The 131,447-nt window shown below is 29.9% G+C and overlaps 2 protein-coding genes and 3 long non-coding RNA genes across 18 annotated transcripts; 1 reads left to right on the top strand and 4 right to left on the bottom strand.

The window, feature by feature from the left end:
- Positions 1 to 17,138: 17,138 nt before the first annotated feature.
- On the bottom strand, positions 17,139 to 21,321 carry LOC144432092 (uncharacterized). The gene is made up of 5 exons (XR_013480386.1): positions 21,255 to 21,321; positions 19,344 to 19,514; positions 18,612 to 18,710; positions 17,584 to 17,618; positions 17,139 to 17,220 (listed from the first exon to the last, which is right to left on the bottom strand). It is a non-coding gene; the product is annotated as an uncharacterized LOC144432092 (long non-coding RNA).
- A 5,396-nt stretch (positions 21,322 to 26,717) lies between these two features.
- LOC144432126 (uncharacterized) lies at positions 26,718 to 27,771 on the bottom strand. Its single transcript, XR_013480401.1, has 3 exons — positions 27,687 to 27,771; positions 27,327 to 27,513; positions 26,718 to 26,783 (listed from the first exon to the last, which is right to left on the bottom strand). It is a non-coding gene; the product is annotated as an uncharacterized LOC144432126 (long non-coding RNA).
- A 9,629-nt stretch (positions 27,772 to 37,400) lies between these two features.
- Positions 37,401 to 58,752, bottom strand: LOC120334054 (uncharacterized). 4 transcript variants are annotated; one of them, XR_013480370.1, is made up of 16 exons: positions 58,677 to 58,752; positions 57,787 to 57,866; positions 57,427 to 57,613; positions 56,731 to 56,883; positions 51,263 to 51,342; positions 49,616 to 49,778; positions 48,943 to 49,041; positions 47,915 to 47,949; positions 47,475 to 47,551; positions 45,780 to 45,905; positions 44,675 to 44,725; positions 43,035 to 43,137; positions 42,717 to 42,761; positions 39,575 to 39,657; positions 38,829 to 38,866; positions 37,401 to 37,996 (listed from the first exon to the last, which is right to left on the bottom strand). It is a non-coding gene; the product is annotated as an uncharacterized LOC120334054 (long non-coding RNA). The 4 variants fall into 4 exon arrangements; XR_013480371.1 differs by lacking the exon at positions 49,616 to 49,778; XR_013480369.1 differs by lacking the exons at positions 51,263 to 51,342; positions 57,427 to 57,613; positions 57,787 to 57,866; positions 58,677 to 58,752 and having other exon boundaries at positions 56,731 to 56,870.
- LOC144432087 (uncharacterized) lies at positions 56,042 to 105,852 on the top strand. The gene is made up of 3 exons (XM_078120138.1): positions 56,042 to 56,858; positions 93,663 to 93,851; positions 103,809 to 105,852. The coding sequence occupies exons 1-2, from the start codon at positions 56,681 to 56,683 to the stop codon at positions 93,842 to 93,844; spliced, it is 360 nt and encodes a 119-aa protein (XP_077976264.1). The 5' UTR covers positions 56,042 to 56,680; the 3' UTR covers positions 93,845 to 93,851; positions 103,809 to 105,852.
- Positions 88,004 to 111,920, bottom strand: LOC144432088 (uncharacterized). 11 transcript variants are annotated; one of them, XM_078120139.1, is made up of 8 exons: positions 109,980 to 111,909; positions 108,918 to 109,043; positions 107,148 to 107,237; positions 106,783 to 106,849; positions 105,899 to 105,986; positions 90,438 to 90,520; positions 89,681 to 89,718; positions 88,238 to 88,848 (listed from the first exon to the last, which is right to left on the bottom strand). In XM_078120139.1, exons 3-7 carry the CDS (start codon positions 107,175 to 107,177, stop codon positions 89,684 to 89,686), a joined length of 303 nt encoding a protein of 100 aa, XP_077976265.1. In that variant the 5' UTR covers positions 107,178 to 107,237; positions 108,918 to 109,043; positions 109,980 to 111,909; the 3' UTR covers positions 88,238 to 88,848; positions 89,681 to 89,683. The 11 variants fall into 11 exon arrangements, 8 of the variants coding, with proteins under 8 accessions (XP_077976270.1, XP_077976265.1, XP_077976268.1 ...); XM_078120142.1 differs by having other exon boundaries at positions 108,918 to 109,025; XM_078120140.1 differs by having other exon boundaries at positions 109,870 to 109,998.
- Between the last annotated feature and the right edge of the window lie 19,527 nt (positions 111,921 to 131,447).

Here is a 131,447-nt window from a genome sequence, read left to right as displayed (position 1 = left end):
ATTAGAATATTTGGATCAATAAATATGTATAAAGACGTGGATACCTAGCTAAATTTGAAGAATATTGAAAAAACATTTTCATGATATTATTAAGTTAATTCCAAATAAATTGAAGCCCTTTTCAAGAGATTGGCATCAGTTTTTAAAATGACTATCCATTTATCAAGCTATGGGAAATAGGGAGACATTGATGCCTTAAAAGGTGAATTCTAAAATTTTTCTAATCTTTTTTGATCTAGAGGCGACCAAAAGATACTAATCAATAAGATTATCAGAAAAACCTTGAAAAATAAATTTGAGAAAGTTTGAGAAAAATATGACTTGATATTAAATACAAATAAATTCAAACATGTTGAGTAAAAATAATCATACTGATGATATAACTGGATTAAAAAATATGTATAAAAACGTGTATATCTAACTGAATTTGAAGAAGATTGAAAAATTATTTTCCTGATATTAATTTAATTCCAAATAAATTGAAGCCCTTTTTAAGAGATTGGCATTAGTTTTTAAAATGACTATCCATTTATCATGCTATGGGGAATAGGGAGACATTGATGCCTTAAAAAGTGGATTCTAAAATTTTCCTCATATTTTTTGATCTAGTGGCGACCAAAAGATACTAATCAATATGATTACCACAAATAACTTGAAGAAATAGATTTGAGAAAGTTTGAGAAAAATATGACTTAATATTAAAATATTCAATATACAGACAAATAAATTCAAACATGTTCAGTAAAAATAATCATAATCATATCGATGGCATAATTGGATTAATAAATATGTATAAAAACGTGTTTATCTAGCTAAATTTGAAGAAGATTGAAAAATTATTTTCATGATATTAAGGTTATTCCAAATAAATTGAAGCCCTTTTTAAGAGATTGGCATCAGTTTTTAAAATGACTACCCATTTATCATGCTATGGGGAATAGGGAGACATTGATGCCTTATTAAAATGTGGATTCTAAAATTTTCCTCATATTTTTTGATCTAGTGGCGACCAAAAGATACTAATCAATAAGATTATCACAAATAACTTGAAAAATAAATTTGCGGAAGTTTGAGAAAAATATGACTTACCGTTAATATCAAAATATTTAATATACAGACAAATATATTCAAACATGTTCAGTAAAAATATTCATATTGGTGGCATAATTGGATTAATAAATATGTATAAAAATATGTATATTATGCTAAATTTGAAGAAGATTAAAAAATTATTTTCATGATATTAAGTTAATTCCAAATAAATTGAAGCCCTTTTTAAGAGATTGGCATTATTTTTTAAAATGACTATCCATTTATCATGCTATGGGAAATAGGGAGACATTGATGCCCTAAAAAGTGGATTCTAAAATTTTCCTCATCTTTTTTGATCTAGTGGCGACCAAAAGATACTAATCAATACGATTACCACAAATAACTTGAAGAAATAGATTTGCGAAAGTTTGAGAAAAATATGATTTAAGATTAAAATATTTAATATACAGACAAATAAATTCAAACATGTTGAGTAAAAATAATCATATTCATATCGGTGGCATAATTGGATTAATAAATATGTATAAAAATATGTATATTATGCTAAATTTGAAGAAGATTAAAAAATTATTTTCATGATATTAAGTTAATTCCAAATAAATTGAAGCCCTTTTTAAGAGATTGGCATTATTTTTTAAAATTACTATCCATTTATCATGCTATGGGAAATAGGGAGACATTGATGCCCTAAAAAGTGGATTCTAAAATTTTCCTCATCTTTTTTGATCTAGTGGCGACCAAAAGATACTAATCAATACGATTACCACAAATAACTTGAAGAAATAGATTTGCGAAAGTTTGAGAAAAATATGATTTAAGATTAAAATATTTAATATACAGACAAATAAATTCAAACATGTTGAGTAAAAATAATCATATTTATATCGATTACATAATTGGATTAGTAAATATGTATAAAAATGTGTATATCTAGCTAAATTTGAAGAAGATTAAAAAATTATTTTCATGGTATTAATTTAATTCCAAATAAATTGAAGCCCTTTTTAAGAGATTGGCATTAGTTTTTAAAATGACTATCCATTTATCATGCTATGGGGAATAGGGAGACATTGATGCCTTAAAAAGTGGATTCTAAAATTTTCCTCATATTTTTCGATCTAGTGGCGACCAAAAGACACTAATCAATATGATTACCACAAATAACTTGAAGAAATAGATTTGAGAAAGTTTGAGAAAAATATGACTTAATATCAAAATATTTAATATACAGACAAATAAATTCAAACATGTTCAGTAAAAATAATCATAATCATATCGATGGCATAATTGGATTAATAAATATGTATAAAAACGTGTTTATCTAGCTAAATTTGAAGAAGATTGAAAAATTATTTTCATGATATTAAGTTAATTCCAAATAAATTGAAGCCCTTTTCAAGAGATTGGCATCAGTTTTTAAAATGACTACCCATTCATCATGCTATGGGGAGACACATTGATGCCTTAAAAAGTGGATTCTAAAATTTTCCTCATATTTTTTGATCTAGTGGCAACCAAAAGATACTAAATAACTTGAAGAAATAGATTTGCGAAAGTTTGAGAAAAATATGATTTAAGATTAAAATATTTAATATACAGACAAATAAATTCAAACATGTTGAGTAAAAATAATCATATTCATATCGATGACATAATTGGATTAATAAATATGTATAAAAATGTGTATATCTAGCTAAATTTGAAGATTAAAAAATTATTTTCATGATATTAAGTTATATCCAAATAAATTGAAGCCCTTTTTAAGAGATTGGCATCAGTTATTAAAATGACTATCCATTTATCAAGCTACTGGAAATAGGGAGACATTGATGCGTTAAAAAGTGGATTCTAAAATTTTCCTATCTTTTTTGATCTAGTGGCGACCAAAAGATACTAATCAATATGATTATCACAAATAACTTGAAAAATGAATTTGCGAAAGTTTAAGAAAAATATGACTTACCAGTAATGTCAAAATATTCAATAAATTCAAACATGTTCAATAAAAATATTCATAATCATATTGATGGCATAATTGGATTAATAAATATGTATAAAAATGTGTATATCTAGCAAAATTTGATAATTAAAAAATTATTTTCATGATATTAGGTAATTCCAAATAAATTGAAGAACTTTTTAGGAGATTGGAATCAATTTTTAAAATGAATATCTATTTGTCATGCTATGGGAAATAAGGGGACATTGATGCCTTAAAAAGTAGATTCTAAAATTTTCCTCATATTTTTTGATCTAGTGGCGACCACTAATCAATATGATTATCACAAATAACGTGAAAACGAATTGGGAAAGTTTGAGAAAAATATGACTCCATAACAAAATGTTCAATATACGGACAAATAAATTCAAACATGTTAAGTAAAAATAATCATACCTATATCCATGACATAATTGAATTAATCAATCAATATGTATAAAAATGTGTATATTAAGCTAACTTTGAAGAAGATTAAAAAATTATTTTCATGATATTAAGTTAATTCCAAATAAATTGAAGCCCTTTTTAAGAGACTGGCATCAGTTTTTGAAATGACTATCCATTTATCATGCTATGGGAAATAGGGAGACATTGATGCATTAAAACATGGATTCTAAAATTTTCCTCATATTTTTTGATTTAGTGGCGACCTAAAGACACTAATCAATATGATTATCACAAATAACTTAAAAAATAAATTTGCAAAAATTTGAGAAAAATATGACTTAATATCAAAATATTCAATATACAGAAAAATAAAGTCAAACATGTTAAGTAAAAATAATTATAATCATTCCGATAGCATAATTGGATCAATAAATATGTATAAAAACGTGTATTTCTAGCTAAATTTGAAAAAGATTATAAAATTAGTTTCATGATATTAAGTTAAATCCAAATAGATTGAAGCCCTTTTTAAGAGATTGACATCAATTTTTAAAATGAATATCCATTTGTCATGCTATGGGAAATAAGGGGACATTGATGCCCTAAAAAGTGGATTCTAAAATTTTCCTCATCTTTTGGATTTCTAGTGGCGACCAAAAGATACTAATCAATGTGATTATCACAAACAACTTGGAAAAAAATTTGCTAAAGTTTCAGTAAAATATGACTTAATATCAAAATATTCAATATACAGACAAATAAATTCAATAATGTTCAGTAAAAATAATCATAATCATATCGATGGCATAATTGGATTAATAAATATGTATAAAAACGTGTTTATGAAGCTGAATTTGAATAAGATTAAAAAATTATTTTCATGATATTAAGTTTATTTCAAATAAATTGAAGCCCTTTTTAAGAGATTAACATCAGTTTTTACAATGACTATCTATTTATCATTCTATGGGAAATAGAGAGACATTGATGCCTTAAAAAGTGGATTCTAAAATTTTCCTCATCTTTTTTGAACTAGTGGCGACCAAAAGATACTAATCAATATGATTATCACAAATAACTTGAAAAAAAATTTGCAAAAGTTGGAGAAAAATATGACTTAATATCAAAATATTCAATTTACAGACAAATAAATTCAAACATGTTAAGTAAAAATAATCATAATCATATCGATGACATAATTGGATAAATATGTATAAAAACATGTAGATCAAGCTAAATTTGAAGAAGATTGAAAAATTATTTTCATGATATTAAGTTAATTTCAAATAAATTGAAGCCCTTTTTAAGAGATTGGCATCAGTTTTTTTTAAATGACTATCCAATTATCATTCTATGGGAAATAGGGAGATATTGATGCCTTAAAAAGTGGATTCTAAAAATTTTTCTCATCTTTTTTGATCTAGTGGCAACCAAAAAATATTATTCAAAGTGATTATCACAAACAACTTGGAAAAAAATTTGCAAAAGTTTCATTAAAATATGACTTAATATCAAAATATTCAATATACAGACAAATAAATTCAAACATGTTCAGTAAAAATATTCATAATTATATCGATGGCATAGCATAATTGGATAAATAAATATGTATAAAAACGTGTATTTCTAGCTAAATTTGAAGAAGATTAAAAATTATTTTCATGATATTAAGTTAATTCCAAATAAATTGGAGCCCTTTTTAAGAGATTGGCATCAGTTTTTAAAATGACTATCCATTCATCATGCTATGGGAAATAGGGAGACATTGATGCCTTAAAAGTAGATTCTAAAATTTTCCTCATATTTTTTGATCTAGTGGCGACCAAAAGATACTAATCAATATGATTACCACAAGTAACTTAAAAAAAAATCTGCAAAAGTTTGAAAAATATGTCTCAATATCAAAATATTCAATATACAGACAACTAAATTCAAACATGTTCAGTAAAAATAATCATAATCATGTCGATGGCATAATTGGATTAATAAATATGTATAAAAATGAGTATATCTAGCTAAATTTGAAGAAGATTAAAAAATTATTTTCATGATATTAAGTTTATCCATAAATTGAAGCTCTTTTTAAGAGATTGGTATCAGTTTTTAAAATGACTATCCATTTATCAAGCTACTGGAAATAGGGAGACATTGATGCCTTAAAAAGTGGATTCTAAAATTTTCCTATCTTTTTTGATCTAGTGGCGACCAAAAGATACTAATCAATATGATTATCACAAATAACTTGAAAAATAAATTGGGAAAGTTTGAGAAAAATATGACTCCATAACAAAATGTTCAATATACGGACAAATAAATCCAAATAAATTGAAGCCCTTTTTAAGAGACGGGCATCAGTTTTTGAAATGACTATCCATTTATCATGCTATGGGAAATAGGGAGACATTGATGCATTAAAACATGGATTCTAAAATTTTCCTCATATTTTTTGATTTAGTGGCGACCTAAAGATACTAATCAATATGATTATCACAAATAACTTGAAAAATAAATTTGCAAAAATTTGAGAAAAATATGACTTAATATCAAAATATTCAATATACAGAAAAATAAATTCAAACATGTTCAGTAAAAATATTTATAATCATTCCGATAGCATAATTGGATCAATAAATATGTCTAAAAACGTGTATTTCTAGCTAAATTTGAAGAAGATTAAAAAATTATTTTCATGATATTAAGTTTATTCCAAATAAATTGAAGCCCTTTTTAAGAGATTAACATCAGTTTTTAAAATGACTATCCATTTATCATTCTATGGGAAATAGTGAGACATTGATGCCTTAAAAAGTGGATTCTAAAATTTTCCTTATCTTTTTTGAACTAGTGGCGAGTGGCGACCGAAAGATATTGCTAAAGTTTCAGTAAAATATGACTTAATATCAAAATATTCAATATACAGATAAATAAATTCAGATGTGAAGTAAAAATAATCATAATCATATTGATGGCATAATTGGATTAATAAATATGTATAAAAACGTGTTTATGAAGCTGAATTTGAATAAGATTAAAAAATTATTTTCATGATATTAAGTTTATTCCAAATAAATTGAAGCCCTTTTTAAGAGATTAACATCAGTTTTTAAAATGACTATCCATTTATCATTCTATGGGAAATAGGGAGACATTGATGCCTTAAAAAGTGGATTCTAAAATTTTCCTTATCTTTTTTGAACTAGTGGCGACCGAAAGATATTGCTAAAGTTTCAGTAAAATATGACTTAATATCAAAATATTCAATATACAGATAAATAAATTCAGATGTGAAGTAAAAATAATCATAATCATATCGATGGCATAATTGGATTAATAAATATGTATAAAAACGTGTTTATGAAGCTGAATTTGAAAAAGATTAAAAAATTATTTTCATGATATTAAGTTAATTCCAAATAAATTGAAGCCCTTTTTAAGAGATTGGCATCAGTTTTTAAAATGACTATCCATTTATCATTCTATGGGAAATGGGGAAACATTGATGCATTAAAAAGTGGATTCTAAAATTTTCCTCATCTTTTTTGAACTAGTGCAACCAAAAGATACTAATCAATATGATTATCACAAATAACTTGAAAGAAAATTTGCAAAAGTTGGAGAAAAATAGGACTTAATATCAAAATATTCAATTTACAGACAAATAAATTCAAACATGTTAAGTAAAAATAATCATAATCATATCGATGACATAATTGGATAAATATGTATAAAAACATGTAAATCAAGCTAAATTTGAAGAAGATTGAAAAATCATTTTCATGATATTAAGCTAATATAAAAAATAAATTGAAGCCATTTTTAAGAGATTGGCATCAATTATTAAAATGACTATCCATTTAAAATTCTATGGAAAATAGGGAGTGGTTGATGCCTTAAAGATTTTTCTGGGTCAGCATAAAATATATATATCTACCTGCTTCCTGATATGGTTGAAGTAAAACAAAACTTGTGACATTTACAAACAATTATATGTCAATTATGTCAGCATAAAATGTCTAAGTTATTTAAGACACAAACAGCCTTTTGTGTTCAATGTAACAGAAGGATTCGTAGTAATAACTGATTTCGTTACAGACATAATTCAATACAAACTAATACAAAGCTTAAAAATTCTGGACTACCCATCCATTTGCTCCAAATTGGTCTTTTCTTTCGTTCTGGTCTTTGCAAAATGATAATCTCATCCTGTACCCTTGTACCCTGTTTAAAATAATGTGAGAGTTATACATAGCATTAGACTTTTTGAGTAGTAGACAAGGTAAATACCATTTTGGCAATTATAACATACTAACATTGTTATTCCTCAGTCAAGTTCACAATATATAACAATCGTCTCATGTATTTCTTCAGCAACATAATCCTCAATGCGATTTTAGTGTCACTTACCGTATGTAGATGTCTAATAATGAATGTGATGCTGTGCTACCCTCCCCCCAAACCCTCAAGTTATGTTTGTATCAACGTTTTTTCAAATTTGAGAGATTATTTAGATTGCCTTTGCAACAACAGCATGCATTCGAAGGGAGAGATTACCAAACCATATCAATTGGTTTGTCCAGAAATTTATTTGCAAAGGCAGTTATAACAAAGAATGCCTATGTAGATAATACAAATGTATTTGTAAAGTGTGTCAGATGAATAATTGGAATTTGGAAATTCCATCAATGCTACTAATCGACTTTTAAAAAATTTTCAAGAAGGTCAGAAGGTATCACACATTTCCTATGAACAAGGCACTGAAAGATAGCTTGTAAGACTATGTTTAATAAGTTTTATTAGTCCAGAACATATCTTTAAAAGTTTTTCCTGCTATTTGTAAAATTTGGGGGAGTGGAATTATCATTAAAATTTCACCTCATTATAAATTATTTAATATAATTGATAATGAAAATTGAGCAATTCATATTGAATATGAACAAATCATATTTCTTGAGAGAAGGTATATATGAGAACAAACTAAATAGAAATAAAATGAAGACGAATTATGAAAAATAATGAATTGCACAAAAAACATTTATATATTCAAACATACCTTTCATCTTTGAGTTTGTTGGAATCTTATGTTGAGAACTGTAAAGTTGAAAAGAAAATATTCATACATATTTCTGAAATATGGTGAGTGGTTCGGACATTTCAAATAAAATATCCGAATCGTCGTCATCTTGGTTTATTGTCCGCCTCAGATCAAGATGAATCCCTACTTTTTTATTCATATCAAACTTTTAATATGCAATTATAACATATGATTCTTTTATTGTGTGAGTGCGTTATTGGTGAAATATGTTTTCGACTGTGTGTTGATGCTTAGAAAACTGTTCGAGTGATAGATTACATGTTTTCACTAATTCATGTTTCTGGAGGGTCCATTACAATAAAACAGTCGATACAACTAACTACATATCTTCCAAGTATTCAAGATTTGATTAGATTCGAAATAAATATTGGATTTGGTTCTTAAATCATCAGGTGTTCAAAAATGCTATATTATATACATGCATGTAAAGCAGTTTTTAGTTTTTTGTGGCCTCGTTTATCTTTTGACTTAGTGGTATTATAGTGTATTTTGATAAGTAGATTTCAAATCCAACTATGTTTGAACAATTCATGCTCAACATGATGAAAACACGCAATGAAATACCTTTATCAATCAATAAATGGGGAGGTTTATTGTCAGGGGAAAAGTAAAATCAGTTTTGTGTCTAGCATTGCGGACCCCCTCTGGAAATGGGCCGCCGGTCCAAACTAGCATCTGCTTTAAATGCAATTTAGAAAACAAACCTAAAGACTTTGTCTGATGCTTGAGTGAAGCCACAATGCTCTGGTTTGTATTCATGTGATTTGATTGATAGAAACGAGCTGAGCTGAAAACAAAGAGATAAAAATAAGATTTCACCTTTGAATAAATTCAGATATATAATATAGACTTTTGTATACATACATTATTTACAGTTGGAAGTAAGAAATTCAGCTATGGATCGTCTTTAATAAAAGAACATATCGAAAAAAACTATACTTTTGGATTTTCTAATAAATATTTATGTATAGAATAATTCTGGAAAAAGTCAATCTGGAATTTCACTTAAGAATGGCATATATAGGATGAAGTTTCATGTTTCAGTCAAAAAGTTGGAGTGCAGCATTCAAGGCTTTAATGAAATTATTATCTTATTGCAGATGTTCACAAAATACCTAAAAAACAAATAATCGATTTCTTTGTAGCCCAAGATATATACGGTAGGCGCTGATAGATACCTATGAGATATGACTTGGGAGAATTTGCGAGAGCTATATGAAGATTTTTGCATTTTATTAAATAATCAGGTCATCCGAATGGCAACGCAACGATCAGCTGTTATAAAAAAATTAGCTATGGAAAATCACACACATTCTTCGTAACCACTTCAGCATTAGAAGAATTTTAAAAAGGGGTGGTTTGGACCCTGATTGAATATGGATGAGCTATGACAGGGTGGTCCAAACCCAGGCCAGCGGGCCACATGTGGCCCGACGCTCCATTATCTATGGCCCGCGTCGCATTTGCGCGAGGGTAAACAAAAAATCGCATTTGGTGTTGTTTCGTAATACAAATAACTAGCAAAATCTTTTGAGATATTGTTACATCACTAATGAATGTCACTGAATTGACTAGTGTTAATAAGGCTAGCTGAGGCAACTAGCAAAGTTGAATAATGTGTTGATGAGCTATTGAGGTATTGAAAGAAATTAGTAAATTTGAAACACATTTTTAACAGGCTGTTTGAAGATTAGCACAGTGGTTCCCAAACTTTTTAGAGTTGGGACCCACTATTTATTACTACAGCCAGTGGCGCAGCCAGGGGGGGGGGGGGCGGTCGGGGTCGAACCCGTCGGTTTTTATTCTTTCTAAAACATAAATTTGTGCCACGATAAACATGATAATTATTTTATTTTTGTACTTTGCAAGGAATTGTGAATTCGTGAGTTATTATACGTTCATCGGTGGCGAGGTTCTAAAGACAAAAGGAGTAAAACCGCGATCTAAATTTGATTGAAAAGCGGCATTATAAAATACTGAAAATGAAACCGTAAACAATATCAGTTTTGTTGAGTCCCGCGACAGTCTAAAAACGCTTTTCTAGTCGCAAAATCGCAAAATTTCGTGTGCCTACAGCGCACATTATGTTTGGTCGCCGTTTAGGAACATACCGTCACTAAAATCGAAACACGGTTAATTGTGGGTGGGATATGCCTTTTATCCAGTACTTTAAAATTGTCGTAGAAGATTTTCGTGTTATCATTAAACAAGGTTGAAAACACGATTTTTCCCCGGTTTGTGATGATATATAAGATAATTAATCTGAAGTATATCCATCAATTTTTATTGTACTGAAATAAATTTTACTCCATGAGAATTTACAGCAGATTTAGGGATTTTTCAGGAGGTTTTATCTTTAAAAATAATCGGAGTGTCAGCATTGCGATTGAACGGAGTCAATGTTACAAGCACATCTCAAATTTGTCGAATTTGCAAAATAGAAAAAATACGGATCAAAACAATATATAATAGGCGACGGGCAGTTACCACAAATTTTTATTTTTATGTCGGCAAATGGCCGAGGTATTTTGAAATTGTGAATTGTAAAAAAAAATTTTGTTTTGTTGATGCAAACGCTGGTTAAATTGAAGACAATTAAATTAATAAAGCAAGACATTTTAAATATGCCCTTATCGGTCACGAATTGATTACTTTGCACAACAGAAAAATCATTTTTCGTTGTAAACGTCGGCTCTTTTAACAAGTGGCGTAATCGCGGCGATGAATATGTATTTTTGATTTAACGATATACTTCATATGCATTTTCATTGTACTTTTCGGGATTTTATATCAGTTATTGAGATTTTTCTAACGGCGATAACGAGTTGGCAAGATTCCAAAAATACGTATTAAAATTAAATACACCGTTTATCTCATATTTTTATGTCCACCGATCGCCGTGGCATTTCAGAGAACTAATGTTTTAATTTTGACGTAAGAAGAAGCAACCGCGAGTTACGTTGGACACAATTAAACTAATATATAAAGACATTTTAGAATTTTGTAATTGTCAGAGATTGAACATTTCACGCGACAAGAATAATCATTATTCGCTGAAAAGACGTCCCTTTAACGAGCGCGTAATGCGAAGACTGTTACAGACCGCAATGGGAATTTATGATTATGACTTTCACAGATTAAAATTTAAATTCCATTTATTTTCTTTTGTTTTTTTGAAGATTTACGTATTCGAGTCGCCACCGACCCTAATAACCAGTATAATCAATCAAAGCTTTCTACATCTTTTTGCGACCCACCAGTGGGTCGCGACCCATACTTTGGGAACTGCTGGATTAGCATATATAACAGTAGTTCCTAACCTTTTATGGCTTGTGGCCCCCTGTTCGCCATTCCAAAAAACTATACGTGTTGTGATTGTATTATGTTTTTACGACCTTTTATGGAATGCAAAAACAAACTACAGACAAAAAACTCCAAGCTTTTTAGTATACAATCAATGGAAACCTTGCGCTTGAGACTTTCTGACGAAGCTTCTTATATTAGGCACCGTCTTTGGTATAGCCTGACAAATGCCACTGTCAATATCAAGTCAGTTCCTAGATTTTGTTGCTTCCCCGACCTGTTGCTTTCTCTAATGATTGGACATTCCATTCAATATTGCATTGCGCATGAATTGAATGAAACTTGGTGAAAAAACAAAATCATTTTCCAATTTTTAACAGTAATTTTTGATTTCAGCACGGTATGGCTGTCCTATGATAAAGTACTGTAGATATATTATTTCAACACATATCCCGGTAAGACAAAAAAAAGAGTTTGAATATGAAAAAACAGCTGTTGAATATAATAAAACACAAATATGGATCAAGCACAGAACTTACTCACCTTTTTCTGTGCAAATTCGTGTTCATTGTGAATTGTAAAACTTATCTGAAAATATTATAATTTAATTTTTAATATTTGGTAAAAAAGCCATCATTCAAGCCAAAGTTCATCACTCATAAATAGTCTGGCTAATCAATTTCTACAGCTTCTGACTTTGGGCTTGATTCACTATATTTCAAATTGTACTGATTAAAGGGGGTCCAAATTGGGCACATATTCAGTATCCAATACGAGAGAATAAGAAAATGAAACCAATCAAACATGAAAACCATTGATAAATCCTTAATTAAACCATGAAAGTAGGAAATGCACATTTACCTAAAATTTCACAACTAACAAACAAAAATTGCTCATTCAGTCATCTTCATACAATACAATTTTCCTTTTTTGTGGAATGAGGTCTTTAACTTCTTACAGATGCCTTGCAAAATGGAAGATATATAAGAAATAAGCAGACACAGAATCTGGTTATTAATATTTCTGATACGAAATTGCTCCGGGGAGTGGCGCATCGCAATAGGAATACGACCTCAGATTACCCTGCCTGGGTTCGCAGGTTTGAATCCCATGCGGGGATAGTTATGTGCACGAGAATTGCTGGACTTCTTGCCGCCATAGGGTGGTTAGCATCTTCCTCCACCAAGTCATGTGCCCAAAACAAATACCTGGCCAACTAATCCCATACCCTACTTCAGGGGTCGGCAACCTTTAGTCGCTCGCGGGCAAAAATAAGGGTTGTAAGTCATTGGCGGGCCGCACATATTTTTAAAAAGTTGAAAACCGAACGGATATTCCTTTTATAATAAAAATCAAGCAGTGATACATACATACATACAATAGAATATAGATTTATTTCCTCATTGCATTGCATTTCCGGCGCCATTGAAACCTTTGTACTTAGCATCAACTTTTCTGCGTTTTGTTGTCATTTGTCTAATTATAATTAAACTATAGGCTCATTAAACGAGTAATTGTGAATTTTATACTTGTTAGATTATAATATAATTTAGTCTACACGCGTCTCACAGTGAATTATGTAACATCATGTAATCGTCAAAACAGCTGTTTTGTTACTATAATTCAGTGAAGCGTCGCGGGTCGTAGGTTGCCGACCCCTGCCCTACTTGAACCAGTAACCGAACAAGAGGCCGTGGTTCGCCATATGATTGAGCTGCCTTAACAGCTTTTCTTTCCCCTGTGATAACTATTTAAATCCTTATGATATCCTAGAATGCGAATTGAGTAACAATTATTGACTAAACTTAGCCTATAAATTCATTCCTAATTTAAAAACTCTTTCCATTCATCAATGATTGTAAAAATCGATTCTTTCAACAAAATCGTTCCTCTGTTATAGATAAATATATGAATATAGTTTTATATATCATCTGATGAAAATACAAGGTTAACAATAGAATGACACCATCAAGTCATTATGTTCTGAATTCATCAAATTTAAAACAATACAATGTCAGATAGCTTGACAACAGCTACGATACCAGAAAGTCTCACAATTGATTAGCTAAACAAATAATAAAAATATAATTGAATTTTCACATAGTTCACGTATCTGGGTTGCATTCAAGGCTTAATGATCAATTAATCAACAATTTTTTTGTCTCTCAAATGCATGCATTTTGTCTCATATAGTTGCTTTTATTCATGAACTATTTATTTTTCTTTCTTATTACAGTAACTTATATATCGTTATCAAGTTACCATTTATCGCACAAGAAGAATGTACTAAAGCAGGTATGTGTAGATCACAAACAACAAACAAGTGCTTGTCAAACACTCAAAGAGTATGATATTAGCCGTTTGTTTTTCTATATACGCTTGGAAACCTGGCGATTGCAACGGCAGAATAATAACAATCATATACACAAAATTGGAAAATCCTCAATATTCACACCTGATATGTAAAATTAAATATGATGATGATGAAAAACATTACATGACACTCCTTTTTCTGTGCCATATTTATGATGAAGTTTGTTGTTGTGAGCTATAAAATAGTATTGAAAATAATATAATTTTGGGAAGACTAACTAAACTAAATGTACATCACTTATAAATAGTCTAGGTCGGGGTGGTCCAAATCCAGGCCCGCAGACCACACGTGGCCCGCAGCTTCATTATCTGTGGTCCGCATCGAATTCAGAGAGTAATCAAAAAAACGCATTTGGTGCTGTTTCGTCATAAAATTAACCAGAAAAATCTTTTGACATATTGTTACATCACTAATGTCACTGAATTGACGAGTGTTATGGCTAGCTATAGGAACTAGCGAAGTTGAATGATATTCTTGGCTAGTCTAAATTGTTAACTGAATTTCTATCTTTTTGGTTTGGAAAATATGATAACAATTTTGGCATTATTGAAAACCAAAAATTGAATGCGGAATCTATTAGCCTAGGTTGGCTATGCATGATAACTAAATATTAATGTTATGGCCTGACAATATAATTCATGCGGGTGTTTTTTGTAATCAGCCTAATCAGTATTACAAAAAAGCTGCCTATATGTCAGCTAATTTAGTAATTACCCTCCTGTACCTCACATTTGGTAATAAATCTATCTGCAGTTATTTTATAAACAATGTTGGTAACTTACATTTGCGGAAGCACTTTTTTCGTTATGAATAGTGTGAAATCTTACACCTAATGTAGATATATAAAGGGCGCAGGTTTTGTGGTTTTTGCAAATACTGATCAATGTTTTTTTTTTTGTATTGCACTGTTCACCTATTCTGGGCACTATTGTGGTTGTGGTCCGTGAACAGTACAAAAATAATTTTGTGGCGGAGCCGACAGCCTTAGACCCCCCTGGTCTAGGTTAAACACACATTACTCGTATCCAATAGCTTTTTTGTTCAAGATTCAACATAGTATTTCAAACTAGATGAAGGAAACATGGGTCTACTTCGTTTGCTCAAATCTTACAATAATAAAATGTTCATTTAACAGTATTCAACTATTCATATCCATTGAATTTTGATTTACTGAAAAATTATGATGACAAGATTGACAAGGCAATGCTTAAAAAATGAAAACACTCACCATACCAAAACGCACCATTTCAATTTAGTGTGTTCATAATAAAAATATTTCCTATGAAAGATATTCACTTGATTCATAAATATTTGTTTTATGAGAGAGCAGCACATCCTCACATATTCAACCACCCTGTAAACAAGTATGATAATAGATTAGAAACCATCTCATGCATCAAAAGATCCCAAAAAACAAGAACAAGATTCAAAGACTTGAGACCTAAGTCTTGTAAAATAGACTGATGACCCAGGGATGGTTCATGGGTTGAGAAGTAGGTAACTACTAAAAACACATAACGATGAGAACAACATTTATGGGCGGGTCAAATACTTGATTGTATTACCTTTTTACAATTGTAAAGCTATAAAACAAAAGTAAATATTTGTCTCAGAATTTTGTCAGAATTTTGTACTATTTCAGATTTTTCCTCTAAGTAAACGCTAACATTATTAAAATTTAAATCTGTTGCTAGATATCATATTTCCCGGCGAATAAGTCTACCCGGTAAATAAGACGAGGCCTGTTTTTAAGCCTGAAAAAATGGGTTTTTGGATATAACCTGCCAATAAGTCGGGATAATAAAATCGCATCAACATCAGAATCTCAAATTACCATGCAATGCCTCTTGAGCGGTCGCCACGTTTGCACATTGGTTAAAATAGCCTATAATGACGTTTTCTCGTAGCATAATATTCAATCCATAATAACTAACTATGAGAATTTAAACTGTCTTTAAATTTTAATCTAATTGTGTTCAACTCGCGATTGAGTCAACCTTAAAAGAACATTACCTAATACATAATAAGGCAACACCAGAAAAATGAAAATTATCATACTCGCCTGATAAGATGACCAAAAAAAAAAAACCCCAAAATCAGGGAAGCATTCAATAAACAGATGAAGGAATTCAAATGTGTTCAATAAAAATATTCATAACCATATTATTGGAATATTTGGATCAACAAATATGTATAAAAACGTGTATACATATTTATCACATATATGAATGTGTATTCAGTCTCACTAGTACTACAACGAGTATTTTTTTGAAAAGAGCTAAATTTAAATGGCAAAAAATTATTTTCATTATATTTAGTTAATTCCAAATGATTTAGAGCCCTTTTTAAGAGTATGGCATCAGTTATTAAAAAGCTATCCATTTATTATTTTATGGGAAATTGGGAGAGATTGATGCCTTAAAAAGTGGATTCTAAAAATATCTTCATCTTTTTTTGATCCAGAAGCAAGTAAGAGCTTACACTCTATATGATTAAGTTTTTATCAAGTAGATGATTTTTTCCATATGACTAGTATTTCAAATCATGGAATAAATTGTTTTGATATAAGGGTTACTGTTCACCTAGTCAGCAAATTAAAAATTTATTTAGATCATCCCATAATTCTGGGTCATCCTAAAAGATAGCTTATCTGCCTCCTGATATGGCTGAAATACCTAATATTTAAAGAAGACTTGCAAACATTTTGTGAACAATTATACCATGTTTGGAAGATTAGGGAATACATACAACAAAGGAAATAATGAATGTAAAAAAAAATAGTTGCATGTCAGTATAAAAATATGTTATTATTCAAAACGCAATCAGCCTCTTTGTGTGCAATGTAAGAGGAGGGGACAAGGATTTGTAGTATTAACTGATTTCGTTATAGCAATAATTTAATAACTAATCGAAAGATTAAAAATTTAGGACTCACAACCATTTGCTCCAAATTGGTCTTTCTTTCGTTCTGCTCTTTGCAAAATGTTGGGTCTCATCTTCTCGTTTATAATCCTGTGCAGGATTAATGTGAGAGTTATATAGCATTAGACTTTAAATAATATCAAGTTCACATACAACAATAGTCCTATGTATTTTTCCAGCAATATAATCCTCAATGCGATTTTAGTAAGACTATGTTTTGCGATTTCAGTAAGACTATGTTTGATAAGTTTCAAAAGTCCAGAACATATCTATACAAGTTTTTCTAGCCATTTGTAAAGGTCGGGGGGTGAAATTAATGAAAATTGAGCAATTCATATTTAATGGATCATAGTCCTACTTCTTGAGGAGGTATATATAAGAACATACTAAATAGAATTCAGACGAATTATGAAAAATAATGAATTGCAAAAGAACATTTATATTTAAACACACCTTTCATCTTTGAGTTTGAGTCTTGATGTTGAGAACTGTAAAGTTGAAAAAAAAATAGTCATATATATATTTTTGGAATATGGTGAGTAGGACCGAGAATTTCAAATAAAATATTCGAATTGAATAGAATAGTAAATTATTGGAATCGGTCAGACTGGAATTTTGAATCGTCGTCATCTTGTTTTATTAGCCTCAGATCAAGATGAATCCCTCCTTTTTTACTCATATCAAAATTTGAATATGCAATTATAACATGGAATCTTTTATCGTGTGAGTGTGTTATTGGTGAAATATGTTTTAAACTGTGTGTTATCGCTCATCAAACTGTTCAAGTGATAGATTACGTGTTTTCACTAATTCATGTGTCTGGAGGATCCATTACAATAAAACAGCCAATACAACTACATTTCTTCCCAAGTATTTGAGATTTGATCAGATTCAAAATAAATATTCGATTCGGATCTTAAATCATCAGATATTCAAAAATTAGATAAAATAAAATTCTGCTATTTTAAAAAAGTTTTTTGGGAGCTAACCAGCATATATATTCAATATAACAGCGAATTAATCATACCATGATAAATAATTACAAATGGAGAACCAATTACAGCATAAAAATAAACAAAGAGGTAATCTCATAGTAAGTTCAAGAATTCAAACTAAATAAATTATTGCAGTCTAAATAATCATTCAGACTTAGTTTATGCAAGAAGAGATACAATATCCTAAGCCAGAAAACCATAGATTTTATAGTATAAAAATGAATTAATAATATAGTTACAAAAAAAATATTGTGTCGAGTTTGGCTATATATATAGATATGTGAAGCAGTTTTTCCAACGCTTTTACGTCTCATGGCCACCTGTTTATCTTTCTAGTGGTATTATAGTGGTATTTTGATCAGTAGATTCCAAATCCAACTATGTTCAAATAATTCATGCTCATCCGCCAGTTGGGAACCGCTAATGTAAAGGCATGGAGATGGATCCAAACTAGCATCTGCTTGAAATGCAATTAAAAAAACAAACCTAATAACTTTCTCTGATGCTTGACTGAAGCCACAATTCTCCTGTTCATATTCATGTGATTTGATTGCTATCGAAGAAAGAAACAAGCTGAGCTAAAAACTAAGAGATAAAAATAAGAATTCAACTTTGAACAAATTCAGACATATAATATAGGCTTGACTTATGTATACATATTATATTATTCAAAGTTGGAAGCAAGAAAATTATCTACAGACCTTCTTTAAGAAAAGAACATTTCAAAAATAACTATACTAGTAGATTTTTGAATAAATATTTATGTTTAATATAATCCTGCAAAAGGTCAGCTTAGAATTTACCTTAAGTGCTGCCAGTTAAAAAAAATATATACTGAAACATAAGGATGTCCCTATCATTACCCTTTTCAGTAGAGCTGTATTCGAATAGCTTTTTCTAATTTCGATTAATCATAATTTATAGTGTGCAAAACTTGCTCGATATTTTTCGGTACGTCGTAGGTGGAGGTGCTGAAACGAAGGACGAATAAGCACTGCTGGTTGCCAGTAACCAACTTCGAGACCAACAACCGTCGGTGAAAATACACAGTCGGGATTTCACAATTGAGAAAAATTGAACTGCGGTCTACTGAAATCTCAGTCAACATCTACGTGCAACCTCATGCAAAAATGTTGTAGTCATATGATTTCATTTTTAGGTCAATCAAAGGGCGAAATATGACATCTAAAGCAGTTACAAACAATCTAATTTACTCACTTCTGGGGATTCAGTTGATTTATAAAATGGTGGCAAAAGAATTGAGAACTGAGATGAAAGAACGACATGACTGTGCTAAGTACAGATGTTGACATTGTTGTTGTTGTGGAAGCATTGGAACATTGAGCATATCAAGCCATGAATACGATTGCGAGTTTATTTTTCTTCCTCCTAGAAGAATGAAATATTTAGATTTGATTGATGAGTTAGGCCAGTGGTTCCAAACTAGGGTCCGCGGCCCTTTCGGGGTCCGCCAAGCAATTTCAGAGGGTCCGCGAAACAAATCTGTAATATGGCTAATAGCTTGATAATACAAAAATAAGTCCTTAAATTTGCAAATTCACATTCGTCGCCTTTGTTGCTTTACAATCACCGCTAAACTGATTATTCTCTTTCTGTTACGGTCACGCTGTCTCCATTGTGATGTCCCATAGCTCTGGGATCACAGAGAGAGTTCAAGTCATGTCACCAAAAGTTTACTAACTGCCGAGCTATAGCTAAGGCTGCCTTTTTGCACGTTCACCAAATATCGAAACAGGCTGGATGTCACACATGTCATTTGGAGTTGCGCTTTATATTCTTTTGTTTGTTTCACTATACGGTGGATTGATTTTTTTTATTGTTGTGATCTTACAATGTTTTGTTTAAGTGCACAAGGCCGGGTCATTGAAAAAAATTTTTTTCAAAAAGTTTAGGAACCACTGAGTTAGGCAAAGGTACAAAATAAGGCAATGTAATATAGATATTAAAAGGAGAAGTGACCCTATAAGACAGGGGTTGGCAACATTTGTCCCAAGTAATATAATCTGGCCTGCGGCGCTTCACTGAATTATAGGCTACTAACAAAATAACTGTTTTGATGATTGTGAATTACTCGTTTAATGTGTCTATAATTCAATTATAATTTTTTGAGAAGTAAAAATAACATGATCTCTTTCAACGAAGTAGTGAAATAGTAAGTATATTTGTGAGCTTTCGTTAGATCATGGTCTAACTTCTTCAAACAATCTAGATACAACAGCAATTATTTGAGATGGATGGACAATGAGGAAATAAATCTATATACTATTCGAGAGATCAAGGCTTGATTATTATTATAAAAAGTTTTTATCTTCTTTATAGAAAACTCTATCCAAATTTGACAAACCATGCAAAAAAAATTAACATTGATGTTTTAAAGTACATATGCATGCAAACAATTATTTTATTAAATGAACATTAGAAGAACAAGCTGAGAACTCATATTAGTGATTCCCATTTGGTAAATGTTTTACTTTGGCTTCATCCAGTGTTCCATTTAGAAAAGTGTGATGCAATGCAACATAAAGTGTAACATTTAATATCATTTGTAAATTTTTTTTTCTTTAAGTAAGTCGACCAAGTTCAGTTCATGAGTTGGCTCGTGTTAGAAAGAACAAGCTGAAAACTCGTATTAGTGATTCCCAATTATTAAATGTTTTACTTTGGCTTCACCCAGTGTCCCTTTTAGAAAAGCGTGATGCAACAAAAAGTGTCACATTTAATGCCATTTGTAAGTCAAGTTGAGTTCAGGAGTTAGCTCGCGTTGCTTAAAATTTAACTTCTGATCTGTGTGACAAAAATGTTGATTCATCAGCCATTCGTTCGGTTTTTAACTTTCTAAAAGTTTTTATGTGGCCCGCCAATGACTCGCAATCCTTAATTATGGCCCACGAGCGACAAAAGGCTGCAGACCCCTGCTATAGGACAACCTAATTACATTGAGATCCATAGCTATCTTATGTCCGTCCTGAGCCGCTATATTTGAGGAATCTATTAATATCACTTATGTCATATTTCCTTAAATATCGTGAACATACCTGTTAGATTTTGATAATACTTACCAAAAAATCAACCTCAAAACATCTTTCTATCTAAAACAAGATAACTTACCGACATGTCACAATCTCGTCTTTTCAGCCTGAACACAAGGCTGTTGTGAGTTCCAGACAAATTCCCTAAAATGGAAACCAATAGTGATGTCAGCAAACAAGTTTATTAACCACTCTCAATATGGTTCCATAGCCATTACATGAAGGTGACCTCGGCCTCTCTAGGTGGTCATGAATTGTTGATCCCTTGGGTGCTAGCCTATGAGCAAAGCCTTTTTCTAAGTGACCACTTCAATTTACAGTATTTTGTTTCTTTGATCAAAATGTATTTATTTTTTTGTTCTCGATTGTTAGCTTTTTTATCTTTAGATGTGGAAAACAAAATAACTGATTTAAATATGTTAAAACTGCAGAGTCGGGGTCATTCACCACAATAAAGGGGGCATCGATTATGTACTACAGGGTAGTCCAAACCGCGGCCCGACGACACATTCCGTTTGGCCCTCAGAGCAATGTTAGTGTGCACTAAATTATTGGCAGGTATTTGTATTTATTGGCAGAACATTTTTGAGTTATTTTTAAACTATTCCAACTAGAAATAGCCTTATTTCTAATCCCGATGTTGAGGTTCATGTTTGATTTCAGTGTTTTATCTATAAGCATCAAGATAGTACCAATATGGGAATGACGGTACAAGGAGAATGTATTGTCTTTTGCCGACAGGACCAAGCCTATGAGATGGGTCAATCTTTTTATCTAAACTTCGTACCTTAAGCTCGCGTCAAGAAACTCCTCATTTGGAGAGATGTTTTTTACTTTTATTTCAGTAAAGACACTCCTCTATTTTCAAGCGTTGGCCATGTGACAGCAATGACGGACCACAGAGCTGACTTAGCGCCACGCGATCCAGTATTTTTTAGCTGTGTCCAGAATTCCAACTTAGGAAGACTGGTTGTTTTTTGACAATAGCACCAGGACTGGCTATGCTACGAGTAATAAAATTAGTCACTGCAAATATAACAATTCATCATACAATGAGCGTAAAAAAGGTGACTGAGGTAAACGGCGAGAAAACGACTTTCCCAACCAACAACAACGATAAACCACTTAGTCTGGTGTGTTTTCAAGTACTGTATATTCTCTCGCATATAGGCCAAGTTTAAAACTCCAAAAATAAGTTCCCAAATTGAGGGTCCGGCTTATATGAGCATAACTCAGACTACAATACAAAACGAAATGACATGTGATCGCTTGTACAATTGTGATTGTACTCTCGTCCTAAATCACATAATGCCGCCCAAATAACGCCAACCTTTTTTTATCTTTATGATATGTTATCTTTTTTAGTGGGCTGATTAGAATAATGATTAGAATATTTACATTACTGATAATAACTTTTCAGTCATGACCATACATGAAATGTCTTAATACATTCTACCGGACAAAGATACAACTCGATTCTATTTATAGAACTAGATTTTCTGCCGATTTCTTTCTGTAAACTTCAAATACGTCATTTTAAATGTTATTACCGATAATATCTTTTCAGTCATGACCATACATGAAATGGCTTATTACATTCTACCGCACAGAGATACAACTCGATTCTATTTATAGAACTAGCGTTTTCTACTCGCCGCATTAACTTCAAAAACTTCACTTTAGAATGGATGTTATTACCGATAATACCTTTTCAGTCATGACTAGGGCTGGGCAAAATATTCGAATACCGAATAGCGAATATTAAATTATTCGAATGGCATTTTACTATTTACCTACAACGCTCGCTAACAGACAAAAGCGACAGATTTGAAAAATCGTCTTTGGGTTGTGGTGTTATTTGTTTTCTTTGCGTTTCAATCCTTTATTTCAATTTCCTATTTTGCAAAAAAGGTACCGACACGGTTCCCTAAATTTGGAAACTTCAAATCAGATGACGTATTTAAAATAAATATCCCAGATTTTAAACTCGGTATGATTGGCGGCACGTGATTAGCCGTTTCATGCATGAACCAAACAGAAATTTGTTTAACAAAAATTAAAAGTTGAAATAACTTTCGCATGAAACCATACATGGTATAGCACGAACAAGCTATGACCAGAAAAGAAATGGCAGGTAATAGTTCTTTTAATGTACTTCCAAAAAATTCTTTAGTGATCCCTTTCATTCTTGACCAATTGATGTTTCGAAAATGTAAACATTTTACTCGGGCATGCATGGTGGGTGGAGTGCAGAAATCGTGAACAGGGGAATAACGTAAAATCAATCGTGAATTTCGATGTAACAACGCGCACTGTCTCGTTTACGAATTGTTGTATCATCGGAAATGATTACATTCGTTATATTTTGAGCATTTTTGCACTAATAAATAGGGCGTGACATTATCAAAATCCTCAAGAGAAGTAAAAGTGAATTTGCAAATTCCGTAAATAAAATTATGAATTTACTCTGTAACGATATTAGCTATAATGATCGCGGGGTTTGTTGAAAGAAAATGTCGGAACTTGAAAGAGTTAGGTATAATTAGCGTCTGGCCATCTATTAGGCACAAAAGTAGAAAAAGGGCTTTTTTTTCAGCATCAGGTCGCATATGTAAATTATTATTCAAGAAGCGCTTTTCATTAACTTCATCTCGCCATATGGCCACGCAGAAATGCCTTTATTGCAGAATTATTTAGTCACTATTTTAAATCAACATTCGGGATTGCGCAATCGCAGCTTTGTGAGGTTTATCTGTAAAGTAACATAGACACCATAGAAAAGCATAGCAATGTTAATTACGGTATTGTCCAAATAAATATCTGCATCCCGGTATCGATAATAATATAACCGTTCGCTTGATATTGTAACGGTGAATTTACAAACGTTGATAAGTAATATGAAAGCCAACGCAAATGATAAAAATTAGAATAAATTTGGGTTTTGAAATCAATCAGCCGACGTGAACGCACGGGTAAACGCGAAATATAAACTTTGATGTCCGCCGAACCGAAAGAATTAATACTTGCAAAAAACAGAAGGGGCGGTAATATAGATCATTGGTTCCCAACCGCCGGTCCGCGAAGCTTTTTTGCCGGTCCGCGAAAAAATTTTGGTGTTTTGTTGTTTTTATGCCGTCTAAATCGCTTTACCGAGGACGAGGTCGCGTTGGTTTATTACGCAATTTCTCTTCCGCCGTCATATTGCGACATCTTGGCGCCGAGTAATCATACTTTTCGCTTTTTCGGCTCCGATTCATCTCGAATGCGCTCCGATCTCTTTGACGAGGTCGATTTATTACGCAATTTCTCTTCCGCCGTCATATTGCGACGTCTTTCGCGACATCTTGGCGCCAAGTAATCACACTTTTTGCTCATCGTAAATGCGCTCCATCGAATCTCGCAAGATTCAGAAACCTAAAAATTGGCACGCGTGCTTTTTCTGTTTCGCATGCTTTTCCTGATTAATATGACCACCCAAATAAAACGTTACGCATATTTCTTTGTTCAAACTAAAAAACAGTCAAGAAAAGTATAATACTACAGTAAAATATGGCAGGTGGTCACGAGGAGCGCAAAAAAGCATGGGCCGCTGAGATCTTTCCCAGTATCTTGAGCAGACAAAGTCGGATTTTGAGCCTGGTGCCAAATTACCGACGACTTTGTCATTGTAATGTAAATTCATTCCGTTTGAAGCATCGATCAACTGCAGAGGGATTAATATGATGAACCCAATGAAAAAGCTCGATTCAAATTGTGATTCTACTTTACAGTCCAGATTTAAAAAAGAATCACTGTCACAATTTTGGATATCTCTTGATAACGAATACCCATCGCTAAGTAATCGAGCAATCAAACTGTTGTCCGTATTTTCAACGAGTTACTTATATTTTTATTACTTATATATAAAAATATTTTCATCACTAGCTTCAATTAAAGCGAAGCAAGGAAATTGGCTGCACGCCGCTGCAGGGCTACGTGTTGCAGAAACTTCCTTGAGGCATCGTTTGCAATCCTATATTGGAAACTAAACAGCAGCAAAATTTTCACTAGAGTTAATTGCGTTTGTACATGATTTGACATGTACATGTTTTTTATGTGAGATGTTTTATGTGTGCCTTTCTTACTCATAATGGGCGCCCAGCACCAAAGCATTACGCAAATATTTTTGGCCGTCACATTATTTGATAGTTTTTCTTGTGCCTTTTTTTGTCTAGACTCTAGATGCATATTAAGTGCCCGACATTGCATTGTATTACGTAAATACATGTTATTCTTTTATGTTCCGGTCATTTCAATTTTTTGCCGGTCCGCCAGTACATTTAATTTAATTTTACCGGTCCGCCAGGGTAGAAAGGTTGGGAACCACTGATATAGATTATATATCGCCGCAAAAACGGTAACGATGACAAAAACAATCAGCGATTCTGACGAAATTAACCAGTAAAAAAACGCTTTGTATCCGATTTTTCAATGTCTTTATTAATTTCCAAAGGGAGTATCGACCGACGTTCTGGGCCTCCTATTATAGATAAAAAATATTCATTATTCGACTATATTCGTTATTGTTAGAAATATTTGAATTATTCGATTCGAAAAAAATATTCGATTTTGCCCACCCCTAGTCATGACCATACATGAAATGGCTTATTACATTCTACCGGACAGAGATAGAACTAGCGTTTTTGCAGGATTTTTGGTGTTTTCACATGGTTTTTGGTGTTTTTAGACGGTTTTTCACTGAATATCTTTTCAGTCATGACCATACATGAAATGGCTTTTTACATTCTACGGGACGGAGATACAACTTTTAACAATATAATTTTCAATTTTGCGAGGTAATGGAAATAAATGTAAAATGAGAAGCCCTGAAAGAAAATGGCGGAAATGTCCTCCACGCAACCATGCAAATGTGTTGAACAATTTGAGGCGTAGGGTCGCACAGAAGATAAACAATCAAATTGCCGATTTTATTTATCGTTGTGATTACAATATGTGGCAAAGCGCTAAAATTCGTTTGAATAAACACTGCGATGAGGGCGAAAAGTGGCTATTATTTGAAAATCAACCGGAAAAGTATCTGAATACTTTGATATCCTTCACTGTGATAGGTGCCTAGACCTGTTACGATTCGTAGGGTCAGCTTATATGCAATTTTTTTTTATAAAATCGCCGTTTTAAGACAGTTTTTAGGAAGTCGGCTAATATGCCGATCCATCACGAAAAAATATAATTTGAAGAGACAAACCAAACATGAGATAATACCACAGTATTTCTCGGGAAGCAATTTTGAAATAACTGAACCTTACTGATAGCTTTATATATCTTTCTTACAAAACTGAGACATCGTCGAAAGTTTTGGCGGCCCGTCAACTTCGCAACCTTGGACCACCCTGATGTACTACAAGTAAAATCATATATGAAAAATATAGAATCATACTGTAACAGAAACAATTTCATATATCAAACCTGGAAGAAGACAAACCGAGCGAAACCAGAGTATCATTCAGTGGTGGAAGTTGATCATAGGATAAAAGAGCTTCACAGCTGTACAAAAACTTCTGGCAACTCCTGATTCTTCACCAGGTTCTTTTTTAAATATTACTTTCACCTTGGTAAAAGAAAAAGAAAAGTTTCAACAATGTTAGTCCTAGTAATGGAAAGATTTTAATAGCCATTTTCAGATTTTTCTATGAATAAGTCTTTGTAGAAGCAGGTAATTATATGTAGAAAAATCTTTTTGGAGGAACTACATCGTCTCTGATTCATAATTGCTTACCCCATTTAATGCACCCCGGGTGAGCCAGTCTATAATCCTATTATTTCCAGTTCATATTTTACATCAATTTTGAACAGAACATTTTATGACAAAACTCGTGGTATATGTCAACGAGTCGTATGTGAACACGAAGCATAGATTAGTAACATAAGGAAATCATAATGAAAGTAAAAAAGTTTGTGTGGGGCCTCGCCCGGAGTGTACGGCGTGAATAAGCTCTGTATTAAATTGCACAGTGTTTTTCAAAATACCACACAAACTCGCCAGCAACTAATAGTGTAATATCGATGAATTATTTCTTACATCAAATGAATCAAAAAAAAAAAATTAAAAAAAAATTATGCAGTAAACGTTTCTTTCTAACCCTCTACTCACTCGTTGAACAGTCAAAGGTTGAGTTGAGGATGTTAAAGATGACATTTCAGATCTTCTGCAATAATGTTAATTCAATTGTTTTAATTTTGAACACTGAGACGATGTTCTGTTTCTATGTCCAATTGAAGTTCGGCAGATTAAGAATTTCACAGTATTTCCATTTTCTTGCGGATTTCACTTGCCGTACCTTGTATGAAAATATATAATTTAATAGTTTATTCTGCCTGTTATTTAGATATGAATTGATTTTTATTTCACAATAAATTCCTGATTGAAATTTTGCAGAACAATGAAATCACTAAAATGAAAACTAAGCTCATTCCAATAACTATTGAATGATATTTGACTGTATTTTCACACCTTCATATCTTTTGCTGGTTGATTTTTTGTCTTCTGGGTATCGGTTCTTACAATTTCTGTTTGGGCAGAAGGTGCCATGACTGAAATATGAAATAAAAATATTATGACAAATATAATATCTATCATAGGATAAAGGTACACCAAGCTTGAGTGATACTGCAATGGCGACTATATATGTTAAAGAGAGCATCCATATTTTAATGAACTGGTATTCAATGCTTGTTTTGTAACACTCATTCCAAATAATCAAGATGCATCTATGAACTAGCAATAGACAATTCACTGTCTAATTCAATTTTTACAATGAATAATTATTTTTTGTACGATACATATAAAAATACGACTAGTACATTTCTAATGCAACTCAAGAACTCACGAACTTACAAAAAGAATATATATGTTTGCTTCAAACTTAAGTTAGAGATAAAATCGTCAAACAAGGTTAATAATATATTTTAGAGATATATTACTAGACCATGGATATTTGCCATAACTGTAGTCAACATGCAATGACTTCTATCATGATAAATAAAAACATTCAATCCGATAAATATATTTGGTATTCTTATTAAAATCAGATTTAGAAATTAGAATACAAACAAATTTTGTTTTCAATTAGGTAAGTCGTATTTTTCAGAATGTTTTATTCTATACAAAGGAAGATTATATTACCACTTGCAATTCGACTCCGTTATAATTATAGAAACTAGCAGCATCAATCATCAGAAGTATTGAAAAGTACAAACAATGGGACAAGTTATATTGCTGAGTATTATATTGCTGAGTAAAGGTAGAGGAAAATGCATATTCATGCACGAATATATACCATTGCTATATACCATGCACAAATATAGTATACCATCGCTATTAGGGAATTGCAATAATTTTAAGACTTTAAAAAAGTAATACTCATCTGAGCCCACAAAATAGGTCCCGGTACCTTTTCACAAAATATTCATTTGTATTTTTCTATGTTTGAACTGTTGCTGTTGCGGTCTACGTAGAAAAAATGAGCCCTTCAGAACTATGTGCAGCAAGATGGCGGAGATCGGAACGTAGTATGTGTACCAGGTTAGGATTAGGCCATAATTTAAATCCAATTTTTCTTATTTCAGTTCTAGTATGAGTTCAGGGACTAGCCAGGTGACTCCCTCAGTATTTGTGCTTCAAATTATAGCCTAACCCTAACCAGGAACACATACTACGTTCCGGTGTCCGCAGTCTTGTTGCACATACTTCTGGAGTACCGAAAAAAAAAATTATCCAAAGAACATGAAATGTATTAGTATCATTTGTGTGTTGGAACAGTCAAAAATAGGATATAGAGTCTCAAACTCTATTTACCTAGGGGCCACTGAGGCAGAGTCTGTGTGGGTTTGGGCCGCATCAGGTTTTCCGCAATAAAAGCTTACTAATAATAAACTAAAAAAATAAATGAAGAGAATATGAATTGATAATGTGATTGTGACGAAAACATCCGAGAAAATCTAAAATTTGCGAACTTATAACTTGAAATAAATGTCCTAATAATTAACCATACGAACAGGGGCCATAAACTATCGTCCTGCAGGCCTTAATTGTCCACTGGGCCGCAAGTTTGAGACTACTAATAGAGAGAAAAGATGAAACCATTGTCGATATGATTTGTCAAGAAATGAAGGTACCGTAGTCTGCAAAACTTAGGAGTTGACTTTTATTTTTTCAGTCTCTCCTTTGCCTGCGAAATTGAAAATAAATATTCAAAAAAGAAACTGAAACCTTTTTTTCTACATAAAATAGCATGTTACATAAAATAGTATTCACATCAAATTTGAAATGTTATAAATTCATAAAATACTTCTCAGGAGTGGGAATGGAAAACATAATTTCAATGAGAATAGAGTCAGCCGTACTCAAGAGTTGGCGCTCCAGAAGTAGGCTACGTGTACCAATATGGAGGTAACCAATTTTATTCGCCTACCTAACATCAAGTTGTGAATAGGGACTAAATCTATGGGCAGGGGGTATATTCACTTGCCTAAAACAAACAGTTCCTGAACTCGTTATAGAACTGAAATAAGAAAAATCTGAATAAAATTATGGCTTAAACCTAACCTGGTACACACACTACGGGAGTAGCCAAAGATTCAAGTATTGAGAATATTAAGAATTGAACAAAGTAGTTCTCATAAAAACTGATAGAATATAGGCATGAGTGCGATCTTTGTCAGTCTTCTTTAATCCATGGAGCAGTCAATTGCAATACCTTGTCTGGGACTGTTATACCTTCTTTCTGATTTTGTAGATAATTCATATCACCTACTTGTAACAGCAGATAGTAAATAAGAAATATAATATATTTTTTAAATGTTACCAAATAGGATAAAATCTAACGATCACATGAATGCATATTGCATTATACATGCATGTAATAAATACATATAATCACATGCATGCATATTGCATCCAATTTTGTATATAGTCTAATAGGTTGATTGGAGGTAAATTCAACAAGATTCGAAAAATAGTTGTCCATATATTGTATTAAATTTATTCCAAATGAATTGAAGCCCTTTTTTTTAGAGTTTGGCATCAGTTATAAAAATAGTTATATCTAAAATATTCAATATACAGATAAAAGAATTTAAACACATTGAATAAATATAAGCATACCCATATTATTAGAATATTTGGATCAATAAATATGTATAAAGACGTGGATACCTAGCTAAATTTGAAGAATATTAAAAAAACATTTTCATGATATTATTAAGTTAATTCCAAATAAATTGAAGCCCTTTTTAAGAGATTGGCATCAGTGTTTAAAATGACTATCCATTTATCAAGCTAGGGAGACATTGATGCCTTAAAAGGTGAATTCTAAAATTTTTCTAATCTTTTTTGATCTAGAGGCGACCAAAAGATACTAATCAATAAGATTATCAGAAAAACCTTGAAAAATAAATTTGAGAAAGTTTGAGAAAAATATGACTTGATATTAAATACAAATAAATTCAAACATGTTGAGTAAAAATAATCATACTGATGATATAACTGGATTAAAAAATATGTATAAAAACGTGTATATCTAACTGAATTTGAAGAAGATTGAAAAATTATTTTCCTGATATTAATTTAATTCCAAATAAATTGAAGCCCTTTTTAAGAGATTGGCATTAGTTTTTAAAATGACTATCCATTTATCATGCTATGGGGAATAGGGAGACATTGATGCCTTAAAAAGTGGATTCTAAAATTTTCCTCATATTTTTTGATCTAGTGGCGACCAAAAGATACTAATCAATATGATTACCACAAATAACTTGAAGAAATAGATTTGAGAAAGTTTGAGAAAAATATGACTTAATATTAAAATATTCAATATACAGACAAATAAATTCAAACATGTTCAGTAAAAATAATCATAATCATATCGATGGCATAATTGGATTAATAAATATGTATAAAAACGTGTTTATCTAGCTAAATTTGAAGAAGATTGAAAAATTATTTTCATGATATTAAGGTTATTCCAAATAAATTGAAGCCCTTTTTAAGAGATTGGCATCAGTTTTTAAAATGACTACCCATTTATCATGCTATGGGGAATAGGGAGACATTGATGCCTTATTAAAATGTGGATTCTAAAATTTTCCTCATATTTTTTGATCTAGTGGCGACCAAAAGATACTAATCAATAAGATTATCACAAATAACTTGAAAAATAAATTTGCGGAAGTTTGAGAAAAATATGACTTACCGTTAATATCAAAATATTTAATATACAGACAAATATATTCAAACATGTTCAGTAAAAATATTCATATTGGTGGCATAATTGGATTAATAAATATGTATAAAAATATGTATATTATGCTAAATTTGAAGAAGATTAAAAAATTATTTTCATGATATTAAGTTAATTCCAAATAAATTGAAGCCCTTTTTAAGAGATTGGCATTATTTTTTAAAATGACTATCCATTTATCATGCTATGGGAAATAGGGAGACATTGATGCCCTAAAAAGTGGATTCTAAAATTTTCCTCATCTTTTTTGATCTAGTGGCGACCAAAAGATACTAATCAATACGATTACCACAAATAACTTGAAGAAATAGATTTGCGAAAGTTTGAGAAAAATATGATTTAAGATTAAAATATTTAATATACAGACAAATAAATTCAAACATGTTGAGTAAAAATAATCATATTCATATCGGTGGCATAATTGGATTAATAAATATGTATAAAAATATGTATATTATGCTAAATTTGAAGAAGATTAAAAAATTATTTTCATGATATTAAGTTAATTCCAAATAAATTGAAGCCCTTTTTAAGAGATTGGCATTATTTTTTAAAATTACTATCCATTTATCATGCTATGGGAAATAGGGAGACATTGATGCCCTAAAAAGTGGATTCTAAAATTTTCCTCATCTTTTTTGATCTAGTGGCGACCAAAAGATACTAATCAATACGATTACCACAAATAACTTGAAGAAATAGATTTGCGAAAGTTTGAGAAAAATATGATTTAAGATTAAAATATTTAATATACAGACAAATAAATTCAAACATGTTGAGTAAAAATAATCATATTTATATCGATTACATAATTGGATTAGTAAATATGTATAAAAATGTGTATATCTAGCTAAATTTGAAGAAGATTAAAAAATTATTTTCATGGTATTAATTTAATTCCAAATAAATTGAAGCCCTTTTTAAGAGATTGGCATTAGTTTTTAAAATGACTATCCATTTATCATGCTATGGGGAATAGGGAGACATTGATGCCTTAAAAAGTGGATTCTAAAATTTTCCTCATATTTTTCGATCTAGTGGCGACCAAAAGACACTAATCAATATGATTACCACAAATAACTTGAAGAAATAGATTTGAGAAAGTTTGAGAAAAATATGACTTAATATCAAAATATTTAATATACAGACAAATAAATTCAAACATGTTCAGTAAAAATAATCATAATCATATCGATGGCATAATTGGATTAATAAATATGTATAAAAACGTGTTTATCTAGCTAAATTTGAAGAAGATTGAAAAATTATTTTCATGATATTAAGTTAATTCCAAATAAATTGAAGCCCTTTTCAAGAGATTGGCATCAGTTTTTAAAATGACTACCCATTCATCATGCTATGGGGAGACACATTGATGCCTTAAAAAGTGGATTCTAAAATTTTCCTCATATTTTTTGATCTAGTGGCAACCAAAAGATACTAAATAACTTGAAGAAATAGATTTGCGAAAGTTTGAGAAAAATATGATTTAAGATTAAAATATTTAATATACAGACAAATAAATTCAAACATGTTGAGTAAAAATAATCATATTCATATCGATGACATAATTGGATTAATAAATATGTATAAAAATGTGTATATCTAGCTAAATTTGAAGAAGATTAAAAAATTATTTTCATGATATTAAGTTATATCCAAATAAATTGAAGCCCTTTTTAAGAGATTGGCATCAGTTATTAAAATGACTATCCATTTATCAAGCTACTGGAAATAGGGAGACATTGATGCGTTAAAAAGTGGATTCTAAAATTTTCCTATCTTTTTTGATCTAGTGGCAACCAAAAGATACTAATCAATATGATTATCACAAATAACTTGAAAAATGAATTTGCGAAAGTTTAAGAAAAATATGACTTACCAGTAATGTCAAAATATTCAATAAATTCAAACATGTTCAATAAAAATATTCATAATCATATTGATGGCATAATTGGATTAATAAATATGTATAAAAATGTGTATATCTAGCAAAATTTGATAATTAAAAAATTATTTTCATGATATTAGGTAATTCCAAATAAATTGAAGAACTTTTTAGGAGATTGGAATCAATTTTTAAAATGAATATCTATTTGTCATGCTATGGGAAATAAGGGGACATTGATGCCTTAAAAAGTAGATTCTAAAATTTTCCTCATATTTTTTGATCTAGTGGCGACCACTAATCAATATGATTATCACAAATAACGTGAAAACGAATTGGGAAAGTTTGAGAAAAATATGACTCCATAACAAAATGTTCAATATACGGACAAATAAATTCAAACATGTTAAGTAAAAATAATCATACCTATATCCATGACATAATTGAATTAATCAATCAATATGTATAAAAATGTGTATATTAAGCTAACTTTGAAGAAGATTAAAAAATTATTTTCATGATATTAAGTTAATTCCAAATAAATTGAAGCCCTTTTTAAGAGACTGGCATCAGTTTTTGAAATGACTATCCATTTATCATGCTATGGGAAATAGGGAGACATTGATGCATTAAAACATGGATTCTAAAATTTTCCTCATATTTTTTGATTTAGTGGCGACCTAAAGACACTAATCAATATGATTATCACAAATAACTTAAAAAATAAATTTGCAAAAATTTGAGAAAAATATGACTTAATATCAAAATATTCAATATACAGAAAAATAAAGTCAAACATGTTAAGTAAAAATAATTATAATCATTCCGATAGCATAATTGGATCAATAAATATGTATAAAAACGTGTATTTCTAGCTAAATTTGAAAAAGATTATAAAATTAGTTTCATGATATTAAGTTAAATCCAAATAGATTGAAGCCCTTTTTAAGAGATTGACATCAATTTTTAAAATGAATATCCATTTGTCATGCTATGGGAAATAAGGGGACATTGATGCCCTAAAAAGTGGATTCTAAAATTTTCCTCATCTTTTGGATTTCTAGTGGCGACCAAAAGATACTAATCAATGTGATTATCACAAACAACTTGGAAAAAAATTTGCTAAAGTTTCAGTAAAATATGACTTAATATCAAAATATTCAATATACAGACAAATAAATTCAATAATGTTCAGTAAAAATAATCATAATCATATCGATGGCATAATTGGATTAATAAATATGTATAAAAACGTGTTTATGAAGCTGAATTTGAATAAGATTAAAAAATTATTTTCATGATATTAAGTTTATTTCAAATAAATTGAAGCCCTTTTTAAGAGATTAACATCAGTTTTTACAATGACTATCTATTTATCATTCTATGGGAAATAGAGAGACATTGATGCCTTAAAAAGTGGATTCTAAAATTTTCCTCATCTTTTTTGAACTAGTGGCGACCAAAAGATACTAATCAATATGATTATCACAAATAACTTGAAAAAAAATTTGCAAAAGTTGGAGAAAAATATGACTTAATATCAAAATATTCAATTTACAGACAAATAAATTCAAACATGTTAAGTAAAAATAATCATAATCATATCGATGACATAATTGGATAAATATGTATAAAAACATGTAGATCAAGCTAAATTTGAAGAAGATTGAAAAATTATTTTCATGATATTAAGTTAATTTCAAATAAATTGAAGCCCTTTTTAAGAGATTGGCATCAGTTTTTTTTAAATGACTATCCAATTATCATTCTATGGGAAATAGGGAGATATTGATGCCTTAAAAAGTGGATTCTAAAAATTTTTCTCATCTTTTTTGATCTAGTGGCAACCAAAAAATATTATTCAAAGTGATTATCACAAACAACTTGGAAAAAAATTTGCAAAAGTTTCATTAAAATATGACTTAATATCAAAATATTCAATATACAGACAAATAAATTCAAACATGTTCAGTAAAAATATTCATAATTATATCGATGGCATAGCATAATTGGATAAATAAATATGTATAAAAACGTGTATTTCTAGCTAAATTTGAAGAAGATTAAAAATTATTTTCATGATATTAAGTTAATTCCAAATAAATTGGAGCCCTTTTTAAGAGATTGGCATCAGTTTTTAAAATGACTATCCATTCATCATGCTATGGGAAATAGGGAGACATTGATGCCTTAAAAGTAGATTCTAAAATTTTCCTCATATTTTTTGATCTAGTGGCGACCAAAAGATACTAATCAATATGATTACCACAAGTAACTTAAAAAAAAATCTGCAAAAGTTTGAAAAATATGTCTCAATATCAAAATATTCAATATACAGACAACTAAATTCAAACATGTTCAGTAAAAATAATCATAATCATGTCGATGGCATAATTGGATTAATAAATATGTATAAAAATGAGTATATCTAGCTAAATTTGAAGAAGATTAAAAAATTATTTTCATGATATTAAGTTTATCCATAAATTGAAGCTCTTTTTAAGAGATTGGTATCAGTTTTTAAAATGACTATCCATTTATCAAGCTACTGGAAATAGGGAGACATTGATGCCTTAAAAAGTGGATTCTAAAATTTTCCTATCTTTTTTGATCTAGTGGCGACCAAAAGATACTAATCAATATGATTATCACAAATAACTTGAAAAATAAATTGGGAAAGTTTGAGAAAAATATGACTCCATAACAAAATGTTCAATATACGGACAAATAAATCCAAATAAATTGAAGCCCTTTTTAAGAGACGGGCATCAGTTTTTGAAATGACTATCCATTTATCATGCTATGGGAAATAGGGAGACATTGATGCATTAAAACATGGATTCTAAAATTTTCCTCATATTTTTTGATTTAGTGGCGACCTAAAGATACTAATCAATATGATTATCACAAATAACTTGAAAAATAAATTTGCAAAAATTTGAGAAAAATATGACTTAATATCAAAATATTCAATATACAGAAAAATAAATTCAAACATGTTCAGTAAAAATATTTATAATCATTCCGATAGCATAATTGGATCAATAAATATGTCTAAAAACGTGTATTTCTAGCTAAATTTGAAGAAGATTAAAAAATTATTTTCATGATATTAAGTTTATTCCAAATAAATTGAAGCCCTTTTTAAGAGATTAACATCAGTTTTTAAAATGACTATCCATTTATCATTCTATGGGAAATAGTGAGACATTGATGCCTTAAAAAGTGGATTCTAAAATTTTCCTTATCTTTTTTGAACTAGTGGCGAGTGGCGACCGAAAGATATTGCTAAAGTTTCAGTAAAATATGACTTAATATCAAAATATTCAATATACAGATAAATAAATTCAGATGTGAAGTAAAAATAATCATAATCATATTGATGGCATAATTGGATTAATAAATATGTATAAAAACGTGTTTATGAAGCTGAATTTGAATAAGATTAAAAAATTATTTTCATGATATTAAGTTTATTCCAAATAAATTGAAGCCCTTTTTAAGAGATTAACATCAGTTTTTAAAATGACTATCCATTTATCATTCTATGGGAAATAGGGAGACATTGATGCCTTAAAAAGTGGATTCTAAAATTTTCCTTATCTTTTTTGAACTAGTGGCGACCGAAAGATATTGCTAAAGTTTCAGTAAAATATGACTTAATATCAAAATATTCAATATACAGATAAATAAATTCAGATGTGAAGTAAAAATAATCATAATCATATCGATGGCATAATTGGATTAATAAATATGTATAAAAACGTGTTTATGAAGCTGAATTTGAAAAAGATTAAAAAATTATTTTCATGATATTAAGTTAATTCCAAATAAATTGAAGCCCTTTTTAAGAGATTGGCATCAGTTTTTAAAATGACTATCCATTTATCATTCTATGGGAAATGGGGAAACATTGATGCATTAAAAAGTGGATTCTAAAATTTTCCTCATCTTTTTTGAACTAGTGCAACCAAAAGATACTAATCAATATGATTATCACAAATAACTTGAAAGAAAATTTGCAAAAGTTGGAGAAAAATAGGACTTAATATCAAAATATTCAATTTACAGACAAATAAATTCAAACATGTTAAGTAAAAATAATCATAATCATATCGATGACATAATTGGATAAATATGTATAAAAACATGTAAATCAAGCTAAATTTGAAGAAGATTGAAAAATCATTTTCATGATATTAAGCTAATATAAAAAATAAATTGAAGCCATTTTTAAGAGATTGGCATCAATTATTAAAATGACTATCCATTTAAAATTCTATGGAAAATAGGGAGTGGTTGATGCCTTAAAGATTTTTCTGGGTCAGCATAAAATATATATATCTACCTGCTTCCTGATATGGTTGAAGTAAAACAAAACTTGTGACATTTACAAACAATTATATGTCAATTATGTCAGCATAAAATGTCTAAGTTATTTAAGACACAAACAGCCTTTTGTGTTCAATGTAACAGAAGGATTCGTAGTAATAACTGATTTCGTTACAGACATAATTCAATACAAACTAATACAAAGCTTAAAAATTCTGGACTACCCATCCATTTGCTCCAAATTGGTCTTTTCTTTCGTTCTGGTCTTTGCAAAATGATAATCTCATCCTGTACCCTTGTACCCTGTTTAAAATAATGTGAGAGTTATACATAGCATTAGACTTTTTGAGTAGTAGACAAGGTAAATACCATTTTGGCAATTATAACATACTAACATTGTTATTCCTCAGTCAAGTTCACAATATATAACAATCGTCTCATGTATTTCTTCAGCAACATAATCCTCAATGCGATTTTAGTGTCACTTACCGTATGTAGATGTCTAATAATGAATGTGATGCTGTGCTACCCTCCCCCCAAACCCTCAAGTTATGTTTGTATCAACGTTTTTTCAAATTTGAGAGATTATTTAGATTGCCTTTGCAACAACAGCATGCATTCGAAGGGAGAGATTACCAAACCATATCAATTGGTTTGTCCAGAAATTTATTTGCAAAGGCAGTTATAACAAAGAATGCCTATGTAGATAATACAAATGTATTTGTAAAGTGTGTCAGATGAATAATTGGAATTTGGAAATTCCATCAATGCTACTAATCGACTTTTAAAAAATTTTCAAGAAGGTCAGAAGGTATCACACATTTCCTATGAACAAGGCACTGAAAGATAGCTTGTAAGACTATGTTTAATAAGTTTTATTAGTCCAGAACATATCTTTAAAAGTTTTTCCTGCTATTTGTAAAATTTGGGGGAGTGGAATTATCATTAAAATTTCACCTCATTATAAATTATTTAATATAATTGATAATGAAAATTGAGCAATTCATATTGAATATGAACAAATCATATTTCTTGAGAGAAGGTATATATGAGAACAAACTAAATAGAAATAAAATGAAGACGAATTATGAAAAATAATGAATTGCACAAAAAACATTTATATATTCAAACATACCTTTCATCTTTGAGTTTGTTGGAATCTTATGTTGAGAACTGTAAAGTTGAAAAGAAAATATTCATACATATTTCTGAAATATGGTGAGTGGTTCGGACATTTCAAATAAAATATCCGAATCGTCGTCATCTTGGTTTATTGTCCGCCTCAGATCAAGATGAATCCCTACTTTTTTATTCATATCAAACTTTTAATATGCAATTATAACATATGATTCTTTTATTGTGTGAGTGCGTTATTGGTGAAATATGTTTTCGACTGTGTGTTGATGCTTAGAAAACTGTTCGAGTGATAGATTACATGTTTTCACTAATTCATGTTTCTGGAGGGTCCATTACAATAAAACAGTCGATACAACTAACTACATATCTTCCAAGTATTCAAGATTTGATTAGATTCGAAATAAATATTGGATTTGGTTCTTAAATCATCAGGTGTTCAAAAATGCTATATTATATACATGCATGTAAAGCAGTTTTTAGTTTTTTGTGGCCTCGTTTATCTTTTGACTTAGTGGTATTATAGTGTATTTTGATAAGTAGATTTCAAATCCAACTATGTTTGAACAATTCATGCTCAACATGATGAAAACACGCAATGAAATACCTTTATCAATCAATAAATGGGGAGGTTTATTGTCAGGGGAAAAGTAAAATCAGTTTTGTGTCTAGCATTGCGGACCCCCTCTGGAAATGGGCCGCCGGTCCAAACTAGCATCTGCTTTAAATGCAATTTAGAAAACAAACCTAAAGACTTTGTCTGATGCTTGAGTGAAGCCACAATGCTCTGGTTTGTATTCATGTGATTTGATTGATAGAAACGAGCTGAGCTGAAAACAAAGAGATAAAAATAAGATTTCACCTTTGAATAAATTCAGATATATAATATAGACTTTTGTATACATACATTATTTACAGTTGGAAGTAAGAAATTCAGCTATGGATCGTCTTTAATAAAAGAACATATCGAAAAAAACTATACTTTTGGATTTTCTAATAAATATTTATGTATAGAATAATTCTGGAAAAAGTCAATCTGGAATTTCACTTAAGAATGGCATATATAGGATGAAGTTTCATGTTTCAGTCAAAAAGTTGGAGTGCAGCATTCAAGGCTTTAATGAAATTATTATCTTATTGCAGATGTTCACAAAATACCTAAAAAACAAATAATCGATTTCTTTGTAGCCCAAGATATATACGGTAGGCGCTGATAGATACCTATGAGATATGACTTGGGAGAATTTGCGAGAGCTATATGAAGATTTTTGCATTTTATTAAATAATCAGGTCATCCGAATGGCAACGCAACGATCAGCTGTTATAAAAAAATTAGCTATGGAAAATCACACACATTCTTCGTAACCACTTCAGCATTAGAAGAATTTTAAAAAGGGGTGGTTTGGACCCTGATTGAATATGGATGAGCTATGACAGGGTGGTCCAAACCCAGGCCAGCGGGCCACATGTGGCCCGACGCTCCATTATCTATGGCCCGCGTCGCATTTGCGCGAGGGTAAACAAAAAATCGCATTTGGTGTTGTTTCGTAATACAAATAACTAGCAAAATCTTTTGAGATATTGTTACATCACTAATGAATGTCACTGAATTGACTAGTGTTAATAAGGCTAGCTGAGGCAACTAGCAAAGTTGAATAATGTGTTGATGAGCTATTGAGGTATTGAAAGAAATTAGTAAATTTGAAACACATTTTTAACAGGCTGTTTGAAGATTAGCACAGTGGTTCCCAAACTTTTTAGAGTTGGGACCCACTATTTATTACTACAGCCAGTGGCGCAGCCAGGGGGGGGGGGGGCGGTCGGGGTCGAACCCGTCGGTTTTTATTCTTTCTAAAACATAAATTTGTGCCACGATAAACATGATAATTATTTTATTTTTGTACTTTGCAAGGAATTGTGAATTCGTGAGTTATTATACGTTCATCGGTGGCGAGGTTCTAAAGACAAAAGGAGTAAAACCGCGATCTAAATTTGATTGAAAAGCGGCATTATAAAATACTGAAAATGAAACCGTAAACAATATCAGTTTTGTTGAGTCCCGCGACAGTCTAAAAACGCTTTTCTAGTCGCAAAATCGCAAAATTTCGTGTGCCTACAGCGCACATTATGTTTGGTCGCCGTTTAGGAACATACCGTCACTAAAATCGAAACACGGTTAATTGTGGGTGGGATATGCCTTTTATCCAGTACTTTAAAATTGTCGTAGAAGATTTTCGTGTTATCATTAAACAAGGTTGAAAACACGATTTTTCCCCGGTTTGTGATGATATATAAGATAATTAATCTGAAGTATATCCATCAATTTTTATTGTACTGAAATAAATTTTACTCCATGAGAATTTACAGCAGATTTAGGGATTTTTCAGGAGGTTTTATCTTTAAAAATAATCGGAGTGTCAGCATTGCGATTGAACGGAGTCAATGTTACAAGCACATCTCAAATTTGTCGAATTTGCAAAATAGAAAAAATACGGATCAAAACAATATATAATAGGCGACGGGCAGTTACCACAAATTTTTATTTTTATGTCGGCAAATGGCCGAGGTATTTTGAAATTGTGAATTGTAAAAAAAAATTTTGTTTTGTTGATGCAAACGCTGGTTAAATTGAAGACAATTAAATTAATAAAGCAAGACATTTTAAATATGCCCTTATCGGTCACGAATTGATTACTTTGCACAACAGAAAAATCATTTTTCGTTGTAAACGTCGGCTCTTTTAACAAGTGGCGTAATCGCGGCGATGAATATGTATTTTTGATTTAACGATATACTTCATATGCATTTTCATTGTACTTTTCGGGATTTTATATCAGTTATTGAGATTTTTCTAACGGCGATAACGAGTTGGCAAGATTCCAAAAATACGTATTAAAATTAAATACACCGTTTATCTCATATTTTTATGTCCACCGATCGCCGTGGCATTTCAGAGAACTAATGTTTTAATTTTGACGTAAGAAGAAGCAACCGCGAGTTACGTTGGACACAATTAAACTAATATATAAAGACATTTTAGAATTTTGTAATTGTCAGAGATTGAACATTTCACGCGACAAGAATAATCATTATTCGCTGAAAAGACGTCCCTTTAACGAGCCCGTAATGCGAAGACTGTTACAGACCGCAATGGGAATTTATGATTATGACTTTCACAGATTAAAATTTAAATTCCATTTATTTTCTTTTGTTTTTTTGAAGATTTACGTATTCGAGTCGCCACCGACCCTAATAACCAGTATAATCAATCAAAGCTTTCTACATCTTTTTGCGACCCACCAGTGGGTCGCGACCCATACTTTGGGAACTGCTGGATTAGCATATATAACAGTAGTTCCTAACCTTTTATGGCTTGTGGCCCCCTGTTCGCCATTCCAAAAAACTATACGTGTTGTGATTGTATTATGTTTTTACGACCTGTTATGGAATGCAAAAACAAACTACAGACAAAAAACTCCAAGCTTTTTAGTATACAATCAATGGAAACCTTGCGCTTGAGACTTTCTGACGAAGCTTCTTATATTAGGCACCGTCTTTGGTATAGCCTGACAAATGCCACTGTCAATATCAAGTCAGTTCCTAGATTTTGTTGCTTCCCCGACCTGTTGCTTTCTCTAATGATTGGACATTCCATTCAATATTGCATTGCGCATGAATTGAATGAAACTTGGTGAAAAAACAAAATCATTTTCCAATTTTTAACAGTAATTTTTGATTTCAGCACGGTATGGCTGTCCTATGACAAAGTACCGTAGATATATTATTTCAACACATATACCGGTAAGACAAAAATAAGAGTTTGAATATGAAAAAACAGCTGTTGAATATAATAAAACACAAATATGGATCAAGCACAGAACTTACTCACCTTTTTCTGTGCAAATTCGTGTTCATTGTGAATTGTAAAATTTATCTGAAAATATTATAATTTAATCTTTAATATTTGGTAAAAAAGCCATCATTCAAGCCAAAGTTCATCACTCATAAATAGTCTGACTAATCAATTTCTACAGATTCTGACTTTGGGCTTGATTCAATATATTTCAAATTGTACTGATTTAAGGGGGTCCAAATTGGGCACATATTTAGTATACAATACGAGAGAATAAGAAAATGAAACCAATCAAACATGAAAACCATTGATAAATCCTTAATTGAACCATGAAAGTAGGAAATGCACATTTACCTAAAATTTCACAACTAACAAACAAAAATTGCTCATTCAGTCATCTTCATGCAATACAATTTTCCTTTTTTGTGGAATGAGGTCTTTAACTTCTTACAGATGCCTTGCAAAATGGAAGATATATAAGAAATAAGCAGACACAGAATCTGGTTATTGATATTTCTGATACGAAATTGCTCCGCGGAGTGGCGCATCGCAATAGGAATACGACCTCAGATTACCCTGCCTGGGTTCGCAGGTTTGAATCCCATGCGGGGATAGTTATGTGCACGAGAATTGCTGGACTTCTTGCCGCCATAGGGTGGTTAGCGTCTTCCTCCACCAAGTCATGTGCCCAAAACAAATACCTGGCCAACTAATCCCATACCCTACTTCAGGGGTCGGCAACCTTTAGTCGCTCGCGGGCAAAAATAAGGGTTGTAAGTCATTGGCGGGCCGCACATATTTTCAAAAAGTTGAAAACCGAACAGATTATACTTTTTATAATAAAAATCAAGCAGTGATACATTTCTCGAATAGAATATAGATTTATTTCCTCATTGCATTGCATTTTCGGCGCCATTGAACTCTTTGTACTTAGCATCAACTTTTCTGCGTTTTGTTGTCATTTGTCTAATTATAATTAAACTATAATAGGCTCATTAAACGAGTAATTGTGAATTTTATACTTGTTAGATTATAATATAATTTAGTCTACACGCGTTTCACAGTGAATTGTGTAACATGAAAAATATAATCGTCAAAACAGCTGTTTTGTTACTATAATTCAGTGAAGCGTCGCGGGTCGTAGGTTGCCGACCCCTGCCCTACTTGAACCAGTAACCGAACAAGAGGCCGTGGTTCGCCATATGATTGAGCTGCCTTAACAGCTTTTCTTTCCCCTGTGATAACTATTTAAATCCTTATGATATCCTAGAATGCGAATTGAGTAACAATTATTAACTGAACTTAGCCTATAAATTCATTCCTAATTTAAAAACTCTTTCCATTCATCAATGATTGTAAAAATAGATTCTTTCAACAAAATCGTTCCTCTGTTATAGATAAATATATGAATATAGTTTTATATATCATCTGATGAAAATACAAGGTTAACAATAGAATGACACCATCAAGTCATTATGTTCTGAATTCATCAAATTTAAAACAATACAATGTCAGATAGCTTGACAACAGCTACGATACTAGAAAGTCTCACAATTGATTAGCTAAACAAATAATAAAAATATAATTGAATTTTCACATAGTTCACGTATCTGGGTTGCATTCAAGGCTTAATGATCAATTAATCAACAATTTTTTTGTCTCTCAAATGCATGCATTTTGTCTCATATAGTTGCTTTTATTCATAAACTATTTATTTTTCTTTCTTATTACAGCAACTTATATATCGTTATCAAGTTACCATTTATCGCACAAGAAGAATGTACTAAAGCAGGTATGTGTAGATCACAAACAACAAACAAGTGCTTGTCAAACACTCAAAGAGTATGATATTAGCCGTTTGTTTTTCTATATACGCTTGGAAACCTGGCGATTGCAACGGCAGAATAATAACAATCATATACACAAAATTAGAAAATCCTCAATATTCACACCTGATATGTAAAATTAAATATGATGATGATGAAAAACATTACCTGACACTCCTTTTTCTGTGCCATATTTATGATGAAGTTTGTTGTTGTGAGCTATAAAATAGTATTGAAAATAATATAATTTTGGGAAGACTAACTAAACTAAATGTACATCACTTATAAATAGTCTAGGTCTGGGTGGTCCAAATCCAGGCCCGCAGACCACATGTGGCCCACAGCTTCATTATCTGTGGTCCGCATCGAATTCAGAGAGTAATCAAAAAAACGCATTTGGTGCTGTTTCGTCATAAAATTAACCAGAAAAATCTTTTGACATATTGTTACATCACTAATGTCACTGAATTGACGAGTGTTATGGCTAGCTATAGGAACTAGCGAAGTTGAATGATATTCTTGGCTAGTCTAAATTGTTAACTGAATTTCTATCTTTTTGGTTTGGAAAATATGATAACAATTTTGGCATTATTGAAAACCAAAAAGTGAATGCGGAATCTATTAGCCTAGGTTGGCTATGCATGATAACTAAATATTAATGTTATGGCCTGACAATATAATTCATGCAGGTGTTTTTTGTAATCAGCCTAATCAGTATTACAAAAAAGCTGCCTATATGTCAGATAATTTAGTAATTACCCTCCTGTACCTCACATTTGGTAATAAATCCATCTGCAGTTATTTTATAAACAATGTTGGCAACTTACATTTGCGGAAGCACTTTTTTCGTTATGAATAGTGTGAAATCTTACACTTAATGTAGATATATAAAGGGCGCAGGTTTTGTGGTTTTTGCAAATACTGATCAATGTTTTTTTTTTTGTATTGCACTGTTCACCTATTCTGGGCACTATTGTGGTTGTGGTCCGTGAACAGTACAAAAATAATTTTGTGGCGGAGCCGACAGCCTTGGACCCCCCTGGTCTAGGTTGAACACACATTACTCGTATCCAATAGCTTTTTTGTTCAAGATTCAACATAGTATTTCAAACTAGATGAAGGAAACATGGGTCTACTTCGTTTGCTCAAATCTTACAATAATAAAATGTTCATTTAACAGTATTCAACTATTCATATCCATTGAAGTTTGATTTACTGAAAAATTATGATGACAAGATTGACAAGGCAATGCTTAAAAAATGAAAACACTCACCATACTAAAACGCACCATTTCAATTTAGTGTGTTCATAATAAAAATATTTCCTATGAAAGATATTCACTTGTTTCATAAATATTTGTTTTATGAGAGAGCAGCACATCCTCACATATTCAACCACCCTGTAAACAAGTATGATAATAGATTAGAAACCATCTCATGCATCAAAAGATCCCAAAAAACAAGAACAAGATTCAAAGACTTGAGACCTAAGTCTTGTAAAATAGACTGATGACCCAGGGATGGTTCATGGGTTGAGAAGTAGGTAACTACTAAAAACACATAACGATGAGAACAACATTTATGGGCGGGTCAAATACTTGATTGTATTACCTTTTTACAATTGTAAAGCTATAAAACAAAAGTAAATATTTGTCTCAGAATTTTGTACTATTTCAGATTTTTCCTCTAAGTAAACGCTAACATTATTAAAATTTAAATCTGTTGCTAGATATCGTATTTCCCGGCGAATAAGTCTACCCGGTAAATAAGACGAGGCCTGTTTTTAAGCCTGAAAAAATGGGTTTTTGGATATAACCTGCCAATAAGTCGGGATAATAAAATCGCATCAACATCAGAATCTCAAATTACCATGCAATGCCTCTTGAGCGGTCGCCACGTTTGCACATTGGTTAAAATAGCCTATAATGACGTTTTCTCGTAGCATAATATTCAATCCATAATAACTAACTATGAGAATTCAAACTGTCTTTAAATTTTACTCTAATTGTGTTCAACTCGCGATTGAGTCAACCTTAAAAGAACATTACCTAATACATAATAAGGCAACACCAGAAAAATGAAAATTATCATACTCGCCTAATAAGATGACCAAAAAAAAAAAACCCCAAAATCAGGGAAGCATTCAATAAACAGATGAAGGAATTCAAATGTGTTCAATAAAAATATTCATAACCATATTATTGGAATATTTGGATCAACAAATATGTATAAAAACGTGTATACATATTTATCACATATATGAATGTGTATTCAGTCTCACTAGTACTACAACGAGTATTTTTTTGAAAAGAGCTAAATTTAAATGGCAAAAAATTATTTTCATTATATTTAGTTAATTCCAAATGATTTAGAGCCCTTTTTAAGAGTATGGCATCAGTTATTAAAAAGCTATCCATTTATTATTTTATGGGAAATTGGGAGAGATTGATGCCTTAAAAAGTGGATTCTAAAAATATCTTCATCTTTTTTTGATCCAGAAGCAAGTAAGAGCTTACACTCTATATGATTAAGTTTTTATCAAGTAGATGATTTTTTCCATATGACTAGTATTTCAAATCATGGAATAAATTGTTTTGATATAAGGGTTACTGTTCACCTAGTCAGCAAATTAAAAATTTATTTAGATCATCCCATAATTCTGGGTCATCCTAAAAGATAGCTTATCTGCCTCCTGATATGGCTGAAATACCTAATATTTAAAGAAGACTTGCAAACATTTTGTGAACAATTATACCATGTTTGGAAGATTAGGGAATACATACAACAAAGGAAATAATGAATGTAAAAAAAAATAGTTGCATGTCAGTATAAAATATGTTATTATTCAAAACGCAATCAGCCTCTTTGTGTGCAATGTAAGAGGAGGGGACAAGGATTTGTAGTATTAACTGATTTCGTTATAGCAATAATTTAATAACTAATCGAAAGATTAAAAATTTAGGACTCACAACCATTTGCTCCAAATTGGTCTTTCTTTCGTTCTGCTCTTTGCAAAATGTTGGGTCTCATCTTCTCGTTTATAATCCTGTGCAGGATTAATGTGAGAGTTATATAGCATTAGACTTTAAATAATATCAAGTTCACATACAACAATAGTCCTATGTATTTTTCCAGCAATATAATCCTCAATGCGATTTTAGTAAGACTATGTTTTGCGATTTCAGTAAGACTATGTTTGATAAGTTTCAAAAGTCCAGAACATATCTATACAAGTTTTTCTAGCCATTTGTAAAGGTCGGGGGGTGAAATTAATGAAAATTGAGCAATTCATATTTAATGGATCATAGTCCTACTTCTTGAGGAGGTATATATAAGAACATACTAAATAGAATTCAGACGAATTATGAAAAATAATGAATTGCAAAAGAACATTTATATTTAAACACACCTTTCATCTTTGAGTTTGAGTCTTGATGTTGAGAACTGTAAAGTTGAAAAAAAAATAGTCATATATATATTTTTGGAATATGGTGAGTAGGACCGAGAATTTCAAATAAAATATTCGAATTGAATAGAATAGTAAATTATTGGAATCGGTTAGACTGGAATTTTGAATCGTCGTCATCTTGTTTTATTAGCCTCAGATCAAGATGAATCCCTCCTTTTTTACTCATATCAAAATTTGAATATGCAATTATAACATGGAATCTTTTATCGTGTGAGTGTGTTATTGGTGAAATATGTTTTAAACTGTGTGTTAACGCTCATCAAACTGTTCAAGTGATAGATTACGTGTTTTCACTAATTCATGTGTCTGGAGGATCCATTACAATAAAACAGCCAATACAACTACATTTCTTCCCAAGTATTTGAGATTTGATCAGATTCAAAAGAAATATTCGATTCGGATCTTAAATCATCAGATATTCAAAAAATAGATAAAATAAAATTCTGCTATTTTAAAAAAGTTTTTTGGGAGCTAACCAGCATATATATTCAATATAACAGCGAATTAATCATACCATGATAAATAATTACAAATGGAGAACCAATTACAGCATAAAAATAAACAAAGAGGTAATCTCATAGTAAGTTCAAGAATTCAAACTAAATAAATTATTGCAGTCTAAATAATCATTCAGACTTAGTTTATGCAAGAAGAGATACAATATCCTAAGCCAGAAAACCATAGATTTTATAGTATAAAAATGAATTAATAATATAGTTACAAAAAAAATATTGTGTCGAGTTTGGCTATATATATAGATATGTGAAGCAGTTTTTCCAACGCTTTTACGTCTCATGGCCACCTGTTTATCTTTCTAGTGGTATTATAGTGGTATTTTGATCAGTAGATTCCAAATCCAACTATGTTCAAATAATTCATGCTCATCCGCCAGTTGGGAACCGCTAATGTAAAGGCATGGAGATGGATCCAAACTAGCATCTGCTTGAAATGCAATTAAAAAAACAAACCTAATAACTTTCTCTGATGCTTGACTGAAGCCACAATTCTCCTGTTCATATTCATGTGATTTGATTGCTATCGAAGAAAGAAACAAGCTGAGCTAAAAACTAAGAAATAAAAATAAGAATTCAACTTTGAATAAATTCAGACATATAATATAGGCTTGACTTATGTATACATATTATATTATTCAGAGTTGGAAGCAAGAAAATTATCTACGGACCTTCTTTAAGAAAAGAACATTTCAAAAATAACTATACTAGTAGATTTTTGAATAAATATTTATGTTTAATATAATCCTGCAAAAGGTCAGCTTAGAATTTAACTTAAGTGCTGCCAGTTAAAAAAAAATATATACTGAAACATAAGGTTAATCATAATTTATAGTGTGCAAAACTTGCTCGATATTTTTCGGTATGTCGTAGGTGGATGTGCTGAAACGACCAACGAATAAGCACTGCTGGTTGCCAGTAACCAACTTCGAAACCAACAACCGTCGGTGAAAATACACAGTCGGGATTTCACAATTGAGAAAAATTGAACTGCGGTCTACTGAAATCTCAGTCAACATCTACGTGCAACCTCATGCAAAAATGTTGTAGTTATATGATTTCATTTTTAGGTCAATCAAAGGGCGAAATATGACATCTAAAGCAGTTAAAAACAATCTAATTTACTCACTTCTGGGGATTCAGTTGATTTATAAAATGGTGGCAAAAGAATTGAGAACTGAGATGAAAGAACGACATGACAGTGCTAAGTACAGATGTTGACATTGTTGTTGTTGTGGAAGCATTGAGCATATCGAGCCATGAATACGATTGCAAGTTTATTTTTCTTCCTCCTAGAAGAATGAAATATTTAGATTTGATTGATGAGTTAGGCCAGTGGTTCCAAACTAGGGTCCGCGACCCTTTTGGGGTCCGCTAAGCAATTTCGGAGGGTCCGTGAAACAAATCTGTAATATGGCTAATAGCTTGATAATACAAAAATAAGTCAAACTTAAATTTGCAAATTCACATTCATCGCCTTTTTTGCTTTACAATCACCGCTAAACTGATTATTCTCTTTCTGTTTCGGTCACGCTGTCTCTATTGTGATGTCCCATAGCTGTGGGATCACAGAGAGAGTTCAAGTCATGTCACCAAATGTTTACTAACTGCTGAGCTATAGCTAATGCTGCCCTTTTGCACGTTCACCAAATATCGAAACAGGCAGGTTGTCACACATGTCATTTGGAGTTGCGTTTTATATTCTTTTGTTTGTTTCACTATATGATGGATTGATTTTTTTTTGTTGTTGTGATCTTTTATTGTTTTGTTTAAGTGCACAAGGCCGGGAATCTTTAAAAAGATTACTGAGGGTTCGTCATAGAATTTTTTTTCCAAAAGTTTGGGAACCAAAGGTACAAAATAAGGCAATGTAATATAGATATTAAGGGGAGAGGTGACTCTATAAAACAGAGGTCGGCAACATACGACCCAGGTAATATAATCTGGCCTGCGGCGCTCCACTGAATTATAGGCTACAAACAAAACAGCTGTTTTGATGATTGTGAATTACTCGTTTGATGCGTCTATAATTCAATTATAATTTTTTGAGAAGTTTCATCTCTTTCAACAGCAACTTTTTTGAGATGGATGGACAACGAGGAAATAAATCTATATACTATTCGAGAGATCAAGGCTTGATTTTTATTATAAAAAGTATCTTCTTTATAGAAAACTCTATCCAAATTTGACAAACCATGCAAAAAAAAATTCACATTGATGTTTTATTGAAGTACATACGCATGCAAACATTATTTTATTAAATGAACATTAGAAAGAACAAGCTGAGAACTCATATCAGTGATTCCCATTTGGTAAATGTTTTACTTTGGCTTCATCCAGTGTTCCATTTAGAAAAGTGTGATGCAACAAAAAGTGTCACATTTATTATCATTTGTAAGTCGACCAAGTTGAGTTCATGAGTTAGCTCACGTTGCTTAAAATTTAACTTCTGATCTGTGTGACAAAATGTTGATTCATCCGTCATTTGTTCGGTTTTTAACTTTTCTAAAAGTATGTGTGGCCCGCCAATGATTCGCAACCCCTAATTTTGGCCCACGAGCGACAAAAGGCTGCAGACCCCTGCTATAAGACAACCTAATTACATTGAGATCCATAGCTATCTTATGTCCGTCCTGAGCCGCTATATTTGAGGAATCTATTAATATCACTTATGTCATATTTCCTTAAATATCGTGAACATACCTGTTAGATTTTGATAATACTTACCAAAAAATCAACCTCAAAACATCTTTCTATCTAAAACAAGATAACTTACCGACATGTCACAATCGGTCCCTTCCTTGTTCCTTTCTTCTCAGCCTAAACACAAGGCTGTTGTGAGTTCCAGACAAATTCCTTAAAATGGAAACCAATAGTGATGTCAGCAAACCAGTTTATTAACCACTCTCAATATGGTTCCATAGCCATTACATGAAGGTGACCTCGGCCTCTCTAGGTGGTCATGAATTGTTGATCCCTTGGGTGCTAGCCTATGAGCAAAGTCTTTTTCTAAGTGACCACTTCAATTTACAGTATTTAGTTTCTTTTATCAAAATGTATTTATTTTTTTGTTCTCGATTGTTAGCTTTTTTATCTTTAGATGTGGAAAACAAAATAACTGAATTAAACATGTTAAAACTGCAGAGTCGGGGTCATTCACCACAATGAAGGGGGCATCGATTATGTACTACAGGGTGGTCCAAACCGCGGCCCGACGACACATTCCGTTTGGCCCTCAGAGCAATGTTAGTGTGCACTAAATTATTGGCAGGTATTTGTATTTATTGGCAGAACATTTTTGAGTTATTTTGAGTTATTCCAACTAGGAATAGCCTTATTTCTAATCCCGATGGCGGGATTCATGTTTGATTTCAGTGTTGTATCTATAAGCATCAAGATAGTACCAATATGGGAATACCGGTACAAGAAGAATGTATTGTCTTTTGCAGACAGGACCAAGCATATGAGATGGGTCACGCTTTTTATCTAAACCCCGTACCTTAAGCTCCTCATTTGGAGAGACGTTTTGCGCCTTTATTTCAGTAAAGACACTCCTCTATTTTCAAGCGTTGGCCATGTGACAGCAATGACGGACCACAGAGCTGACTTAGCGCCACGCGATCCAGTATTTTTTAGCTGTGTCCAGAATTCCAACTCAGAAAGACTGGTTGTTTTTTGACAATAGCACCAGGACTGGCTATGCTACGAGTAATAAAATTAGTCACTGCAAATATAACAATTCATCATACAATGAGCGTAAAAAAGGTGACTGAGGTAAACAGCGAGAAAACGAATTTCCCAACCAACAACAACGATAAACCACAGAGTCTGGTGTGTTTTCAAGTACTGTATATTCTCTCGCATATAGGCCGAGTTTAAAACTCCAAAAATAAAGTTGCCAAACTGAGGGTCCGGCTTATATGAGCATAACTCAGATCACAATACAAAACGACATGTGATCGCTTGTACAATTGTGATTGTACTCTCGTCGTAAATCAAATAACGCCGCCCAAATTTTATAAACATCTTTACGGTATGTCATACATTATTTGGAGCGCTATTGCTGTAACCCAAATAACTTCAACCTTTATTTATCTTTATGATATGTGCTGATTAGAATAATGATTAGAATATTTACATTACTGATAATAACTTTTCAGTCATGACCATACATGAAATGTCTTAATACATTCTACCGGACAAAGATACAACTCGATTCTATTTATAGAACTAGATTTTCTGCCGATTTCTCCTTCTGTAAACTTCAAATACATCATTTTAAATGTTATTACCAATAATATCCTTTCAGTCATGACCATACATGAAATGGATTATTACATTCTACCGGACAGAGATACAACTCGATTCTATTTATAAAACTAGCGTTTTCTCCTCCTCCTTCAAAAACCTCACTTTAGAATAGATGTTATTACCGATAATATCTTTTCAGTCATGACTATTAAATTATTCGAATGGCATTTTACTATTCACCTACAACGCTCGCTAACAGACAAAAGCGACAAATTTGAAAAATCATCTTGGCGTTGTGGTGTTATTTGTTTTCTTTGCGTTTCAATCCCTCATTTCAATTCCCTATTTTGCAAAAAAGGTACCGACAACGTTCCCTAAATTTAGAAACTTCAAATCAGATGAAGTATTTAAAATAAATATCCCAGATTTTAAACTCGGTATGATTGGCGGCACGTGATTATCCGTTTCATGCATGAACCAAACAGAAATTTGTTTAACAAAAATTAAAAGTTGAAATAACTTTCGCATGAAACCATACATAGTATAACACAAACAAGCTATAACCAGAAAAGAAATGGCAGGTAATAGTTCTTTTAATGTACTTTCAAAAAATTCTTTAGCGATCCCTTTCATTCCTGACCAAGTAATCTTTCGAAATGTAAACATTTTACTCGGGCATGCATGGCGGGTGGAGTGCAGAAATCGTGAACAGGGGAATAACGTAAAATCAATCGTGAATTTCGATGTAACAACGCGCACTGTCTCGTTTACGAATTGTTGTATCATCGGAAATGATTACATTCGTTATATTTTGAGCATTTTTGCACTAATAAATACATTATCAAAATCCTCAAGAGAAGAAAAAGTGAATTTGCAAATTCCGTAAATAAAATTATGAATTTACTCTGTAACGATATTAGCTATAATGATCGCGGGGTTTGTTGAAAGAAAATGTCGGAACTTGAAGGAGTTAGTTATAATTAGCGCCTGGCCATCTATTAGGCACAAAAGTACAAAAGCGCAATTTTTTTCAGCATCAGGTCGCATATGTAAATTATTATTCAAGAAGCGCTTTTTATTTACTTCATCTCGCCATATGGCCACGCAGAAATGCCTTTATTGCGGAATTATTTAGTCACTATTTTAAATCAACATTCGGGATTGCGCAATCGCAGCTTTGTGAGGTTTATCTGTAAAGTAACATAGACACCATAGAAAAACATAGCAATGTTAATTACGGTATTGTCCAAATAAATATCTGCATCCCGGTATCGATAATAATATTACCGTTCGCTTGTGATATTGTGACGGTGAATTTACAAATGTTGATAAGTAATATGAAAGCCCAAATGATAAAAATCAGAATAAATTTGGGTTTTGAAATCAATCAGCTGACGTGAACGCACGGGTAAACGCGAAATATAAACTTTGATGTCCGCCGAACGGAACCGAAAGAATTACCGTATTTTCTCGAAATTACGCCTATCTCGCGAATAAGCCGACTCCCTAATACCAGCTTCAAAATAGTGAATTTATAAAAATTCGCATATACGCCGTTTCTACAAATCCAAATCGTAATGGAAGACAGCACTTTGCGGATTACTGTCAACATAAAAGGAATTAAATCAGCGCCGACTTGAAGTACCGAATGTATCACATGAGAACATTTTTGATTGAAAATATTTTACAATCCTTATTTTATATTAACGTAGTCGAGATATCCTGAGCGGCAACGGCAATAAATTTGGTTATTTTTCGCAAGTCTTCTCAAACATGATTTGTGTAAGCTTCATATATGGGCTGATATATTTTATAATGTATGCCAAAGTGTCTGCTGATTATTTAATTGACTTTGTATACCAGCTGTTATTCGGGTTAAACCTTTAAAAACAAAAACGTGGGAAGCACTTCCTGTCCGATATCGGCACTTCAGAAAGAAAACGCTACCACGAGATAACGTAATTGATTTATGACCCTTCCGTTTTGCTGATTCAGGAAAAAAACGGAAAACACAGCTGTTGCCTAACCCATGGACGTACAGCAATATTTATCACACCATACTGTGAGTATTATTCTACCTGATTCTTACTTGTAAATTTATGTTAATAACGTCTATATTGCTTTTCAATGGGCGGTGATTTGTATTAATGAAGGGATAAAACAGAAGGGATCAGCATAAAACAATTTCTTTTAAATCGAATGTTGTATTAACACATTCTTATAAATCGCTGATTCGGAAGTTGCTATTAAAAGGATTTTCAAACCTCGTAGAATGAATGTCGTTTTGTGACATATTTACAAGCTCCATTATTTCGATGTTGCTCCGTAATGCGATTTGAATAATTGTATATATCATTTAATTTTAAATATTGTGTCATCACCTCAACAGCGTAAGCGATGTCATGCATATGTAACGGTAAATATTTCAATTATAACGGAGATAAGAGTCTTTATCAGCGCAACTGAAAAGGATAACATATCGTAAAGGTGATCAAAATGAGGGCGCCGTTACTTGCGTTGTACCGCGATAGTGCACTAAATGATAACGTTTCACCACGAAATGCTGGCCGTAAATCGACGCCAATCAGACTGTACAAGCGTCACGTGTTTAACAACCAATCACAGACTGTACGAGCCATCAGCTGTATGATGAGACAATCACACCGGCACAAGCGATTGTGTGTGTGCGTTCTTTATCGTGAGAACTTGGTGCGGTTTGAAGCTTTTGGAATTACCGGTAAGTTAGCTAAATGTCAATCTCGTTGCGTGATCAAAGTCATGCGCGAATGAGTCGATTTTTTATGCAATCTGAGTTATGCGAGTATAAGCCGCCCCCTTAGTTTGGCAACTTTTTTTTTGTGTTTTAAACTCGGCGTATTAATACTTGCAAAAAACAGAAGGGGCGGTAATATAGATTATATATCGCCGCAAAAACGGTAACGATGTCAAAAACAATCAGCGATTCTGACGAAATTAACCAGTAAAAAAACGCTTTGTATCCGATTTTTCAATGTCTTTATTAATTTCCAAAGGGAGTATCGACCGACGTTCTGGGCCTCCTATTATAGATAAAAAATATTCGTTATTCGACTATATTCGTTATTGTTAGAAATATTCGAATTATTCGATTCGAAAAAAATATTCGATTTTGCCCACCCCTAGTCATGACCATACATGAAATGGCTTATTACATTCTACCAGACAGAGATAGAACTAGCGTTTTTGCAGGGTTTTTGGTGTTTTCAGACGGTTTTTCACTGAATATCTTTTCAGTCATGACCATACATGAAATGGCTTTTTACATTCTATGGGACGGAGATACAACTTTTAACAATATAATTTTCAATTTTGAGAGGTAATGGAAATGAATGTGAAATAAGAAGCCCTGAAAGAAAATGGCGGCAATGTCCTCCACACAACCATGCAAATGTGTTGCAACAATTTGAGGCGTAGGGTCGCACAGAAGATAAACAATCAAATTGCCGATTTTATTTATCGTTGTGATTACAATATGTGGCAAAGCGCTAAAATATGTTTGAATAAACACCACGATGAAGCGATGAGGGCGAAAAGTGGCTATTATTTGAAAATCAGCCGGAAAAGTATCTGAATACTTTGATATCCTCCACTGTGATAGGTGCCTAGACCTGTTACGATTCGTAGGGTCAGCTTATATGCAATTTTTTTATAAAATCGCCGTTTTAAGACAGTTTTTAGGAAGTCGGCTAATATGCCGATCCATCACGAAAAAATATAATTTGAAGAGACAAACCAAACATGAGATAACACCACAGTATTTCTCGGGAAGCAATTTTGAAATAACTGAACCTTACTGATAGCTTTATATATCTTTCTTACAAAACTGAGACATCGTCGAAAGTTTTGGCGGCCCGTCAACTTCGCAACCTTGGACCACCCTGATGTACTACAAGTAAAATCATATATGAAAAATATAGAATCATACTGTAACAGAAACAATTTCATATATCAAACCTGGAAGAAGACAAACCGAGCGAAACCAGAGTATCATTCAGTGGTGGAAGTTGATCATAGGATAAAAGAGCTTCACAGCTGTACAAGAGCTGTACAAAAACTTCTGGCAACTCCTGATTCTTCACCAGGTTCTTTTTTAAATATTACTTTCACCTTGGTAAAAGAAAAAGGAAAGTTTTAACAGTGTTAGTCCTAGTAATGAAAAGATTTTAATAGCCATTTTCAGATTTTTCTAGGAATAAGTCTTTGTAGAAGCAGGTAATTATATGTAGAAAAATCTTTTTGGAGGAACTACATCGTCTCTGATTCATAATTGCTTACCCCATTTAATGCACCCCGGGTGAGCCAGTCTATAATCCTATTATTTCCAGTTCATATTTTACATCAATTTTGAACAGTACATTTTATGACAAAACTCGTGGTATATGTCAACGAGTCGTATGTGAACACGAAGCATAGATTAGTAACATAAGGAAATCATAATAAAAGTAAAAAAGTTTGTGTGGGGCCTCGCCCGGAGTGTACAGCGTGAATAAGCTCTGTATTAAATTGCACAGTGTTTTTCAAAATACCACACAAACTCGCCAGCAACTTATAGTGTAATATCGATGAATTATTTCCTACATCAAATGAATCAAAAAAAAAAAATTTAAAAAAAATTTTGCAGTAAACGTTTCTTTCTAACCCTCTACTCACTCGTTGAACAGTCAAAGGTTGAGTTGAGGATGTTAAAGATGACATTTCAGATCTTCTGCAATAATGTTAATTCAATTGTTTTAATTTTGAACACTGAGACGATGTTCTGTTTCTATGTCCAATTGAAGTTCGGCAGATTAAGAATTTCACAGTATTTCAATTTTCTTGCGGATTTCACTTGCCGTACCTTGTATGAAAATAAATAATTTATTAGTTTATTCTGCCTGTTATTTAGATATGAATTGATTTTTATTTCACAATAAATTCCTGATTGAAATTTTGCAGAACAATGAAATCACTAAAATGAAAACCAAGCTCATTCCAATAACTATTGAATGATATTTGACTGTATTTTCACACCTTCATATCTTTTGCTGGTTGATTTTTTGTCTTCTGGATATCGGTTTTTACAATTTCTGTTTGGGCAGAAGGTGCCATGACTGAAATATGAAATAAAATATTATGACAAATATAATATCTATCATAGGATATAGGTACACCAAGCTTGAGTGATACTGCAATGGCGACTATATATGTTAAAGAGAGCATCCATATTTTAATGAACTGGTATTCAATGCTTGTTTTGTAACACTCATTCCAAATAATCAAGATGCATCTATGAACTAGCAATAGACAATTCACTGTCTAATTCAATTTTTACAATGAATAATTATTTTTTGTACGATACATATAAAAATACGACTAGTACATTTCTAATGCAACTCAAGAACTCACGAAAAGAATATATATGTTTGCTTCAAACTTAAGTTAGAGATAAAATCGTCAAACAAGGTTAATAATATATTTTAGAGATATATTACTAGACCATGGATATTTGCCATAACTGTAGTCAACATGCAATGACTTCTATCATGATAAATAAAAACATTCAATCCGATAAATATATTTGGTATTCCTATTAAAATCAGATTTAGAAATTAGAATACAAACAAATTTTGTTTTCAATTAGGTAAGTCGTATTTTTCAGAATGTTTTATTCTATACAAAGGAAGATTATATTACCACTTGCAATTCGACTCCGTTATAATTATAGAAACTAGCAGCATCAATCATCAGAAGTATTGAAAAGTACAAACAATGGGACAAGTTATATTGCTGAGTATAGGTAGAGGAAAATGCATATTCATGCACGAATATATACCATTGCTATATACCATGCACAAATATAGTATACCATCGCTATTAGGGAATTGCAATAATTTTAAGACTTTAAAAAAGTAATACTTAACTGAGCCCACAAAATAGGTCGCGGTACCTTTTCACAAAATATTCATTTGTATTTTTCTATGTTTGAACTGTTGCGGTCTACGTAGAAAAAATGGGCACTTCAGAACTATGTGCAGCAAGATGGCGGAGATCGGAATGTAGTATGTGTACCAGGTTAGGATTAGGCCATAATTTAAATCCAATTTTTCTTATTTCAGTTCTATTATGAGTTCAGGGACTAGCCAGGTGACTCCCTCAGTATTTGTGCTTCAAATTATAGCCTAACCCTAACCAGATACACATACTACGTCCCGGTGTCCGCAGTCTTGTTGCACATACTTCTGGAGTACCGAAAAAAAAAATTATCCAAAGAACAAAAAATGTATTAATATCATTTGTGTGTTGAAACAGTCAAAAATAGGATATAGAGCAGGAGTCTCGAACTCTATTTACCTAGGGGCCACTGGAGGCAGAGTCTGAGTGGGTTTGGGCCGCATTAGGTTTTCCGCAATAAAAGCTTACTAATAATAAACTAAAAAAAATTAACTGAAGAGAATATGAATTGATGTGATTGTGACGAAAACATCCGAGAAAATCTAAAATTTGCAAACTTATAGCTTGAAATAAATGTCCTAATAATTAACCATACGAACAGGGGCCACAAACTATCGTCATGCAGGCCCTAATTGTCCACTGGGCCGCAAGTTTGAGACTACTAATAGAGAGAAAAGATGAAACCATTGTCGATATGATTTGTCAAGAAATGAAGGTACCGTAGTCTGCAAAACTTAGGAGTTGACTTTTATTTTTTCAGTCTCTCCTTTGCCTGCGAAATTGAAAATAAATATTAAAAAAATGAGAAAAAAGAAACTGAAACCTTTTTTTCTACATAAAATAGCATGTTACATAAAATAGTATTCACATAAAATTTGAAATGTTATAAATTCATAAAATACTTCTCAGGAGTGGGAATGGAAAACATAATTTCAGAGAATAGAGTCAGCCGTACTCAAGAGTTGGCGCTCCAGAAGTAGGCTACGTGTACCAATATGGAGGTAAATAATTTTATTCGCCTACCTAACATCAAGTTGTGAATAGGGACTAAATCTATGGGCAGGGGGTATATTCACTTGCCTAAAACAAACAGTTCCTGAACTCGTTATAGAACTGAAATAGGAAAAATCCGAATAAAATTATGGCTTAAACCTAACCTGGTACACACACTACGGGAGTAGCCAAAGATTCAAGTATTGAGAATATTAAGAATTGAACAAAGTAGTTCTCATAAAAACTGATAGAATATAGGCAGGAGTGCGATCTTTGTCAGTCTTCTTTAATCCATGGAGCAGTTAATTGCACATTGAATAACGCAAATTGAATAAATATAAGCATACCCATATTATTAGAATATTTGGATCAATAAATATGTATAAAGACGTGGATACCTAGCTAAATTTGAAGAATATTGAAAAAACATTTTCATGATATTATTAAGTTAATTCCAAATAAATTGAAGCCCTTTTCAAGAGATTGGCATCAGTTTTTAAAATGACTATCCATTTATCAAGCTATGGGAAATAGGGAGACATTGATGCCTTAAAAGGTGAATTCTAAAATTTTTCTAATCTTTTTTGATCTAGAGGCGACCAAAAGATACTAATCAATAAGATTATCAGAAAAACCTTGAAAAATAAATTTGAGAAAGTTTGAGAAAAATATGACTTGATATTAAATACAAATAAATTCAAACATGTTGAGTAAAAATAATCATATTGATGATATAACTGAATTAAAAAATATGTATAAAAACGTGTATATCTAACTGAATTTGAAGAAGATTGAAAGTTTGAGAAAAATATGATTTAAGATTAAAATATTTATTATACAGACAAATAAATTCAAACATGTTGAGTAAAAATAATCATATTCATATCGATGACATAATTGGATTAATAAATATGTATAAAAATGTGTATATCTAGCTAAATTTGAAGAAGATTAAAAAATTATTTTCATGATATTAAGTTATATCCAAATAAATTGAAGCCCTTTTTAAGAGATTGGCATCAGTTATTAAAATGACTACCCATTTATCATGTTATGGGGAATAGGGAGACGTTGATGCCTTAAAAAGTGGATTCTAAAATTTTCCTATCTTATTTGATCTAGTGGCGACCAAAAGATACTAATCAATATGATTATCACAAATAACTTGAAAAATAAATTTGCGGAAGTTTGAGAAAAATATGACTTACCGTTAATATCAAAATATTCAATATACAGACAAATATATTCAAACATGTTCAGTAAAAATAATCATATTGATGGAATAATTGGATTAATAAATATGTATAAAAATATGTGTATTTAGCTAAATTTGAAGAAGATTAAAAAATTATTTTCATGATATTAAGTTAATTCCAAATAAATTGAAGCCCTTTTTAAGAGATTGGCAACAGTTTTTAAAATGACTATCCATTTATCATGCTATGGGAAATAGGGAGACATTGATGCCCTAAAAAGTGGATTCTAAAAATTTACTCATATTTTTTGATCTAGTGGCAACCAAAAGATACTAATCAATATGATTATCACAAATAACTTGAAAAATAAATTTACGAAAGTTTAAGAAAAATATGACTTACCAGTAATGTCAAAATATTCAATAAATTCAAACATGTTCAATAAAAATATTCATAATCATATTGATGGCATAATTGGATTAATAAATATGCATAAAAATGTGTATATCTAGCAAAATTTGAAGATAAAAAATTATTTTCATGATATTAGGTAATTCCAAATAAATTGAAGCCCTTTTTAGGAGATTGGAATCAATTTTCAAAATGAATATCCATTTGTCATGCTATGGGAAATAAGGGGACATTGATGCCTTAAAAAGTAGATTCTAAAATTTTCCTCATATTTTTTGATCTAGTGGCGACCACTAATCAATATGATTATCACAAATAACGTGAAAACAAATTGGGAAAGTTTGAGAAAAATATGACTCCATAACAAAACGTTCAATATACAGACAAATAAATTCAAACATGTTAAGTAAAAATAATCATAACTATATCGATGACATAATTGAATTAATCAATCAATATGTATAAAAATGTGTATATTTAGCTAAATTTGAAAAGATTATAAAATTAGTTTCATGATATTAAGTTAAATCCAAATAGATTGAAGCCCTTTTTAAGAGATTGGCATCAGTTTTTAAAATGACTACCCATTTATCATGCTATGGGAAATAGGGAGACATTGATGCCCTAAAAAGTGGATTCTAAAAATTTACTCATATTTTTTGATCTAGTGGCAACCAAAAGATACTAATCGATACGATTACCACAAATAACTTGAAGAAATAGATTTGCGAAAGTTTGAGAAAAATATGATTTAAGATTAAAATATTTATTATACAGACAAATAAATTCAAACATGTTGAGTAAAAATAATCATATTCATATCGATGACATAATTGGATTAATAAATATGTATAAAAATGTGTATATCTAGCTAAATTTGAAGAAGATTAAAAAATTATTTTCATGATATTAAGTTATATCCAAATAAATTGAAGCCCTTTTTAAGAGATTGGCATCAGTTATTAAAATGACTACCCATTTATCATGTTATGGGGAATAGGGAGACGTTGATGCCTTAAAAAGTGGATTCTAAAATTTTCCTATCTTATTTGATCTAGTGGCGACCAAAAGATACTAATCAATATGATTATCACAAATAACTTGAAAAATAAATTTGCGGAAGTTTGAGAAAAATATGACTTACCGTTAATATCAAAATATTCAATATACAGACAAATATATTCAAACATGTTCAGTAAAAATAATCATATTGATGGAATAATTGGATTAATAAATATGTATAAAAATATGTGTATTTAGCTAAATTTGAAGAAGATTAAAAAATTATTTTCATGATATTAAGTTAATTCCAAATAAATTGAAGCCCTTTTTAAGAGATTGGCAACAGTTTTTAAAATGACTATCCATTTATCATGCTATGGGAAATAGGGAGACATTGATGCCCTAAAAAGTGGATTCTAAAAATTTACTCATATTTTTTGATCTAGTGGCAACCAAAAGATACTAATCAATATGATTATCACAAATAACTTGAAAAATAAATTTACGAAAGTTTAAGAAAAATATGACTTACCAGTAATGTCAAAATATTCAATAAATTCAAACATGTTCAATAAAAATATTCATAATCATATTGATGGCATAATTGGATTAATAAATATGCATAAAAATGTGTATATCTAGCAAAATTTGAAGATAAAAAATTATTTTCATGATATTAGGTAATTCCAAATAAATTGAAGCCCTTTTTAGGAGATTGGAATCAATTTTCAAAATGAATATCCATTTGTCATGCTATGGGAAATAAGGGGACATTGATGCCTTAAAAAGTAGATTCTAAAATTTTCCTCATATTTTTTGATCTAGTGGCGACCACTAATCAATATGATTATCACAAATAACGTGAAAACAAATTGGGAAAGTTTGAGAAAAATATGACTCCATAACAAAACATTCAATATACAGACAAATAAATTCAAACATGTTAAGTAAAAATAATCATAACTATATCGATGACATAATTGAATTAATCAATCAATATGTATAAAAATGTGTATATTTAGCTAAATTTGAAAAGATTATAAAATTAGTTTCATGATATTAAGTTAAATCCAAATAGATTGAAGCCCTTTTTAAGAGATTGGCATCAATTTTTAAAATGAATATCCATTTGTCATGCTATGGGAAATAAGGGGACATTGATGCCCTAAAAAGTAGATTCTAAAATTTTCCTCATCTTTTGGATTTCTAGTGGCGACCAAAAGATAGTAATCAATGTGATTATCACAAAAACTTGGAAAAAAATTTGGTAAAGTTTCAGTAAAATATGACTTAATATCAAAATATTCAATATACAGACAAATAAATTCAATAATGTTCAGTAAAAATAATCATAATCATATCGATGGCATAGCATAATTGGATTAATAAATATGTATAAAAACGTGTTTATGAAGCTGAATTTGAATAAGATTAAAAAATTATTTTCATGATATTAAGTTTATTTCAAATAAATTGAAGCCCTTTTTAAGAGATTAACATCAGTTTTTAAAATGACTATCTATTTATCATTCTATGGGAAATAGAGAGACATTGATGCCTTAAAAAGTGGATTCTAAAATTTTCCATATCTTTTTTGAACTAGTGGCGACCGAAAGATATTGCTAAAGTTTCAGTAAAATATGACTTAATATCAAAATATTCAATATACAGACGAATAAATTCAAAGATGCTAAGTGAAAATAATCATAATCATATCGATGGCATAGCATAATTGGATTAAGAAATATGTATAAAAACGTGTTTATGAAGCTGAATTTGAAAAAGATTATAAAATTAGTTTCATGATATTAAGTTAATTCCAAATAAATTGAAGCCCTTTTCAAGAGATTGGCATCAGTTTTTAGTGGCTTAGTGGCGACCAAAAGATACTACTGGTCATCAATATGATTATCACAAATAACTTGAAAAATAAATTGGGAAAGTTTGAGAAAAATATGACTCCATAACAAAATGTTCAATATACGGACAAATAAATTCAAACATGTTAAGTAAAAATAATCATAACTATATCGACGACATAATTGAATTAATCAATCAATATGTATAAAAATGTGTATATTTAGCTAACTTTGAAGAAGATTAAAAAATTATTTTCATGATATTAAGTTAATTCCAAATAAATTGAAGCCCTTTTTAAGAGACTGGCATCAGGTTTGAAATGACTATCCATTTATCATGCTATGGGAAATAGGGAGACATTGATGCATTAAAACATGGATTCTAAAATTTTCCTCATATTTTTTGATTTAGTGGCGACCTAAAGATACTAATCAATATGATTATCACAAATAACTTAAAAAATAAATTTGTAAAAATTTGAGAAAAATATGACTTAATATCAAAATATTCAATATACAGAAAAATAAATTCAAACATATTCAGTAAAAATAATTATAATCATTCCGATAGCATAATTGGATCAATAAATATGTATAAAAACGTGTATTTCTAGCTAAATTTGAAAAAGACTATAAAATTAGTTTCATGATATTAAGTTAAATCCAAATAAATTGAAGCCCTTTTTAAGACATTGGCATCAATTTTTAAAATGAATATCCATTTGTCATGCTATGGGAAATAAGGGGACATTGATGCCTTAAAAAGTGGATTCTAAAATTCTCCTCATCTTTTTTGATCTAGTGGCGACCAAAAGATACTAATCAATATGATTATCACAAATAACGTGAAAACAAATTGGGAAAGTTTGAGAAAAATATGACTCCATAACAAGATGTTCAATATACGGACAAATAAATTCAAACCTGTTAAGTAAAAATAATCATAACTATATCGATGACATAATTGAATTAATCAATCAATATGTATAAAAATGTGGATATTTAGCTAACTTTGAAGAAGATTAAAAAATTATTTTCATGATATTAAGTTAATTCCAAATAAATTGAAGCCCTTTTTAAGAGACTGGCATCAGTTTTTGAAATGACTATCCATTTATCATTCTATGGGAAATGGGGAAACATTGATGCATTAAAAAGTGGATTCTAAAATTTTCCTCATCTTTTTTGAACTAGTGGCGACCTAAAGACACTAATCAATATGATTATCACAAATAACTTAAAAAATAAATTTGTAAAAATTTGAGAAAAATATGACTTAATATCAAAATATTCAATATACAGAAAAATAAATTCAAACATATTCAGTAAAAATAATTATAATCATTCCGATAGCATAATTGGATCAATAAATATGTATAAAAACGTGTATTTCTAGCTAAATTTGAAAAAGATTATAAAATTATTTTCATGATATTAAGTTAAATCCAAATAAATTGAAGCCCTTTTTAAGAGATTGGCATCAATTTTTAAAATGAATATCCATTCGTCATGCTATGGGAAATAAGGGGACATTGATGCCCTAAAAAGTGGATTCTAAAATTTTCCTCATCTTTTGGATTTCTAGTGGCGACCAAAAGATACTAATCAATGTGATTATCACAAACAACTTGGAAAAAAATTTGCTAAAGTTTCAGTAAAATATGACTTAATATCAAAATATTCAGACAAATAAATTCAATAATGTTCAGTAAAAATAATCATAATCATATCGATGGCATAGCATAATTGGATTAATAAATATGTATAAAAACGTGTTTATGAAGCTGAATTTGAATAAGATTAAAAAATTATTTTCATGATATTAAGTTTATTCCAAATAAATTGAAGCCCTTTTTAAGAGATTAACATCAGTTTTTAAAATGACTATCTATTTATCATTCTATGGGAAATAGAGAGACATTGATGCCTTAAAAAGTGGATTCTAAAATTTTCCTTATCTTTTTTGAACTAGTGGCGACCGAAAGATATTGCTAAAGTTTCAGTAAAATATGACTTAATATCAAAATATTCAATATACAGACAAATAAATTCAAAGATGCTAAGTAAAAATAATCATAATCATATCGATGGCATAATTGGATTAATAAATATGTATAAAAACGTGTTTATGAAGCTGAATTTGAAAAAGATTAAAAAATTCTTTTCATGATATTAAGTTAATTCCAAATAAATTGAAGCCCTTTTTAAGAGATTGGCATCAGTTTTTTTTAAATGACTATCCAATTATCATTATATGGGAAATAGGGAGATATTGATGCCTTAAAAAGTGGATTCTAAAATTTTTTCTCATCTTTTTTGATCTAGTGGCAACCAAAAGATATTAGTCAAAGTGATTATCACAAACAACTTGGAAAAATATTTGCAAAAGTTTCATTAAAATATGACTTAATATCAAAATATTCAATATACAGACAAGTAAATTAAAACATGTTCAGTAAAAATATTCATAATTATATCGATGGCATAGCATAATTGGATCAATAAATATGTATAAAAACGTGTATTTCTAGCTAAATTTGAAGAAGATTAAAAATTATTTTCATGATATTAAGTTAATTCCAAATAAATTGAAGCCCTTTTTAAGAGATTGGCATCAGTTTTTAAAATGACTATCCATTCATCATGCTATGGGAAATAGGGAGACATTGATGCCTTAAAAGTAGATTCTAAAATTTTCCTCATATTTTTTGATCTAGTGGCAACCAAAAGATACAAATCAATATGATTATCACAAATAACTTAAAAAAAAATCTACAAAAGTTTGAAAAATATGTCTCAATATCAAAATATTCAATATACAGACAACTAAATTCAAACATGTTCAGTAAAAATAATCATATCGATGGCATAATTGGATTAATAAATATGTATAAAAATGAGTATATCTAGCTAAATTTGAAGAAGATTAAAAAGTTATTTTCATGATATTAAGTTTATCCATAAATTGAAGCTCTTTTTAAGAGATTGGTATCAGTTTTTAAAATGACTATCCATTTATCAAGCAACTGGAAATAGGGAGACATTGATGCCTTAAAAAGTGGATTCTAAAATTTTCCTTATCTTTTTTGAACTAGTGGCGACCGAAAGATATTGCTAAAGTTTCAGTAAAATATGACTTAATATCAAAATATTCAATATACAGACAAATAAATTCAAAGATGCTAAGTGAAAATAATCATAATCATATCGATGGCATAATTGGAATAATAAATATGTATAAAAACGTGTTTATGAAGCTGAATTTGAAAAAGATTAAAAAATTATTTTCATGATATTAAGTTAATTCTAAATAAATTGAAGCCCTTTTTAAGAGATTGGCATCAGTTTTTAAAATGACTATCCATTTATCATTCTATGAGAAATAGGGAGACATTGTTGCCTTAAAAAGTGGATTCTAAAATTTCCCTATCTTTTTTGATCTAGTGGCGACCAAAAGATGCTACTATTAATCAATATGATTATCACAAATAACTTGAAAAATAAATTGGGAAAGTTTGAGAAAAATATGACTCCATAACAAAATGTTCAATATACCGACAAATAAATTCAAACATGTTAAGTAAAAATAATCATAACTATATCGACGACATAATTGAATTTATCAATCAATATGTATAAAAATGTGTATATTTAGCTAACTTTGAAGAAGATTAAAAAATTATTTTCATGATATTAAGTTAATTCTAAATAAATTGAAGCCCTTTTTAAGAGACTGGCATCGGTTTTTGAAATGACTATCCATTTATCATGCTATGGGAAATAGGGAGACATTGATGCATTAAAACATGGATTCTAAAATTTTCCTCATATTTTTTGATTTAGTGGCGACCTAAAGATACTAATCAATATGATTATCACAAATAACTTAAAAAATAGATTTGAGATTTGTTCAGTAAAAATAATTATAATCATTCCGATAGCATAATTGGATCAATAAATATGTATAAAAACGTGTATTTCTAGCTAAATTTGAAAAAGATTATAAAATTAGTTTCATGATATTAAGTTAAATCCAAATAGATTGAAGCCCTTTTTAAGAGATTGGCATCAATTTTTAAAATGAATATCCATTTGTCATGCTATGGGAAATAAGGGGACATTGATGCCCTAAAAAGTAGATTCTAAAATTTTCCTCATCTTTTGGATTTCTAGTGGCGACCAAAAGATAGTAATCAATGTGATTATCACAAACAACTTGGAAAAAAATTTGCTAAAGTTTCAGTAAAATATGACTTAATATCAAAATATTCAATATACAGACAAATAAATTCAATAATGTTCAGTAAAAATAATCATAATCATATCGATGGCATAGCATAATTGGATTAATAAATATGTATAAAAACGTGTTTATGAAGCTGAATTTGAATAAGATTAAAAAATTATTTTCATGATATTAAGTTTATTCCAAATAAATTGAAGCCCTTTTTAAGAGATTAACATCAGTTTTTAAAATGACTATCTATTTATCATTCTATGGGAAATAGAGAGACATTGATGCCTTAAAAAGTGGATTCTAAAATTTTCCTTATCTTTTTTGAACTAGTGGCGACCGAAAGATATTGCTAAAGTTTCAGTAAAATATGACTTAATATCAAAATATTCAATATACAGACGAATAAATTCAAAGATGCTAAGTGAAAATAATCTTAATCATATCGATGGCATAATTGGATTAAGAAATATGTATAAAAACGTGTTTATGAAGCTGAATTTGAAAAAGATTAAAAAATTATTTTCATGATATTAAGTTAATTCCAAATAAATTGAAGCCCTTTTTAAGAGATTGGCATCAGTTTTTAGTGGCTTAGTGGCGACCAAAAGATACTACTGGTAATCAATATGATTATCACAAATAACTTGAAAAATAAATTGGGAAAGTTTGAGAAAAATATGACTCCATAACAAAATGTTCAATATACGGACAAATAAATTCAAACATGTTAAGTAAAAATAATCATAACTATATCGACGACATAATTGAATTAATCAATCAATATGTATAAAAATGTGTATAATTAGCTAACTTTGAAGAAGATTAAAAAATTATTTTCATGATATTAAGTTAATTCCAATTAAAATGAAGCCCTTTTTAAGAGACTGGCATCAGGTTTGAAATGACTATCCATTTATCATGCTATGGGAAATAGGGAGACATTGATGCATTAAAACATGGATTCTAAAATTTTCCTCATATTTTTTGATTTAGTGGCGACCTAAAGATACTAATCAATATGATTATCACAAATAACTTAAAAAATAAATTTGCAAAAATTTGAGAAAAATATGACTTAATATCAAAATATTCAATATACAGAAAAATAAATTCAAACATGTTCAGTAAAAATAATTATAATCATTCCGATAGCATAATTGGATCAATAAATATGTATAAAAACGTGTATTTCTAGCTAAATTTGAAAAAGATTATAAAATTATTTTCATGATATTAAGTTAAATCCAAATAAATTGAAGCCCTTTTTAAGAGATTGGCATCAATTTTTAAAATGAATATCCATTCGTCATGCTATGGGAAATAAGGGGACATTGATGCCTTAAAAAGTGGATACTAAAATTTTCCTTATCTTTTTTGAACTAGTGGCGACCGAAAGATATTGCTAAAGTTTCAGTAAAATATGACTTAATATCAAAATATTCAATATACAGACAAATAAATTCAAAGATGCTAAGTAAAAATAATCATAATCATATCGATGGCATAATTGGATTAATAAATATGTATAAAAACGTGTTTATGAAGCTGAATTTGAAAAAGATTAAAAAATTCTTTTCATGATATTAAGTTAAATCCAAATAGATTGAAGCCCTTTTTAAGAGATTGGCATCAATTTTTAAAATGAATATCCATTTGTCATGCTATGGGAAATAAGGGGACATTGATGCCCTAAAAAGTAGATTCTAAAATTTTCCTCATCTTTTGGATTTCTAGTGGCGACCAAAAGATACTAATCAATGTGATTATCACAAACAACTTGGAAAAAAATTTGCTAAAGTTTCAGTAAAATATGACTTAATATCAAAATATTCAGACAAATAAATTCAATAATGTTCAGTAAAAATAATCATAATCATATCGATGGCATAGCATAATTGGATTAATAAATATGTATAAAAACGTGTTTATGAAGCTGAATTTGAATAAGATTAAAAAATTATTTTCATGATATTAAGTTTATTCCAAATAAATTGAAGCCCTTTTTAAGAGATTAACATCAGTTTTTAAAATGACTATCTATTTATCATTCTATGGGAAATAGAGAGACATTGATGCCTTAAAAAGTGGATACTAAAATTTTCCTTATCTTTTTTGAACTAGTGGCGACCGAAAGATATTGCTAAAGTTTCAGTAAAATATGACTTAATATCAAAATATTCAATATACAGACAAATAAATTCAAAGATGCTAAGTGAAAATAATCATAATCATATCGATGGCATAATTAGATTAATAAATATGTATAAAAACGTGTTTATGAAGCTGAATTTGAAAAAGATTAAAAAATTATTTTCATGATATTAAGTTAATTCCAAATAAATTGAAGCCCTTTTTAAGAGATTGGCATCAGTTTTTAAAATGACTATCCATTTATCATTCTATGGGAAATGGGGAAACATTGATGCCCTAAAAAGTGGATTCTAAAATTTTCCTCATATTTTTTGATCTAGTGGCGACCAAAAGATACTAATCAATACTATTACCACAAATAACTTGAAGAAATAGATTTGAGAAAGTTTGAGAAAAATATGACTTAATATTAAAATATTCAATATACAGACAAATAAATTCAAACATCTTCAGTAAAAATAATCATAATCAAAAATGGCATAATTGGATTAATAAATATGTATAAAAACGTGTTTATCTAGCTAAATTTGAAGAAGATTGAAAAATTATTTCCATGATATTAAGTTAATTCCAAATAAATTGAAGTCCTTTTTAAGAGATTGGCATCAGTTTTTAAAATGACTACCCATTTATCATGCTATGGAAAATAGGTAAAGATTGATGCCTTAAAAAGTGGATTCTAAAAATTTCTACAACTTTTTCTAATCTAGTGGCAACTATGAACTACCAATCCATAGGATTATCACAAATATCTTAAATCTAAGTACCAAATATCAGTAGATTGCAAAACTTTGAAAACAATAATAGTTATATCTAAAATATTCAATATACAGATAAAAGAATTTAAACACATTGAATAAATATAAGCATACCCATATTATTAGAATATTTGGATCAATAAATATGTATAAAGACGTGGATACCTAGCTAAATTTGAAGAATATTAAAAAAACATTTTCATGATATTATTAAGTAAATTCCAAATAATTTGAAGCCCTTTTTAAGAGATTGGCATCAGTTTTTAAAATGACTATCCATTTATCAAGCTATGGGAAATAGGGAGACATTGATGCCTTAAAAGGTGAATTCTTTTATTTTTTTTAATCTTTTTTGATCTAGAGGCGACCAAAAGATACTAATCAATAAGATTATCAGAAAAACCTTGAAAAATAAATTTGAGAAAGTTTGAGAAAAATATGACTTGATATTAAATACAAATAAATTCAAACATGTTGAGTAAAAATATTCATATTGATGATATAACTGGACTAAAAAATATGTATAAAAACGTGTATATCTAACTGAATTTAAAGAAAATTAAAAAATTATTTTCCCGATATAAATTTGATTCCAAATAAATTGAAGCCCTTTTTAAGTTATATCCAAATAAATTGAAGCCCTTTTTAAGAGATTGGCATCAGTTATTAAAATGACTACCCATTTATCATGCTATGGGAAATAGGGAGACATTGATGCCCTAAAAAGTGGATTCTAAAAATTTACTCATATTTTTTGATCTAGTGACAACCAAAAGATACTAATCGATACGATTACCACAAATAACTTGAAGAAATAGATTTGCGAAAGTTTGAGAAAAATATGATTTAAGATTAAAATATTTAATATACAGACAAATAAATTCAAACATGTTGAGTAAAAATAATCATATTCATATCGATGACATAATTGGATTAATAAATATGTATAAAAATGTGTATATCTAGCTAAATTTGAAGAAGATTAAAAAATTATTTTCATGATATTAAGTTATATCCAAATAAATTGAAGCCCTTTTTAAGAGATTGGCATCAGTTATTAAAATGACTACCCATTTATCATGTTATGGGGAATAGGGAGACATTGATGCCCTAAAAAGTAGATTCTAAAATTTTCCTATCTTTTTTGATCTAGTGGCGACCAAAAGATACTAATCAATATGATTATCACAAATAACTTGAAAAATAAATTTGCGAAGGTTTAAGAAAAATATGACTTACCAGTAATGTCAAAATATTCAATAAATTCAAACATGTTCAATAAAAATATTCATAATCATATTGATGGCATAATTGGATTAATAAATATGCAAAAAAATGTGTATATCTAGCAAAATTTGAAGATTAAAAAATTATTTTCATGATATTAGGTAATTCCAAATAAATTGAAGCCCTTCTTAGGAGATTGGAATCAATTTTTAAAATGAATATCTATTTGTCATGCTATGGGAAATAAGGGGACATTGATGCCTTAAAAAGTAGATTCTAAAATTTTCCTCATATATTTTGATCTAGTGGCGACCAAAAGATACTAATCAATACGATTACCACAAATAACTTGAAGAAATAGATTTGAGAAAGTTTGAGAAAAATATGACTTAATATTAAAATATTCAATATACAGACAAATAAATTCAAACATGTTCAGTAAAAATAATCATAATCATATTGATGGCATAATTGGATTAATAAATATGTATAAAAACGTGTTTATCTAGCTAAATTTGAAGAAGATTGAAAAATTATTTTCATGATATTAAGTTAATTCAAAATAAATTGAAGCCCTTTTTAAGAGATTGGCATCAGTTTTTAAAATGACTACACATTTATCATGCTATGGGGAATAGGGAGACATTGATGCCTTATTAAAATGTGGATTCTAAAAATTTACTCATATTTTTTGATCTAGTGGCAACCAAAAGATACTAATCGATACGATTACCACAAAAAACTTGAAGAAATAGATTTGAGAAAGTTTGAGAAAAATATGACTTAATATTAAAATATTCAATATACAGACAAATAAATTCAAACATGTTGAATAAAAATAATCATATTCATATCGATGACATGATTGGATTAATAAATATGTATAAAAATGTGTATATCTAGCTAAATTTGAAGAAGATTAAAAAATTATTTTCATGATATTAAGTTATATCCAAATAAATTGAAGCCCTTTTTAAGAGATTGGCATCAGTTATTAAAATGACTACCCATTTATCATGTTATGGGGAATAGGGAGACGTTGATGCCTTAAAAAGTGGATTCTAAAATTTTCCTATCTTTTTTGATCTAGTGGCAACCAAAAGATACTAATCAATAAGATTATCACAAATAACTTGAAAAATAAATTTGCGGAAGTTTGAGAAAAATATGACTTACCGTTAATATCAAAATATTCAATATACAGACAAATATATTCAAACATGTTCAGTAAAAATAATCATATTGATGGCATAATTGGATTAATAAATATGTATAAAAATATGTAAATTTAGCTAAATTTGAAGAAGATTAAAAAATTATTTTCATGATATTAAGTTAATTCCAAATAAATTGAAGCTCTTTTTAAGAGATTGGCATCAGTTTTTAAAATGACTATCCATTTATCATGCTATGGGAAATAGGGAGACATTGATGCCCTAAAAAGTGGATTCTAAAAATTTACTCATATTTTTTGATCTAGTGGCAACCAAAAAATACCAATCAATATGATTATCACAAATAACTTGAAAAATAAATTTGCGAAAGTTTAAGAAAAATATGACTTACCAGTAATGTCAAAATATTCAATAAATTCAAACATGTTCAATAAAAATATTCATAATTAATAAATATGTATAAAAATATGTAAATTTAGCTAAATTTGAAGAAGATTAAAAAATTATTTTCATGATATTAAGTTAATTCCAAATAAATTGAAGCCCTTCTTAAGAGATTGGCATCAGTTTTTAAAATGACTATCCATTTATCATGCTATGGGAAATAGGGAGACATTGATGCCCTAAAAAGTGGATTCTAAAAATTTACTCATATTTTTTGATCTAGTGGCAACCAAAAAATACTAATCAATATGATTATCACAAATAACTTGAAAAATAAATTTGCGAAAGTTTAAGAAAAATATGACTTACCAGTAATGTCAAAATATTCAATAAATTCAAACATGTTCAATAAAAATATTCATAATTAATAAATATGTATAAAAATATGTAAATTTAGCTAAATTTGAAGAAGATTAAAAAATTATTTTCATGATATTAAGTTAATTCCAAATAAATTGAAGCCCTTTTTAAGAGATTGGCATCAGTTTTTAAAATGACTATCCATTTATCATGCTATGGGAAATAGGGAGACATTGATGCCCTAAAAAGTGGATTCTAAAAATTTACTCATATTTTTTGATCTAGTGGCAACCAAAAAATACTAATCAATATGATTATCACAAATAACTTGAAAAATAAATTTGCGAAAGTTTAAGAAAAATATGACTTACCAGTAATGTCAAAATATTCAATAAATTCAAACATGTTCAATAAAAATATTCATAATCATATTGATGGCATAATTGGATTAATAAATATGCATAAAAATGTGTATATCTAGCAAAATTTGAAGATTAAAAAATTATTTTCATGATATTAGGTAATTCCAAATAAATTGAAGCCCTTTTTAGGAGATTGGAATCAATTTTTAAAATGAATATCTATTTGTCATGCTATGGGAAATAAGGGGACATTGATGCCTTAAAAAGTAGATTCTAAAATTTTCCTCATATTTTTTGATCTAGTGGCGACCAAAAGATACTAATCAATACGATTACCACAAATAACTTGAAGAAATAGATTTGAGAAAGTTTGAGAAAAATATGACTTAATATTAAAATATTCAATATACAGACAAATAAATTCAAACATGTTCAGTAAAAATAATCATAATCATATTGATGGCATAATTGGATTAATAAATATGTATAAAAACGTGTTTATCTAGCTAAATTCGAAGAAGATTGAAAAATTATTTTCATGATATTAAGTTAATTCCAAATAAATTGAAGCCCTTTTTAAGAGATTGGCATCAGTTTTTAAAATGACTACCCATTTATCATGCTATGGGGAATAGGGAGACATTGATGCCTTATTAAAATGTGGATTCTAAAAATTTACTCATATTTTTTGATCTAGTGGCAACCAAAAGATACTAATCGATATGATTACCACAAATAACTTGAAGAAATAGATTTGCGAAAGTTTGAGAAAAATATGATTTAAGAACAAAATATTTAATATACAGACAAATAAATTCAAACATGTTGAATAAAAATAATCATATTCATATCGATGACATGATTGGATTAATAAATATGTATAAAAATGTGTATATCTAGCTAAATTTGAAGAAGATTAAAAAATTACTTTCATGATATTAAGTTATATCCAAATAAATTGAAGCCCTTTTTAAGAGATTGGCATCAGTTATTAAAATGACTACCCATTTATCATGCTATGGGGAATAGGGAGACATTGATGCCTTAAAAAGTGGATTCTAAAATTTTCCTCATATTTTTTGATCTAGTGGCGACCAAAAGATACTAATCAATATGATTACCACAAATAACTTGAAGAAATAGATTTGCGAAAGTTTGAGAAAAATATGATTTAAGAACAAAATATTTAATATACAGACAAATAAATTCAAACATGTTGAGTAAAAATAATCATATTCATATCGATGACATAATTGGATTAATAAATATGTATAAAAATCTGTATATCTAGCTAAATTTGAAGAAGATTAAAAAATTATTTTCATGATATTAATTAATTCCAAATAAATTGAAGCCCTTTTCAAGAGATTGGCATTAGTTTTTGAAATGACTCTCCATTTATCATGCTATGGGGAATAGGGAGACATTGATGCCTTAAAAAGTGGATTCTAAAATTTTTCCCATATTTTTTGATCTAGTGGTGACCAAGAGATACTAATCAATATGATTACCACAAATAACTTGAAGGAATAGATTTGAGAAAGTTTGAGAAAAATATGACTTAATATTAAAATATTCAATATACAGACAAATAAATTCAAACATGTTCAGTAAAAATAATCATAATCATATTGATGGCATAATTGGATTAATAAATATGTATAAAAACGTGTTTATCTAGCTAAATTTGAAGAAGATTGAAAAATTATTTTCATGATATTAAGTTAATTCCAAATAAATTGAAGCCCTTTTTAAGAGATTGGCATCAGTTTTTAAAATGACTACCCATTTATCATGCTATGGGGAATAGGGAGACATTGATGCCTTATTAAAATGTGGATTCTAAAAATTTACTCATATTTTTTGATCTAGTGGCAACCAAAAGATACTAATCGATACGATTACCACAAATAACTTGAAGAAATAGATTTGAGAAAGTTTGAGAAAAATATGACTTAATATTAAAATATTCAATATACAGACAAATAAATTCAAACATGTTGAATAAAAATAATCATATTCATATCGATGACATGATTGGATTAATAAATATGTATAAAAATGTGTATATCTAGCTAAATTTGAAGAAGATTAAAAAATTATTTTCATGATATTAAGTTATATCCAAATAAATTGAAGCCCTTTTTAAGAGATTGGCATCAGTTATTAAAATGACTACCCATTTATCATGTTATGGGGAATAGGGAGACGTTGATGCCTTAAAAAGTGGATTCTAAAATTTTCCTATCTTTTTTGATCTAGTGGCAACCAAAAGATACTAATCAATGAGATTATCACAAATAACTTGAAAAATAAATTTGCGGAAGTTTGAGAAAAATATGACTTACCGTTAATATCAAAATATTCAATATACAGACAAATATATTCAAACATGTTCAGTAAAAATAATCATATTGATGGCATAATTGGATTAATAAATATGTATAAAAATATGTAAATTTAGCTGAATTTGAAGAAGATTAAAAAATTATTTTCATGATATTAAGTTAATTCCAAATAAATTGAAGCCCTTTTTAAGAGATTGGCATCAGTTTTTAAAATGACTATCCATTTATCATGCTATGGGAAATAGGGAGACATTGATGCCCTAAAAAGTGGATTCTAAAAATTTACTCATATTTTTTGATCTAGTGGCAACCAAAAAATACTAATCAATATGATTATCACAAATAACTTGAAAAAAAAATTTGCGAAAGTTTAAGAAAAATATGACTTACCAGTAATGTCAAAATATTCAATAAATTCAAACATGTTCAATAAAAATATTCATAATCATATTGATGGCATAATTGGATTAATAAATATGCATAAAAATGTGTATATCTAGCAAAATTTGAAGATTAAAAAATTATTTTCATGATATTAGGTAATTCCAAATAAATTGAAGCCCTTTTTAGGAGATTGGAATCAATTTTTAAAATGAATATCTATTTGTCATGCTATGGGAAATAAGGGGACATTGATGCCTTAAAAAGTGGATTCTAAAATTTTCCTCATATTTTTTGATCTAGTGGCGACCACTAATCAATATGATTATCACAAATAACGTGAAAACAAATTGGGAAAGTTTGAGAAAAATATGACTCCATAACAAGATGTTCAATATACGGACAAATAAATTCAAACATGTTCAGTAAAAATAATTATAATCATTCCGATAGCATAATTGGATCAATAAATATGTATAAAAACGTGTATTTCTAGCTAAATTTGAAAAAGATTATAAAATTAGTTTCATGATATTAAGTTAAATCCAAATAGATTGAAGCCCTTTTTAAGAGATTGGCATCAATTTTTAAAATGAATATCCATTTGTCATGCTATGGGAAATAAGGGGACATTGATGCCCTAAAAAGTAGATTCTAAAATTTTCCTCATCTTTTGGATTTCTAGTGGCCACCAAAAGATACTAATCAATGTGATTATCACAAACAACTTGGAAAAAAATTTGCTAAAGTTTCAGTAAAATATGACTTAATATCAAAATATTCAATATACAGACAAATAAAGTCAATAATGTTCAGTAAAAATAATCATAATCATATCGATGGCATAGCATAATTGGATTAATAAATATGTATAAAAACGTGTTTATGAAGCTGAATTTGAATAAGATTGAAAAATTATTTTCATGATATTAAGTTTATTCCAAATAAATTGAAGCCCTTTTTAAGAGATTAACATCAGTTTTTAAAATGACTATCTATTTATCATTCTATGGGGAATAGAGAGACATTGATGCCTTAAAAAGTGGATTCTAAAATTTTCCTTATCTTTTTTGAACTAGTGGCGACCGAAAGATATTGCTAAAGTTTCAGTAAAATATGACTTAATATCAAAATATTCAATATACAGACAAATAAATTCAATAATGTTCAGTAAAAATAATCATAATCATATCGATGGCATAATTGGATTAATAAATATGTATAAAAACGTGTTTATGAAGCTGAATTTGAAGAAGATTAAAAAATTATTTTCATGATATTAAGTTAATTCCAAATAAATTGAAGCCCTTTTTAAGAGATTGGCATCAGTTTTTAAAATGACTATCCATTTATCATTCTATGGGAAATGGGGAAACATTGATGCATTAAAAAGTGGATTCTAAAATTTTCCTCATCTTTTTTGAACTAGTGGCGACCAAGAGATACTAATCAATATGATTATCACAAATAACTTGAAAAAAAATTTGCAAAAGTTGGAGAAAAATATGACTTAATATCAAAATATTCAATTTACAGACAAATAAATTCAAACATGTTAAGTAAAAATAATCATAATCATATCGATGACATAATTGGATAAATATGTATAAAAACATGTAAATCAAGCTAAATTTGAAGAAGATTGACAAATTATTTTCATGATATTAAGTTAATTTCAAATAAATTGAAGCCCTTTTTAAGAGATTGGCATCAGTTTTTTTTAAATGACTATCCAATTATCATTCTATGGGAAATAGGGAGACATTGATGCCTTATTAAAATGTGGATTCTAAAATTTTCCTATCTTTTTTGATCTAGTGGCGACCAAAAGATATCAATAAGATTATCCCAAATAACTTGAAAAATAAATTTGCGGAAGTTTGAGAAAAATATGACTTACCGTTAATATCAAAATATTCAATATATTCAAACATGTTCAGTAAAAATAATCATATTGATGGCATAATTGGATTAATAAATATGTATAAAAATATGTATATTTAGCTAAATTTGAAGAAGATTAAAAAATTTTTCTCATGATATTAAGTTAATTTCAAATAAATTGAAGCCCTTTTTAAGAGATTGGTATCAGTTTTTAAAATGACTATCCATTTATCATGCTATGGGAAATAGGGAGACATTGATGCCCTAAAAAGTGGATTCTAAAAATTTACTCATATTTTTTGATCTAGTGACAACCAAAAGATACTAATCGATACGATTACCACAAATAACTTGAAGAAATAGATTTGCGAAAGTTTGAGAAAAATATGATTTAAGATTAAAATATTTAATATACAGACAAATAAATTCAAACATGTTGAGTAAAAATAATCATATTCATATCGATGACATAATTGGATTAATAAATATGTATAAAAATGTGTATATCTAGCTAAATTTGAAGAAGATTAAAAAATTATTTTCATGATATTAAGTTATATCCAAATAAATTGAAGCCCTTTTTGAGAGATTGGCATCAGTTAATAAAATGACTACCCATTTATCATGTTATGGGGAATAGGGAGACATTGATGCCTTAAAAAGTGGATTCTAAAATTTTCCTATCTTTTTTGATCTAGTGGCGACCAAAAGATACTAATCAATATGATTATCACAAATAACTTGAAAAATAAATTTGCGAAGGTTTAAGAAAAATATGACTTACCAGTAATGTCAAAATATTCAATAAATTCAAACATGTTCAATAAAAATATTCATAATCATATTGATGGCATAATTGGATTAATAAATATGCATAAAAATGTGTATATCTAGCAAAATTTGAAGATTAAAAAATTATTTTCATGATATTAGGTAATTCCAAATAAATTGAAGCCATTTTTAGGAGATTGGAATCAATTTTTAAAATGAAAATCTATTTGTCATGCTATGGGAAATAAGGGGACATTGATGCCTTAAAAAGTAGATTCTAAAATTTTCCTCATATTTTTTGATCTAGTGGCGACCAAAAGATACTAATCAATACGATTACCACAAATAACTTGAAGAAATAGATTTGAGAAAGTTTGAGAAAAATATGACTTAATATTAAAATATTCAATATACAGACAAATAAATTCAAACATGTTGAATAAAAATAATCATATTCATATCGATGACATGATTGGATTAATAAATATGTATAAAAATGTGTATATCTAGCTAAATTTGAAGAAGATTAAAAAATTATTTTCATGATATTAAGTTATATCCAAATAAATTGAAGCCCTTTTTAAGAGATTGGCATCAGTTATTAAAATGACTACCCATTTATCATGTTATGGGGAATAGGGAGACGTTGATGCCTTAAAAAGTGGATTCTAAAATTTTCCTATCTTTTTTGATCTAGTGGCAACCAAAAGATACTAATCAATAAGATTATCACAAATAACTTGAAAAATAAATTTGCGGAAGTTTGAGAAAAATATGACTTACCGTTAATATCAAAATATTCAATATAAAGACAAATATATTCAAACATGTTCAGTAAAAATAATCATATTGATGGCATAATTGGATTAATAAATATGTATAAAAATATGTAAATTTAGCTAAATTTGAAGAAGATTAAAAAATTATTTTCATGATATTAAGTTAATTCCAAATAAATTGAAGCCCTTTTTAAGAGATTGGCATCAGTTTTTAAAATGACTATCCATTTATCATGCTATGGGAAATAGGGAGACATTGATGCCCTAAAAAGTGGATTCTAAAAATTTACTCATATTTTTTGATCTAGTGGCAACCAAAAAATACTAATCAATATGATTATCACAAATAACTTGAAAAAAAAATTTGCGAAAGTTTAAGAAAAATATGACTTACCAGTAATGTCAAAATATTCAATAAATTCAAACATGTTCAATAAAAATATTCATAATCATATTGATGGCATAATTGGATTAATAAATATGCATAAAAATGTGTATATCTAGCAAAATTTGAAGATTAAAAAATTATTTTCATGATATTAGGTAATTCCAAATAAATTGAAGCCCTTTTTAGGAGATTGGAATCAATTTTTAAAATGAATATCTATTTGTCATGCTATGGGAAATAAGGGGACATTGATGCCTTAAAAAGTGGATTCTAAAATTTTCCTCATATTTTTTGATCTAGTGGCGACCACTAATCAATATGATTATCACAAATAACGTGAAAACAAATTGGGAAAGTTTGAGAAAAATATGACTCCATAACAAGATGTTCAATATACGGACAAATAAATTCAAACATGTTCAGTAAAAATAATTATAATCATTCCGATAGCATAATTGGATCAATAAATATGTATAAAAACGTGTATTTCTAGCTAAATTTGAAAAAGATTATAAAATTAGTTTCATGATATTAAGTTAAATCCAAATAGATTGAAGCCCTTTTTAAGAGATTGGCATCAATTTTTAAAATGAATATCCATTTGTCATGCTATGGGAAATAAGGGGACATTGATGCCCTAAAAAGTAGATTCTAAAATTTTCCTCATCTTTTGGATTTCTAGTGGCCACCAAAAGATACTAATCAATGTGATTATCACAAACAACTTGGAAAAAAATTTGCTAAAGTTTCAGTAAAATATGACTTAATATCAAAATATTCAATATACAGACAAATAAAGTCAATAATGTTCAGTAAAAATAATCATAATCATATCGATGGCATAGCATAATTGGATTAATAAATATGTATAAAAACGTGTTTATGAAGCTGAATTTGAATAAGATTGAAAAATTATTTTCATGATATTAAGTTTATTCCAAATAAATTGAAGCCCTTTTTAAGAGATTAACATCAGTTTTTAAAATGACTATCTATTTATCATTCTATGGGGAATAGAGAGACATTGATGCCTTAAAAAGTGGATTCTAAAATTTTCCTTATCTTTTTTGAACTAGTGGCGACCGAAAGATATTGCTAAAGTTTCAGTAAAATATGACTTAATATCAAAATATTCAATATACAGACAAATAAATTCAATAATGTTCAGTAAAAATAATCATAATCATATCGATGGCATAATTGGATTAATAAATATGTATAAAAACGTGTTTATGAAGCTGAATTTGAAGAAGATTAAAAAATTATTTTCATGATATTAAGTTAATTCCAAATAAATTGAAGCCCTTTTTAAGAGATTGGCATCAGTTTTTAAAATGACTATCCATTTATCATTCTATGGGAAATGGGGAAACATTGATGCATTAAAAAGTGGATTCTAAAATTTTCCTCATCTTTTTTGAACTAGTGGCGACCAAGAGATACTAATCAATATGATTATCACAAATAACTTGAAAAAAAATTTGCAAAAGTTGGAGAAAAATATGACTTAATATCAAAATATTCAATTTACAGACAAATAAATTCAAACATGTTAAGTAAAAATAATCATAATCATATCGATGACATAATTGGATAAATATGTATAAAAACATGTAAATCAAGCTAAATTTGAAGAAGATTGACAAATTATTTTCATGATATTAAGTTAATTTCAAATAAATTGAAGCCCTTTTTAAGAGATTGGCATCAGTTTTTTTTAAATGACTATCCAATTATCATTCTATGGGAAATAGGGAGACATTGATGCCTTATTAAAATGTGGATTCTAAAATTTTCCTATCTTTTTTGATCTAGTGGCGACCAAAAGATATCAATAAGATTATCCCAAATAACTTGAAAAATAAATTTGCGGAAGTTTGAGAAAAATATGACTTACCGTTAATATCAAAATATTCAATATATTCAAACATGTTCAGTAAAAATAATCATATTGATGGCATAATTGGATTAATAAATATGTATAAAAATATGTATATTTAGCTAAATTTGAAGAAGATTAAAAAATTTTTCTCATGATATTAAGTTAATTTCAAATAAATTGAAGCCCTTTTTAAGAGCTTGGTATCAGTTTTTAAAATGACTATCCATTTATCATGCTATGGGAAATAGGGAGACATTGATGCCCTAAAAAGTGGATTCTAAAAATTTACTCATATTTTTTGATCTAGTGACAACCAAAAGATACTAATCGATACGATTACCACAAATAACTTGAAGAAATAGATTTGCGAAAGTTTGAGAAAAATATGATTTAAGATTAAAATATTTAATATACAGACAAATAAATTCAAACATGTTGAGTAAAAATAATCATATTCATATCGATGACATAATTGGATTAATAAATATGTATAAAAATGTGTATATCTAGCTAAATTTGAAGAAGATTAAAAAATTATTTTCATGATATTAAGTTATATCCAAATAAATTGAAGCCCTTTTTGAGAGATTGGCATCAGTTAATAAAATGACTACCCATTTATCATGTTATGGGGAATAGGGAGACATTGATGCCTTAAAAAGTGGATTCTAAAATTTTCCTATCTTTTTTGATCTAGTGGCAACCAAAAGATACTAATCAATATGATTATCACAAATAACTTGAAAAATAAATTTGCGAAGGTTTAAGAAAAATATGACTTACCAGTAATGTCAAAATATTCAATAAATTCAAACATGTTCAATAAAAATATTCATAATCATATTGATGGCATAATTGGATTAAAAAATATGCATAAAAATGTGTATATCTAGCAAAATTTGAAGATTAAAAAATTATTTTCATGATATTAGGTAATTCCAAATAAATTGAAGCCATTTTTAGGAGATTGGAATCAATTTTTAAAATGAAAATCTATTTGTCATGCTATGGGAAATAAGGGGACATTGATGCCTTAAAAAGTAGATTCTAAAATTTTCCTCATATTTTTTGATCTAGTGGCGACCAAAAGATACTAATCAATACGATTACCACAAATAACTTGAAGAAATAGATTTGAGAAAGTTTGAGAAAAATATGACTTAATATTAAAATATTCAATATACAGACAAATAAATTCAAACATGTTCAGTAAAAATAATCATAATCATATTGATGGCATAATTGGATTAATAAATATGTATAAAAACGTGTTTATCTAGCTAAATTTGAAGAAGATTGAAAAATTATTTTCATGATATTAAGTTAATTCCAAATAAATTGAAGCCCTTTTTAAGAGATTGGCATCAGTTTTTAAAATGACTACCCATTTATCATGCTATGGGGAATAGGGAGACATTGATGCCTTATTAAAATGTGGATTCTAAAAATTTACTCATATTTTTTGATCTAGTGGCAACCAAAAGATACTAATCGATACGATTACCACAAATAACTTGAAGAAATAGATTTGAGAAAGTTTGAGAAAAATATGACTTAATATTAAAATATTCAATATACAGACAAATAAATTCAAACATGTTGAATAAAAATAATCATATTCATATCGATGACATGATTGGATTAATAAATATGTATAAAAATGTGTATATCTAGCTAAATTTGAAGAAGATTAAAAAATTATTTTCATGATATTAAGTTATATCCAAATAAATTGAAGCCCTTTTTAAGAGATTGGCATCAGTTATTAAAATGACTACCCATTTATCATGTTATGGGGAATAGGGAGACGTTGATGCCTTAAAAAGTGGATTCTAAAATTTTCCTATCTTTTTTGATCTAGTGGCAACCAAAAGATACTAATCAATAAGATTATCACAAATAACTTGAAAAATAAATTTGCGGAAGTTTGAGAAAAATATGACTTACCGTTAATATCAAAATATTCAATATACAGACAAATATATTCAAACATGTTCAGTAAAAATAATCATATTGATGGCATAATTGGATTAATAAATATGTATAAAAATATGTAAATTTAGCTGAATTTGAAGAAGATTAAAAAATTATTTTCATGATATTAAGTTAATTCCAAATAAATTGAAGCCCTTTTTAAGAGATTGGCATCAGTTTTTAAAATGACTATCCATTTATCATGCTATGGGAAATAGGGAGACATTGATGCCCTAAAAAGTGGATTCTAAAAATTTACTCATATTTTTTGATCTAGTGGCAACCAAAAAATACTAATCAATATGATTATCACAAATAACTTGAAAAAAAAATTTGCGAAAGTTTAAGAAAAATATGACTTACCAGTAATGTCAAAATATTCAATAAATTCAAACATGTTCAATAAAAATATTCATAATCATATTGATGGCATAATTGGATTAATAAATATGCATAAAAATGTGTATATCTAGCAAAATTTGAAGATTAAAAAATTATTTTCATGATATTAGGTAATTCCAAATAAATTGAAGCCCCTTTTAGGAGATTGGAATCAATTTTTAAAATGAATATCTATTTGTCATGCTATGGGAAATAAGGGGACATTGATGCCTTAAAAAGTGGATTCTAAAATTTTCCTCATATTTTTTGATCTAGTGGCGACCACTAATCAATATGATTATCACAAATAACGTGAAAACAAATTGGGAAAGTTTGAGAAAAATATGACTCCATAACAAGATGTTCAATATACGGACAAATAAATTCAAACATGTTCAGTAAAAATAATTATAATCATTCCGATAGCATAATTGGATCAATAAATATGTATAAAAACGTGTATTTCTAGCTAAATTTGAAAAAGATTATAAAATTAGTTTCATGATATTAAGTTAAATCCAAATAGATTGAAGCCCTTTTTAAGAGATTGGCATCAATTTTTAAAATGAATATCCATTTGTCATGCTATGGGAAATAAGGGGACATTGATGCCCTAAAAAGTAGATTCTAAAATTTTCCTCATCTTTTGGATTTCTAGTGGCCACCAAAAGATACTAATCAATGTGATTATCACAAACAACTTGGAAAAAAATTTGCTAAAGTTTCAGTAAAATATGACTTAATATCAAAATATTCAATATACAGACAAATAAAGTCAATAATGTTCAGTAAAAATAATCATAATCATATCGATGGCATAGCATAATTGGATTAATAAATATGTATAAAAACGTGTTTATGAAGCTGAATTTGAATAAGATTGAAAAATTATTTTCATGATATTAAGTTTATTCCAAATAAATTGAAGCCCTTTTTAAGAGATTAACATCAGTTTTTAAAATGACTATCTATTTATCATTCTATGGGGAATAGAGAGACATTGATGCCTTAAAAAGTGGATTCTAAAATTTTCCTTATCTTTTTTGAACTAGTGGCGACCGAAAGATATTGCTAAAGTTTCAGTAAAATATGACTTAATATCAAAATATTCAATATACAGACAAATAAATTCAATAATGTTCAGTAAAAATAATCATAATCATATCGATGGCATAATTGGATTAATAAATATGTATAAAAACGTGTTTATGAAGCTGAATTTGAAGAAGATTAAAAAATTATTTTCATGATATTAAGTTAATTCCAAATAAATTGAAGCCCTTTTTAAGAGATTGGCATCAGTTTTTAAAATGACTATCCATTTATCATTCTATGGGAAATGGGGAAACATTGATGCATTAAAAAGTGGATTCTAAAATTTTCCTCATCTTTTTTGAACTAGTGGCGACCAAGAGATACTAATCAATATGATTATCACAAATAACTTGAAAAAAAATTTGCAAAAGTTGGAGAAAAATATGACTTAATATCAAAATATTCAATTTACAGACAAATAAATTCAAACATGTTAAGTAAAAATAATCATAATCATATCGATGACATAATTGGATAAATATGTATAAAAACATGTAAATCAAGCTAAATTTGAAGAAGATTGACAAATTATTTTCATGATATTAAGTTAATTTCAAATAAATTGAAGCCCTTTTTAAGAGATTGGCATCAGTTTTTTTTAAATGACTATCCAATTATCATTCTATGGGAAATAGGGAGATATTGATGCCTTAAAAAGTGGATTTTTTCTCATCTTTTTTGATCTAGTGGCAACCAAAAGATATTAGTCAAAGTGATTATCACAAACAACTTGGAAAAAAATTTGCAAAAGTTTCATTCAAATATGACTTAATATCAAAATATTCAATATACAGACAAGTAAATTAAAACATGTTCAGTAAAAATATTCATAATTATATCGATGGCATAGCATAATTGGATCAATAAATATGTACAAAAACGTGTATTTCTAGCTAAATTTGAAGAAGATTAAAAAATTATTTTCATGATATTAAGTTAATTCCAAATAAATTTAAGCCCTTTTTAAGAGATTGGCATCAGTTATTAAAATGACTGCCCATTTATCATGCTATGGGGAATAGGGAGACATTGATGCCTTAAAAAGTGGATTCTAAAATTTTCCTCATCTTTTACGATCTAGTGGCGACCAAAAGATACTAATCAATACGATTACCACAAATAACTTGAAGAAATAGATTTGCGAAAGTTTGAGAAAAATATGACTTAATATCAAAATATTCAATATACAGACAAATAAATTCAAACATGTTGAGTAAAAATAATCATATTCATATCGATGACACAATTTGATTAATAAATATGTATAAAAACGTGTATATGTAGCTGAATTTGAAAAAGATTAAAAAATTATTTTCATGATATTAAGTTAATTCCAAATAAATTGAAGCCCTTTTTAAGAGATTGGCATCAGTTTTTAAAATGACTATCCATTTATCATTCTATGGGAAATGGGGAAACATTGATGCATTAAAAAGTGGATTCTAAAATTTTCCTCATCTTTTTTGAACTAGTGGCGACCAAAAGATACTAATCAATATGATTATCACAAATAACTTGAAAAAAAATTTGCCAAAGTTGGAGAAAAATATCACTTAATATCAAAATATTCAATTTACAGACAAATAAATTCAAACATGTTAAGTAAAAATAATCATAATCGTATCGATGACATAATTGGATAAATATGTATAAAAACATGTAAATCAAGCTAAATTTGAAGAAGATTGAAAAATCATTTTCATGATATTAAGCTGATATAAAAAATAAATTGAAGCCATTTTTAAGAGATTGGCATCAATTATTAAAATGACTATCCATTTAAAATTCTATGGAAAATAGGGAGTGGTTGATTCCTTAAAGATTTTTCTGGGTCAGCATAAAATATATATATCTACCTGCTTCCTGATATGGTTAAAGTAAAACAAAACATGTGACATTTACAAACAATTATATGTCAATTATGTCAGCATAAAATGTGTAAGTTATTTAAGACACAAACAGCCTTTTGTGTTCAATGTAACAGAAGGATTTGTAGTAATAACTGATTTCGTTACAGACATAATTCAATACAAACTAATACAAAGCTTAAAAATTTTGGACTACCCAACCATTTGCTCCAAATTGGTCTTTTCTTTCGTTCTGGTCTTTGCAAAATGATAATCTCATCCTGTACCCTTGTACCCTGTTTAATATAATGTGAGAGTTATACATAGCATTAGACTTTTTGAGTAGTAGACAAGGTAAATACCATTTTGGCAATTATAACATACTAACATTGTTATTCCTCAGTCAAGTTCACAATATATAACAATCGTCCCATGTATTTTTTCAGCAACATAATCCTCAATGCGATTTTAGTGTCACTTACCGTATGTAGATGTCTAATCATGAATGTGATGCTGTGCTACCCTCCCCCCAAACCCTCAAGTTATGTTTGTATCAACGTTTTTTCAAATTTGAGAGATTATTTAGATTGCCTTTGCAACAACAGCATGTATTCGAAGGGAGAGATTACCAAACCATATCAACTGGTTTGTCCAGAAATTTATTTGCAAAGGCAGTTATAACAAAGAATGCCTATGTAGATAATACAAATGTATTTGTAAAGTGTGTCAGATGAATAATTGGAATTTGGAAATTCCATCAATGCTACTAATCGACTTTTAAAAAATTTTCAAGAAGGTCAAAAGGTATCACACATTTCCTATGAACAAGGCACTGAAAGATAGCTTGTAAGACTATGTTTAATAAGTTTTATTAGTCCAGAACATATCTTTAAAAGTTTTTCCTGCTATTTGTAAAATTTGGGGGAGTGGAATTATCATTAAAATTTCACCTTATTATAAATTATTTAATATAATTGATAATGAAAATTGAGCAATTCATATTGAATATGAACAAATCATATTTCTTGAGAGAAGGTATATATGAGAACAAACTAAATAGAAATAAAATTAAGACGAATTATGAAAAATAATGAATTGCACAAAAAACGTTTATATATTCAAACATACCTTTCATCTTTGAGTTTGTTGGAATCTTATGTTGAGAACTGTAAAGTTGAAAAGAAAATATTCATACATATTTCTGAAATATGGTGAGTGGTTCGGACATTTCAAATAAAATATCCAAATCGTCGTCATCTTGGTTTATTGTCCGCCTCAGTTCAAGATGAATCCCTACTTTTTTATTCATATCAAACTTTTAATATGCAATTATAACATATGATTCTTTTATTGTGTGAGTGCGTTATTGGTGAAATATGTTTTTGACTGTGTGTTGACGCTTAGAAAACTGTCCGAGTGATAGATTACCTACATGTTTTCACTAATTCATGTTTCTGGAGGGTCCATTACAATAAAACAGTCGATACAACTAACTACATATCTTCCAAGTATTCAAGATTTGATTAGATTCGAAATAAATATTGGATTTGGTTCTTAAATCATCAGGTGTTCAAAAATGCTATATTATATGCGTGCATGTAAAGCAGTTTTTAGAACGATCTGTCTTGTGGCCTCGTTTATCTTTTGACTTAGTGGTATTATAGTGTATTTTGATAAGTAGATTTCAAATCCAACTATGTTTAAACAATTCATGCTCAACATAATGAAAACACGCAATGAAATACCTTTATCAATCAATAAATGGGGAGGTTTATTGTTGGGGGAAAAGTAAAATCAGTTTTGTATCTAGCATTGCGGACCCCCTCTGGAAATGGGCCGCCGGTCCAAACTAGCATCTGCTTTAAATGCAATTTAGAAAACAAACCTAAAGACTTTGTCTGATGCTTGAGTGAAGCCACAATGCTCTGGTTTGTATTCATGTGATTTGATTGATAGAAACGAGCTGAGCTGAAAACAAAGAGATAAAAATAAGATTTCACCTTTGAATAAATTCAGATATATAATATGGACTTTTGTATACATACATTATTTACAGTTGAAAGTAAGAAATTCAGCTATGGGTCGTCTTCAATAAAAGAACATATCGAAAAAAACTATACTTTTAGATTTTCTAATAAATATTTATGTATAGAATAATTCTGGAAAAAGTCAATCTGGAATTTCACTTAAGAATGGCATATATAGGATGGAGTTTCATGTTTCAGTCAAAAAGTTGGAGTGCAGCATTCATGGCTTTAATGAAATTATTATCTTATTGCAGATGTTCACAAAATACCTAAAAAACAAATAATCGATTTCTTTGTAGCCCAAGATATATACGGTAGGCGCTGATAGATACCTATGAGATATGACTTGGGAGAATTTGCGAAAGCTATATGAAGATTTTTGCATTTTATTGAATAATCAGGTCATCCGAATGGCAACGATCAGCTGTTATAAAAAAATTAGCTATGGAAAATCACACACATTCTTCGTAACCACTTCAGCATTAGAAGAATTTTAAAAAGGGGTGGTTTGGACCCTGATTGAATATGGATGAGCTATGACAGGGTGGTCCAAACCCAGGCCAGCGGGCCACATGTGGCCCGACGCTCCATTATCTATGGCCCGCGTCGCATTTGCGCGAGGGTAAACAAAAAATCGCATTTGGTGTTGTTTCGTAATACAAATAACTAGCAAAATCTTTTGAGATATTGTTACATCACTAATGAATGTCACTGAATTGACTAGTGTTAATAAGGCTAGCTGAGGCAACTAGCAAAGTTGAATAATGTGTTTGGCTAGCCTAAATTGTTAACCGGTTTTCCTTTTTTGGGCGGGAATATATGCTAACAAAATAGGCTCAATAGAAAACTAAAAATCGAATGAGTTTTTTTGCAACCAGCCTAATCAGTAAAATATGCTGCCTATATGTCAGAAAATTAAGTAATTAGTCCAGGGATGACCAATATCGAATAGTTCACTATTTCAAATACATTCGAAATTATTTTTTTCGAATATGAAATTTCGAATACTTCGAAAATAAAATCCACTAATTGAAGCTTATCTAAATGTATGTAGGAATTTCCATATAATACGCAATGGAATAACTGCTATATACAAGTTACAACCTAGATATATTACCATGCAATTCATATTTGCAGATTATTGCAGTATATATTTTATATACCACGAGTCATGTTAACAGAATTAAATTAATACGGCAATAGTGGTATCGATGATGGATTTGAATATTTGCGTAACACAAAATCATCCTAGTAAAACGCCCATACTTTTAAATACCAACCATTATCCGAATTATTTGCCAAAAAGTGGGATAAAGTATGAGTTATTCTTCCGACTTGTGACAACTTTTTCGTGAGTACAAAAATACGAATCAAAAATTAATTAAATTCGGGAACTTTACCACACATTTTAAGTCCGCAGATCGCCGTTGTATGGTAATAATACTTTTATTATTTTATAAATATGAAAATAGGAATCAAAAACTATTTATAATTGGGTAGTTTACCACACATTCTAAGTCCACAGATTGCCGTTGTATTTTGTAAATACGAAAATAGGAATCAAAAATTAATATTAATCGCGAGTTTGCCACACAATTTATGTCCACAGATTGCCGTGATATTGTGCCGAATTAGTTTTTGATTCCTATTTTACGAAAAATTGTCACAAGACGGAAAAATAATTTATACTTTATCCCGCTCTTGGGAACTAATTTGGATAATGGTTGCCATTGGTTTGTATTTAAAAGTATGGACTTTTTACTAGGATGATTTTGTGCTGCGCAAAATATTCGAATCCATGACCGATACCACTATTTAAAATGCCTGACCGTGTTAATTTAATTCTATTATCATAACTCAAATGTTGGTAAATCGGGCAGTTTACCACACATTTTAAGGCCACAGATCGCCGTTGCATTTTAGAATTATAATAGTTTTATTATTTTGTAAATACGAATCCGAAATTATTTATAATTGGGCAGTTTACCGCGTATTTCATGTCCACAATAACCCGTGGTATTTGGTATTAATACTTCCATTATTTTATCAATATAAAAATGGGAATCAATATTTAATAATATCGGTCAGTTTACCACACATTTTATGTCAACAGATTGTCGAAACAACCATGAGTTACATTGAACAGAATTAAATTAATACGGCATGACATTTTAAATGCTGGTACCAGTCATGGATTGGATTATTTTTCGCAACAAAAAATCATCCTGCTAAAGGATCGATACTTTTAACTATCGTTATCAGAATTATTTGCCAGAAAATATTTTCTAATAAATGACTTGTTTTTACAATTTGTGACAATTTATTGGATATCGTAACAATGACGTCTATAAATACCGTATTTCACGGCTAATAAGTCCACATGGCAAATAGGACGATGTCTATTTTTAGCACTCAAAAAGGGGTTTTCCATATAGGCCTACAATGAGACGGGTAGAAAAATTGTGTCTCTGTTGTTCAGTTATGCTGATATTCGCTAATAATTTTATATGTTTAGAACCAGATCATGTTAGTTTGGTAGAATCATACTTACAGATTTAACTATTTTTAACAATTGAGCGGTAAATTTAAGTTGTAAAACGGCAATCATTTTGGACAACCTATAACCCGAATGTTGAAATAATTTTGGAATGTGATAAGTAATACACTGTACGTCCACGTCCACTGTACGTCTTTATTTTGGATCATTAGCCCCACTTTTGAAGTTTCATTTTATAAAATGATTTTTATAGTTTTGAATATATATGAAAAGAACTTTAACACCATAATAAACAATCTAGATTAGCTAATAATTATGAGTCGGTCGAGGAAGTGTGCGTTTAAGGATGCCGAAATATATTTTCTGGAAACACCGGACCCAAAAAAGTTTTGTATGCGGATCTTCAGTAAAAATAGTTGAGTAGCCCTGATTTAAAGCATATACTATAAAATTGGATGCTTCATTGGATCAGCCTATAAGGCAAAATTCTGCTTTTATGCTACCATGTGAAATGAGAGCCAATGTTGGGGAGACTCCAGTCTGATCATGTCACACTCCTTGAATTTCATAAATTGCTCTTATTCAGATCATCAAGGAGATAATAGAGAAAAGAAACATCAATGGATTCAAGCAGTTATTACTCAGGAAAGGCGAAAGTTGACCCCGCAATTTCTTTTTGATAACACTCCCACCCACTACCAATCTTTTAAAGATACTTTTGAGGAAAAATTTTTTGAAAATCTGAAAAGATGTGATGATCATCCATGATAATATGGTAAGTAGCAGCTTGTGTGTTTTGCCCGTTTTGGGTTTTGAAGTGGCAACATTGAATATGATTTTATATTTCTTCTATATCTTTAGTTACATTGAGCCAATTTTCTTAAAAAATATATTACTATCATCAAACTCTGTTCTTTTAACTTGGATTTGCGACCAAATTGTTAATATATTCAAATTGAAGTGTTTTCTGAATACAACAGTAGCACACTTTTTACCAGATGGCCTCATGTATCGTGTGTTTTTGTAATAAATGATATAATAAATAGCAACAATGATATTTTATGGGCTTTCACGACATTGATGCCTCCCTATTTATAATCCTATATAAATTTGCATAGACTCTTGATTAAAATAAATATAAATATATATATTCCACAAAAGACAATATGATGCATACTGTGTCCAGCTTTGTTGCTAGCCTTAAGAAATGAGTTCTCTTCATGATTCATAATGGTATACAACAGTGTTAACTCTAAGCAAATTATGAGTGCGAAAGTGCTTCGCAGTCGAAAAAAAAAGTGCGAAAGTGCTTTTGCCGATTTTAACAAGTTAGGTGCCCTAGCCTTTCATATAACCCATTTAAAACGGCATAGATACTCGAAAAAGCGCTCTTCTGGTTAATATTATGAATTAAAGAGAAGCCTTTCCTTAACGAGTTCCCTTTTAGCGAATTCATGTTTAATTAGAACAAGTGAATTCATCGGCAACGAAAGGACATCTGCTACCACCTGCCGCGACAAAACTTTCATGCAAGTATCACAGTGTCAATTGCTTACTCGCGTGAACAGCAAAGGCTTTCACATTTGTTACTCCTTCCGTCTAACAGACAACGATTGGAACAGGCAGACTGGAAACCATATTAGTTACAGGGTGGATCATTTGTACAAATCCCGTGCAAAATAATTCCCCCCCCCCTCCCCAAAAATATAAATAGCAAATCAACTGATTAGGGTTAGGTGTGCCCGTGCGCTGGAAATTCAACTTCTCGATTTATCCCTAAACCTAATCTGATAATTATTATTTTGTGATTTTGAACCACTTTGAAAGTCGCCACCCGCTGTTTTAAAAGATAGGTTAACCTACCTTCCCTCCGAAATATTAAGCAGGATACTCCCCTGTTTTAGGAGATAGGTTGACCTACTTTCCTTTCAAACTTTTTTCTCCGAAATATTACACAAGATCACTTTGAAAATCCTCCCGTTTCCTGAGCTAGCGTGACCTAATTTCTCATTTACATTTATATTATACTATTTCAGAGCTTACCCAAAGACAAGTAATTTTTGAATGTCCACATGCCTTGGTTTGCATGCGAATTAGTTTAAATCGGGCAGAAAACATCATATATTGGCAAAATGTTTAGTAATGCCATGTACTTTCAGCATTCATAAATAGCACTCTTTGTAATGCTGCTGACCTAGTATCAAATATTCGCATCACAACGCCACTTGCGAGGTTTCCATATATTTCAATTACACTAATAGGAACGATTACACCAACGAGTTTTCTTTTGCTAAGGTACACGAAATATAACGAGGGTGATTCTTGAAAAAAACATGAATATAAAAAATAAACGAATGATATGATAGTGGATCCCAAATAATTTTGAGAGTGTCTCGAAATACCAATTCATTTGATAAATAATTTTTATTCGACCACATGAACACTGATATCCTGAAAATTAATGTTGAAAGAGAGTACGCATTCTCAGATATAGGACATCCAGTCGCGATATTCAATCGTTCATATGCACAAATCTCACATTAATAGTAATTGCTACCCAAGTTTGTAAAGTTTAGAAACCAACAAACATAAAATAACTTATCCTAAAACACAATTAAAATTCAGTCGGCAATAAATTGCGCCAAGACGATGCCATACAAAACAAAAAAGATTTGGTCGCGAGAGTTATGTTAGATGACTGCAAAACGACGTTGTTTTTTGAGCAGAATGTAAAACAATCAAATTGAAAAAACGGGAGTTATTTTGTACTTATACACCTGTTGGAGTATTTCGGACAATTTCGAATTTAAAATAAATGAAAACCCGACATATAATAAAGACGCAAAAGTAAAATGAACATTTATTGAAAAAGTTATTATTTAAGAAAGACAACATGATCGTACAATTACGCCAAAACCTCGATGTTCGCAAGTGAGATGATAAATAAATACTTCCCTGTATTCCATCAATTAACTTTAGCGTATCGTTGTTCTGCCAACAAACAGCTGGGTGCAAAATATTTCCGTCCTGTGATATGCTCACAAATATTCTCCATATTAATATCATACCCTCGCGTATGTACTTTCTATTAGCTCTTTAGTGATCCCTTCCATCCTTGGCCAAGTCATGTTTCGAATATGTGAACGTTTTATTCGGCCATACATGGCCGGCGAGATGTTAAAATTGTAAACAAGAGAGAGGTAAAATCAATCGCGAATTTCGTTATAACGCTCGTTTACGAATTGTTGCGCCTGTTATCGTCGAAAATGATTACATTTGTTGTATTTTGAGGCATTTAAGCAGTAATAATTAGGGCATGACATCATCAAAATCGTCAAGTGAGATCTTGAAATTGCAAATTCCGTAAATAAAATTGGGAATTACTCGGTAACGAATTCAGCTTTAATTAATGACCGTCGGGGTATTGTTTTTTTTTGAAAATTATAATTAATGTGAGAGCGCCAAAAACATACAGTCCATACCGATGCGACTGCAATTTATATGGCCGCACTTGGTGTGGCGCGTTTATTAATAGTGTAAAATAAATTAAACGAATATCAATTATAACCAAGCCTGTGAGCGTGTTTATTTACTGTGGGCAAAAATCGTAAAATACCGTCTTGAGACAAATTCACTTCTATTGCAAAATCTTAATTTTCAGTTATTGTCGTTATAGAAATAACGTGTGGCAACTTTTAAATTTATCGGCGACCAAAAAACCGCCCCACACTCGTCCAAACGTGTGTCGAGCTTGAACGACAGGAACAGATTCATCGACGACTTTAATTAGGGAAAATATGTATTTTATTGGAAATGCAAAATAAATGTAACAAAACGCATTTTTTTGTGATATAACTTTGTATTTTCGAAAGGTAAAATTTGATCTAAATTAATCGCAAAAATGTTTTATTTTAAATGTAACAAAACACATTTTGCGATATAACCTTGTATTTTCGAAAACGGGTGTCCTGAAAATTAAAATATGATCTAAATTAATCGCAAAAATGTTTTATTTTAAATGTAACAAAACACATTTTTCGCGATACACCTGTATTTTCGGATACCGGGTGTCATGAAGAGTAAAATATGATCTGAGTTAACCCTAAATAATGTTTCTTTCCAAATGTATCAAAACGCATTTTTTGCGATATAACTTTGTATTTTTTAATGTTTTATCTATCGTCTAACTAACGTCTGGTACACATCATTTTCGGGGAGAACTCTAGCCCGCGAAACGTCATTTAATTTAAAATAGAGAATGTTTCACCCAATCCAAAATGGAAAATCGCCAGTAAGTCGACAGGGATTCAACCCTCCAGATTCAGTATTCTATATCCCCCCGTGTCAGAACTTTCTGAAGAATGGAACAAAGAACCCGTCAAACCACGGCGGAAGAAGGGGAGTATTTTTTGCACTAATAATTAGGGCGTGACATTATCAAAATCGTCAAGAAACTTGTGAATTTGCAAATTCCATAAATAAAATTGTGAATTGCTCGGTAACATTTCAGCTATAATTATCGCCTGGGTATTGTTTTGTTGAAAACAGGTTGAAAATTGAGGGAATTAGTTATAATTAGCGCCTGACCTCTATTAGGCACTCGAGCACTCGAAAAAAAAGCACTCGAGCCCAGTGTTAACTCTAAGCGAATTATGAGTGCGAAAGTGCTTCGCAGTCGAAAAAAAAAGTGCGAAAGTGCTTTTGCCGATTTTAACAAGTTAGGTGCCCTAGCCTTTCATATAACCCATTTAAAACAGCATAGATACTCGAAAAAGTGCTCCTCCGGTTAATATTATGAATTAAAGAGAAGCCTTTCCGTTAACCGAGTTCCCTTCAAGCGAATGCATGTTTAATTAAAACAAGCGAATTCATCGGCAACGAAAGGAAATCTGCTAACACCTGCCGCGGACAAAACTTTCATGCAATGTATCGCGGTGTCAGTTGCTTACTTGCATGAACAGCAAAGGCTTTCACATTTGTTACTCCTTCCATCTAACAGACAACGATTGATACATGCAGGCTGGAAACCATATTAGTTAAAGGGTGGATCATTTGTACAAAACCCGTGCAAAATAATTACCCCCCCCCCCCCAAATATAAATAGCAATCAACTAATTATGGTTAGGTGCCCTGGAAATTCAACTTTTCGATTTATCACTAAACCTAATCTGATAATTATTAATTTGTGATTTTGAACCACTTTGAAAGTCGCCACCCGCTGTTGTAAAAGATAGGTTAACCTACCTTCCCTCGGAAATATTACGCAGGATACTCCCCTTTTAGGAGATAGGTTGACCTACTTTCCTTTCAAACTTTCTTTTCTTCGAAATATTACATAAGATCACTTTGAAAATCCTCTCGTTTCGTGAGCTAGCGTGACCTAGTTTTTCATTTACATTTATATTATACTATTTCAGAGCTTACCCAAAGACCAGTAATTCTTAAATGTCGACATGCCTTGGTTTGCGTGCGATTTCGGGCAAAAAACATCATATATTGGCAATAAATAATTTTTAATCGACCACATGAACGCTGATAGCCTGAAAATTAATGTTGAAAGAGAAGTACGCATTCTCAGATATCGGACATCCAGTCGCGATATTCAATCGTGCACAAATCTCACATTAATAGTAATTGCTACCCAAGTTTGTAAAGTTTAGAAACCAACAAACAGAAAATAACTTATGGTATTCTAAAACACAATTAAAATTTAGTCGGCAATAAATTGCGCCAAGACGATGCCATACAAAACGAAAAAGATTTGGTCGCGAGAGTTACCTTAGATGACTGCAAAACGACGTTGTTTTTTAAGCAGAATGTAAAACAATCAAATAAAAAAACGGGAGTTACGACGCCCTTAACACATCGTGTGTATTAAACTTCCCTGGTAAGTACTATTATTATTGTACTTATACACCTGTTGGAGTATTTCGGACAGTTTCGAATTTAAAATAAATGGAAACCCGACATACAATAAAGACGCAAAAGTAAAATGAACATTTATTGAAAAAGTTATTATTTAAGAAAGACAACATGATCGTACAATTCCGCCAAAACCTCGATGTTCGCAAGTGAGATGATAAATAAATACTTTCCTGTATTCGATCAATTAACTTTAGCGTATCGTTGTTCTGCCAACAAACAGCGGGGTGCAAAATATTTCCGTCCTGTGATATGCTCACAAATATTCTCGATATTAATATCATACCTTCGCGTATGTACTTTCTATTAGCTCTTTTAGTTTAGCTCTTCTCTCCCTTTCATCCTTGGCCAAGTCATGTTTCGAATATGTGAACATTTTATTCGACCATACATGGCCGGCGGGATGTTAAAATTGTAAACAAGAGAGAGGTAAAATCAATCGCGAATTTCGTTATAATGGCTCGTTTACGAATTGTTGCGCTTGGTATTGTCGAAAATGATTACATATGTTGTATTTTGAGGCATTTAAGCAGTAATAATTAGGGCATGACATCATCAAAATCGTCAAGTGAGATCTTGAAATTGCAAATTCCGTGAATAAAATTGTGAATTACTCGGTAACGAATTCAGCTTTAATGACCGTCGGGGTATTGTTTTGTTGAAAATTATTATTAATGTGAGAGCGCCAAAAAGATACAGTCCATACCGATGCGACTGCAATTTATATGGCCACTTGGTGTGGCGCGTTTATTAATAGTGTAAAATAAATTAAACGGATATCAATCATAACCAAGCGTGTCAGCGTGTTTATTTTCTGTGGTCAAGAATCGTAAAATACCATCTTGAGACAAATTCACTTCTATTACCAAATCTTAATTTTCAGTTATTATCGTTATACAAATAATGTGTGGCAACTTTTTAATTTATCGTCGACCGGTTTTTTGGTCGTCCAAACGTGTGTCGAGCTTGAACGACAGGAACAGATTCATCGACGACTTTAATTAGGGAAAATATGTATTTTATTGTGAATGCAAAATAAATGTAACAAAACGCATTTTTTGTGATATAACTTTGTATTTTCGGAAACGGGTTGCCGTGAAAGGTAAAATTTGATCTAAATTAACCGCAAAAATGTTTTATTTTAAATGTAACAAAACACATTTTGCGATATAACCTTGTATTTTCGAAAACGAGTGTCCTGAAAAGTAAAATATGATCTAAATTAATCGCAAAAATGTTTTATTTTAAATGTTACAAAACACATTTTCACGATATAACCTTGTATATTCGGAAACGGATGTCGTGAAAAGTAAAATATGATCTAAATTAATCGCAAAAATGTTTTATTTTAAATGTAACAAAACACATTTTTCGCGATACAACTGTATTTTCGGATACCGGGTGTCATGAAGAGTAAAATATGATCTGAATTAACCGTAAATAATGTTTCATTCCAAATGTATCAAAACGCATTTTTTGCGATATAACTTTGTATTTTCGAAAACGGGGCGTCATTATTAATCTAATGTTTTATCTATCGTCTGACTAACGTCTGGTACACATCATATTCGGGGAGAACTCCCGAAACCCGCGAAACGTCATTTAATTTAAAATAGAGAATGTTTAACCCATTCCAAAACGGAAAATCGCCAGTAAGTCGACAGGGATTCAACCCTCCGGATTCAGTATTCTATATCCCCGTGTCAGAACTTTCTGAAGAATGGAACCCGTCAAACCGCCGCGGAAGAAGGGGAGTATTTTTTGCACTTATAATCAGGGCGTGACATTATCAAAATCGTCAAGAAACTGGTGAATTTGCAAATTCCATAAATAAAATTGTGAATTGCTCGGTAACATTTTAGCTATAATTATCGCCGGGGTATTGTTTTGTTGAAAACACGTTGAAACTTGAGGGAATTAGTTACAATTAGCGCCTGACCTCTATTAGGCACTCGAGCACTCAAAAAAAAAGCACTCGAGCCCAATCTTTTTAGCATTAAGTCGCATACGTAAAATATCCTGTAAAAGAGGTGCTGTTCATTAACGTCATCTCGTCTTATGACCACGCAGAAATGCCTTTATTGCCGAATTATTCAATCACTATTTTAAATCCACATTCAGGATTGGCACAATTTCGGATTTGCGAACTTTATCACCATAGAAAAACATGAGAAAGTTAATTATCGTCTTAATAAATATCTGCATCACCGTATCGACAATAATATTACCATTCGCATAAAATTGGGACGGAAAATACACAAATATTGGTAGGTATTAAAGCCAACGCAAATGTTAATTTGATTCCTCAATGTCTTCAACAGCTGTTGCCGATGTGAACCAACGGGTAAACCCGAAATATAAAACTTCGATGTCCGCCGAGGCGCCGACCCGCAAGAATTCATATTTGTAAAAAAGAGAGGGCGGGAATATAGATTACCAAAACCTGGATGTCGCCGCCAAAACGATCGGTGACAAGAACAATTAGATTACAACGGAATTAACCAGTAAAAAGGCTTTGTTGCCGATTTTTTACCGACGTTCCAAAAATATTTGTTATTCGGTACTCCTTAAAAATATTCGATTCAAAAAAATATTGAATTTTGCCCACACTCGCATATCAATGAGAAATAGTTGTGTAAATATCGCAAAATTCCGGAAAATGCCACCTGCTTTCAACATTGTGATTACAATAAAATGGCACTTAATGGTATTTTGTGAATTTGGTGATTTTGCAAATCTGTGACAAGCAGCTAAAAGTTTAGTCTGATTTGAAAATCGTGCACTTTGGTCACAATTCATCCAAAGTGACTATAACACTTTACTAACACTGTTATAGTCATTTTGAATTCATCGATATCATTGATAGTCACATGACAACTCTCTTCAAAGAAACGCACTGCGTAGTATTCCAACATCTGGTTTCAAAGACGCCAGGAGCGTTTATGCGGGAGAAGCGGAATCGGTGTGCTTGTATAATAATCATTTTATAAACAAGAATTTTGCCGTTAATGCATAAGCTTTATCTCCTATGTCTGCATCTCATAGGTTAGAATTCTGGTAAATATCCTTATGATATGCAGAATTGAGTTACAAAAGTACTAGTATGTTACTTATTTGTCAACTTAATACTCGAAAATATTTGTTAACTTTGAATTTTTATTCCATTCAAAATCGGAAAAAAGTGCTATTTCTCTTCAAAATCGGAAAAAAGTGCTATTTCGCAGTCCCTAAAAAAAGTTGCGAAAGTGCTTCGCAATTTTCGCAAAAAAGTGCGCTAATAGTGAACACTGCTCGAGCCCAATCTTTTTTAGCATTAAGCCGCATACGTAAAATATCGTGTAGAAGAAGTGCTGTTCATTAACGTCATCTCGTCTTATGATCACACAGAAATGCCTTTATTGCCGAATTGTTCAATCACTATTTTAAATCAACATTCAGGATTGGCACAATTTCAGATTTGCGAAGTTTATCACCATAGAAAAACATGAGAAAGTTAATTATCGTCTTAATAAATATCTGCATCACGGTATCGACAATAATATTACCATTCGCATAAAATTGGGACGGTAAATTTACAAATCTTGATAGGTAATAATAAAGCCAATGCAAATGTTAATTTGGGTCCTCAATGTCTTCAACAGCTGTTGCCGACGTGAGCGAACCGGTAAACCCGAAATATGAAACTTCGATGTCCTCCGACCCGCAAGAATTCATATTTGTAAAAAAAGAGAGGGCGGGAATATAGATTACCAAAACCTGGATATCGCCAACAAAACGATCGGTGACAAGAACAATTAGCGATTACAACGGAATTAACCAGTAGAAAGGCTTTGTTGCCGATTTTACCGACGTTCCAAAAATATTTGTTATTCGGTACTCGTTAAAAATATTCGATTAAAAAAAATATTGAATTTTGCCCACCCGTACTCGCATATCAATGAGAAATAGTTGTGTGAATATCGCAAAATTCCGGAAAATGCCAGTGCTTTCAACATTGTGATAACAATAAAATGGCTCTTAATGGTATTTAGTGAATTTGGTGATTTTGCAAATCTGTGACATGCTGCTAAAAGTTTCGTCTGATTTGAAAATCGTGCATATTGGTCACAATTCATCCAAAGTGACTATAACACTTTACTAACACTTTTATAGTCATTTTAAATTCATCGATATCATTGGTAGTCACATGACCACTCTCGTTAAAAGAAACGCACTGCGTAGTATTCCAACATCTGGTTTCAAAGACACTGGGAGCGTTTTTGCGGGAGAAGCCGAATGATGTGCTCACATAATAATCATATCATAAACAAGAATTTTGCCGTTAATGCAAAAGCTTTATCTCCTATGTCTGCATCTCATAGGTTAGAACTCCGGTAAATATCGTTATGATATGCAGAATTGAGTTACAAAAGTACTAGTATGTTACTTATTTGCCAACTTAATACTCGAAAATATTTGTTAACTTTGAATTTTTATTCTATTCAAAATGGGAAAAAAGTGCTATTTCTCTTTAAAATCGGGAAAAAGTGCTATTTCGCAGTCCCTAAAAAAAGTTGCGAAAGTGCTTCGCAATTTTCGCAAAAAAGTGCGCTAATAGTGAACACTGGTATACAAATGTTCCCTCAAAAATATTCTGGAATGTTAAGGAATATGATTGTTTGGAAAACATTCCGTATATTGAAAAAATATGTTTGGAAACCCCAATATTCCTGTGATAACTTTGCGCTATACAATAAAAATTTAGTTCTCATTGGCTAGTTGACTACCAATGTTTTGACACCAACACGTTAATTGATATCTATTATTTCAGCATGTAATGCAAGCAACAAAAACAATGGAAAAAAGTGTCAAATGACATTACAGGAAATGATCGACAGATGAGCAAGCATGGGAGTTAAAAATCCAACTTGGAATCAATGAGTCATAATGTGCCAAAAAATTATAGAACAAAGAATGAAACAGTTCATTATATTATCTTAAGAAAATAAATTATCAAAACTTTACTTTTTACGTTGCTTCTCTATTTTTTTATTCATTCTTGAAATGTATGCTGTAGTGTAGGATTAACAAATTTTCAATTCCTAGTAGTTCAGGAATTGGTTCAAATACTCTTTGTATAAGTAAGTTGTTTTCATTTTTACAGTTCCAAGCGTATGAACAAAATAACCAGTGGGATTTAATACCAATGAGTATGAGTATATCATTGCTAGCAATATTTTAATGCAATATTTTATTAGACTTCTAAAATTTGGTCTGCCTATAATATTGAGCAAAGAAATATGCTTTTCAACTCTTACTTCAAATATGCTTTGTGGTGAATTTCAGAAATCAGATAACAATATTATGATTTCAATGCAAACAGTTTTGATTTTGTTTTGCAGTGGTAAATAAAAATGATCATTATTTTACTATATTAGTGGTTATGAATTCACCTAGGGGTAAAGTTTGCAAGCAAAATACCCTCACTTTTAAAAAAAAATGACATCGTTTGCTGCTTTGACTTTGGTTATATCAACTCATTGAAGTTGTTTTTGTTATCCAAAGTAATATTCTTTCTCACAAAACCTTGATCCTTGGCAAACATAACTTTTTGTTGAAATGGTAATCAAAAAGATTGTGTGATTTCAATTCTGTAAAAATTTGTGACAGGTTCCCCCCAACAGGGCCTAAACCCTGTATATTAGTTTATGGAATGTCCTCGAAGAATAAACTTATGTTGATCATCACCTGTATTGGTAAAGTGATTGTGATTGAATGATTTAATCATAGGTCAAACCACAACTTTTTTTTCACTTAGTAGTATGAGATACCTAAGTAGGAAATTTATTCTGATACATGCGCTCGGTTTATGGGAACTTTACCTAATTAAAAGTTGCGAACCACCACAGGATTTGAATTTGCTTTCCCTAGTTGATTTGATCAACAGTGAGTTGCACATTCTTACTATGCAGGGTGGACAAATTTGAAAATTACTGTGGAGCTTTAGCAAATAAAAGTTATCGAATATAGAATGTTTGTACTATTTTTCATTCTTTTATATTCTTATAGAATGCGAGCGACTGATTTTTATTTGTATGGACTTTCTAATAAAGGATTTGTTTGGAAATGGAATATGTTGACCAGCATGTCCTAGTGTTTTATCAACTGTGCAAAATAATTATTTGCTAATGTTGCAACGATAGAGTGCTGTGCTACAAGAGAAATATTTCGTGCACCACACAAGATGTACCGATAACAATTATATGCGGACACTGGTCCTGTACCAACAGGACCGGATTTATACAATGTGAGGCCCTGGGATAGCCATTCGTGAGTCACTTCAACAATCAGAAAGTTTCAACATTAAAGTTTTTTAGTAATATAGAAATGACAGAAGTTGTGAAAGACGGATTGCTCTGCCATCGAGTATACAACACCTTTAAGACCAGCAAAGAAAAATAAAGTCACAATACTAATTACCCTCTCAAATTTGATAAAATTCAGTAATCAAACAATCTGCAGTTATTTTGTGAACATGAGAAAGAAAGCTGACCAATTTGAGCAGATGTTTGAATGAATATGGGAGGGAAAATACCACAATACTTGCTCAATATGTTTATAAATTGTGTCATGACAATCTAAAATGACATTTGCTCCATTATGAAGAGTTTGAAATCTTACACTAAATATAGTACGATTTTGCACGCTTTAGTGAGTTTTTTGGTAGTTTTGGCATGTTTTAGCTTGATAAATTACAAATAATGATCAATGTATTTGGACAATAAAAGTTTTTGTCTTGTATTGCAATGTTCCCTATTCTTGGAATTATTGTTGCCCGCGAACAATACAAAAATAATAGTGTGGCCCGCGAGGCCGTTAACCTTGGACCACCCTGAGCTATGAACTAAATAATTACCGTACCTGTATTCTCTCCACATTTTTGCTGGCTGATCTTTTGTCTTCTGGGTCTCAGTTGTTACAATTACTGTTTGGGCAGGAGGTGCCGTGACTGAAATATGAAATAAAATATGACAAATATAATATATATTATAGCATTATAGGTAAGATATAGGTATATTGAGCTTACTGTGATGGCGACTATATAATGTTAAAAAGAGCGTATTTCCATATTTTAATAATCTGGTATTCAATGCTTTGTCACTCTCAAGATAATCAAGATGCATCTATGAACTAACAATCATCTAATCTTTGAGCAACCAATTTACCCAATTGTTCATCTGCATAGAGCAAATAAAACATGGAATATTTTATTGTAGAGAGATTGCATACAGAATTTATATAGGAGAAACTGGTTTCTTTATAGAAGTTTGAGAGAATGGAGAAAAAGTATAAACTTCTGTAACTCTTTATTTGAATATGTTGTGAACCGCCATAAATTTAATTTTACAGACAGGCAAGTATGGAAATGAGTTTCCAGCTTTGAAAGTTTGACCCATGCATGTGAACATGTACCTAGGTATATTAAATCATAACAATACACATCCTGCTTGAAGAGTTAACAGGAAATTTTGTTTGTCGCCCTGCTAATTATATTTTAGCTATGTCTATGAAATTCGCGCACCAAACCCAAGCTCTGGAGAACATGACACAATATCTTTGCTGTTTTTCGCTACTCCCGTAGTGTTTGTACCAGGTTGGGGTTAGGCCATAACTTTAATCAGATTTTCCTTATTTTAGTTTTATTACGAGTTCGGGGACTGTCTGTGTTAGCCCGTGAATATACCCCCACCAGCCCATATGCTTCCGTCCCTTTACAACTTGATGTGGCGAAAAAAATTAGTTACCTCCATATCTGGTACACACACTTCCGGAGCGCCGTTTTTTCAGTACTCTTGACTGTTGGGAACATGCCTATCAATATTTATATTATCAGTAATTATACTTATCAATATATTGCAGGATAAATGCGTACTAAAACCATTATAAAACCATACTAGAGACCTGAAGCTTCCATTTATACACATCCAATTTTGGGGTATGAACATTCTTTTGATAAAAGTCATGAATCATAAATCAAACATTTACCTCTAAAAAACTTTGACTGGGCTTGGGATAACAGCTGTCAAGTCCAACCAACTCAAGGTTGTGGAAAACTGACCTTACATAATGAAAAATCTGGTAAAAATCACAAAAGTCAGACCATATCTACCTGAAAATTGTTGAAGTTATCAACATTCATATCTCAGATATCAGGATGATGATGAAATCTCCATATCTATCAGCGTCAAGAATCTAAATTCTGAAAAATGATATTTACAATTAGAACCAAAGTTGCCCTTGCCTTAATCTAGCGTTATTATCTTGTATATTTGATTTCAAAAATTTGGGGAATTCTTCTGCTCACTTAAAAATAAAAAATACCTCTTGACTCAATATGGCAAGTACAATAAAGAAGAAAGCTATACTCCATCTAACAAGACTCTCATCGACAGAGACTCAGAAAATGATGTGATAGCCTTATTTTAATGAGGCGAAAAAAAGTCATCTAAACATCTGGGGCCAGAATTCTAAACATCTGGGGCCAGAATTCTAATCCCATTTCCTAGCACTAAAACTTTGGAAATGATGACTTATTTTTTTAATAAGACTGGAAACTTAATGAGAAGTTGTTTTTTTTTTCTCATGATTCAAATAATTTTTCTATTAACCATTCATGTCATTTTAAAAGAATCAACGAAAATAGTGAATCTGAAAGACAACTGATAGGCATAAAATTATGCTTTTTGTTTGTTCAAACTAGGGTCCAAGGCCCTCAATTACAAGTGAAAAGAGTATAAAAAAGTATTGTAAAGACCACTGAAAAGTTAAGACAGAGATGCCACTAGTCTGACTAGACAGTTGTTCTCTAGTGTCCAGTTGTTGGCACAGTTCTCAGATTCCAAGAATAGCAGTCCTACACTGAAAAACATCTTTATTAACAGTAAGTGCAAACTCCTCATTAATGCTACAGGAGTGGTGACTCCTCTACGGCCCATGGGCCGGGGCCACGGCCCATCTAATTGGGCCACATGGGCCGTGGCCCATAGCTTGATGGGCCGCGGCCCCATCAGGAAAAATTCAATTATCTCAACAAAATTTTCAATTTTTACCAAATTGTCAATATTCGAACCAAAAAAATATACTCCTGTAGTATGTGTACCAGGTTAGGGTATGGACAAAAAAAATTCAGATTTTTTACATTATAGTTCTATTATGAGTTCGGGGACTGTCTGTGTTAGCCAAGTGAATAGTTTCTTTACACCCTTTGATGGGCCGCGGCCCATAGCCTGATGGGCCAAGGCCCAATTCGATGGGCCGTGGCCCCGGCCCATGGGCCGCAGAGGAGTCACCACTCCCACTCCATTAATGAGACAGTCTGCCCTCCATATCAACATGAATGAATCAACGCATAAACAAACAAAAATGAAGTGCAATCTAAAAACGTCACCATCAGATTCATCAGAAAAAATAGTCCGATTGACTGGAGGAACAAATTTTAACCATAGCATTCGAGAGTTTTAAGCCAGAAATTGCACTTTTGGCCATGTGATGGTCGCATCAAATTCAGATAACTATTGAGATATGCTTGGCACAATCTGGCACGTCTGCGTCATGCCAGAAGCCCTCCTTTTAGAGACAGATGGAGTCTTTGTATTAATGAAACAAATGTCAGAACATAGAAATTGGCCTTTGGAGAACTGTGCTCTACTGTCACAAGTCAACTTAAAAAATTAAGTCAACTCAGCCAGGGGAACAAATTCCACAACAGAGCTTGTTCATGCCCAGAATTGGTATATTATTCCAACATCTAGAATAAGATAACCTCCATTATAATTTAGTATTTGTGCAAATATTTATACCGGTAAACCAACTCATTGTCTGCAGTAATTAAGTAGTAGCCTAGTATTTTAATAATTCTTTCCACGCTGGAAAAACTCACTTCTAAAACATCAAGAAACATAGTTTGATTGAGGTGCTGCTGATCCTTCACAAAAATGTCCCTTCTTGTCTTCAATTAGAGAGTTAAACTGTGTCAAAAATTAGGTTTCTGAAAGCGAAAAATAACCTGAACAACAAGAAGGTAATATTTAAATATTTTATATCAATGATGATGACTTGCAACCTTGATATGATCAAACCAACATAAAAGCACACACCCAGGGAGCATTATCTAGAACAGTAGAATGAGACTTTCCATATGATATAATAAATAAGTGCTAGAAAAAAAATATAAAAACATATTAAAAAAAAATGATCACAATATGTTGAATAGCTTACATCGATTTAGTTAGTGGTTTCTTTCATTGGTCAGATATTATTTGTATTTTCCCTATAATGTTAACTTATACCATTTGAGCTAAATAACAAAATCATAGTATAGATCAGTGCTCTTCAACCGGGTATACGGTATACCCAAGTGTATACCAGACCATAAGTTGGGTATACAGCTGATAAAGGGTATACGAAGGGTGTACAGCCTATAAAATATTCAATTGGATACAACAATGCAAACGTGGCGCACATGAAATGTAAAATGTTATTAATTCTAAGAACCGAACCGACACGTTGTTACACCACAAATTATATAGATAATATGGGCATGTGTCTGGGTTGGTGATTTCGGATGCCATGCACTTTGTTTGATTTACGTCGAACATTATTCCCATCGACGCTAAGGCAGTCAGTCAAATTTATAACTTGCGGTCATTAGCCTATTAGATTGCATGATGATATTGCAGTACAATATGTGATTAAATTTAATTTAAAATTTATTGTTTATTTGAGCCTTAAATAAACATTGGTATTTGTAAGGTATACAAAGTTCTTGAAAAACTGTAAAAGGTATACTTCGATAAAAAAGGTTGAAGAACACTGGTATAGATATCACTTACCGGTATATCACACAATATTTGATGATATAAGTTCTGCGCTATATATTGTAATTAGAAGTAAGAAGGCAATGAATAAAAACAAAATTATATAAACCAAATAGTTCACATACCGGTAATTGCTGCTTCAAAGGGATAACGTCCCATGATCCCCCATATATATAATAGCCTGACTTACAATTGAAATATTATTCGGGCGTAAACACTTCGTGTGGATGTGAGTTTGAACATAGACTGCAGTTTCTACTATACAACTGTACTGTACAAGAAAATAACGGAGAAGTGTAGAATACAACAAACAAACAAACAAGCGGTGCACAAAATGCGATAATCAATGTGATCACGAACGCAATCAACTAGTTCAGTCGTTGTCGACTGGACGATAAACAACAATAATAAAAGCAGCGTAAAAGTAAACAACAACAAACGAAGTAAAATATGGCAAGAGCATTCCAAGCCCCGGCGTTCGAACTTTAGTTTAAATCAAAATCCATGAGCTTTGTGTAAGCAGTCTTTTTATGGAATCAAATATACAGTACGTTACATCTGACGTTCGAATGTTCATGTTATTTTCAGCTTCGACCAGTTTTCCAAGATAAACTCCATGCAGGCCAGCATGATCTGATGCGAACTGATCCAGAAGGTATCGTATCATCGATATCGGTACTGTATCCGACTGGAATTAGTACTAGTTTGGGAAGCCCTGCCATAGATCTCCATGGCGACTATTTAAGACGTTTTTTTGATTCCTTTTCCACGGAACACTTCGAAGATGCTCGCGGAACACTAGTGTTCCGCGGAATACAGTTTGGGAAACGCTGTGCTAGAGCATGACACTGCATTGACCGAATTCCAACTACAAAAACACACGATTGTTCCCGATGGGGAAAAGCAACGCAGATTTATTTTGCCGAAACCGAATTCTTGCTATTTCAACTGTAAGTATATTTACTCCAACGAAAATCAAGAACATTTGCTTTAGGTAGCGCCAAAATTAACGAAAAAGTACCACACTTCTCTAAAAAATCAGAAGATAATTTCTATAGGTTTCTACTTGTTGGGAAAACGAAAAATATAGAACTCCAAGAAATGCTAGAACATCCATTAACTGCTATCCCAGCATCTATTGGTTCACCAAACGGAACGCCGACGAGAACTAATAAAGCTAGGCTTTTGCACGAATTGGAAAATAGTGTGCCAGAAGTATTAGTCAGATCATATCCATTGAATGCAGCTCTCGTAATAGATGGTATGGCTTTACTGCAATCGTTGAATAATATTCCGGAAACTTTTGGAACACTCTTGAATTTGATTTTCGACAGAATAATTAATATGGCAAAGTCTTACAATTGTAACAGGGTTGACTTTGTGTGTGACACCTATCCAGATACTAGCATAAAAATTTCTGAAAGGTGTCCCCGATCATCGAATGAAAGCGAAATCATCAAAATAATAGAATTAGAACAAAAAACGCCGAAACAGTTTAAAAAGTTTTTGTTTTCCGGCATGAATAAGGAGGCTCTCGTGGAATGTTTAATTTTGTTTGCTCCGAATTATCAACCTCCTCGTCCTGCAGGAAATATGAAAATTTTTATCGGCCACGATTCTGAGTGTCACTGCATCAATTTCAGCTTTGCGTACCGGGCCAGCCTTCTTTGGTCAACGATCACGAAGAAGCAGATACCAAGCTTTTATTACACATCGGAATTTAACGATTGGAATTATTTTAATTTCAAATAAATTGAAGCCCTTTTTAAGAGATTGGCATCAGTTATTAAAATGACTACCCTTTTATCAAGCTATGGGGAATAGGGAGACATTGATGCCTTAAAAAGTGGATTCTAAAATTTTCCTCATTTTTCATGATCTAGTGGTGACCAAAAGATACTAATCAATAAGATTATCAGAAATACCTTGAAGAAGACATTTGAGAAAGTTTGAGAAAACTATGACTAAATATCAAAATATTCAATATACAGACAAATAAATTCAAACATGTTAAGTAAAAATAATACCAATCATATCGATGGCATATATGGATTAATAGATATGTATCAAAACGTGTATATCTAGCTGAATTTGAAGAAGATTGAAAAATTATTTTCCTGTAATTAATTTAATTCCAAATGAATTTAAGCCCTTTTTAAGAGATTGGCATCAATTTCCAAAATTACAATCCATTTATCATGCTATGGGAAATAGAGAGACATTGATGCCTTAAAAAGTAGATTCTAAAATTTTACTCATATTTTTTGATCTAGTGGCGACCAAAAGATACTAATCAATACGATTACCACAAATAACTTGAAGAAATAGATTTGCGAAAGTTTGAGAAAAATATGACTCAATATCAAAATATTCAATATACAGACAAATAAATTCAAACATGTTGAGTAAAAATATTCATATTCATATTGATGACATAATTGGATTAATAAATATGTATAAAAACCTGTATATCTAGCTGGATTTGAAGAAGATTAAAAAATTATTTACATGATATCGAGTTAATTCCAAATAAATTTAAGCCCTTTTAAGAGATTGGCATCAGTTATTAAAATGACTGCCCATTTATCATGCTATGGGGAATAGGGAGACATTGATGCCTTAAAAAGTGGATTCTAAAATTTTCCTCATCTTTTTTTATGTAGTGGCGACTAAAAGATACTAATCAATATGATTATCACAAATAACTTGAAAAATAAATTTGCGAAAGTTTGAGAAAAATATGACTTAATATCAAAATATTCAATATACAGACAAATAAATTCAAACATGTTCAGTAAAAATAATCATAATCATATCGATGGCATAATTGGATTAATAAATATGTATAAAAGCGTATATATATAGCTAAATTTGAAGAAGATTAAACAATTATTCTCATGATATTAAGTCAATTCCAAAGAAATTGAAGCCCTTTTTAAGAGATTGGCATCAGTTTTTTAAATGACTATCCATTTATCATGCTATGGGGAATAGAGAGACATTGATGCCTTAAAAAGTGGATTCTAAAATTTTTCTCATCTTTTTTGATCTAGTGGCGACCAAAAGATACTAATCAATAAGATTATCAGAAATACCTTGAAGAATAAATTTGAGAAAGTTTGAGAAAAATATGACTTTATATAAAAATATTCAATATACAGACAAATAAATTCAAACATGTTGAGTAAAAATAATCATAATCATATCGATGTCATAATGGATTAATAAATATGTATAAAAACGTGTATATCTAGCTAAATTTAAAGAAGATTAAAAAATTATTTTCATGATATTATTTTAATTCCAAATACATTGAAACCCTTTTTAAGATATTGGCATCAGTTTTTAAAATGACTATCCATTTATCAAGCTATGGGGAAAAGGGAGACATTGATGCCTTAAAAAGTGGATTCTAAAATTTTCCTCATTTTTCATGATCTAGTGGTGACCAAAAGATACTAATCAATAAGATTATCAGAAATACCTTGAAGAAGACATTTGAGAAAGTTTGAGAAAACTATGACTAAATATCAAAATATTCAATATACAGACGAATAAAATCAAACATGTTAAGTAAAAATAATAACAATCCTATCAATCAGTCAATCAATCAATCGTTTATTTTGTCATCACAAAAAAACACGTTCAAACATGAAGTGACATAATGAATAAATTACAGTACTAATCATGATTTTGTGCGAGGGACCTAAGAAGGTCTTCAAGCAGCGACACCTACAGCGCTACAGGTTAGAATAAATATAATTGAATGAGGGATAAAATGAATAAATCCTAGGAATAAGTCACAACTGATACAATTACAGCGACATTCGAAGTGTATGCGATTATGACACAGTAAAACAGAAAATGTAACTTTCACGGAATAATTACTAACAACTAATAAAAACGCGAGGAAAGCAAGATAAAAGCACAGAAAAAATATAGGAAGGGCAAGTTTGGCGGAATATGCAACTAAAAGCAATATAAGGCAAACAGTAAATCGAAAATTTTCACAGCAAATGCAATTTAGGAGACACTTACGAAAAATTGATAAGGTCTAATGAGGAATACAAACAAACTATTACATCTATATAATGTACATAATAAAGAGGAAAAGATAAAACGGCCTGGTCATTGAAAATAATATCGAACGTAGGTTAAGGGCAATAAGCTATCGCATATCGATGGCATAATTGCATTAATAGATATGTATCAAAACGTGTATATCTAGCTGAATTTGAAGAAGATTGAAAAATTATTTTCCTGTAATTAATTTAATTCCAACTAAATTGAAGCCCTTTTTAAGAGATTTGCATCAATTTTCAAAAGTACAATCAATTTATCATGCTAACGGAAATAGAGAGACATTGATGCCTTAAAAAGTAGATTCTAAAATTTTACTCATATTTTTTGATCTAGTGGCGACCAAAAGATACTAATCAATACGATTACCACAAATAACTTGAAGAAATAGATTTGCGAAAGTTTGAGAAAAATATGACTTAATATCAAAATATTCAATATACAGACGAATAAATTCAAACATGTTGAGTAAAAATAATCATATTCATATCGATGACATAATTGGATTAATAAATATGTATAAAAACGTGTATATCTAGCTGAATTTGAAGAGGATTAAAAAATTATTTTCATGATATTAAGTTAATTCCAAATAAATTTAAGCCCTTTTTAAGAGATTGGCATCAGTTATTAAAATGACTGCCCATTTATCATGCTATGGGGAATAGGGAGACATTGATGCCTTAAAAAGTGGATTCTAAAATTTTCCTCATCTTTTACGATCTAGTGGCGACCAAAAGATACTAATCAATACGATTACCACAAATAACTTGAAGAAATAGATTTGCGAAAGTTTGAGAAAAATATGACTTGATATCAAAATATTCAATATACAGACAAATAAATTCAAACATGTTGAGTAAAGATAATCATATTCATATCGATGACACAATTGGATTAATAAATATGTATAAAAACGTGTATATCTAGCTAAATTTGAAGAAGATTAAATAATTATTCTCATGATATTAAGTTTATTCCAAAGAAATTGAAGCCCTTTTTAAGAGATTGGCATCAGTTATTAAAATGACTACCATTTTATCATGCTATGGGGAATAGGGAGACATCGATGCCTTAAAAAGTGGATTCTAAAATTTTCCTCATCTTTTTTGATCTAGTGGTGATCACAAAATACTAATCAATATGATTATCACAAGTAACTTGAAAAATAAATTTGCGAAAGTTTGAGAAAAATACGACTTAATATCAAAATATTTAATATACAGACAAATAAATTCAAACATGTTCAGTGAAAATATTCATAATCATATCGATGGCATAATTGGATTAATAAATATGTATAAAAACGTGTATATCTAGCTAAATTGAAGAAGATTAGAAAATTATTTTCATGATATTATTTTAATTCCAAATAAATTAAAGCCCTTTTTAAGAGATTGGCATCAGTTTTTAAAATGACTATCCATTTATCAAGCTATGGGAAATAGGGAGACATTGATGCCTTAAAAGGTGGATTCTAAAATTTTTCTCATCTTTTACGATCTAGTGGCGACCAAAAGATACTAATCAATAAGATTATCAGAAATACCTTGAAGAATAAATTTGAGAAAGTTTGAGAAAAATATGACTTAATATCAAAATATTCAATATACACACAAATAAATTCAAACATGTTAAGTAAAAATAATAATAATCATATCGATGGCATAATTGGATTAATAGATATGTATCAAAACGTGTATATCTAGCTGAATTCCAAGAAGATTGAAAAATTATTTTCCTGTAATTAATTTAATTCCAAATTAATTGAAGCCCTTTTTAAGAGATTGGCATCAATTTTCAAAAGTACAATCAATTTATCATGCTAAAGGAAATAGAGAGACATTGATGCCTTAAAAAGTGGATTCTAAAATTTTCCTCATCTTTTTTGATCTAGTGGTGACCACAAAATACTAATCAATATGAATATCACAAGTAAATTGAAAAATAAATTTTCGAAAGTTTGAGAAAAATACGACTTAATATCAAAATATTTAATATACAGACAAATAAATTCAAACATGTTCAGTAAAAATATTCATATTCATAACGATGGCATAATTGGATTAATAAATATGTATAAAAACGTGTATATCTAGCTAAATTGAAGATTAGAAAATTATTTTCATGATATTATTTTAATTCCAAATAAATTGAAGCCCTTTTTAAGAGATTGGCATCAGTTTTTAAAATGACTATCCATTTATCAATTTATGGGAAATAGGGAGACATTGATGCCTTAAAAGGTGGATTCTAAAATTTTTCTCATCTTTTACGATCTAGTGGCGACCAAAAGATACTAATCAATAAGATTATCAGAAATACCTTGAAGAATAAATTTGAGAAACTTTGAGAAAAATATGACTTAATATCAAAATATTCAATATACACACAAATAAATTCAAACATGTTAAGTAAAAATAATAATAATCATATCGATGGCATAATTGGATTAATAGATATCTATTAAAACGTGTATATCTAGCTGAATTTCAAGAAGATTGAAAAATTATTTTCCTGTAATTAATTTAATTCCAAATTAATTGAAGCCCTTTTTAAGAGATTGGCATCAATTTTCAAAAGTACAATCAATTTATCATGCTAAAGGAAATAGAGAGACATTGATGCCTTAAAAGTGGATTCTAAAATTTTCCTCATCTTTTTTGATCTAGTGGTGACCACAAAATACTAATCAATATGAATATCACAAGTAAATTGAAAAATAAATTTTCGAAAGTTTGAGAAAAATACGACTTAATATCAAAATATTTAATATACAGACAAATAAATTCAAACATGTTCAGTAAAAATATTCATAATCATATCGATGGCATAATTGGATTAATAAATATGTATAAAAACGTGTATATCTAGCTAAATTGAAGATTAGAAAATTATTTTCATGATATTATTTTAATTCCAAATAAATTGAAGCCCTTTTTAAGAGATTGGCATCAGTTTTTAGAATGACTATCCATTTATCAAGCTATGGGGAATAGGGAGACATTGATGCCTTAAAAAGTGGATTCTAAAATTTTCCTCATTTTTCATGATCTAGTGGTGACCAAAAGATACTAATCAATAAGATTATCAGAAATACCTTGAAGAAGACATTTGAGAAAGTTTGAGAAAACTATAACTAAAAATCAAAATATTCAATATACAGACAAATAAATTCAAACATGTTGAGTAAAAATAATCATATTCATATCGATGACATAATTGGATTAATAAATATATAAAAACGTGTATATCTAGCTGAATTTGAAGAAGATTAGAAAATTATTTTCATGACATTATTTTAATTCCAAATAAATTAAAGCCCTTTTTAAGAGATTGGCATCAGTTTTTAAAATGACTATACATTTATCAAGCTATGGGAAATAGGGAGACATTGATGCCTTAAAAGGTGGATTCTAAAATTTTTCTCATCTTTTACGATCTAGTGGCGACCAAAAGATACTAATCAATAAGATTATCAGAAATACCTTGAAGAATAAATTTGAGAAAGTTTGAGAAAAATATGACTTAATATCAAAATATTCAATATACACACAAATAAATTCAAACATGTTAAGTAAAAATAATATTAATCATATCGATGGCATAATTGGATTAATAGATATGTATCAAAACGTGTATATCTAGCTGAATTTCAAGAAGATTGAAAAATTATTTTCCTGTAATTAATTTAATTCCAAATAAATTGAAGCCCTTTTTAAGAGATTGGCATCAGTTTTTAAAATGACTATCCATTTATCAAGCTATGGAAATAAATTGAAGCCCTTTTTAAGAGATTGGCATCAGTTTTTAAAATGACTATCCATTTATCAAGCTATGGGGAATAGGGAGACATTGATGCCTTAAAAAGTGGATTCTAAAATTTTCCTCATTTTTCATGATCTAGTGGTGACCAAAAGATACTAATCAATAAGATTATCAGAAATACCTTAAAGAAGACATTTGAGAAAGTTTGAGAAAACTATAACAAAAAATCGAAATATTCAATATACAGACGAATAAATTCAAACATGTTAAGTAAAAATAATAACAATCATATCGATGGCATAATTGGATTAATAGATATGTATCAAAACGTGTATATCTAGATGAATTTGAAGAAGATTGAAAAATTATTTTCCTGTAATTAATTTAATTCCAAATAAATTGAAGCCCTTTTTAAGAGATTGGCATCATTTTCAAAAGTACAATCAATTTATCATGCTAAAGGAAATAGAGAGACATTGATGCCTTAAAACGTAGATTCTAAAATTTTACTCATATTTTTTGATCTAGTGGCGACCAAAAGATACTAATCAATACGATTACCACAAATAACTTGAAGAAATAGATTTGCGAAAGTTTGAGAAAAATATGACTTAATATCAAAATATTCAATATACAGACAAATAAATTCAAACATGTTGAGTAAAAATAATCATATTCATATCGATGACATAATTGGATTAATAAATATGTATAAAAACGTGTATATCTAGCTGAATTTGAAGAGGATTAAAAAATTATTTTCATGATATTAAGTTAATTCCAAATAAATTTAAGCCCTTTTTAAGAGATTGGCATCAGTTATTAAAATGACTGCCCATTTATCATGCTAGGGGGAATAGGGAGACATTGATGCCTTAAAAAGTGGATTCTAAAATTTTCCTCATCTTTTACGATCTAGTGGCGACCAAAAGATACTAATCAATACGATTACCACAAATAACTTGAAGAAATAGATTTGCGAAAGTTTGAGAAAAATACGACTTAATATCAAAGTATTTAATATACAGACAAATAAATTCAAACATGTTCAGTAAAAATATTCATAATCATATCGATGGCATAATTGGATTAATAAATATGTATGAAAAACGTGTATATCTAGCTAAATTGAAGAAGATTAGAAAATTATTTTCATGATATTATTTTAATTCCAAATAAATTAAAGCCCTTTTTAAGAGATTGGCATCAGTTTTTAAAATGACTATCCATTTATCAAGCTATGGGAAATAGGGAGACATTGATGCCTTAAAAGGTGGATTCTAAAATTTTTCTCATCTTTTACGATCTAGTGGCGACCAAAAGATACTAATCAATAAGATTATCAGAAATACCTTGAATAATAAATTTGAGAAAGTTTGAGAAAAATATGACTTAATATCAAAATATTCAATATACACACAAATAAATTCAAACATGTTAAGTAAAAATAATATTAATCATATCGATGGCATAATTGGATTAATAGATATGTATCAAAACGTGTATATCTAGCTGAATTTCAAGAAGATTGAAAAATTATTTTCCTGTAATCAATTTAATTCCAAATTAATTGAAGCCCTTTTTAAGAGATAGGCATCAATTTTCAAAAGTACAATCAAATTATCATGCTAAAGGAAATAGAGAGACATTGATGCCTTAAAAAGTGGATTCTAAAGTTTTCCTCATCTTTCTTGATCTAGTGGTGACCACAAAATACTAATCAATATGAATATCACAAGTAAATTGAAAAATAAATTTTCGAAAGTTTGAGAAAAATACGACTTAATATCAAAATATTTAATATACAGACAAATAAATTCAAACATGTTCAGTAAAAATATTCATAATCATATCGATGGCATAATTGGATTAATGAATATGTATAAGTACGTGTATATCTAGCTAAATTGAAGAAGATTAGAAAAATATTTTCATGATATTATTTTAATTCCAAATAAATTGAAGCCCTTTTTAAGAGATTGGCATCAGTTTTTAGAATGACTATCCATTTATCAAGCTATGGGGAATAGGGAGACATTGATGCCTTAAAAAGTGGATTCTAAAATTTTCCTCATTTTTCATGATCTAGTGGTGACCAAAAGATACTAATCAATAAGATTATCAGAAATACCTTGAAGAAGACATTTGAGAAAGTTTGAGAAAACTATAACTAAAAATCAAAATATTCAATATACAGACAAATAAATTCAAACATGTTGAGTAAAAATAATCATATTCATATCGATGACATAATTGGATTAATAAATATATAAAAACGTGTATATCTAGCTGAATTTGAAGAAGATTAGAAAATTATTTTCATGATATTATTTTAATTCCAAATAAATTAAAGCCCTTTTTAAGAGATTGGCATCAGTTTTTAAAATGACTATCCATTTATCAAGCTATGGGAAATAGGGAGACATTGATGCCTTAAAAGGTGGATTCTAAAATTTTTCTCATCTTTTACGATCTAGTGGCGACCAAAAGATACTAATCAATAAGATTATCAGAAATACCTTGAAGAATAAATTTGAGAAAGTTTGAGAAAAATATGACTTAATATCAAAATATTCAATATACACACAAATAAATTCAAACATGTTAAGTAAAAATAATATTAATCATATCGATGGCATAATTGGATTAATAGATATGTATCAAAACGTGTATATCTAGCTGAATTTCAAGAAGATTGAAAAATTATTTTCCTGTAATTAATTTAATTCCAAATAAATTGAAGCCCTTTTTAAGAGATTGGCATCAGTTTTTAAAATGACTATCCATTTATCAAGCTATGGAAATAAATTGAAGCCCTTTTTAAGAGATTGGCATCAGTTTTTAAAATGACTATCCATTTATCAAGCTATGGGGAATAGGGAGACATTGATGCCTTAAAAAGTGGATTCTAAAATTTTCCTCATTTTTCATGATCTAGTGGTGACCAAAAGATACTAATCAATAAGATTATCAGAAATACCTTAAAGAAGACATTTGAGAAAGTTTGAGAAAACTATAACAAAAAATCGAAATATTCAATATACAGACGAATAAATTCAAACATGTTAAGTAAAAATAATAACAATCATATCGATGGCATAATTGGATTAATAGATATGTATCAAAACGTGTATATCTAGATGAATTTGAAGAAGATTGAAAAATTATTTTCCTGTAATTAATTTAATTCCAAATAAATTGAAGCCCTTTTTAAGAGATTGGCATCATTTTCAAAAGTACAATCAATTTATCATGCTAAAGGAAATAGAGAGACATTGATGCCTTAAAACGTAGATTCTAAAATTTTACTCATATTTTTTGATCTAGTGGCGACCAAAAGATACTAATCAATACGATTACCACAAATAACTTGAAGAAATAGATTTGCGAAAGTTTGAGAAAAATATGACTTAATATCAAAATATTCAATATACAGACAAATCAATTCAAACATGTTGAGTAAAAATAATCATATTCATATCGATGACATAATTGGATTAATAAATATGTATAAAAACGTGTATATCTAGCTGAATTTGAAGAGGATTAAAAAATTATTTTCATGATATTAAGTTAATTCCAAATAAATTTAAGCCCTTTTTAAGAGATTGGCATCAGTTATTAAAATGACTGCCCATTTATCATGCTAGGGGGAATAGGGAGACATTGATGCCTTAAAAAGTGGATTCTAAAATTTTCCTCATCTTTTACGATCTAGTGGCGACCAAAAGATACTAATCAATACGATTACCACAAATAACTTGAAGAAATAGATTTGCGAAAGTTTGAGAAAAATACGACTTAATATCAAAGTATTTAATATACAGACAAATAAATTCAAACATGTTCAGTAAAAATATTCATAATCATATCGATGGCATAATTGGATTAATAAATATGTATGAAAAACGTGTATATCTAGCTAAATTGAAGAAGATTAGAAAATTATTTTCATGATATTATTTTAATTCCAAATAAATTAAAGCCCTTTTTAAGAGATTGGCATCAGTTTTTGAAATGACTATCCATTTATCAAGCTATGGGAAATAGGGAGACATTGATGCCTTAAAAGGTGGATTCTAAAATTTTTCTCATCTTTTACGATCTAGTGGCGACCAAAAGATACTAATCAATAAGATTATCAGAAATACCTTGAATAATAAATTTGAGAAAGTTTGAGAAAAATATGACTTAATATCAAAATATTCAATATACACACAAATAAATTCAAACATGTTAAGTAAAAATAATATTAATCATATCGATGGCATAATTGGATTAATAGATATGTATCAAAACGTGTATATCTAGCTGAATTTCAAGAAGATTGAAAAATTATTTTCCTGTAATTAATTTAATTCCAAATTAATTGAAGCCCTTTTTAAGAGATAGGCATCAATTTTCAAAAGTACAATCAAATTATCATGCTAAAGGAAATAGAGAGACATTGATGCCTTAAAAAGTGGATTCTAAAGTTTTCCTCATCTTTCTTGATCTAGTGGTGACCACAAAATACTAATCAATATGAATATCACAAGTAAATTGAAAAATAAATTTTCGAAAGTTTGAGAAAAATACGACTTAATATCAAAATATTTAATATACAGACAAATAAATTCAAACATGTTCAGTAAAAATATTCATAATCATATCGATGGCATAATTGGATTAATGAATATGTATAAAAACGTGTATATCTAGCTAAATTGAAGAAGATTAGAAAAATATTTTCATGATATTATTTTAATTCCAAATAAATTGAAGCCCTTTTTAAGAGATTGGCATCAGTTTTTAAAATGACTATCCATTTATCAAGCTATGGGGAATAGGGAGACATTGATGCCTTAAAAAGTGGATTCTAAAATTTTCCTCATTTTTCATGATCTAGTGGTGACCAAAAGATACTAATCAATAAGATTATCAGAAATACCTTGAAGAAGACATTTGAGAAAGTTTGAGAAAACTATAACTAAAAATCAAAATATTCAATATACAGACGAATAAATTCAAACATGTTAAGTAAAAATAATAACAATCATATCGATGGCATAAATGGATTAATAGATATGTATCAAAACATGTATATCTAGATGAATTTGAAGAAGATTGAAAAATTATTTTCCTGTAATTAATTTAATTCCAAATAAATTGAAGCCCTTTTTAAGAGATTGGCATCAATTTTCAAAAGTACAATCAATTTATCATGCTAAAGGAAATAGAGAGACATTGATGCCTTAAAACGTAGATTCTAAAATTTTACTCATATTTTTTGATCTAGTGGCGACCAAAAGATACTAATCAATACGATTACCACAAATAACTTGAAGAAATAGATTTGTGAAAGTTTGAGAAAAATATGACTTAATATCAAAATATTCAATATACAGACAAATAAATTCAAACATATTGAGTAAAAATAATCATATTCATATCGATGACATAATTGGATTAATAAATATGTATAAAAACGTGTATATCTAGCTGAATTTGAAGAGGATTAAAAAATTATTTCCATGATATTAAGTTAATTCCAAATAAATTTAAGCCCTTTTTAGGAGATTGGCATCAGTTATTAAAATGACTGCCCATTTATCATGCTATGGGGAATAGGGAGACATTGATGCCTTAAAAAGTGGATTCTAAAATTTTCCTCATCTTTTACGATCTAGTGGCGACCAAAAGATACTAATCAATACGATTACCACAAATAACTTGAAGAAATAGATTTGCGAAAGTTTGAGAAAAATACGACTTAATATCAAAATATTTAATATACAGACAAATAAATTCAAACATGTTCAGTAAAAATATTCATAATCATATCGATGGCATAATTGGATTAATAAATATGTATAAAAACGTGTATATCTAGCTAAATTGAAGAAGATTAGAAAATTATTTTCATGATATTATTTTAATTCCAAATAAATTAAAGCCCTTTTTAAGAGATTGGCATCAGTTTTTAAAATGACTATCCATTTATCAAGCTATGGGAAATAGGCAGACATTGATGCCTTAAAAGGTGGATTCTAAAATTTTTCTCATCTTTTACGATCTAGTGGCGACCAAAAGATACTTCTCAATAAGATTATCAGAAATACCTTGAAGAATAAATTTGAGAAAGTTTGAGAAAAATAGGACTTAATATCAAAATATTCAATATACACACAAATAAATTCAAACATGTTAAGTAAAAATAATATTAATCATATCGATGGCATAATTGGATTAATAGATATGTATCAAAACGTGTATATCTAGCTGAATTTCAAGAAGATTGAAAAATTATTTTCCTGTAATTAATTTAATTCCAAATTAATTGAAGCCCTTTTTAAGAGATTGGCATCAATTGTCAAAAGTACAATCAATTTATCATGCTAAAGGAAATAGAGAGACATTGATGCCTTAAAAAGTGGATTCTAAAATTTTCCTCATCTTTTTTGATCTAGTGGTGACCACAAAATACTAATCAATATGAATATCACAAGTAAATTGAAAAATAAATTTTCGAAAGTTTGAGAAAAATACGACTTAATATCAAAATATTTAATATACAGACAAATAAATTCAAACATGTTCAGTAAAAATATTCATAATCATATCGATGGCATAATTGGATTAATAAATATGTATAAAAACGTGTATATCTAGCTAAATTGAAGAAGATTAGAAAATTATTTTCATGATATTATTTTAATTCCAAATAAATTGAAGCCCTTTTTAAGAGATTGGCATCAGTTTTTAAAATGACTATCCATTTATCAAGCTATGGGGAATAGGGAGACATTGATGCCTTAAAAAGTGGATTCTAAAATTTTCCTCATTTTTCATGATCTACTGGTGACCAAAAGATACTAATCAATAAGATTATCAGAAATACCTTGAAGAAGACATTTGAGAAAGTTTGAGAAAACTATAACTAAAAATCAAAATATTCAATATACAGACGAATAAATTCAAACATGTTAAGTAAAAATAATAACAATCATATCGATGGCATAATTGGATTAATAGATATGTATCAAAACGTCTATATCCAGATGAATTTGAAGAAGATTGAAAAATTATTTTCCTGTAATTAATTTAATTCCAAATAAATTGAAGCCCTTTTTAAGAGATTGGAATCAATTTTCAAAAGTACAATCAATTTATCATGCTAAAGGAAATAGAGAGACATTGATGCCTTAAAACGTAGATTCTAAAATTTTACTCATATTTTTTGATCTAGTGGCGACCAAAAGATACTAATCAATACGATTACCACAAATAACTTGAAGAAATAGATTTGCGAAAGTTTGAGAAAAATATGACTTAATATCAAAATATTCAATATACAGACAAATAAATTCAAACATGTTGAGTAAAAATAATCATATTCATATCGATGACATAATTGGATTAATAAATATGTATAAAAACGTGTATATCTAGCTGAATTTGAAGAGGATTAAAAAATTATTTTCATGATATTAAGTTAATTCCAAATAAATTTAAGCCCTTTTTAAGAGATTGGCATCAGTTATTAAAATGACTGCCCATTTATCATGCTATGGGGAATAGGGAGACATTGATGCCTTAAAAAGTGGATTCTAAAATTTTCCTCATCTTTTACGATCTAGTGGCGACCACAAGATACTAATCAATACGATTACCACAAATAACTTGAAGAAATAGATTTGCGAAAGTTTGAGAAAAATACGACTTAATATCAAAATATTTAATACACAGACAAATAAATTCAAACATGTTCAGTAAAAATATTCATAATCATATCGATGGCATAATTGGATTAATAAATATGTATAAAAACGTGTATATCTAGCTAAATTGAAGAAGATTAGAAAATTATTTTCATGATATTATTTTAATTCCAAATAAATTAAAGCCCTTTTTAAGAGATTGGCATCAGTTTTTAAAATGACTATCCATTTATCAAGCTATGGGAAATAGGGAGACATTGATGCCTTAAAAGGTGGATTCTAAAATTTTTCTCATCTTTTACGATCTAGTGGCGACCAAAAGATACTAATCAATAAGATTATCAGAAATACCTTGAAGAATAAATTTGAGAAAGTTTGAGAAAAATATGACTTAATATCAAAATATTCAATATACACACAAATAAATTCAAACATGTTAAGTAAAAATAATATTAATCATATCGATGGCATAATTGGATTAATAGATATGTATCAAAACGTGTATATCTAGCTGAATTTCAAGAAGATTGAAAAATTATTTTCCTGTAATTAATTTAATTCCAAATTAATTGAAGCCCTTTTTAAGAGATTGGCATCAATTTTCAAAAGTACAATCAATTTATCATGCTAAAGGAAATAGAGAGACATTGATGCCTTAAAAAGTGGATTCTAAAATTTTCCTCATCTTTTTTGATCTAGTGGTGACCACAAAATACTAATCAATATGAATATCACAAGTAAATTGAAAAATAAATTTTCGAAAGTTTGAGAAAAATACGACTTAATATCAAAATATTTAATATACAGACAAATAAATTCAAACATGTTCAGTAAAAATATTCATAATCATATCGATGGCATAATTGGATTAATAAATATGTATAAAAACGTGTATATCTAGCTAAATTGAAGAAGATTAGAAAATTATTTTCATGATATTATTTTAATTCCAAATAAATTGAAGCCCTTTTTAAGAGATTGGCATCAGTTTTTAAAATGACTATCCATTTATCAAGCTATGGGGAATAGGGAGACATTGATGCCTTAAAAAGTGGATTCTAAAATTTTCCTCATTTTTCATGATCTAGTGGTGACCAAAAGATACTAATCAATAAGATTATCAGAAATACCTTGAAGAAGACATTTGAGAAAGTTTGAGAAAACTATAACTAAAAATCAAAATATTCAATATACAGACGAATAAATTCAAACATGTTAAGTAAAAATAATAACAATCATATCGATGGCATAATTGGATTAATAGATATGTATCAAAACGTGTATATCTAGATGAATTTGAAGAAGATTGAAAAATTATTTTCCTGTAATTAATTTAATTCCAAATAAATTGAAGCCCTTTTTAAGAGATTGGAATCAATTTTCAAAAGTACAATCAATTTATCATGCTAAAGGAAATAGAGAGACATTGATGCCTTAAAACGTAGATTCTAAAATTTTACTCATATTTTTTGATCTAGTGGCGACCAAAAGATACTAATCAATACGATTACCACAAATAACTTGAAGAAATAGATTTGCGAAAGTTTGAGAAAAATATGACTTGATATCAAAATATTCAATATACAGACAAATAAATTCAAACATGTTGAGTAAAAATAATCATATTCATATCGATGACATAATTGGATTAATAAATATGTATAAAAACGTGTATATCTAGCTGAATTTGAAGAGGATTAAAAAATTATTTTCATGATATTAAGTTAATTCCAAATAAATTTAAGCCCTTTTTAAGAGATTGGCATCAGTTATTAAAATGACTGCCCATTTATCATGCTATGGGGAATAGGGAGACATTGATGCCTTAAAAAGTGGATTCTAAAATTTTCCTCATCTTTTACGATCTAGTGGCGACCACAAGATACTAATCAATACGATTACCACAAATAACTTGAAGAAATAGATTTGCGAAAGTTTGAGAAAAATACGACTTAATATCAAAATATTTAATACACAGACAAATAAATTCAAACATGTTCAGTAAAAATATTCATAATCATATCGATGGCATAATTGGATTAATAAATATGTATAAAAACGTGTATATCTAGCTAAATTGAAGAAGATTAGAAAATTATTTTCATGATATTATTTTAATTCCAAATAAATTAAAGCCCTTTTTAAGAGATTGGCATCAGTTTTTAAAATGACTATCCATTTATCAAGCTATGGGAAATAGGGAGACATTGATGCCTTAAAAGGTGGATTCTAAAATTTTTCTCATCTTTTACGATCTAGTGGCGACCAAAAGATACTAATCAATAAGATTATCAGAAATACCTTGAAGAATAAATTTGAGAAAGTTTGAGAAAAATATGACTTAATATCAAAATATTCAATATACACACAAATAAATTCAAACATGTTAAGTAAAAATAATATTAATCATATCGATGGCTTAATTGGATTAATAGATATGTATCAAAACGTGTATATCTAGCTGAATTTCAAGAAGATTGAAAAATTATTTTCCTGTAATTAATTTAATTCCAAATTAATTGAAGCCCTTTTTAAGAGATTGGCATCAATTTTCAAAAGTACAATCAATTTATCATGCTAAAGGAAATAGAGAGACATTGATGCCTTAAAAAGTGGATTCTAAAATTTTCCTCATCTTTTTTGATCTAGTGGTGACCACAAAATACTATCCAATATGAATATCACAAGTAAATTGAAAAATAAATTTTCGAAAGTTTGAGAAAAATACGACTTAATATCAAAATATTTAATATACAGACAAATAAATTCAAACATGTTCAGTAAAAATATTCATAATCATATCGATGGCATAATTGGATTAATAAATATGTATAAAAACGTGTATATCTAGCTAAATTGAAGAAGATTAGAAAATTATTTTCATGATATTATTTTAATTCCAAATAAATTGAAGCCCTTTTTAAGAGATTGGCATCAGTTTTTAAAATGACTATCCATTTATCAAGCTATGGGGAATAGGGAGACATTGATGCCTTAAAAAGTGGATTCTAAAATTTTCCTCATTTTTCATGATCTAGTGGTGACCAAAAGATACTAATCAATAAGATTATCAGAAATACCTTGAAGAAGACATTTGAGAAAGTTTGAGAAAACTATAACTAAAAATCAAAATATTCAAAATACAGACGAATAAATTCAAACATGTTAAGTAAAAATAATAACAATCATATCGATGGCATAATTGGATTAATAGATATGTATCAAAACGTGTATATCTAGATGAATTTGAAGAAGATTGAAAAATTATTTTCCTGTAATTAATTTAATTCCAAATAAATTGAAGCCCTTTTTAAGAGATTGGAATCAATTTTCAAAAGTACAATCAATTTATCATGCTAAAGGAAATAGAGAGACATTGATGCCTTAAAACGTAGATTCTAAAATTTTACTCATATTTTTTGATCTAGTGGCGACCAAAAGATACTAATCAATACGATTACCACAAATAACTTGAAGAAATAGATTTGCGAAAGTTTGAGAAAAATATGACTTGATATCAAAATATTCAATATACAGACAAATAAATTCAAACATGTTGAGTAAAAATAATCATATTCATATCGATGACATAATTGGATTAATAAATATGTATAAAAACGTGTATATCTAGCTGAATTTGAAGAGGATTAAAAAATTATTTTCATGATATTAAGTTAATTCCAAATAAATTTAAGCCCTTTTTAAGAGATTGGCATCAGTTATTAAAATGACTGCCCATTTATCATGCTATGGGGAATAGGGAGACATTGATGCCTTAAAAAGTGGATTCTAAAATTTTCCTCATCTTTTACGATCTAGTGGCGACCAAAAGATACTAATCAATACGATTACCACAAATAACTTGAAGAAATAGATTTGTGAAAGTTTGAGAAAAATACGACTTAATATCAAAATATTTAATATACAGACAAATAAATTCAAACATGTTCAGTAAAAATATTCATAATCATATCGATGGCATAATTGGATTAATAAATATGTATAAAAACGTGTATATCTAGCTAAATTGAAGAAGATTAGAAAATTATTTTCATGATATTATTTTAATTCCAAATAAATTGACGCCCTTTTTAAGAGATTGGCATCAGTTTTTAAAATGACTATCCATTTATCAAGCTATGGGAAATAGGGAGACATTGATGCCTTAAAAGGTGGATTCTAAAATTTTTCTCATCTTTTACGATCTAGTGGCGACCAAAAGATACTAATCAATAAGATTATCAGAAATACCTTGAAGAATAAATTTGAGAAAGTTTGAGAAAAATATGACTTAATATCAAAATATTCAATATACACACAAATAAATTCAAACATGTTAAGTAAAAATAATAATAATCATATCGATGGCTTAATTGGATTAATAGATATGTATCAAAACGTGTATATCTAGCTGAATTTCAAGAAGATTGAAAAATTATTTTCCTGTAATTAATTTAATCCCAAATAAATTGAAGCCCTTTTTAAGAGATTGGCATTAGTTTTTAAAATTACTATCCATTTATCATGCTATGGGAAATAGAGAGACATTGATGCCTTAAAAAGTAGACTCTAAAATTTTCCTCATATTTTTTGATCTAGTGGCGACCAAAAGGTACTAATCAATATGAATATCACAAATAACTTAAAAAATAATTTGCAAAAGTTTGAGAAAAATACGACTTAATATCAAAATATTTAATATACAGACAAATAAATTCAAACATGTTGAGTAAAAATAATCATATTCATATCGATGACATAATTGGATTAATAAATATGTATAAAAACGTGTATATTTAGCTGAATTTGAAGAAGATTGAAAAATTATTTTCATGATATAAGGTTGATTCCAAATAAATTGAAGCCCTTTTTAGGAGATTTGCATCAGTTAATAAAAAGACTTCCCATTTATCATGCTATGGGAAATAGAAGGGAGACATTGATGCCTTAAAAAGTGGATTCTAAAACTTTCTTTTTTTTTGATCTAGTGGCGACCAAAAGATACTAATCAATATGATTATCACAAATAACTTGAAAAATAAATTTGCAAAAGTTTGAGAAAAATACGACTTAATATCAAAATATTTAATATACAGACAAATAAATTCAAACATGTTCAGTAAAAATAATCATAATCATATCGATGGCATAATTGGATTAATAAATATGTATAAAAAAAACGTGTATATCTAGCTAAATTTGAAGAAGATTAAAAAATTATTTTCATGATAATAAGTTAATTCCAAATAAATTGATGCCCTTTTCAAGAAATTGGCATCAGTTTTTAAAATTACTATCCATTTATCATGCTATGGGGAATAGGGAGACATTGATGCCTTAGAAAGTGGATTCTAAAATTTTTCTCATCTTTTACGATCTAGTGGCGACCAAAAGATACTAATCAATAAGATTATCAGAAATACCTTGAAGAAGACATTTGAGAAAGTTTGAGAAAACTATAACTAAAAATCAAAATATTCAATATACAGACAAATAAATTCAAACATGTTAAGTAAAAATAATAATTATCATATCGATAGCATAATTGGATTAATAGATATGTATCAAAACGTGTATATCTAGCTGAATTTGAAGAAGATTGAAAAATTATTTTCCTGTAATTAATTTAATTCCAAATAAATTGAAGCCCTTTTTAAAGAGATTGGCATCAGTTTTCAAAATTACTATCCATTTATCATGCTATGGGAAATAGAGAGACATTGATGCCTGAAAAAGTAGATTCTAAAATTTTCCTCATCTTTTTTGATCTAGTGGCGACCAAAAGATACTAATCAAAAATAAATTTGCAAAAGTTTGAGAAAAATACGACTTATTATCAAAATATTTAATATACAGACAAATAAATTCAAACATTTTCAGTAAAAATAATCATAATCATATCGATGGCATAATTGGATTAATAAATATGTATAAAAACGTGTATATCTAGCTAAATTTGAAGAATAATAAAAAATTATTTTCATGATATTAAGTTAATTCCAAATAAATTGAAGCCCTTTTTAGGAGATTGGCATCAGTTATTAA

The sequence above is a fragment of the Styela clava genome, chromosome 14, assembly GCF_964204865.1.
Source record: "Styela clava chromosome 14, kaStyClav1.hap1.2, whole genome shotgun sequence".
In the NCBI taxonomy this organism is placed as follows: Eukaryota; Metazoa; Chordata; class Ascidiacea; order Stolidobranchia; family Styelidae; genus Styela; species Styela clava.
This window is presented reverse-complemented; position numbering and strand designations above follow the sequence as displayed.

Bases quoted from the DNA above. Each gene is read 5' to 3' on its own strand.
- LOC144432087 (XM_078120138.1), top strand. From the start codon at position 56,681: ATGAAAAATATAGAATCATACTGTAACAGAAACAATTTCATATATCAA. The intron at 56,859-93,662 runs GTTCTTTTTTAA...GCTCTTATTCAG, and splicing joins AACTCCTGATTCTTCACCAG to ATCATCAAGGAGATAATAGA.
- LOC144432088 (XM_078120139.1), bottom strand. From the start codon at position 107,177: ATGAATGTTGATAACTTCAACAATTTTCAG. The intron at 106,850-107,147 runs GTAGATATGGTC...AAATATTGATAG, and splicing joins ATAACTTCAACAATTTTCAG to GCATGTTCCCAACAGTCAAG. The intron at 89,719-90,437 runs GTTTGTTTTCTA...TCAACTTTACAG, and splicing joins GCATCAGACAAAGTCTTTAG to TTCTCAACATAAGATTCCAA.